We start from the raw sequence: 136,793 nt of genomic DNA on the forward strand, positions 1-136,793 counted from the left end.
ACTGCCTTTCTCTTGCTGCTTTTAAGATTCCTTCTTTGTCTTTAACCTTTGGCATTGCAATTATGATGTATCTTGGTGTGGGCCTCTATGGGTTCCTCTTGTTTGGGACTTCTGTGCTTCCTAGACTTGTACTAGTAAGTCCATTTATTTTCACCAGGTAGTGGAAGTTTTCTGTCAAACTAAAAATAATATGTTTTAATATCTGGCAGAATACTTACTTTTCAGAAATGTTTATGCCACTCTCTATGCTAATTTTTGTACATGAATTTTTATTGTATTTTATTTTTATCATTTTAACCATTTTAAGTGTACATTTCAGTGGCATTAAGTATATTCATATGGTTGTGCAACCATAACTTCTATATATCCAAAACTGAAACATTGTACCCATTAAACAACTCTCTATTTCCCTCTCTATTCAACTGTGGCAATGGCTAGTCCTTTTCTGTGTATTTGACTATTTTAGGTACCTCATGGAAGTAGGATCACTTCTGGTTTATTTCACTTAGCATAATGTTTTCAAGGTTCATCTACCTTGTAGCATGTATCAGAAATTTGTTTTATTTTATACTTGAGTAATATTCCATTGTCTGTTGTTACCACCTCTTTTATTTTTTTTTAATCCATTCACCTGGTGATAGACACTTGGTTTGCTTCCAACTTTTGGCCATTCTGAATATGTTTCTCTGAAAATTGACATTTGAGTAACTGAGGCCTGTTTTCAATTTGGGGTGTACATACCCAGGAGTAGAGCCGTTGGGTTATGCGTTTGCTTTTTGAGGAGCAGCCACACTGTCTTCCATGGCAGCTGCACCATTTACACTCCTGCCAGTGACCCAAGAAGATTCCAATTTCTCCACCACTTTACCAATGGTTGTGTGTTTTTTTATATACTAGGCTTCCTAATGTGTATAAAGTAATATGTCATTGTGGCTTTATTTTCATTTTCTGATAACTAGTGATCATATTTTCCTGTGCTTATTGGTGATTTGTGTATCTTATCTGGGGAAATGTTTCTGCAAGTTCTTTGCACACTTTGATTTGGGGTTTCTTTTCTATCACTAGATGTAGGAGTTCGTTATGTGTTTTGGATATTAATCCCTTATCAGGTGTATTATTTGCAGATGTTTCCACCTATTATATGAGTTGCCTTTTCACTGTATTTATAATGACCATTGAGAAAAGTTTTTAATTTTGCTGAAGTCCATTATTTATCTATTTTTGTTGTTGTTCTTGTCCTTGCTCTTGGTGACACACCCAAAAAATCATAGTCATATCCAACATCATAAAACTTGACTTCTGTGTTTTTTTCTATGAGTTTTATAGTTTTAGCTCTTTGGTCCACTTTGAGTTCATTTTTGTATATGATGTAAGATAAGGATCCAACTTCATTCTTTTGTATGTAGATATTCAGTTTTCAAAGAAGCATTTGTTTAAAAGATTGTCCTTCCCCATTAAATGTTCTTTGCACCCTTCCATATAATCATTTGACCATATATGCACTGGTTTATTTGTGGGCTCCTTATTCTATTGCATTGGTCTGTCTCTATTTATGCATGTAGCACTGTGATTTGATTATTGTAGCTTTTGAGTAAGTTTTAAACTCCGAAAATGGGAGTTCTCTCAACTTTTCCATTTCAAGATTATCCTGGCTATACCTAGTCCCTTGAGGTTCCATCTGAATTATATGTTGGATTTTTCTATTTCCACAAAATCATATTCAAGATGGTGATGGGGATTGCATGTAATCTGTAGGTCGCTTTGTGTAATATCAACATCTTAACCATATCGTGTCTTCCAATGCATGAACACAGGATGTCTTTTCATTTATTTATGTCATCTTTTTCTTTCAGCAGTGTTTCGTAGTTTCCAGTGTAAGAATCTTTCACCTCCTTGGTTAAGTTTCTTTTTAAGTATTTTATTTCTTTTTTATCTTCAACCAAGGGTCTGCTTATTGATTTGAAAGAGATGGGAAGGGGTTGGAGATACACAGAGAGGAAGAGAGAAATAGAGAGAGTGAGAGAAAAAGAAACATGTATTGCTGCTTCCTGTAGGATCAAACCTAAGACCTACATTATGTGCCGTGACCAGGAATGAGCCCTGTCCTTTTGGTGTATGATACTACACTCCAACTGAGCCACCTGTCAGGGCAGTATTTTACTCTTTTTTGATGCTATTGTAGATAGCATTGTTTTCTTCATTTCCTGTTGGGTTTGCTCATTGTTAGTATATACAAATGCAACTGATGTTTACTTGTTGATTTCATAGACTGCAACTTTGCCAAATTTATTTATCAGCTCCAGCAGGTGAGTGTGTGCATGTGTACGTATGCAGTCTCTACCGTTTTCTGCTTACATACACCTGTCGCCTAGGACAGTGGTGATTTTATCTCTTCCTTCCCAAGTTGGATGCTTTCTTTTCTAGCCGAATTGCTCGGATTATAACTTTTGCTGTTATGTTAAATAGAAATGTCAAACATGCTCATCCTCTCTTGTTCCTGATCTAAGGAGAAAACTTGCAGTTTTTCACCATGATGTTACCTATGAGTGTTTCCTAAATGGGCCCCATTATATGGAAATTTCTCAGCATTACCGAATAACCTCTAAATCACTTATTAAGCTCTCTGGTATCATTTAAATGTAGGTAGAATCACATTGAATCCATAGGCTAATATTGAGGCTATACTACTGATAAATTTGCAATTAATACCACAGAATATTGTCACAAGAAATGGTACTGCAGAGGAAGAAGAATGTTGATGACGATAAAATTATACTTTTTAAAAACATATATTTTTATTGATTTGAGATAGGAAGGGAGAGGGAGAAAGATTTAGAAACATCATTGATGAGAGAGAAGCATTGATTGGCTGTCTCCTGCATGATCCGTACTGGGGATTAAGCCTGCAACCTGGGCATGTGCCCTTGACCAGAATCAAACCCGGGACCCCTCAGTCTGCAGGCCGAAACTCTATCCACTGAGCAAAACCAGCTGGGGCTATAAGTTAAAATACTTTAAATGAGAGACATTAACATTATTTATATCAGCAAAGTAAATGCTAAGTGATTTTGTGAAAAGACAAACTATCCAAACCTATGATTTTAGGCGTCTGTAAGCTTTACTAGTTGTTACTTCTTTTTAAAATTTATTTCTTTTTTTCTTTTAGTAAAGTACACACCCATTGATGAATCAAGAAATAGAGGTGATGACTTTCGTACTATTTTGGTTATAAATAACCCTCCATTCTGAGACCAATGAGTTCTCCAATGAAATATCATATTTCAATTATCTGCAGTTAGAGAAGAAACAACAGGTCATGCGATAATTGACATTTGTATTTAGTTTTATGTGCAGATACCATGACAAATGGAAGCAGTAGTATGTGTAGACACATGCAGATAATACGGTTTTTAAGAGGTTCCTCCAGTTCAAATAGTAGGGTGAGGGAACTTTCTCAATCGCTGTGTTTATTTGTAGGTTGAAATATATAAAACCTAACTTTCTTTCCATGTGATAGTGCTATTTTGTAATGGAAATTTGTAAATAAATTTTCTTTCTATTCATACCTTGGATACACAAGCGTTTAACGTACTGTAAATTGGGTTGGTTTTTTCTACAGCTGGCTGGTGTATCACACTTTATTTAGGCTTATGTAGTTCACACAATATATGTTAAAAGAAAGGATAAAGTATGGTTGAGGCAGTTACATAAAATATTAGGATTTTTGTTGAATAAATGAAGAAAAATATGTATTATTTTTCTTTACATTAGATTGGTTCAGTAAGGTTAGTGTTTTTATACAATGCACTTTATGCCCCTTAAGCTTTCCCTTTGAAACAGTTGTCAAAGGGTCATTGTGTCAGTAAATCCAAATCCATTTAAATTCACTAAACACTTGATTTTTTAAATGAAATAAAGAGAGCAGAGGTAAACAAGACATTCTATGCTTAGACCTAGAAGAATTTAAGAAAAATAATGGCAGTGTAGAAGCAGAGGGACTACTGAACGGCATTTCTAAGGTGTAAGCTCTGGTAGTATTACTTACTGCTCTCTGGATAGCCAACAGTGGATGTTCAAGTTTCTATGCATAATTTATCTATGTGCCCTGGTGCTTCATTTGTATTCTTATAGTGTTCTTGCTAATTAAGATTGTGTCTTAACTTGGGGGTGGAGGTGAATGAGGAAGGATTTGTAAGATGATGTGTAGTTGGTGAAGCCTGCAAAGTCGGTTTAAGTAATGACTTAATAGAACTTCATTCACGGCTTATTCCACAGACTCACTTTTGGGGAACAATGTAAATGAAATTTCTAACAAAATCATAAGAATGATGGACTGAATACTGAACTAAGGCAACTAGAATGGGACAATACATTCTTAAGATGATTTTCCTCTAATGTAGTAAATTCTAATTTCTGTAATAATTTTTCCTAACTTATAATAATTCCAATTTTTATAACCTGGTGGAGTTATTACACCACAAAACAATGATAAGTGAGGTCCCTCTTAAGAGTTTCAGAAATTGGACCCTAAGCCTGGAATCGTATGAGAAGGCTCTGGAATCAAAATTAACTGGCTGCACTAGCAGTCACACTAAACTAGAATGATAAACTTTTCTTTGCTGTAGTTTATAGATGATCCGATCAAAATTAAAGTGTATCAAATATGTGGAGACCCAGGTGTGCTCAATTACCTTCAAACTGGTTTTATTTTTTCTCAGATGGAGGGCACAGTGCTGTGGTTGTTCTTACTATACGTAAGTGTCCCAAATTTTGATGCCACTAATATCAAAATATTAATGTGAACACGTAACTATTTTAGTTCATACTGTGTTTATAGGTTGAAATTAAGTGAACCAATTCAGAATGACCTGACCTTTTATTTTTTCTTTATTTTTTTTCTGATCTTTTATATGATTCTACCCTGTGTTGGTATTGTATATTCTTTTGTATTCTGCATGTCCATGTAGTAGCAAATTTTAATATCCCAAATATGCTTTAAGTAATATTCTAAATTAAGTGAAGACTCTTGCCTGACTTACTGCAGACCCTAAGTAAAACCAGGGAGCTGCATTTGGACAGTGAAGAGTCCAGATAGAATATGAACGAATATGGGCTTAAATAAAATATTATTTTTGCCCACTGAAATGTAACCAACATTAATTTCTGCTGGATTGTGGAACTTGGCATTACTTTTTAGACTTACATGTCATTTCTTTTCTGGTTTCTTGTAGTTGTTGGCGTTGCAGTGGTTGACATCTCTGTATAAATGTCATCACATCAGGGAGAGAATATTAAACATCCTTTATGAACCTGTTGCTGCTTCTCATCTTGATGTACTTGTGCAGCTTTGGCTTGCTCTCTGTATTGCGTGCTGCTTGTTTTAAAATGTGCTTGTGTGAGTGTGCTGTCAGAATTGCATTTCATGCTAAAATATTTTCACCTCCTTTTAATATTGTTGTAACAAGACTAATCTGTGCACAGTTGTTTTAGCTTTTATACCGTAAGAAAAATTCCTATCGGGGTTTGAGATTTAAATTCTGCAGAAAATCATGGATCTTTATAGTGCCTCCCCTACCCAAGGTTTACTCTATTCTTACAGTGGATTGGGAGCCAGGACTAAACTTACAATAGTTCACTGTGGAGACTTTGACTGTTCTATTCACTATAATATTAAGAATGAAAATGTCCTTGTGTCTTTAAAGCATAAATAGTTGTAAGAAGTTATGTAGGTGTCTTATTCAGATCCCCAATTTGATTTCTTTTTATTTAGAGCTGTTATTTATGAATGTTAAATGGGGATTAAAAGCAACATTGCTTCACTCTCCTTTTGCATTCTCTTAATTTACTAGCTTGTAGTAAAGCTCAAGAGTTAAGCCTAAAGTTGCTGAGACAAATTGACTTTTAAGATGGTTTCTATTTCAGATTATTTTCATATTTGAATATGTTTACATGTGAGATATAAGTATAACTATCATTTATGTTCTCTTGTCAGATACTTTTTCAATTACTGAAATACATAGGGAAGTTTAAATGAGAGAGATGGAAGTTTATTTTATAAGTTTCTTAAACTGGAAGAAATGGGAGCCCCATGTATGGTTTATTTTCTGGAAAATGTGGTCTTCAAATCTGGTAAAATACAATGCAGTGTGGATGAAGTTTGCTTGTGTCAATGTGCTCATTTCCAGTGTGCTTGATTTCAAATCAGAGTATGTTTCTAATGGGGTCCCACCCTCTCTAACCTTTCCACTCTCACAGTCATGACTCCTGCTCCTCACACCTCAGAACCTGACAAACATCCAGGCTTCTCCATTCCCAGCCCATCACGTGCCTCTCCTGCTCACAGGTGTTCAGTGACACCTACAGCAGAAGTCCAAGTTCCTCAGCATGATGCTTGAAGACGTTCTACAATTAAATCCCAAATTTTCTCCCCAAGGCTCCACTTACCGCTGCATTTCTCTAAGTAACACACTGTTAGTCAAGCTGTGCCATCTGCCCTGTGCTGCATTCCTGCTTCACCGGTGCCTAAGAGGCCTGTGGTCCTGTCAGATCCCAGGCATCTTCCAGGGCCAGCGCCTCATGCCCACTGGGTGAAGCTTTGCCCGATTTCTGCCCAGGTGTCCTATCACCCAGCTTGAGGCAACCACATCTGAGTATCTGTAGACACTGTCTGCTAGGAGACATCCTTCCACATCAGTTTAATGCGTGGGTACGGCTAAGTACTTACAATCCCAAGTCCAACAAGGAAATTATAAAGTTTGATTTGGGTAACTGTTAAGATGTTTTCTTATTTATGCAAAAACTCTTACTCTTGGCATTAAATCAGGTTGCTGAACCTCTGATCAGGCTCCGTGGGACTCAGCCATGGCTTCAATCACTGGCAGAGCTTCCACACAGCGTTTTTCAACATAATGGATCTGCTCTGTGCCCTCGGCAGAGGGATGTTTTTAAAGCTCCCCAAGTGCTTCTAATATGCAGCTAAGGTTGAAAACCTCTCCATTACTGACGCACAATCCACAATCCATTTCTACATGGAAACTTATAAAGATAGAAAGTAAACTCTTATATTTACTTAAGAAATTTGAGCCTATGAAAGAAATCAGAAATGCCTAAGTCTTGAATCAAGGACTTGTTCCTTGCCTAACCAAACAAGGTTATCTGTGGTTTAAAAATATAAGAAACAATCTTTCTAATACCAACACTGAAAGAAAATTAGCTTGATGATAAAGCATTTTATCAAATTTTATTTGGCTTCAACGTAAAGTTACTCTTTATAATTTTATATTGGCATAAGATATACTGAGAGAACATTCAAGGTAATTAACAATACAAGTCTTCTGCACAAATGCTAAAATGTCCTGGAGAGGAGGAATTTTTATTTGCACTGTTAAAGTAGATTGTAGGTTTAGAGAAAATAGGTAACTTTGGTATTTAAAATTTAGTAATGTCTGACAGCTAGTATTGTAACTCAGAATGAAGATTTCTACATGTTTTAAGAATTTGCATATGTGTACTTGAGCAGGATTAGCCTGCTGTGCTGACTTCCTGAAATCATGCAAAATTGAATGAGTGTACCCATTTTTGTTCTAACCTACATTGTTTTCATCATTTCCAGTCTCGTCCATGAAAGGTAACACTGATATGAAGCTGTCCTTTACAAAAAAACAAAACACAAAAACGTTTTTTATTGATTTTTCACAGAGAGAGGAAAGGAGAGGGATAGGGAGATGGAAACATTGATAAGAGAGAAACATCACCATTGGCTGCTCCTGCACACTCTCTATTGGACATTGAGCCCTCCATCCCTGTATGTGCCCTGACCTGGAATGTAAGCAGTGACCTGTTGCCCTATCTGCTTGGCTCAGTGGATAGAGTGTCGGCCTGCAGACTAAAAGGCCCCAGATTCTATTCCAGTCAAGGGCATGTACCTTGGTTGTGGGCTCATCCCCAGTAGGAGGTGTGCAGGAGGCAGCTGATCAATGTTTCTAACTCTCTATCACTCTCCCTTCCTCTCCGTAAAAATCAATAAAATATATTTTAAAAAAAAGAAAGAAAGAAAGCAGTGACTTCTTGGTTCCTGGGTGGACTGTCAACTGCTGAGCCACACCAGCCAGGCAAAGCTGTCCTTTTTGTAAATCATAGTACTGCTGCCCTCGTGTGGACCGTTAGAGCATTTGACAATCCCTTCCTTAGCCTTTAAAATTGTCTTTATTCAGAGGTTTGTCATTACTTTCATTACTTTATAATGTCACTTTGAAGTGGTATTAACAACTCTTTTCTGGTTTCCTTTTGTGAAATCTATAATAATAATAGACTTAGCGACCATTGAAACTGAATGGACAACTGAACAGGCTGTGTGTGTGGGGAGACTAGGCCGGCAGGGAGGTTAGAGAGGGATGACCAAAGGACTGAGCAGCAGGTTGCGTGGGGCCACCAGTCTGGCGGTGGGCAGTGGGGGGAGGGACAGTTGGGGGCAACCAGGCTGGTGGGGAGGGCAGTGAGGGTCGACCAAACAACTGAGCAACAGGCTGCATGGGGCAACCAGGCCCGCAGGGTGGGCAGTTGGGGGCGACCAGGCTGGCAGCGGTGGCAGTGAGGAGTGGCCAGACCAGCAGAGGGGGGCAGAGAAGGCAACCAGGCTGGGGGAGGCGGTGAGGGGGGCCAAGTAAAGTCCACTAGGCTGGCGAATGGGGGGGTAGTTGGGGGCAAATAGTCAGGGAGGGGGGACAGTTAGGGGCAGTCAGGCAGTCAGGCAGGTGAGCAGTTAGGAGCCAGTGGCCCCAGATGGTGAGAGGGATGTCCAACTGCCAGTTTAGGCCCCATCCTAAACTGGCAGTCAGACATCCCCCAAAGGGTCCCAGATTACAGAGGGTGCAGGCTGGGCTGAGGGGACCCTCCCCTGTGCACAGATTTTGTGCACTGGGCCTCTAGTTAACATTGTAAAAGGCTAAACTGTCCCCTATGAATACTGGGGTCTGTTGTCTGTTTCCCTCTCTCTCATTTCCATACCAGCAGAAGGTGAACAGATAGCCATGAGAACAGGTCACATTGAGAAAGTTACCCACCCTGGATCCTGAATTCTAGATCAAGAAAACCTGCAGAGGGATAGTAACACCCATGTTAGCTGGTGGAGCCAATTGTGGTTTCATTACTTTATGTAGCTTAAAAAATTGAATTATTGTGTGTTGCAGTGGAAAGCCTTGTAGTGAATACCAGAAACAAGCAACAGCTCTGCTTATCCTGGGATTTGGGTTAGGGCATGTGGCTTCAATTCTGTAATCTACTGATGTTTATTTTTATTTTTTTTATATATTTTTATTGATTTCAGAAGAATGGGAGAGAGGGAGAGATAGAAACATCATTGATGTAAGAGAATCACTGATCTGCTGGGAATGAACACCTTGAATCCACCGGTGACTTTCTGGTTCATAGGTCGATTCTCAACCAATGAAACACACCTGCTGGACGTAATCTACTGATATTTAGATGAGCACTTATTTATGGTGTTTGGAGAAATGATTGGTCATTGGTCATCTACCACCTGAAAGGCTCCTAGGAAAATACTCCTTCATTTGCACTTGACATGGGATTCAATCATGAGGGGATATTTGCATAAGATGCCATAGTACTGTGCTTCTCCCATTTTAGTGTGTGGTTGAACCACAGGTTGATCTAGATAAAATGCAGATTCTGATTCACACGGGTCTCAGGTGGGGCCCTGTGTTTGCATTCCTGTGAGCCCATATTCTGCAGTTGTGGTAGGCTCCTGTATCATGGCCTCACAGATAACAGGGGACTAACACCTGGGACCTGTGATGTCACCTGCATGGCAAAGGGTCTTCAAAGATGAGACCTTGCATGGGGAACTACCCCAGATTATCAAGGTGGGGCCCTAAATGTAATCACAAGCTCCTTCCAAGAGGAAGGCAGAGGGAGATGTGACTACAGCTCAAGGTGATGTGACCACTCAAGCAAAATGCTGCTGGATGGAGGATGGAGGCAGGAGCCAAAAAACACAGAATGCAGCTCCAGAAGCTGGAAAAGGCAAGGAACTGATTCTCTCCCAGTCCCTACCAATACCTTCCTTTCCACCGAGTGAACTTGATTTCAGACTTATGACCTCCAGAAAAGAAGAATAAATGTGTGTTGTCTTGAAACACTGTGTGAATGTTTGTGTTCCTCCAACATTCCTGTGTTAAATCCTAATCTCTAGGGGCCACTGGGAAGTTACTAGGTCATGGGGGCTCAGGCTTCATGAATGGGATTCGTGTCCCTATAAAAGAATCCCAAGACAGTCCCTCAGCCCTCTGCCATGTGAACTTACAGCAGGAAGGCTCTGTCCATGAACCACAAAGCTGGCTCTCACTAGATGCCAACACTGCCAGGGCCTCGATCTTGGGCCTCCCGGCCTCCAGAACTGTGAGGAACTGTGGCTCACCGGTTACCCAGGCTGTAGTATTTTGTATAGTGACCCGAAGACACTGCGATGCCCAATCTGCTGTGATTTGTTACCGCAGCCGCAGGAAAGGAGCCACCAACGCCTTTTAGCAGCAAAGCCACAGGCCAGTGGTTCTCAGCCCAGGCTACACATTAGAATCACTGGGATGAGTTTAAAAAACAAACAGCAAAAAGCAATGCCCAGGTCCCATTGCTGGAAGAGTTAAGGCAGAACCTGTAAGGGTTGCAGCTAAGCATCACTCTGAAAAGGCTCCTTGGCTGAGTCTGATCAGAAAGTAGAATGAAGCTGTCCCATTAGAATAAACCTAAAATACAACTTTTCTTGTGTTTAAAAATACCTCCTAAGCTCCCCAAATTATGGACACACTAGTGTTCCCAGTACCCCCCTGAAACTATATGCCAGCTCCTCAGTGAGGCCTGGCCCAACACCCCAAGTCAAGAATTACCAGGTTAGAGATTCCACACAGGATATCACCCTCTCTAGGGTTGAAGCACAGCCCTGGGGCCTAGGCCCCGCCTTGCAGGCCGCCATTGGCCCCGCCCTGCCTTGACGTGTGCGTCCAGGCCACACCCTCTCTGTGTGAAGCCCTGGACACTTGATGAGTCTGGGGATTGTTGCGTCTGCTACCTGCACTCAAAGAGGCAAATACTCACTGTCCCTGGGGTTTCTCCGCTGATGTCTGGGAACATGAGGGCCTCCTACGAGCCGCTCAGGGCATCTTCCCGCCGCCTGGAGAGTCCCTTTTCTTGGGGCTTCCTTGGGATCCTAGTGCTGGCCCTAGAGCTCCTGCTACCCACATGCTCAGGTAGGGAAGGGAAAGGGTGTCAGCTCTGGAGGGAAACTAGAGCGGGTAGGGGAGCTGGTCTACAGGAGGGGAGGGCAAAGGGAACTTTGCTTGGTGTGGGGGGGAGGAGGCTCAGGGCTTGTGGACCAGGTGATGCGTGTTCAGGGTAGAAGCCTTAGCCACAGATCCTCCTGGTTGTTCTGTGGGGGACCCAGAAGTGAGGGGGGACTCAGAGGGCCTGCAGAGAGGGTTGTTAGGTGGTAGGCACAGAGCCTTGCAGAGCCCTGGGTGCAGTCAGTGTTTGCTGGGGGCCAAGCTGTGTCCCTAGCAAAAGCCTGCAGGTGTTTGAGGACTGAGCTAATCAAGATGTCAGAGATTAACCAAAGAACATATATGTATATAAGCATAACCCATGGACATGGACAATAATGTGGGGAAGGCCAGGAGTGGGGTGGGGCTGAATGGATGAAGGCAAAGGGTGGAGGGGGAATGGCGGACAAAAGGAGATGGGAAGCCCTGAGCAGGTTTGAAGGTGCGGCCTGCTCTTCAGTGCCCAGTGTGTGGGGATGTTGCTTGGGCCAGTGCTGGGACCATGACGAGGCTTTGCCCTGTGTCCCCTGGGCTTAGTGAAGCCTTGGTGAGTGGGGTGCTGCGCCCACTGGGTTGGGCTGGGCGATCCCAGGCCTGGTGTTACCAGGCATATGCTTTACAGAAGGGTCCAGGCCAGGGGTGCAGGGTGTGGGGCAAGGAAGCTCACTGCTTGCTTTGTATGGGGTTTGGGGAGCGCGTGTTACCCAGAGAGCCCTTAAGTGAGAGCGAGCTCCAGGGCCTGGGGTTTAGAAGGATTGGGAAGGACACGCAGTGCTTTTTGTACAAAAAGGTAACAGTCTGCTTGTTGCCCCCAAACCATATTGGTATTGCTCTCCAGGCTGTTGCTTGTTTTAAGCCTGGAGACACAGTCCTAATCCCATCCAGTATAGATAATACCCTATGCTATTCCCAGATGTCATGTGTGCAGTCTTTTTCTTTTTTTATTAGCTTGGGTCCCATTTGAGGGGAGATTAGAAGCAACCTGGTACCCAATCCCAGTGAGAAATCACTCATAAGAAATGAGCAATGCATAACATCAATAGCTTTTCCCCTATAGCTGATAAACTGAAGCTGAAGGCCATCCACTACCTTTGATTCTTGTTTGACCAAATGCAATCAATACATATAGACATATATATATATATAGATAGATAGATAGATAGATAGATAGATAGATATAGATATAGATATAGATATAGATATAGATATAGATATAGATATAGATATAGATATATTAGTGGCCCGGTGCACGAAATTCATGCACAGGGGAAGGTGTGTTCCTCAGCCTGGCCTGCACCCTCTCCAATTTGGGAACCCCCAAAGGATATCCTACTGCCAGTTTACAGGGATCAGGCCTAAACCAGCAGTCGGAAATCCCTCTCGCAATCCGGAACTCCTGGCTCCTAACCGCTCACCTGCCTGCCTGCCTGCCTGATTGCCTCTAACCACTCTGCCTGCCAGCATGCTCACCCCCAACTCCCCCCTCCCCCCCGCTACCGGCCTGCTTGCCTCCAAATGCCCCCCCCACCAGCCTGATCACCCCAAACTGCCCCCCTGCTGGCCTGCTTACCCCTACCTTCCCTCCCCACTGGCCTGCTCATCCCCAACTGTCCCCCTGCTGGCCTGCTCACTCCAAACTCCCCCCCCCCCGCTGTCCTGATCACCTCCAATTGACCCCCACTGATGGCCTGCTTGTCCCCAACTGGCCGCCCTGCTGGTCTGCTTACCCCAACGGCCCCACCCCCCACCAGCCTGATCACAACTGCCCTCCCCTCTTGGCCTCTAACCGCCTCTACCTTGGCCCGCCACCATGGCTTTGTCCAGAAGAACATCTGGAAGGTCTCCTGGAAAGTCTCCCAGTCTAATTAGCATATTACTCTTTTATTAGTATAGATATATTTGTCTGTAAATATGGTTATGATTACAGATATGAGTAGGACCAGGTAAAATTTTATAGAATGGGCCTTTTATTACAGATGGTTTGCCATGTATGCATTTTTTCTAAAGAAGTAAACATTACTTTAAAAAATGTTTCAGGAAGACTTTGAGAAATTTACAGTATCTGCTTTTCTTCCAAGAAAGTTGTCACTTTTATGCCAGAGTGAGAATTATTTGTATGCTTTTTATGTCAGCATTGGACCACTGTGACTGGGGGGGCACTTAGCTTGACTTGAGAGTAATTATCTTGCTCACTGGCTGGGAGGGAGGGTGTGTGGCAGAGGAGATAAATACTCGGTTCTGTATTATTCATAGATTGCTGACTTTCTGGATTGATTGTACAAGCCCCTCCTTTTATTGATGTCCACCTTCTGTTGACAGACATCTACCTGGGAGAGAAATGAGATGAAACTCTCTTTCTTTTCATTGTAAAAAGCATTTGAATTCCTAAGGTGTGATAAGGCCACCCAGCCATCCACAGTCAAGGTACACATTTTCATGGAGGATGTTCCCACTCTCGAATAAATTAAAACAATTTTTTTTTAAATTTAAACTTTCTTCTACAACTGTTTTCTTGTTACTTAAAAGCTAGTTTTTTTGAAACTGCTTCCAAAGCTTTTCAAGCTGTATATGTCCTTGGAATGAATTTGTAAATAAGAATTGAGCCCGGCCGGTGTGACTCAGTGGTTTAGCATCAACCTATGAACCAGGAAGTCACAGTTTGATTCCAGGTCAGGCCACATGCCCAGGTTGTGGGCTTGATCCCCAGTACAGGGCGTGTAGGGGGCAGCGGATCAATGATTCTCTCTCATCATTGATGTTTCTATCTCTCTCCCTCTCCCTTCCTCTCTGAATCAGTAAGAATATATTTGAGAGAGAAGAGTATATATGTTTGTAAATAAGAAAACATGTATTTGATGCTCTTAGAAAGTCTTATTTTCTTTCATTAAAACTTGTGCAGTATAGGGAACTCCATAGATTCTCTTAATTTGAAGAAAGTTAGAGGGAAAGGTACTAATTCAGAATTCCTTGGGAAAATGTGTCACATATATATTTTATGTTTATTTTTTTAAATCAAAAACTGAAATATTTTCTATTCAGAAAATATATTTGGATCTAAATATCTTCTATAATTTTAACCCCAAAATATCAATTTAAATATTTTAAAAATGGTTGGGATGTTTGTTTGTTTTTAAATAAGTTAGGTTACTGGAGTTCTACATGTTACTGGATCACCTAGGGTAATTTTCTGATTGGAAAATTAAGAATTATACTCAGAGGGGAGGACATGAGAATTTTTAAAGAACATATTCAATTTACTCTAGAAGCCGAACCTCTCTTATCATGTGATTTGTTTTATATGTTTGTTAAACTATATTATCACATAAGCATTGCTGCTATTGGGACAAACAGTGACAGTTGATTCGGGTCATTTGAATGTCCACTGTCTTATTTTTTTTTATTGTTTTTTAAATATATTTTATTGATATTTTACAGAGGGGAAGGGAGAGGGATAGAGAGTCAGAAACATCGATGAGAGAGAAACATTGACCAGCTGCCTCCTGCACACCTCTACTGGGGATGTGCCTGCAACCAAGGTACATGCCATTGACCGGAACTGAACCTGGGACCCTTCAGTCTGCAGGCTGACGCTCTATCCATTGAGCCAAACCGGTTTGGCCCACTGTCTGCTTTAATTTGTCTGTTCGTTTTGACTCTGTCATATGCTCAAACTTCAGTGGAAGTCATGAGAACCTATTATTTTTGCCTGCTCCCTCCTTTACTTTGGAAATATTCTTTTTTACACAGAGGGACCTTAACTTTGATGTAAGGGATTGTTTCCGTTGCCAACTGTTTTCTTCCTTGCCAAGTAAGACAGTTGTTGTGAACTCTTCAGTGATGCCTTCCCCAGGATATTTGCAGATGTGGTTGGGAAAAGTCATTTCATCCCTGACCTTTGCATCTCAGGTGCTGAGGTGCCGGGGGTGCCATGGCGATCACAGGGAAGCAGGCCAGCCTGCACCCCTAACCCCCGGGAGGTCCAGGGGTGCCGGCTGGCCTGTGCCTGGGCTCTCTCTCCCTCCAATCACCATGGGGATCACGGGGAAGCAGGCCAGCCTGTGCCCAGGCTCTCTCTCCCTCTGATTCACAATGTGATCACCAGCTGCAGGCAGCCAGCACCCCCGGCCTGGGGTTGTTGCCTCTCCTGCCGCCAAGCTTTCCAATGGCGATCACCCCCCAGCTCTTGCCTGCCACCTGGGTTTCCGATCTCTTTCGCCTCCCATGATTGTGCCTATGAATGCAAATTAACCGCCATCTTTGTTGGCAGTTAACCGCCATCTTGGTTGGCAGTTAATTTGCATATCGCCCTGATTAGCCCATGGGAAGCGTGTCGGAGGTATGGTTAATTACCATGTTTGTCTATTATTAGATAGGATATATATGCTCACTGTATAAAATGTATGTGATGAAAGGGAACCCATTGAATATTATGGTGTATTTCCAACTGTCGTTATATACATGTGTGTTTCTATACCCAAGTCATTTTTAGGATGCTATTATATAGAGATTGTATGCTATATTCTCTCCTTAGGAGAATTCTTTCAATAAAGATTTTCCTTGTATGCGCCACGCCCTGTGCTGATGCTGGGGACACACTGGTGACCAATAACAAGCCATTTCTATTTTCATGATCCTTATTTCACTCCTTGCTTCCACACAAACACACATGCACATAAACAGTGACTGTATTTTGCTCACTGTCAGATCCCCAGTGTCAGGCGCACAGTAGCAATCAATAAAGATTTTCTGAAATGTACTGGGACTGGCAGACAGTAAGCAGACCACAATGCTAGTGTTATAACCCCAGTCAGGTGCCCTGGAGGAAGGAGCATGCTTCTCTGAGAGCATTTAACAAATGACTGTTGGGAGGGAAGGCTTTTCTGCTCAGGGGCCACACTCTGTCACTTTGGGGTTTCTGCACTTGCTGTCCCCAGGCTCCTCCTTTCTCTTGCAGCATAATTGCCTCCTCGTCCTTCAAACTTAGGTGTGATGATATCCCCTGAGACACCTTCTCTGAACAAAATATCTGAGAAAGACCCACACACTTCAGCTCATATACCCCTGACTTATTGTCCCTCTACCCAAACTACCGTTTCTGTCATAGATCTATTAGAATACAGAGATCCTTTCTGGCTTGTCACACTGGTGTTTGCATATGCCCCTGGTTTTTGCCATGGTACCACCACTCTTTTATAACTAGTGAATTCCAGAAAAGTGAAGTATAATATTCACTGGGGTCAGCAGCCCAGTGAAAATTCAAATCAAACAGGAAAAAAAACACTACCTTGACAGAAATGAAGATGAAAAACAAAACCTTACAAAATTTATGAGATATAGCAAAAGCAGTTATAAGAGGAAAGTTTATAGCTATACAAGCCATCAGGAAGCAGGAATGATCCCAAATAAACAATGTAATTTATGTCTAAAGGAACTAGATTGAGAAGAGCAAACAAAATCCTAAGTATATGGAAGGAAATAATAAAGATCAGAGTGAAAATAAATGGGACAGAAAATAGTAAAACAACAGAAAAGATCAGTGAACTAAGAGGCGGTCCTTTGAAAGGATAAATGATATTGACAGATCTTTACCAAGAAGCATAATGTGAAAAGAGAGAGGACACAAAATAAACTCGGAATTGAAAGAGGAGACATTGTAGTAGACAACATAGGAATACAAAGGATCACTAAAGAATACTATGAACAATAATATGGCTACAAATAGGATAATCTAGAAAAATGGATGAATTTTTAGAAACATACATGCTTCCATGACTACACCAGGAAGAAACCAAGAATTTGCATAGACCAATTCTAGCAACTATATTGAAGCATAAAATAAAAAACAAAAAAGTAACAAGAAACTGAAGCACTAGGGCAGACAGCCTCAAAGGTGAATTCGGCCAAATATTTAATAATTAGTAGCTATTCTTCTGAAACTATTTCTAAATATTGAAAAGACAGGAACACTTCCAAACTTATGCTATGAGGCTAACTTTAGTCTGATAACCAAAACCTGACAGAGACACTACCAAAAAGAGAATTAGAGGCCAATATCCCTGATGAACGTAGACACCAAAATTCTCAACAAAATTTCAGCAAGTGAAAGTCAGCATACATTAAAAAGATAACATATCATGATCAAGTGGGGTTTATATCAGGGATGCAAGGATGATTCAACATCTGTAAAACAATGCATGTGATTCATCACATTAGTAAAACCTATGGTGAAAATCATATGGTTATTGCAATAGATGCAGAAAAAGCGACTTTACTGCCACTGCCATCCAAGAGCCCACACACTGAATTGTCATTGGTTTGATTCCTGGTCAAGGGCATGTATTTGGGTTGCAGATTGGATCCCCAGCCCTGGTCATGGAACATGCAGGAGACAACCAATTGTGTCTCTCTCAGATTCATGTTTTTCTCTCTCTTTCTCTTCCCCTGGCTCCATCCCTTCCTCTCATTCTAAAAATCAATGGAAAAAGTATTCTCAAGTAAGGATTAACCAAAACAACATAAAATGAAGTGAAGAAATATTTGTAAAAGATACCTCTGATAAGGGGCTAATTTCCAAAATTCATAAAAAACTCATACAGTTCAACAATAGAAACAAAATCTGATTAGAAAATGGGCAGAGGACCTGAATAGATAATTATCCAAGGAAGACATACAAATGGCTAACCAACATATTAAAAGATGCTCAACATCAGTAGTTATAAGGGAAATGCAAATCAACACCACAATGAGGTACCACCTCATAACAGTTAGAATGTCTATTATCAATAAGACATGAAATAACAACTGTTGAAGAGAATATAGAGAAAAGGGAATCCTCATACACTGCCTGTGGGAATGTAAATTGGTGCGGCCATTATAGAAACAGTATGGAGGTTCATTAAAATTTAAGAATAGGGCTTACATATGGATCAGCAATCCTTCTTCAGGGTATCTACCCCAAAAATTTGAAAACACTTATCAAGATATATGGGAGGCGATGTTCATTGCAGCATTATTCACAATAGCTAAGACATGGAAACAACCTAAGTGTCCTTCAATGAGTGATTGGATAAAGAAGAAGTGGTACATATCCTATATAATAAAGAGAAAATATGCTAATTAGACTGAACAGCAGAATGATTGAATGGACGACCTTCTGGACAAAGCCAAGGCTGCGAGGGCCAAGCCCCTTACATGATTTTGTGCATTGGGTCTCTGGTCTATAATAATTAAAGGATAATATGCAAATCGACCGAACTGCTAAATAGTGGACTGACCCTCAGACAACCACGCTATGACAAGGTGGTGCAATGTGATTGGTCCGGGGTGGGGCCCGCCACTGCCCCACAATCAACCCACAAAGGGAGTCCCAGGCCACCGGCCATCGGGTTAATCAAGGGTGAAAGGAGGGTGGCAGCAGACACAGGCAGTGCCAGCCCAAGGGAGGTGGCCGGCTGCCAGCAGCCAGTTGGAAGCCCAGGTCCTGGATGCCAGCGCCTGGAAGGAATCCCAGGTGCCAGCAGACAGGGGATGGAAGGCCTACCCTTGCATGAATTTTGTGCATGGGGACTCTAGTATACCATGGAATACTACTCAGCTATAAAATGATTAAATATTGCCATTTGAAACTTGAGAGGGTTCTGCTGAGGAAGTCAGCTAGAAAAGCACAAAAGCTGTGGTTTCACTCATGTGGGATAGAAACCAAAAATCAACAAATGGAAAAAGCAAAGAAACAACAACTCACCAATGGTGGTGACCAGAAGGAAGGGGTGGTGGGGAAGAGGATAAAGGGAGGTGAGGGAAGGAGACTGCACTTCACAGTTCAGTATACAGATGTCCTATTACAACATTGTGAAACCTGAAATTTACAGATACTATTAACCAATGTTACCCCATATATTTAACTTAAAAAGAGTTACATATTTTTTGTTATTTGATAGAAGTACAAATATCTATATTTTAAAGATTAACATCAATCTGACATGAGACCAATCCATGGCATAAAAAAACAAAGGTTTCTCAGGGATCAGCATAGATGCAGCTCCTTTCTTAGATTCTTAATCTTATAGGAGGGACCTCTGCATGCTTTTAGCCCTTCAGGACTTTACTTGATGTGTCTCCACCACATGATTTCACATACTAATTCTTTCAGATCTGTTAGATTTTCAAGCCCACGGATAATTAAAAGGAAGGGGAATGGCTAAAGTAGAAATGATACTATTCTAGGAAGAAAAAAATCTACCAAGAAATCCAGAAACGAAAAATTCTAACAGCATAGCAATATAGTAACACAGCTTAAACAGCTACCTCAGAGAACTTCTGCGGCCAAGCATGATCCATTCATCAGTGAAGGAAGAATAAATTATAGTTAAAGTAATGTTAAAGTTATAAATGTTGGTATTTAGTTGACATCTATTCACTTATAAAATGTTCAGTTCACTGATATGGAACATATGACATGAAGTCTTATATTTTAAAATAGTTTAGCCTACCAGTATTTTGATCTATGAAATCCATGATGCTTATTTAAGAGTCAGCACTTACCATGGCATGTCTTGAGCACGCAGGGGGCACAGAGTGTAGTAGGAAAAGAAGGCATATCATCCCTGACCTCTAGGAACGTGCCTCCTGAGAGGAGACTGAATGAACCTGAGGTGACAATGCACCATCATCCTATCTAATAAAGAGGAAATATGCAAATTGACCATCACTTCGTAACAGGCTGACTGCACCCACAGCGGAGGCCAAGTTGCCATAATGAGCCTTAATGAGCAATCAGCATGGACCTGAAGCTGCGTGGTGCTGGGCCAGGGCCGGGTACCTCAAGCCATGTCCCCTGCCCCAGCACCAAGCCAGTTGACCTGAGATCATGCCCCACACCCCGGCACCAGGCTGTGGGACCTAAGGCAGCACCCCCCACCCAGCGGGGCTTGACAGGGGACCTTAGGCCATGCCTCCTGCCCAGCATGGCTTGACGGGGGACCTCATGCTGTTCCCCCTGCCCCAGGGCTGGGCTGGGGGACCTGAGGCCACACCCCCCCGCCCGGCTGGCCTTGACAGGGGACCTCAGTCCATGACCCCTGCCCAGCAGGGCTTGACAGGGGACCTCAGGCTGCTCCCCCGGCCCCTATGCTGGGCTGGGGGACCTGAGGCCACACCCCCGCCACTGCGCCAGGCCAGGGGACCTGAGGCTGTGCACCCCGCCATAAGGGGCTTGATGGGAGACCTCAGGCTGCAGCCGCTGCCCTGGCGCCAGGCCTGGGGACCTGAGGCCACACCCCCTGCTCAGCGGGGCTTGCAGGGTGGGACCGGCTGGATACATATCTAGCCCAATGGGGTGGGGCTGGCTGGGGCTGGGTCTTGCGCAATTTAGAGGTGCATGTGGGTGAGCGGGGACTTGACTCTGGTTCCCATGGTGCACACCAGACTCTGACATCAGGAAGATTTTTCATATACATTTTACTAATTTTCTTTCATCTCTGACACTTCTATTATAGAGAAAGGGCAAATAGCAATATTAAAATATTTCCTCTAATTAATTCCCTTTTAATGTGCATGAATTTCGTGCACCAGGTCACTAGTCTTTTAGAAAAGCCATGTCTACAGCCAGCAGAACCCCGAAGTGTCAAAGTAGCCCACGTTAACAGAACTCTGATTGGTTCACATTCCCACCATGTTTATAATGAGGGCTAAGGTGCTCCTTAGTGAAATAAGGTAAATGTTGTTAGTTCCATTTTTGGTTTGGTGCTTTTCTTCCATTTCAAACTGTGAAAGAGTACTCTGATGGAGGGCTATATACAATAGAAGTCTTTTTGGGGGAGGTGAGTGTGGAATAAACTCAGAAAAAAATGGGAAGGGCACGTATCTATAAATAAATTTTTAAACCAAAAACATTGGTGCTCTCTCTTCAATTTACTGTTGAAAGAATATTCAGGTTAATCTCAAAGAAATCAAAGCTAATAGGATGTTATTTAAAGCAAGCACAGCTCATCATCTGGTAAAAGCCTGGCACAGTCACTTAAAATCTCACCAAGGGCCTTCCATTTATTCCGTATAACCTGCCTGCTACCAGGCCATAATCCGTGGCTGGTGGAAAAGATAATATTTACTTTCATGTTCTTATTCTCTCATGTCCAGGTGACTGTGGTGAGACACCAAAATTCAAAACTATGTCAACCATAGTTGAGTATAAACCCCCTGTTATTAACCAGTTTGAAGTGGAATATGTGTGTAACCCAGGATACAAGTCTATTTATCCTGACGAACACATAGTTACTGTTTGTGAACCTGATGGCACATATAATCCTCCTCTCCAGGAAGCTTGTACAGGTAAGTTCACAAAATTTTTATTGTTATTGCTCTAAAGATTTTCATACATTTTAGACTGCATATTCCACTATTACCATGATGGTTTTCTCAAGATGGATAGATTTTAGGTAGCAAGATATTTTTTCAGGCTTTGAAGATCTCCAGGAAATTTTTAATTTGGCCATTCATTCTCTGGGTAAATGTGACTCTTAACCAGTTAACTACCAAGCGTCCAGAATGAGAACCATCCCCACATGCCACAATATTTTGAATTTAATTTAAAAAATCAATTTTCAATGAATATTATAAACATAAATATATTACAATTCGGGTATTCTTCAATATTTTCAGCTGAAAATTCTCATGAAAAAATGATTTTAAAGTTGGTCAAGGCTACCACATAAAGAAAACATTGCTTTTGTATAGACGCATGTGGCATGGGGGGAAGGTCCGCAACTTGCATCTACAGATGCTTATGGCGTACAATGGGTTAAGTTTGGCCATTAGTGACCACATGGATGGAGCTTGAGAATATTATGGAAAGTGAAATAAGTCAGTGAAAATAAGTTAAGGACCAGATGTACGTAAAACTGGAACTCATAGACACAGAAACAGTTTGGTGCTTACCAAAGGAAAAGGTGGGTGGTTGCAGGGGTAGTAATGAGTAAAGGGGACCAAGTTTATGTGGAAGATGACTTGACTTTGGGTGGTGGGCACACGCCCAAATAAAATGTACAGATCATGTGTCATAGATGTGTACACTTGAAACCAATATAACCTTATTAACCAATGTCACCCCAAGAAACGTAATAACAATAAATAAGAAAGTATTTCCATCAGTTTAATAACACAATGTAAAATTTTTATTTTTCTTCAAATCTATTTTGACATTGGTATAAAACAACACATTTGAAATTTTACGTTTAGAGGTGTATTGTCCACAGCTACGAGATCTCCAAAATGGCGAAGTAATCCACAATAATGGACCTTTCAAGCTTGGTTCACAAGTTGAGTATGTTTGTAATGAGGGGTAAGTACGTTGCTCCTTGGAGGAATAAGGTAAACATTGCTGGTTCCATTTTTGGTTTGGTTCTCTTCTTAAGCTTTTCCATAATGTTGATTTCATCTTGCTTTCTATGGAGCAAGTTGTACCTACAGCCAATCAACCCTTTGGTTTTTTATGGAGACTGAAAAGGTGCAATGAATAGAAAGAAATTTAACTTGAAGGAAAGCAAAATTATATCATATGATTAGTAACAATTAGCCTATCATAGTCATTAAAAATGTAGTAATCATGGTGACATGGTCCTAAATTAAATTATAAGAAGCAGGAGGGTGGGAAAGAGAGACAGAGGGTTCATCAGTTAACAGAAGCCAAAGGCAGAAACTAATGAAATGTGTGTTGAAACTTTGAATGAACTTCCAGAGGTACTTGAGGATCATACTAATAAAAGAGCTAATAGTGTAGCTGTTCTTCAATAAGGGCCAGCTCCCCACCAGATTTCACCGCACCCAGCTTCCACATGAACTTTTCAGACTGTCCAGCAAACTGTCCAAAAGCAGCAAACACTTCCTCCTCCCATCTATGCACCTATCCCAGAACTAGCCATACTTTCCCTTCTTCTGCCCCCTTATCTATAACCAATGTGAATTCCTTCAAAATAACTTACATCTTTCTACTCAAAGCTGTAAAAGAACCCCATTAAACCAGGATGGCGAAAATGCTTGCCTTCATCTCCCTGCTGCTGCTGGTTTAGACTGCATTCCCCTGACCTGGTTCTTTTTGCTGGTGACCGTATGGCAAGTCAATAAACCTGTTCCTTCAGAAAATCTGGCTGCGAAGGGTTTTGTTTCACAACTTTATCCCATTGTGGTCAGAGAAGATACTTTGTATCATATCTATCTTATTAAAACCTATTGATTCCTTAATATTAATTTGTGGCTCATCATATGGTCCATATCGTGGAAGATGTCCCATGTTCATTTGAAATGAATATATATTCTGTTCTATGGATTCTACACTATTTATTTTCATTGTATACTTTGTTTCTAAATTTACATAGAAGATTAACATGCATTTACAACCCACTGTTACAATATTCATCACTTTGAATATTTCTTGCCACTCCCTTCTGGCCTGCAAACTTTCTGTTGAGAAATCCGCTGACAGTCGTATGGGTACTCCCTTGTAGGTAACTGAGTTTCTTTCTCTTGCTGCTTTTAAGAGTCTCTCTTTGTCTTTTGCTCTTAGCATTTTAATTATGATGTGTCTTGGTGCGGTCCTCTTTGGATTCCTTTTGTTTGGGGTTCTCTGCACTTCCTGGACCTGTAAGTCTATTTCTTTCACCAGGTAGGGGAAGTTTTCTGTCATTATTTCTTCAAATAGGTTTTCAATATCTTGCTCTCTCTCATCTTCGAGCACCCCTATAATTCTGATGTTGGTACGCTTGAAGCTGTCCCAGAGGCTCCTTACACTATCTTCGTATTTTCGGATTCTTTTTTCATTTTGCTTTTCCGGTTGGGTGTTTTTTGCTTCTTCGTATTTCAAATCTTTGACTTGATTCTTGCGCTCCTCTGATCTGTTGTTGGGTGTCTGTATAATATTCTTTATTTCAGTCCGTGTATGTTTAATTTCTAGTTGGTTCTTTAACACAACATCGAGGGTCTCATTAGATTTCTTGTAGATCTCATTAAGTTTATCGGCAGTTTCTAGAAAATTATTGAAAGACCTTAAAAGTGCAGTTTTGAGCTCTATATCCTCCATTTCTGTCATGTTTCTTTGTCTCCGCATTTTTTATGCTTTCTTGGTGCACCCCCTTGTGGTCTTTGTGCGCAGTCTTGTTGTAGTTAAGCCTTGATTGTTGTCGGTAATACTGGGGGTGATTTGACCTCCAGGCCAACTAGCTATGAGAATCAGCTGTGTCTGCAGTGGGAGAACTGTGCTGGATCTCTAGGGTGGTGCTAATCTAGCCTTTGCCTGAGGCTATCCGGCAAATGCCTCTGTGCAGGGCTTGGGTGGGGCAGGTCCCAGGGGATCTACAGGGCGGGCGGATCTCAGTCCCGTCCCCAGGGGCTCTGCCTCTCAGAGTCCCAGCAACCGCTGCAAACCTCGGAGAGAAAGCTGCCTTCGAGTTCCGACCAAAGCCAGACAGTCCCGTTTGAGTCTGGGTCCCTAGAGACTCACCCGGATCTGGATCTCAGAGTTTGAGACTCCCTCATGATTGAAACAGACAACCGCGCCCTCCGCCGCCAGCCCGCTCCGCATGCACTCCGCACCTTAGTATTTTACTTCAGCACTGTGCCTCCTCTGAGTTTCGATATGCTATTCTCTTTCCTCCTAGTTGTAGAACTTCCACTCAGCCAGCCTTCCTGTGGTTCTGGATGATGTCCGTTCCGTCTTTTAGTTGTATTTTTGAAGTGGTTGTTCGAGGCAGCAAACTCTGGCGTTAACCTATGCTGCCATCTTGGTTTCTGCTCCTATTTGTTTTCTTAAAGCTCCCCCCCACTTTTTGCACATTCCTACTTTTGTTTGCTAGTTGATTTTTTTAATGAAGTGTTAGAATACCTTTATCATTTCCTTTTGCATGTATTCTATGGTGATTTTGTCTCTATTTCCCATGTGGATTACACTTACCATCCTAGAGTTATAACACTACAATTTGAATTTATGCCAACTTAAATTCAATAAATTACAATAATGAATGCTTATCAGTTTATCCTCATCCCTTTGGGTTATTATTGTCACACTACCATCTACAATAATAATTGAAATCCTGGCTTCTACACTATTTTCATTGTATGCTTTGTTGCTAAATTTACATAGAAGATAAACATACCTTTACAAACCATTGTTACAATAAGACTAGCTTTAATAATTGCCCATGTATATACCCACAGTGAGATGTCGATCCATGTAGTATGACTTACTGTAACCAAAAAACATGGGTTCGGCTGCCTGCTGCAGCGAATGCCAAACTGGTGAGGCAGGTGCTAATGGAAAAGGAAAGAGGTTTTATTCAAGTGCCCTGACACCAGGAACTCCCAGCTCAAACACCACCACCCCCCTTTCTTGCTCAGGCCTGCAGCTCTTATATAGTTAGGGAAGGGAGGGCTTTATATTCTTTTGGAACTCTTGAGTCATGTCCTTCACATTGAGAGTTTTTGGTGTGCTTAATGTAAGAATCTCTCCCTATACCAGTGGTTCTCAACCTTCCTAATGCTGTGACCCTTTAATAGAGTTCCTCATGTTGTGGTGACCCCCAACCATAAAATTATTTTCGTTGCTACTTCATAACTGTAATTATGCTACTGTTATGAATCATAATGTAATTACATATGTGTTTTCTGTTGGTCTTATGCGACCCCTGTGAAAGGGTCGTTCGACTCCCAAAGGGGTCGCCACCAAGAGTTTGAGAACCGCTGCACTATACCAACTTGGCTAATGGGAAAGACTCCCCAGCACTGGGACTGGCTGTCTAGGTAATATTATTACTCTCTAGTGAACTTTAGGACAGCGTGGAGCTTTTTATGTAGTTGAGTTATGGTTGTAACAAATTCTCCTAACTTTAATTTCTGGGTAAGTCTTAATATTACCCTCAATTTTGCCACACAGTTTTACTGTAGAGATGATTTTTGGCTGAGCTTCTTTTTATTTGTGTCTGTTATCCAATGCTTCCTGGCCCCCGAGTTCCTGTTGAGATCTCTGCTGACTATTTAGACTCCTTTTCCTGGATTTTGGCTTTGACATTCTCAGTGGTATCACTGGGCTCAACCTGGAGAGGGATGGTCTTGCCCATCAGGGTACTCACAAATTCCTGCATCTCTGCAACTGCCATCAGCTGCCTCATGAAGGGAAAGAGGACTATGGAACTGAAAGCTGCAGCTCTGTCCCCAAGAGGGCCTGCGAAAGATGTACATGCAGCTTCACTGACTATTTCCAAGTCTTTAGTCTAGTATGTGTCCCCTCAGGGCTTTTTCAGAAGTAATTTTTGTTGGTTTATGTTTTCCATTGAATGGGCCATACTTTCCTATTACTTTATAGGCCTTATAATGTTTTTTGAACTGGACAAATATACTCTAATAATGAGGTAACTCTAAATATCAAATTCTCACCATTTCCTAGGGTTTATTGTGTTATGTTATTGTTTTGTTTTTTGATTGTTGAAGTGTGTCTCTGTGCTGAGGATCAGCCTGACATGTAAACTGAGCCTTCTTCTGGGCATGCGCATTCCCTCTACTTGTCCCTGAAAGGTTCAGGGTTGGGCCGGTTCACACAGAACAGACTCGGGGCTCAGTGTAATCAAAATAATATTTATTCCAGGCACCTGGGTGCAGGTGGTCTGACTCGAGAAAGAGTCAGCGGTGAATTGGGGAGGAAGCAGGCATTTTATGTGCTAGGGAGAGCTGCAAATGGGGCTTCGGCTTGACCCAGGTATCAGGACTGTTCCCCTGTGTAGTTTCACGACCTTGCCCTCGGGATTGGGGAAGCTGACCAGATAGGGTGAAGACACAGCCTCGGGGGTAGCTGTAGCCTGTACCTCCGACTCCCAGTCATTTCTCCGACCACCCCCACCAGGGGTGCCCACAATAGCACACTGGTGACCACCCATTAGCGCCCTTGAGGCACCCAGGGCCCACAGCCCGCTGCTGCTGGGCCCCCTCCAATGGGATAGGGCACACCTCTCCTCCCTACAACTCCAGACCTGGGTGGAGGTAGGTCTGAGCGGCTCCGCAGGGTCAGACCCGCCCCCCCCCCAGGCCCCCCCACAGCAGCAGCACCGTCTCAGCAGTGGAAGCACGCTGCACCTCCTAACCCACCTGGCACTGCCCTGGCCTGGCCCCCACCCGACTCCAGTTGATTGGAGCCCTGCCCTGAGCAGATACAGCGGTGAAACAGCTCCGTACAATTTAAAGAATGGCGCCAGGTGGTAAGGTTTGACAGTTACTCCCCCTTCGGCCTCGCCACCCCCCTAGCGCTCCTCTAATGACCTGCCCCCCAGCAGCGCCTCCAGGTACAACCACCGCTACTGGGCTGCTGGCCAGAACCCACCCCTCCGAGGCCTTTGGAACCCTCTGCAAAGCTTCCATAGCTACAGTCCCAGGAAACAATCATGCCCTCCTCCCCTAATCAGCACCTGCCACCTGCGAGGGTACCCGTGAGCTTAAAAATAACAATCCCTTCCCGTTTAGACATCACTTCCTTGTTGAAACATTTCTAGGTTTATTAGCTCAGAACCTCCTCATGACAACCCAGTGAGGTAGGCGGAGAAGAGATTATAATTGCAATGGTATATGTGTATGTACTCAGAAATGCAGCTCAAAGAGGAAAAGTGTCAAGCCCAGTGGTTCCCAAGGTGCAGCACATGCCCTAAGTGGGGGCAATTCAAGAATGAGATAACAGTGAATTTTTTGTATTACTTATGGTTCTAGGGGGCCTCATCTACAGCATATCCTACATAATATGAAGGCTAATATGCAAATGACCAAATAGTGAAATGACCGGTCACTATGATGTGGGCTGACCACCAGGGGGCAGACACTCAATGCAGGAGCTGCACCTTGGTGGTCAATGTGCTCCCACAGGGGGAGTGCCGCTCAGCCAGAAACCGGGCTCACAGCTGGCAAGCACAGCAGCAGTGGTGGGAGCCTCTCCCGCCTCCGTGGCAATGCTAAGGATGTCTGACTGACAGCTTAGGCCCACTAAGCCATCAGTCAGACATCCCCCCAGGGATTCTGGACTACAAGAGGGCGCAGGCCAGGCTGAGGGACCACCCCCCTCCAAATGCATGAATTTTGTGCACCGGACCTCTAGTACATTATAAGTCAATTAATTAGCCTTGGAGGAAAAGTCAGCTAGAAGCATGTACAGGCAGTTTTACTGACTATATTTTAACTTGATTAAGTGAGAATATTCAATCAATAGTTATAGAGAGCCTGCTAGGTACCTTGTGGAGTACCAAAAGGTTAGGAAATAGACCAAAGATTTTAACCAATGTGCCACAAGAATTTTTAAAACATAAAATACTTAACTATTTACTTGGGACCCTGACCTCTTTTCTCTGGCATTTTCAAATGAAAAACATAGCTACTGCCAATACAATAATAGCCATCCCATGTGAATAAATCAAAATTATACCATTTTTTTTGCCAGATGTACAACACTATATATATTTAGGTGGGCCTCAGAATTTTAGTAATTATGTTATGTGTGCCATGAAATGAAACAGGTTGAAAATGGCTGACATAGGTTATTCTCAAAGAAGTTTTAGCTTCATTGAGAATCGAGATATATATAGAGAGAGAGGTGTCCAAGGACCACAGAAATAGATTTGTTCATGATCATTTTAAGGAGAGTCCAGAAGGAGGAGAGAGTTCTGTGAATTACAGTCATCAGAGATTTCATCTCAGAGGGGTCTCCCTGAGCTCTACCATGGAAGATACTCTAATCTGAAGAGTATTCATAACATCAAAACCTTGCCTAGCACTCACTCTGTTCCAGATGCCAATTCACCTACTACTTAAAGCAACCCCACTACCTATATGCTTTTCCACAGAGGAGGGATTTAAGAAAGGGAAACATTCAGGGTCTCTTCCTAGCTCAACAAGCGAGTCAGTATTGGAGCTGGGACTCAAATGCAGTCAGGTCAGCTCTTGGGCCAGATCTCTCTGCTCAGTAGTTGCCCTGACAGAGCAGAATGGCATGAGCAAGGTCATAGGTGTGACTGTGCTGTGCCTGCCAGAGCTAGCAATCCCCAGACTGTCAGGCAAGACAGGTTTGTTTGTTTCTTTATTAGTTATTATTTTTTAAATATATTTTTATTGTTTTCAGAGTGGAAGGGAGAGGGAGAGAGAGATAGAAACATCAATGATGAGAAAGAAACTGGGGATCGTGCCTGCAACCTGGGCCTGGGCCCTTAACTGGAATGGACACCAGGACTCTTAGTCCACAGGCTGACACTCTGTCCACTGAGCCAAACCAGCTAGGGCATGACAGGTTTAGACACTTTTCTCTAGGCCAATGTGAAGAATCTCTTCATCTCATTAAATTGCAGATTCAGTGAACACATTCAATACCTGTCACTTCAGAAACTTCTCCCTGAAGCTAGTGTAGTGTAGAAAAACAACCGTATAAAAACCTCGTCATTGTTATGTGTTCTTGTTAAGTGGTAAAGAAAACAATCATCATTTCTTTTCTCATTTAGTTATTACACCCTTGGAGCAAATATTATAACATGTCAGATCTCTGGTACAAATGACAACGTGGCATGGAATGATAAACCACCAACTTGTGTAAGTAAGTACATTCTCTCTTTAGAATTTACAGCAGCAGTTCCCAAATTTTGAGCCTGGGGACCCCCGTATGCTTTACAATTATCAAAGACACCACAGAGCTTTTCTGCAGGTGGGTTAGTGCTACTGATCTTCTTTACCTTGGGATTAAAGCAGAGTTTTAAAATAATTATTTACCAATTCATTTTTAAGAACAGTCATCTCAATATATGTTAACAAATCAGCATTTTTTTCCCTAAGATCAAACATTTCCAAAAACAGTAGGACGAGTGTCATTGCCTTACATTTTTCCAATTTCTTCAGTATCTGGCTTAAAGAAGAGCTCCACATTTATCCAGAGGCTCATCAGACAGTCTCAGGTCATTGGAAAATGTCACTGTACACTCTAAGGGTGACAGTGAGAAAAGACAAAATCGTGGCCTACCTGAGAACCACTGATTCGGGAATGGATGTAGCATTTCTCAACTAGCACTGAGTTTTCCTAAGTCCTAACTTTATTTTCTCATTGAATTGTCAGTGTCTCTTATGATTAGAAAAACTTAGTGTGGCCTCACAGGTAAATACCGGTGTTTCATACAGGTATCTTCTATGGGTATTTAAGAAAATGGGTTTTATTCCAAAATTTTATTTTTCTAGTTTTGATTTGAATTGGGGTAATACATATTTTCATAGAAACTAAGTTTCAAATGGATACTAGATTTGTAATTAGATTGTAGAAATTATATGCTAATGAACTTATTGAATACAGTTCATAGGACATTACTAATGCTATCTGAATCTTTTACTTTTTCTTTTTCTTTTCCTCCCCTCTTTTCTCTCTTTTTAAGAGGTTTTGTGTCAGCCACCTCCATATAAACCACATGCAGAATTCAACAGTAGCCACAAGACTGCATTTGAATATAATGAAACAATTATTTATACTTGTAAGCCTTCTGGACCGGATGGATATTCACTTGTGGGAGAGAGCAAGCTTGTTTGTTCTGCGAACAACCGATGGAGTAGTGAGCCTCCTGAGTGTAGAGGTAATAACATCTCCCTTTCTTTCCTTCTCATTTGTAAATAGTGTGGAAACATTTACCGACTTTTATTTTATTTTATTTTTTAAAATATATTTTTATTGATTTCAGAGAGTAAGGGAGAGGGGAGAGAGAGATAGAAACATCAATGATGAGATAGGATCATTGACTGACTCCTGCATGCCCCTTATTGGGGCAAGCCCAAAACATGGGCATATGCCCTTGACTGGAATGGAACCTAGGATCCTTCAGTCTACAGGCCGATGCTCTATCCACTAAGTCAAACCAGCTAGGGTCATTTACCAACTTTTAAATACTTTGGCCAACACTTGAACAACAAAACAAAACAAAATTCCATATGTGTTTGTTCTCCCTGTTAAGTAGTTTCTAATCTAATTGTTTATAATTAGATAATCAAAAATAGTTCTACTTGTAGAGTTTCCCACTGTTCACCCCACATGTTCTTGGCATTGCTGTTTATGCATTATTAATTACAATGTATATGCATGAATTAAAAATTTCTTTTTGGCTTGAGAGCATCAAAAAACACATACTGGCTTTAAGAAAGTTTTTACTTCCTTTTTCTTTAAATCTTAATTGTTGAGAGCATTACAGATACCCCCTTTTTTGCTCCATTGCCCTCATCTATCCAGTTTTTACCCCACCCCAGGTTTTCACCACCCTATTGTTTGTTTCCATAGGTAATGCATATCTAAACTAATAAAAGGGTAATATGCTAATTATACTAAACATCTTCCCGACCATCTTCCGGACAAAGCCATGTTGGTGGGCCAAAGCAGAGGCAGTTAGGGGCAATCAGGCAAGCAGGGAACAGCAGTTAGGGGGATCAGGCTGGCAGGCAGATGAGTGGTTAGGAACCAGTGGTCCCGGATTACAAGACAGATGTCCAACTGCCAGTTGAGGCCCCATCCTGCAGGGATCAGACTTAAAACGGCAGTCAGACATCCCCCGAGGGGTGCCAGATTGGAAAGGGTGCAGGCCAGTCTGGGGGACCCCTGCCCGTGCATGAATTTCATGCACCAGGCCTCTAGTCTATATATGTAAAAGCCTAAGTGACCAGCCAACAAGCCAGTAGCTATGATGCCCAATGACCACCAGGGGGCAGACACTGACTGGTAGCTATGATGTGCACTGACCTCCAGGGGGCAGATGCTCAACATTGGAGTTGCGGAGCTGTGGTGACTTGTCAGCTGCAGTTCTCGGGTGACACACCTGGAACCAGAGAGGAGAGAGCCCGATTCCGGGGTGCATCACCAGAGAACCACCCTCTTGCATCCAGGACTCATCGGGAGATGTCAGAGAGCTGGTTTTGGCTTGATCCCACAGGCCAGGCCAAGACAAGGGACCCAACTGGTGCACAAATCTGTGCACTGGGCATCTAGTATGCATATAAATTCTTTGGCTAATCTCTTCCTGCCCACCTCCCCCCTTCCCTGTGAGATTCTTGAGTCTGTTCCATGTTTTGATGCCTCTGGTTCTATTTTATTCATCACTTTATTTTTTCATTAGATTCCTTGTTCATTTAATATCATTTTTAGTATCAATTGTTGATAGATATGTATTTATTGTATTTCTTATTATTATTATTACTAGAGGCCTGGTGCACAATATTTGTGCACTGTTGGGGGGGGCTGGGTATCCCTCAGCCAAGCCTGCACTGTCTAGCAGTCTGGGAGCCCTCAGGGAATGTCCGACTGCTGGATTATGCCCACTCCCCATGACAGGTGGACATCCTTAGTGCTCCTGCTGAGGTGGGAGAGGCTCCTGCCACCCAACTGCGTTTGCCAGTTGTGAGCCCAGCTCAGGGCTTCTGGCTGAGCAGCGCTCCCCCTTTGGGAGAGCACTGACCATCAGGGGGCAATTCCTGTTTTGATCATCTGGCCCCTGGTGGTCAGTGCATGGCATAGTGACTGGTTGTCCTGCTGTCCAGTCGATTTGCATATTAGCCTTTTATTATATGAGATTCTCGTTCTTGTTCATCTTGTTGTTGCTGTTGTTGTTGTTGTTGTTCTTCTTCTTCTTCTTCTTCTTCCTCCCCTTCTTTTTCTTCTTCTTCTTCTTTTTCTTCCAGAATATCCTTCAACATTTCATGTAATATTGGTTTGGTAATGAAGAATTCCATTACTATTTTTTGTCTGGACAGCACCTTTTCTGACCTTCAATTCTAAATGATAGTTTGCTGGGTAGAGAGTAATCTTGGTTGTAGAACCTTGCTTTTGATCACTTTAAAAATTTCTACCACTCCCTTCTGGCCTGCAAAATTTCTGTTGTGAAATCAGCTGATAGTCATATGCCTACTCCCTTGTAGGTAACTAACTGCTTTTCTCTTGATGCTTTTCAGATTCCTTCTTTGTCTTTAACCTTTGGCATTTTAAATATGATGTATCTTGGTGTGGGCCTCTTTGAGTTCCTCTTGTTTGGGACTCTCTGTTCTTTCTAGACTTGTACTAGTAAGTCCATTTATTTTTACTAGGTAGTGGAAGTTTTCTATCAAACTAAAAATGATGTTTTAATATCTGGCAGAACACTTCCTTTTCAGAAATGTTTAAGCCACTCTCTATGCTAATTTTTGTACATGAACTTTTATTGTATTTTATTTTTACCATTTTAACCATTTTAAGTGTACATTTCAGTGGCATTAAGTACATTCAGATGGTTGTGCAACCATAACTTCTATATATCCAAAACTGAAACATTGTACCCATCAAACAACAACTCTCTATTTCCCTCTCTCCCCAACTATGGCAATGGCTAGTCAGTTTTCTATGAATTTGACTATTTTTAGGTACCTCATAGAAGTGGGGTCCCTTCTGGCTTATTTCACTTAGCATAATGATTTTAAGGTTCATCTACCTTGTAGCATGTATCACAAGTTTATTTCTTTTTATAGTTGAACTAGAGGCCCAGGACACAAAAATTTCTGCACTCGGAGGGTTCCCTCAGCCCAACCTGTGCCCTCTCGCAGTCTGGGACCCCTTAGGGGATGACCACCTGCTGGCTTAGGCCTGATCCCTGGGGGATTGGGCCTAAGCTGGCAGTCAGACATCCCTTTGGCAGCCCGGGAACCCTCAGGGGATGTCCACTTGCCAGCAGGGAGCAGGCCTAAGCTGCAGCTGGACATCCTTAGCACTTCTGAGGAGGCAGGAGAGGCTCCCTCCACCATCGCTGTACTGGCAGCTATCAGCCTGGCTTGAGGCTGAGCAGAGCTCCCCCTGTGGGAGCGCACTAACCACCACAGGGCAGCTCCTGCATTGAGCATCTGCCCCCTGGTTGTCAGTGTTTGTCATAGTGACCAGTCATTCCCAGTCTTTCTGCTGTTAGGGTCAATTTGCATATTACCCTTTTATTATATAGGAGTGCCTGGCCAGTCTGGGTGAGCGGCTGATTGCAGTTTTCAGTCTGGCCAAGCCCCCCAACGGGGACCCTCACCCCATGAGGGTGTGGTCAGCCTGGGTGAGTGGCTAATGGCTGTTTGCAGGCTGGCCACAGCCCCTTCAGGGTGGGGGGGGTCCTTCTGGGGTGCCTGGCCAGTCTGGGTGAGGGTCTGAGGGCCGTTTTCAGACTGGCTAAGACTCCCAGCAGGAACCCTCACCCCATGAGGGTATGGCCAGCCTGGGTGAGGGGCTGATGGCTGTTTGAAGGTTGGCCACAACCCCCAGCCACCCAAGCTCCCAGTGGAGGCTGGCTGGAAGCAGGTATCTGGTATTTATTTGTCTTCCATAATTGAAGCTTTGTTGCCATGAGCAGAGGCTACAGCCGGCTCAGGGCAGAAGGGAAGCTTGGCTTCCTCTATCCCCCGGGCAACCAAGCCTCCTGTTTGCTCCAGCTCTTGGCTGCCTGCCGCCATCTTGGTTGGATTGATTTGCATATAGTCGCTCTGATTGGCTGGTGGGTGTGGCTTAGGGCATAGCAAAGGTACGGTCAATTATCATCTTTGTCTTTTATTCGTGTAGATCATATTCCATTGTCTGTTGTTACCACCTCTTTTATTTTTTTTTAATCCATTCACCTGATGATAGACATTTGGTTTGTTTCCAACTTTTGGCCATTCTGAATATGCTTCTCTGAAAATTGACATTTGAGTAACTGTTTGAGGCCTTTTTCAGTTTGGGGGGTATACACCCAGGAGTAGAGCTGCTGGGTTATGTGTTTACTTTTTGAGGAGTAGCCATACTGTCTTCCATGGCAGCTGCACCATTTCACACTCCTGCCAGTGACCCAAGAAGATTCCAATTTCTCCACCGCTTTACCAATACTTGTTTTTTTATACTCAGCATCCTAATGTATATGAAGTAGCACTCATTGTGGTTTTATTTCATTTCCTAATGATTAGTGATCATATTTTTTTAATATATTTTATTGATTTTTCACAGAGAGGAAAGGAGAGGGATAGAGAGTTAGAAACATCGATGAGAGAGAAACATCGACCAGCTGCCTCCTGCACACCCCCTACTGGGGATGTGCCCACAACCAAGGTACATGCCCTTGACCAGAATCGAACCCGTGACCCTTCAGTCCGCAGGCCAACACTCTATCCACTGAGCCAAACTGGTTAGGGCTTAGTGATCATATTTTTATGTGCTTATTGGTATTTTGTATACCTTCTTGGGGGCAAATGTCTCTGGAAGTCCTTTGCATGTTTTTTTTTCTGTCACTAAATTTAGGAGTTCATTATGTATTTTGGATATTAATCCCTTATCTGATGTATTATTTGCTGATGTCTCCTCCTATTCTATATGTTGCCTTTTTACTCTATTAATAATGACAGTTGATAAAAGTTTTTAATTTTGCTGAAGTCCATCCAATTTATCTATTTTTTCTTTGCTGCCTATGCTTTTGGCATCACACTCAAAAAATCATAGTCAGATTCAACATCATGAAGCTTGTCCTCTGTGGTTTTTTTCTATAAGTTTTATGTTTTAGCTCTTTGATCCACTTTGAAATCATTTTTGTATATGATGTAAGATAAAGATCCAACTTCATTCTTTTGTATGTAGATATTCAGTTTTCAAAGAACCATTTGTTGAAAAGATTGCCCTTCCCCAGTAAATGTTCTTAGCACCCTTCCATACAACCGCTTGAGCATATATGCACTGGTTTATTTGTGGGCTCTGTATTCTACTCAATTGGTTGGTCTTTATTGAGTAGAATAAAGTGCCTGTACCACTGTGTTTTGATTATTGTAGCTTTTGAGTAAGTTTTAAACTCAGAAAATGGTAGTTCTCTTAACTTTTCCATTTCAAGATTATCCTGGCTATTCCTAGTCCCTTGAGGTTCCATTGGATTTTTCTATTTCCGCAAAATGCATATTCAACATGGTGATGGAGATTGCATGTAGTCTGTAGGTTGCTTTGTGTAATATCAGCATCTTAACCATATCAAATCTTCTAATGTATGAACACAGGATGTCATTTCATTTATTCATATTGTCTTCTATTTCTTTCAGCAATATTTTGTAGTTTCCAGTGTAGGAGCCTCTCACCACCTTGGTAAAGTTTCTTTTCATATATTTTACCTCTTTTGTATCCCTGAAAAGGAATCAAATCCGAGTCCTAGATTATGTGCTCTGACCAGGAATGAAACCCGTACTTTTGGTGTATGGAACTATGCTCCAAACAAACAACTGGCCCACCTGGTCAGGGCAGTATTTTACTAATTTTTGATGCTATTGTGAATAGAATAGTTTGCTTCATTTCCTTTTGGTTTGCTCATGGTTGGTGTTATGAAATGCAACTGATTTTTACTTGTTGGTTTCATAGACTGCAATTTTGCCAAATTTATTTATTAGCTCTAACAGGTGGGTGTGTGTGCATGTGTACTTTTGTAATCTTTACAGTTTTCTACTTAAAAAATCGGGTCATCTTGCCCTATCCGGTTTGGCTCAGTGGATAGTCAGCCTGTGGACTCAAGGGTCCCAGGTTTGATTCTGGTCAAGGGCATGTACCTTGGTTGTGGGCACATCCCCAGCGGGGAGTGTGCAGGAGGCAGCTGATCAGTGTTTCTCTCTCATCGATGTTTCTAACTCTCTATTCCTCTCCCTTCCTCTCTGTAAAAAATCAATAAAATAAAATATATATTTTTTTTAAAAATCGGGTCATCTAGAACAGAACTATAATTTTATTTCTTCCTTCCCAATTTGAATGTTTTCTTTTCTTGCCTAATTGCTCTGATAATAATTTTTGATATTATGTTAAAAAGAAATGTCAAACACGGTCATCCTGCCTTGTTCCTGATCTTAAGGGGAAAACTTTGTCTTTTACCCTTGAGTATGATGTTACCTATGAGTATTTCATAAATGGGCCTCATTATGTTGAAATTTTTCTGCATTACAAATACCCTCTAAATCACTTATTAAGCTGTCCTATATCTTTTAATTATAAGTAGAGTCCCATTGAATCCATAGGCTAATATTGAGGATAGACTGATGATAAATTTGTATTCTGTACCACAGAATATTGTCACAGGAAATGGTACTGGAGAGGAAGAAGAATGCTGATGACTGAATATTAATTTATAATTTTTATGATACTACTTTAAATGAGAAACATTATTTATATAAGGAAAATAAATTATAAAAGGTTTTGTGAAAAGACAAACAACCCAAACCTATGAATTTAGGAGTCTGTAAGCTTTACTATTTTTTTACTTCTTTTTAAAATTATTCCTGTTTTTTTTCTTCTAGAAAATTCTCCACCCACTACAGTATCACCAAATAGAGCTGACGATTTAGGTATTATTTTGAATATTGATAACCCTCCATTCTGAGACCTTAGAGTTCTCCATGGAAATATCATATTTCAATTATCTGCAGTTAGAGAAGAAACAACCTGTCATGTGATAATTGACATTTGTATTTAGTTGTATGTGTAGATACCATGACAAATAGAAGCAGTAGTATGTGTAGACACATGCAGATAATACGGTTTTTAAGAGGTTCCTCAAGTTCGAATTCCTAGTAGGGGAGGGAACTTTCTCAATCGCTGTGTTTATTTGTAGTTGAAATGTATAAAACCTAACTTGCTTTCCATGTGATAGTGCTATTTTGTAATGGCAATTTATAAATAAATTTTCTTTCTATTCATACCTTGTATATACATGCCTTAACATAGTGTAAGTTGGGTTAGTTTTCTTCTAGAACAGGCTGGTGTATCTCACATTATTTAGGTTCATGTAGTTCACACAATATATGTTAAAAGAAAGGATAAAGTATGGTTGTGGCAGTTACATAAAATATTAGGATTTTTGTTGAGTAAATGAGGAAAAATATGTATTACTTTTCTTTACATTAGACTAGTTTAGTAAGTTTAGTCATTTTGGGCCTATTAAGCTTTCCCTCAACACTGTTGTCAAAGGTTCACTGTGCCAATAAATCCAAATCCATTTAAATTCACTAAACACTTGATTTTTTTAAATGAAATTAAAAGAGCAGAGGTAAACAAGACATTGTATGCTTTGACCTAATTTAATAAAAATAATGGCAGTTTGGGAGTAGAGGTACTACTGAACATTTCTAACATTTAAGATTTTATAGTATTTCTTATTACTCTCTACACCAGTGGTTCTCAACCTTCCTAATGCCGCGACCCTCTAATGCAGTTACTCATGTTGTGGTGACCCCCAACCATAAAATTATTTTCGTTGCTACTTCATAACTGTAATTATGCTATTGTTATGAATCATAATGTAAATATCTGATATGCAGGATGTATTCTCATTGTTACAAATTGAACATAATTAAAGCATAGTGATTAATCACAAAAACAATATGTAATTATATATGTGTTTTCCGATGGACTTAGGCGACCCCTGTGAAAGGGTCCTTCGACCTCCAAAGGGGTCGCGACCCACAGGTTGAGAACCGCTGCTCTACACCGTCAAAAATGCATGTTGAAGTTTCCATGCTCAATTTGTCCATGTGCCCCAGTGTTTCACTTGCTTTCATAGAAAGTTCTTCATAATTAAGATCTTAACTTGGGGGTGAGGGTGCATGAGGAAAGATTTTTACAATAATGTATAGTTTGGGAAGACTGCCAAATAGGTTTATGTAATCAGTTAATAGAACTCCATTCGTAGCTTATTCCACAGACTCACTTTTGAGGAACAATATAAGTGAAATTTCTAACAAAATCATAAGGATAGACTGAATACTGAACTAAACCAACCAGAAAGGGATAATACGTTCTTAAAATGATTTCCCTTTAATGTAGTAAAATATAATTTATATAATAATTATCTAATATTTACAATAATACCAATTTTTTAGAACCTGGTGGGGTTACTACAGCACAAAAACAAGTCAGGTCCTATTAAGAGTTTCAGAAATTGAACCGTAAGCTTGGAATTGTATAAGAAGGGCTCTGTGATCAAAATGAGCTGGATGCACTAGCAGTCACACTAAACTAGACTGATAAACTTTTCTTTGCTGTAGTTTATAAATGATCTGATCAAAATTAAAATGTGGAGACCCACGTGTGCTCAATTACCTTCAAACTGGCTTTACTTTTTCTCAGATGGAAGACTTGTTGCTGTGATTGTTCTGACTGTGCGTAAGTGTCCCAAATTTGGATGCCACTTAAATCAAAATACTAATGTGAACAAGTGCATTTTAACGCCTTTTTTAGTTTCTATAGTTTTCATAGCTTGACATTAAGTAAACCAGTCTAGAAGTACCTGACCTTTTATATGATTCTATCCTGTGTTGGTATAGTATATTCTTTTGTAGTCTACATGTCCATGTAGTAACAAATCTTAATATTCCAAAAAAGCTTTGAGTAATATTCCAAATTAAGCGAAGACTCTTGCCTGACTTACTGCAGACCCTAACTGATACCAGGGAGCTGCGTTTACACAGTGAAGAGTCCAGATAGAATATGAATGAATATGGGCTTAAATAAAATAATATTTCTGCCCACTGCAATGTAACCAACATTAATTTCTTCTCCTGGATTTTGAAACTTGGCATTACTTTTTAGACTTACATGTCATTTGTTTTCTGGTTTCTTGTAGTTGTTGGCGTTGCAGTGGTTGGCACCTGTGTATAAATGCCGTCACATCAGGGAGAGTAAATTAAACATCTTTCTTGAATCTGTTGTTGCTTCTCATATTGATGTACTTATGCAGCTTTTGCTTGCACTCGGTATTGCGTGCTGTCTTGTTAAAAACATGCTTGTGTGATTGTGCTGTCAGAATTGCATTTCTTGCTGAAAATATTTTCATCTACTTTTAGTATTATTCTAAAAAGAGTAATCTGTGTAGAGTTGTTTTAGCTATTATGTCTGAAAAAAATTCCTGTGTGGGTTTGAGATTTAAGTTCTGCAGAAAATCATGGATCTTTATAGTGTCTCCCCTACCCTAGGTTTACCATAATCCTACAGTGCACTGTCAGCCAGGACTAAATTTAAAATAGTTCATTGTGGAGACTTTGACAATTCTATTCACTGTAATCTTTAGGATGTAGGTTTCTATGTGTCTGTATAACATAATAGTTGTAAGAAGTTATGTGTCTTATGTAAATACTCAGTTTGATTTCTTTTCACGTAGAGTTGTTGTTTATACAGGTTAAACTGGGGATTTAAAAGCAACATAGTTTAACTTTCCTCTTTTGTTCTCCTAATTAACTAGGTTGCAGTAAAGCTCAAGAGTTCAACCTAAATTGCTGAGAGGGGTAAATTACGAATTCACCTCATTAACTTTATCTGCCTTTTTATCTATAAAAATGGAAAAGGGGAAATTTCAAATAGAAAAAATGTACCAATATATATCTTCTAAGGAGAATGGTATGTGTAAGCATCACCCTTAAGTTTTTTAAAATATGTTTTTATTTATTTCAGAGAGGAAGGAAGAGGGGGAGAGAGAGAGAGAAACATCAATGAGAGAGAATTATTGATCGGCTGCCTCCTGCATGCCCCACACTAGGGATCAAACCCACAACCTGGGCATATGCCCTGACTGGGACTAGAACCATGACCTCCTGGTTCATAGGTCAATGCTCAACCACACTTAAATCTTAATGAAACAATTTACAATGTAATGAAAGATTTAGAATAAATCCTGGAGCATAGACCAAGACTGCAATATTTGACTTTCAGCCATTTGTTTGCCCCATCTGAGATTCCATTCATTTGGAGATAGTTTTGAAATCAAACTAATATTTTTAAAGACTTTTTGTATTTGTGGTTTAATATGTTTTACTTTTATAGTAAGCATTTGGTTTGGGCTATATACATTCTTCACTCATGAATAGTTCATGTTAAAATAACTTGTAACAAAAGCAAAAATAGCTTTGTGTGTCTCATATTCTTTCATTGTTTAAAACATCACTGCATCAGAATTCTTAAAGGTTCTTAATCCTGAATCAAACCCTCTAGCTACCAGGTAAGGGCTCATTAAAGGTGAAGAGGTGGCTGAGCGCTGTAGCCCTGGATTCAAGGCTGAGGACCACAACTGACCTGAGGTTCCATGTCTGCTGAGCTCCAAGTGATGTTGCTGCTGGGCCTGGACTCCTGTGAGTAACCAGGTGGAGACCACCATGGATGTGCGTGTGTTCTTGAAATATGAACAAGCACCTTCAAGTTTATGAGCAAATGTTTCTCCTGTTTTAGCTAATTGGATTTTTTAAAGACTCCTCATCTTGTGTACATGCTCCAGAAAGGATGTGGGGTAACACTTAGCTTTACCGGCTTTTCTTTAGGAAAAGTAAAGATTTGTATTATATCTCTACACTGTTTGGTGTCCATAATCTCTCCTAAAAAAATGGCTGCCATCGCCTTAGAAACTAATTTATGTGATTCTAACATATATACAGATACTTCTTTATTCCTGAGGGTAACTCTGGAAGCAGGGTACTAGGCATAGAGAAGCAAACATTGCTGTTACAACTTGGTGCCAAATGCCTTGATGTACTTATGATGATTTGGAATAAAATTACCCTTCTGCAGCCTTCATATTAAAGTAGAAAATTAGCATAAGGACTCAGTTTTAGATTAGTAAACACATTAACATCAGGATGAAAAATGGCCAGGAAGTAAAATAGATAGATAGATAGATAGATAGATAGATAGATAGATAGATAGATATCTTACCACTTATATAATGTGGGAAGCTACTTACTCTAAGTTACAATCAACAGTTTGGGAGCAGATTCCACAAAGGCCAATGGGAAAGGCAATTTCTTGGTAAAAGCAAAGTGGTGTCTTTAATCCCAGGGGCAAAGGAGAAGACAAACATTCCTACCAGTAGGGCAGTCTGGGCTTCCCAGTCCTATCTTCTTCATCTCTTAGGATTCCTTGAGGCTGAAACCAACCAGTTTTCACACTCTTGTGAGCTTCAAAATATCTGAAGCTCTCACAGTTAATTTAATGAATATTGAAGTTAATATAAAATACTTGTAATTAGAAATTCACTTTTAGATTTTCATCTGGCTCTAAAATAAAAAAGCTTCAAATTGCTTCGTAGTTTTATCAAAGGAGTGTTTTTTAAATTTATATTAGTGCTTATTTACCTTTCTTATATACTGGATTTCTATTTTAAAATAAGAAAGCCTTATACCAAATATCAGAAATAAGCAACAGCTCTGCTATCCTGGGATTTAGGTTTAGGGCATGTGCCTTCAATTCTGTTTTCTACTGATGTTTAGATGAGCACTTATTTATGGTGTTTGGGGAAATGATTGCTCATTGATCATCTATCCCCACCTGAAAAGGCTCCTAGTAAAATACTCCTTCATCTGCATTTGACATGGGACTCCATTATGAGAGAATATTTGCATAAGATGCCATAGTACTGTGCTTCTCCCATTTTAGTGTGTGGGTGAATCACAGGTTGATCTTGATAAAATGCAGATTCTGATTCACACGGGTCTCAGGTGGGCCCTGTGGTTGCATTCCTGTGAGCCCACATTCTGCAGTTGTGGTAGGCTCCTGTATCATGGCCTCACAGATAACAGGGGACTGACACCTGGAACTGTGATGTCACCTGCATGGCAAAGGGTCTTCAAAGATAAGACCTTGGATGGGGGAAATTACCCCAGATTATCCAGGTGGGGCCCTAAATGTAATCACAATCTCCTTCCAAGAGGAAGGCAGAGGGAGATGTGATGACAGCACAAGGCGATGTGACCACTCAAGCAAAATGCTGCTGGATGGAGGATGGAGGCAGGAGCCAAAAAACACAGAATGCAGCTCCAGAAGCTGGAAAAGGCAAGGAACTGATTCTCTCCCAGTCTCCCTGTTGGGCGGGTGCCCCAGCCTATACCTTGATTTTCACGCACTGATATTGATTTCAGTATTATGACTTCCAGAACGAAAAAAATAAATGTGTGTTGTTTTGAGACACTGTGTGCATGTTTGTGTTCCTCCCAAATTCCTACGTTAAATCCTAACCTCCAAGGGGATGGCATTAGGAGGTGGGGCCACAGGGAAGTTACTAAATCAGAGGGCACAGGCTTCATGAATGGGATTCGTGTCCCTATAGCAGAACCCCAAGAAAGTCCCTCAGCCCTCTGCCATGTGAATTTACAGCTAGAAGGCCCTGTCCATGAACCACAAAGCTGGCTCTCACTAGATGCCGACACTGCCAAGGCCTCCATCTTGGGCTTCCCAGCCTCCAGAACTGTGAGGAATGCATTTCTGTTATTTACCAGTTACCCAGTCTGCCGTATTTTTTCTAGAGGCCCGAAGACACTGCGACGCCCAATCTGCTGTGATTTTTTACCGCAGCCACAGGAAATGAGCCCCCAATGCTATGGGTCCTCAGAACACGCTGTGAGGAGCAAAGCCACCTACAAGCCAAGCCACAGACAGGTGGTTGTCAACTCTGGCTACACATTAGCATCATCTGGGATGAGTTTGAAACATACAGCAAAAAGCAATGCCCAGGTCCCACTGCTGGAAGAGTGAAGGCAGAACCTGTAAGGATGGCAGCTAAGCATCACTCTGTACAGACTCCTTGGGTGAATCTGATCAGAAGGTGGGGAGGAGCTGTCTCATGAGAATAATCCCAAAATACAACTTTTCTTGTGTTCAAAGAAAAGTCCTAAGCTCCCTAATAGTAGGTGGACACACTAGTCCCCCCCCCACACCCCCCCCAACCCCTTAAACACACTCCAAACACTATGCCAGCTTCTCAGTGAGGCCTGGGCCAACACCTCACGTGAAGAATTACTGGGCTCAAGAATTAACACATTATTTCACCTAATTTGTGTTCAGATTTGTGTCTCGGGCTTATGAAGAACTCCTCAGGCTTTATTTCCACAGGTGGGAGCTATTGCCAGTACAGCCTGCACAAGGCCCAAGTGTGCCTTGAGTCCAGTGTGCCTTCCCACTTACACACCTACAGCCAACCAGGTGGTATCATTTACCTAAGAGGGACCCACAGCTGACAAAACATTTTCTATCTACTTGGAGAGCATGGCCTCGAATACCAGATTCAAGATGTGTCCAAAAGAAACAGACTACAAAGACTTAATCACATTTTGAAGGACATGAGAATTCTCAATGGTGATGTATGTGTCAGATGATGTTGGAAAGTCTTGTGAGATAGAGAACAATGATGAGGGATCAGGTGGCAGTAATTGCTTGGGGTGTCAGGTGAACTGATAGCCCCATCAGGGGTCTGTGCCTTGGTGGAAGGACAGTGTTCCCAGCCTTAAGAAAGAAGTGAGGCTTCATCCTGGCCAAGGAAGCATTTGGACACTCTAGACCAGTGGTCAGCAAACTGCGGCTCACGAGCCACATGCAGCTCTTTGGCCCCTTGAGTGTGGCTCTTCCACAAAATATCGACTTCTGCGCATGGGCCACGAAGTTTCAATCGCACTGTATGTGCGCACCCGCACGTGGTATTTTATGGAAGAGCCACACTCAAGGGGCCAAAGAGCTGCATGTGGCTCGCGAGCCGCAGTTTGCCGACCACTGTCCTAGACTATGCAATACTCCTTTCAGTCTTGACTGTGTTCAGTGCAGGACGACAAGCCTCCTCCAAACTACTGGATCCTGTTTACCTCCCCTGCCACAGCCACGGTTCAGGAAAAGGACTGAAGGAACGGTTTTGTGAGTTAAATGGACCGGTGGATTTTCTGGAATAAGACTCTTTTTCTTTAGTTAAACTCTGAGAACACTTTTCCTTTGACAAAAGAAGGAAGAGAGATTGGTGACATTATTCATTATTCTCTATCTATCTTATCTACTCAGTACCTCAGGTTATGCCATACTGTCTTGTATCCTACATAGCTACCACAACAGAGGTCAAGAAAACATTCTTGTGAACTTGTAGTTTACGTGTAATGCTAGCACTGTGATTAGCATATGCATTTTGGGTAGTTCAGTTGTTGGCCATGCTGCAATGCGGAGTGCAAGAGTTTACTCTGTAAATGACACTGGCTATGAATTGGATCCCATGAGGAGTCCTTTGGGGCAGATATATTTTTCTCTTTGTCAACAGTTTTACACATCACCTCCATACTAAGTGTCTTATATGCTCAGCTAAGAATCAAAACATTGTGTTGTTCGGGGAGGAACAGGAATTTCCATGGTTTGTTGAACTCAGAAAGGCTTCAGTATATCTCAGATGCAGAATTGTGTAAATATATGTGAACTTCTGTAATTCCAGAAGGAGCATTTGAGTTTTGTACTGAGAGCTTCCATTTCCTCACCAACCTCTCCATCCTTAACCCTGCGTGGTACATGTTCTACCTGCATCATTCTATGGACAAAATAAGATGTGGATACAGAAACTGGATTATCAAAATTTTATTCATTACCTGATTCCAGATGTAACTTATATTTAGAGAAAACTGGAAAAAGCACAAAGAAAATGAAATATGCACAATCCTACCAACTCTTACTTAACTTTGGGAATATTTCCAATTAATCTCTTTTATGTGTACCAATATACACTCTTTTATAAAGGAAGTGCCAAAGGTCAGATGCTGATTTAGAGTCTGTTTTGTACAGTTACAAATCTATCAGTTACATTGATATTTTAACATTGCATGCTGCATAGGATTCCCATAAATTCCTTACTACTGTTACCAGACAATTAGCATTTCATATTTTGCCAAAATTTTACATCTTTGCTCACAGCTCTGATGATTTCCTTGGGATAAACTCTAAACAGAAGGGGTGGTGTAAAAGTCATGTCCATTGTAAAACTTATAACGTACAACAAAGTTATATTAAAAACTAAAAATTTGAGGATGCTGCTACTCCCAATATGTTTACTCACAATTGCTGACATTTTGATTCTTTGCCAACTAAAGAACAAAATGTCAACTCCTTTCGTATGCTTTTTAATATCCCTCCTTACTCTTTTTAAAAACCAGTCTTACAGATTTACTCACGACTCAAGAAGTAAATCTTGCTCATGTAAATCTTTTTAATGTTCCAGAATTGAGATGGTTTCACCACAAAAGTTCTCCCTCTTATCAATTCCTACTCATCCCACCAATCATGGCATTAATCACATCCAGGAATTTGACACTTAATACACCCTGTCCTTAGCCTTTTCCAAACATATGTATTTTGTCTCCAATAAAACATTTAGTTCCAAAATGGCAAGGGTCCTATAGGTTGAGATCCAATACCCTTAAGGCATGGTGTTTAATAATGTATACCTTCCCAGGGGCCTCTCAAGGGACTAGGGGCAGAGGCATTTATATTGGGCTTGGGGGTGCAGTGGACAAACTATCTTGGTGATTTTGAAATCTACCAGGCCTCGAGAGGATTCAGTAGCAGACCTTCAACCACAGAAATCTCAACTATTGTCCCTAATTATGCATGATTAATTCCAAATATGAGTAAGGACCCTGGCTCTGTTATCTGTAGAAATGGGGCGTCCACTGGCAGAAGTGGGGGATCCCCTTTCCCACTGGGTGCTTAGGGCAGGGTCCTATGATATCTCGAGAAAAAGAATTTTCTGAGACTCCATCTGCGTGCTGGTCTCTAGGCAACCTTCTGTCTGGACTCTGAGTTCCTATTCTCAGGTCAATTCGCGTTATTCTTCCATCCAGGTGTCCCGGAAAGGGGCAATGAGGACTGGGCCAGCTCTCATTTCCGTTCCGCCCTTTCTACGTGTTTAGGGATAACTGCCTCTTTAAGGACATGGCAGTGAAGCACCATTTCCAGCAAACCTAGGCAGGTAGAAGAATGGTCTACACAGGCCGGGGCGGAGCCTGAGCATCCAGAGGACAGGATTGGTTTAGACCTCAGCCAGGCCACGCCCCGTTCCAGCCCGCCATTGGCCCCGCCCTAACGTGATGTCAAGGTCCAGACCACGCCCACCAACGGTAAAGAACTTGACGCCTTTTGAGTCTGGGGATTGTTGCGTCTGATACAAGCACTTCAAGGGGCAAATACTCCCTGTCCCTCGGGTTTCTCCGCTGATGTCCAGGACAATGACGGCATCTTATGAGCCGCGCAGGGCATCCTCCCGCCGCCTGGAGAGTCCCTTCTCTTGGAGCTTCCTTGGGATCCTAGTGCTGGCCCTAGAGCTCCTGCTACCCACATGCTCAGGTAGGGAAGGGAAAGGGTGTCAGCTCTGGAGGGAAACTAGAGCGGGTAGGGGAGCTGGTCTACAGGAGCAGAGGGCAAAGGGAACTTTGCTTGGTGTGTGGGGGAGGAGGCTCAGGGCTTGTGGACCAGGTGATGCGCGTTCAGGGGAGAAGCCTTAGCCACAGATCCTCCTGGTTGTTCTGTGGGGGACCCAGAAGTGAGGGGGGACTCAGAGGGCCTGCAGAGAGGGTTGTTAGGTGGTAGGCACAGAGCCTTGCAGAGCCCTGGGTGCAGTCAGTGTTTGCTGGGGGCCAAGCTGTGTCCCTAGCAAAAGCCTGCAGGTGTTTGAGGACTGAGCTAATCAAGATGTCAGAGACTAACCAAAGAACAAATATGCAAATATGCAAAACCCATGGACTTGGACAATAGTGTGGGGAAGGCCAGGAGTAGGGCGGGGCTGAGTGGATGAGGGCAAAGGGGTGGGGAAATGGCGGACATGTGTAATACTGTCAACAATTAACAAGACGAGATCGGAAGCCCTGCCCAGGTGCTGAAGGTGAGGGCCTGCACCTCAGTGCCCAGTGTGTGGGGTGTTGCTTGGGCCAGTGCTGGGCCCGTGGGGAGGCTTTGCCCTGTGTCCCCTGGGCTTAGTGAAGCCTTGGTGAGTGGGGTGCTGCGCCCACTGGCTTGGGCTGGGGGAGCCCAGGCCGGGTGTTACCAGGCATATGCTTTACAGAAGGGTCCAGGCCAGGGGTGCAGGGTGTGGGGCAAGGAAGCTCACTGCCTGCTTTGTATGGGGTTTGGGGAGCGCGTGTTACCCAGAGAGCCCTTAAGTGAGAGCGAGCTCCAGGGCCTGGGGTTTAGAAGGATTGGGAAGGACACGCAGTGCTTTTTGTACAGAAAGGTAACAGGCTGCTTGTTGCCCCCAAATCATATAGGTATTGCTCTCCAGGCTGTTGCTTTGTTTTTAACTCTGGAGTTCCTTTCTCATTCTCATCCAATATCAGTAATATGTTATGCTACTTCCCAATGTCTTTGGGCAATATTCTTTCTTTTTTTCACTAGGTTGGGTCCCATTTAAAGGGAGATTAGAAGCAACCTAAAAAATACTGGTAGCAACACTTAGTGAGAGATGAGTCATAAGAAAGAACAATAAATAACATCAATAAGCTTTTCCCCTATCTCTGATAAACTAAAGCTGAAAGCCATCCACTAAGTTTGATTTGTGTTTCACTGAATACAATCAATACATATATACATATATATGCTTATTGTAGAAAACATATACAATCAAAGGACAAACATGGAATACTTTATATTTCCAACTGTTGTTGTATGCATGTGTGTTTCTATATCTAAGTGATTTTTAGGATCCTATTATATAGAGAGTTTCTGTGCTGCATTCTCTCCTTAGGAGAATTCATTCAATAAATTATTTGCCATGTATGTGCCAGATCCTGTGCTGGTTTTGGGGACACACTGGTGATCAATAACAAGCCATTCCTATTTTCATGATCCTTTTTTGACACTTTGCCTGTTTGCACACGCACACACATGAACATAAACAGCGACTGTGTTTTGCTCACTGTTAGATCCCCAGTGCCAGGCGCACAGTAGGCAATCAATAAAGATTTGCTGAAATGTACTAAGACTGGCGGACAGTACCTAGACCACAATGCTAGTGTTATAACCCGAGTCAGGTGCCCTGGAGGAAGGAGCATGCTTCTCTGAGAGCATTTAACAAATGACGGCTGGGAGGGAAGGCTTTTCTGCTCAGAGGCCACACTCTGTCGCTTTGGGGCTTCTGCACTTGCTGTCCCCAGGCTCCTCCTTTCTCTTGCAGCATAATTGGCTCCTTGTCCTTCAAACTGAGGTGTAATGATATCCCCTCAGACCCCTTCTCTGAGCAAAATATCTCAGAGAGTCCCACACACTCCAGCTCAAATTCCCCTGACTTGTTGTCCCTCTACCAAAACTATCTTTTCTGTCCTACCTCTACTAGAATGCAGAGATCCTTTGTGGCTTGTCACACTTAATGTTAGCAAATGCTCAATCTCTTTTCCTTGGTACAACCACTCTGTTATAAGTGCCAGAAATATGAAGCATAATATTAAGTGGGGGCTGACATCCCAGTAAAAATTCAAATCCAACAGGAACACAAAAAACTACCTTGAGAAAAATGAAAATAAAAACAAAACCTTTCAAAATGTATAGGATACAGCAAAAGCAGTCATATGATGAAAGTATATACCTGTAAGGGCCTTCCTTCAGAAACAGATACAATCCCAAATAAACAATCTAATTTACATTTATAGGGACAAAAAAATGGGAAGGATACATACCTGCAAATAGTATTTTGAAACCAAAGTTATTGCTGCTGTCTCTTCAGTTTACTGTTGAAAGAATATTCAGGTTAATCTCAAAGAAACCAAAGCTAATAGAATGTTATTTAAAGCAAGCACAGCTCATCATCTGGTAAAAGCCCGGCACAATCACTTAAAATCTCACCAAGGACTTTCCATTTATTCCATACAACCTGCCTACTGCCAGGCCATTCTCCCTGGCTGGTGAAAAAGAGAAAATACTTTAGTTTTATGTTGTTATTCTCTCATGCTCAGATGCCTGTTGTGAGCTGCCAAGATTTGAATCTATGAAACCCAAGGATGATCCTACACCCCCGTACAATTCTGGGTACCAGGTAAAGTATGAGTGTCGCCCAGGATACAGGCGTCGTTTTCCTCTTCTTCCTTCCTCTGCTGTTTGTCAGCCTGACAACACCTGGGCACCTCCTCTCCGGGAGGCCTGTACAAGTAAGTACACAACATCTTTTATTTTTATTGCTCTAAAGATTTTCACACGTTTTAGATGGCATATTCCCCCATTACCATGATGGTTTTCGCAGATGGATGTCAATTTAGAATCTATTTTTTCAGGCTTTGAAAATCTCCAGGAAATTTTTTATTTGGCCATTGACGCTATGCGTAAATGTGAATCTTAAGTTTGACCATTAACGGCAACATGGATATAGACCTTGAGAACATTATGCTAAGTGAAATAAGTCAGTCATAAAAAGCTGAAAATGATGTGATTTCACTCATAAAAGAGATGTAAAACTGGAACTCAGAGACACAGACAACATTTTGGTGGTTCCCAGAGGGAAGGGTGGGGATTTGCGTGGGTAGCAATGAGCAAAGGGGACCAAACATATGTAACGGAAGATGGTTTGACTTTGGGTAATGGGAGCACAATGCCATATACAGGTCACGTATCCTAGAAATGTACACTTGGAACCTATATACTCTTATTAATCAATGTTATGCCAATAAATGTAATAAAAATAAACAAGAAAGAAAATATTTCCATGCATTTAGTAGAGCAATGTAGAATTTTCATTTTGATTCAAATATGCTTTGTCATTGGTATAAAACAATAAATTTGCAATTTTTCTTTTAGAAAAGTCATGTCCACAGCCAAGAGAACCTCCAAATGGCAAAATAGTCTACATGAGCGAAACTCTGGAGTTTGGTGCACAAGCGCACTATGCTTGCAATGAGGGGTAAGTTGCTCCTTGGAGGAATAAGGTAAATGTTTCTGGTTCCATTTTTGGTTTGGTTCTCTTCTCAAGCATTTCCACAATGTTGATTTCATCTTGCTTTCTGAGGAACAAGTTGTACTTACAGCCAATCAACCCTTGGAGACTGAAAAGATGTGCAACAAATAGAAAGAAATTTAAATTGAAGGAAAACACAGTTGTATCTAGCTATATCAGTGGTTCTCAACCTTCTGGCCCTTTAAATACAGTTCCTCATGTTGTGACCCAACCATAAAATTATTTTCGTGGCTACTTCATCACTCTAATGTGGCTACTGTTATGAATCGTAATGTAACTATCTGATGTGCAGGATGGTCTTAGGCGACCCCTGTGAAAGGGCCGTTCGACGGCCAAAGGTGTCGCGACCCACAAGTTGAGAACCACTGATCTTATATAAAAGGTTAATATGCTAAGTGTTTGACCATGGGGTAATGACGTCATGTAGCAACGTCCAGCTTCCTCTCCCTAATGACCACTAGCGTCCTTACAGTTTGTTCAGCCCAGGAACACCCAGGTGGAAACATTTTACACTGTAACCAAATGTCTGTGAAGCGTTTTCCCAGGCCTCATCTCATTTAATCCTCACAGAAGTCCTGGAGTTGGTGGATAGGAGACTCAGTGGAATCCTATTTTCTTTTCATTAGCCAGAAAATGGAGATTTAGAAAGCTTAGAAACTTGACCCGATTGAAAAGAAGTAAGAAATGGTGGACCTTGAAAATGACTTCAGGTTTTCTGACTGTGCAAAATATAGTCAAACACTGCTGCAGCCCTAGCTGGTTTGGCTCAGTGAATACAGCATTGACCTGTGGACTGAAGGGTCCTAGGTTCAATTCCAGCCAAAGCCACATGCCTGAATTGTGGGATCAATCCCCAATAGGGGGCATGCAGGAGGCAGGTGATCAATGATCCTCTCGTCATTGATGTTTCTATCTCTCCCTCTCCCTTCCTCTCTGAAATCAATTTAAAAATAATTTAAAAAAAACAACAACACTGCTGCAGTTAAATATTTTACCCTTTGTTCTCCCTGTGTGATCTACAATAATAATCTGCTTTGTTTTGATATATTTACTGCTGTGTTGCTGACAGTTACCTGAAAGAGAAGTTGGGGTGCTTCACTGGGCTGGAAAAAGTTTAGCTAACTTTTTAGGAAACAGGTCTAATAAGGAAGTTTATTCTATATCTATAAAAGGCTAAGTTGACTGGTGCATACGTGATACATATAAAGCTCTCACTGGCACAAATCGCACGCCTGTGTTTCCATCTGTCATTGTGGATTGTGAATTTGGTTCACACTTTTATTATAGAGAAAGGGCGAATAGCGATATTAAAATATTTCTTCTAATTAATTTCCTTTCAATGTGCACGACTTCGTGCACTGGGCGACTAGTCATATAATCCACACTAATAAAAGACAAAGATGCTAATTGACCATACCTTTGCTACGCCCTGAGCCACGCCCACCAGCCAATCAGAGCGACTATATGCAAATTAACCCAACCAAGGTGGTGGCTGGCAGCCACAGAGCTGCAGCAAGCAGGAGGCTTGGTTGTCCGGGTGATGGAGGAAGCCAAGTTTCCCTTCTGCCCTGAGCCGGCTGTAGCCTCTGCTCATGGCAACAAAGTTTCAATTATAGAAGATAAATAAACCCCAGATACTTGCTTCCAACCAGCCTCCACTGGGAGCTTGGGTGGCTGGGGGTTGTGGCCAGCCTTCAAATAGCCATCAGCCCCTCACCCAGGCTGGCCATACCCTCATGGGGTGAGGGTCTCTGCTGGGGGGCTTAGCCAGCATGAAAACAACCCTCAGCCCCTCACCCAGACTGGCCAGGCACCCCAGCAAGACCCCCCACTCTGAAGGGGCTGTGGCCAGCCTGCAAATGGCCCTTAGCCCCTCACCCAGGCTGGCCAGGCACCCCAGCAGGGACCTCTACCCTGAAGGGGCTGTGGCCAGCCTGCAAACAGCCATCAGCCACTCACCCAGGCTGGCCAGGCACCCCAGGGGGGACCCCTACCCTGAAGGGGCTGTGCCAGCCTGCAAACAGCCATCAGCCCTTCACCCAGACTTGCCAGGCACCCCAGTGGGGACCCCCACCCTGAAGGGGCTGTGGCCAGCCTGCAAACAGCCATCAGCCCCTCACCCAGCTTGGCCAGGCACCCCAGTGGGGACCCCCACCCTGAAGGGGCTGTGGCCAGCCTGCAAACAGCCATCAGCCCCTCACTCAGGCTGGCCAGGCACTCCTATATAATAAAAGGGTAATATGCAAATTGACCCTAACAGCAGAAAGACTGGGAATGACTGGTCACTATGACACACACTGACCACCAGGGGGCAGATGCTCAATGCAGGAGCTGCCCCCTGGAGGTCAGTGCACTCCCACCGGGGGAGCTCTGCTCAGCCACAAGCCAGGCTGATGGCTGCCAGTACAGCGGTGGTGGTGGGAGCCTCTCCCACCTCCTCAGCAGCGCTAAGGATGTCCAACTGCAGCTTAGGCCTGCTCCCCGCTGGCAAGTGGACATCCCCCGAGGGTTCCCAGGCTGCCAGAGGGATGTCTGACTGCCAGCTTGGGCCCAATCCACCAGGAAGCGGGCCTAAGCCAGCAGGTGGACATCCCCCGAGGGGTCCCAGACTGCAAGAGGGCACTGGCAGGGCTGAGGGACCCCCCGAGTGCACAAATTTTTGTGCTCCAGGCCTCTAGTAAGTCATAATAAGCCTATCATAGTATTAAAAATGTAGTAATTATGGTGACATGGTCCGAAATTAAACTATAGTAGGTGGAGGGTAGGCAAGAGAGAGACGGGGAGTTAGTCAGTTCACAGAAGAAAGGGAAGAAACTCAGGAAATGTGTGTTGAAACTTTGAGTCAACATTCAGACCTATTTCAAAATAGTGTGAATGTAAGAGGTAGTATAGCTCCTATTCAGTAAGGGGTAGCTGACTACCAGATTTCACTGCACCCAGCTTCCACATGAACTTTTCAGACTGTCCAACCAACAGTCCAAAAGCAGTAAACACTTCTTCCTCCCATCTATGCACCTATCCCAGAACTAGCTCTACTTTCCCTTCTTCTGCCCCCTTATCTATTCCTTCAAAATAACTTACATCTTTCTACTCAAAGCTGGAAAAGAACCCCATTGAACCAGGATGGCGGAAATGCTTGCCTTCATCTTCCTGCTGCTGGTGGATTAGACTGCCTGCCCCAGACCTGGTTCTTTTTTTCTGGTGACTGTATGGCTAGTCAATAAACCCATTCCTTCAGGAAAACTTCATTCTGCGAAGGTTTTGTTTCACAACTTTATCCCATTGTGGTCAGAGAAGATACTTTGTATCATATCTATCTTTTTAAGACTTATTGATTGGTTAATATTAATTTGTGGCTCATCGTGTGGTCTATCATGGAAGATGCCCCATGTGCATTTGAGGTTAATGTATGTTCCATTCCATGGTGCTCTATGTCTGTGAGATCTAGTAGTTGAAGTCCTCTATTTTCAGTCTTACTTATTTCGGTCTAGTTGTGCTATCTATCATTGTGAGTGGGGTATTGAAGTCTCCCAACTATTACTGGAGAAACGCCTGTTTCATGGAAATGGGTATTTCTCTCTAAACTTTTGTCAGGTTTTGCTTCATGTATTTTGAAGGCTTGTCATTTGGTGCATAAATGTTTGTAATTATTATATCTTCTTGCAGTCTGTAAAACTGATTAAAATATAAGGTGCTTCTTGTCTCTTATAAGCTTTTCTGAGTCAAAGTCTATTTTGCCTGAATTAGTATAGTGATGCTACCCTCTTTTGGTGACAATTTGGGTGGAAGATCTTTTCCCATTCTTTCACTTTGAACTTGTTCATCTCTTTGAATCCCAAGTGAGCACATAGGTGGATCTTTTGTTTGTAGCCATTCTGCCCATATCTATATTTTGATTGTCAAATTTAATCTATTTAAATTTCAAGTAATTACTGACAAGGAGGGTGCTGTTTGTTTGCTTAAAGCTTTTTTAAAAATTTGATTTTGCCTCTCATTTTGTGCAATTATCTTTTCATTTGCTAGATTTTGTAATGAAATATTGGAATTCCTTTCTCAGTTTCTTTTATATATATTCTATAGTGATTTTGTTTGTAGTTCCCATGGGGATTACTTTTAACATGCTGGAGTTATAACACTGTCATTTTAATTTATACCAACTTAAACTCAATAAATTGCATCCTCATTCCTTTGAGTTGTTAATATCATGCTATCATCTACAATAATAATTGAAATACTGGCTTCTATTTGTTTCTTAATTCACATAGAAGATAAACAGGCATTTACAGACCATTGTTACAAAATACTAGATTTAATAATTGCCCATGTATATACCTTCAGTGAGATGTTGATTCATATGGCATGACTTAATGTAACCAAAATATGTATGGCTGGATGCCTGCTGCAATAAAACCCAAACTTGTGAGGCAGACATGGGTGCAAAAAGAAAGAGGTTTTATTCAAGTGCCCGAGACCTGGAATTCACAGCTCAAAGGTCATCTGACCATCCTGTCCAAGCTCACAGAACTTATACGGATAGAGAGAGGAGGGATTTTTTTAATGCAATTATCTTGCTACTTTTTGGCACACTCAGGTCTAGTCCATACATCGTTATAGCTTTTGGTGCACTTAGTGGAAGAATCTTCCCCCAGTACCATCGTGGCCATTAAGGGAAACTGTCTTATACTAGGACTGACTGTCTAGATAACATTACTCACTAGTGTCCTTTAATTTCATCTTTTAGGACATACTTGAGCATTTTTGCAGGTGAGGTATAGTGGTAGCAAATTCTCTTAACTTTCATTTCTGGGGAAGTCTTAATATTTCTCTCACTTTTGCAGCACAGTTTTACTGCAGAGAGGATATTTGGTTGAACTTTTTTTTGTGTGTGTGTGTCTATTAGTTCAATGTCTTCTGGCCCCCAAATTCCTGATGAGGTATCTGCTGACTATTTAGCCTCCTTTTCTTGGATTTTGGCTTTGACATTCTCAGTGGTATCACTGGGCTCAACCTGGAGAGGGATGGTCTTGCCCATCAGGATACTCCCAAATACCCGCGTCTCTGCAACTGCCACTCAGCTGCCTCAGGAAGGGAAAGAGGACTAAGGAAGTGGAAACTGCAGATCTGTTCCCAAGAGGGCCTGCGAAAGATGGACATGCAGCTTCACTGACTATTTCCAAGTCTTTAGTCTAGTACGTGTCCCCTCAGGCTTTTTCAGGAATATTCTTTTTGTTGGTTTATGTTTTCCATTGAATGGGCCATACTTTCCTATTACTTTGTATGCCTTATAATTTTTTGTTGAACTTGACATTTGAATGTAATAATGAGGTAATTCTAACTATCAAATTCTCACCGTTTCCTAGGGTTTATTGTGTTATGTTATTGTTTTGTTTTTTGATCGGTGAAGCGTGTCTCTGTGCTGAGGATCAGCCTGACATGTAAACTGAGCCTTCTTCTGGGCATGCGCATTCCCTCATATTTGGTGTACAGTTGTTGCTTAAATCCAAAGTTTATAATGCCTGTCTTCTAAAAGGAGAAAAGTGAAAAATGAAGGATGGAGCGATGATCTCTGGATCTGTGAATCCCCTGGAAGGATGGGTCTTGCACCTTTGGGGGAGGTGTGACAACATGGCTGCCAGCCTCTGTCTGCCTCTCTGTGATCATAAACAGCAGTCGATTATGAGAGCAGGGATCCCCAAGGACATGGTCTTTTCTGCACAGCCTGGTCCCTCAGGCTGCCTATAAGCTGCCTGAAGGACATATGCACAGCTGCCTGCTGTAGGAGTGGGATGGGTAACTGCCACTGTGCTAACAGCTGAAATTGACCAATATTCCTGCATTGTACCTTTCCAAGGATTTCCTGGAAAGCGCAAGTCTTCAACAGACCTCAGAGTTCAAAACAATGACATCAGGCAGATTCTAGCAGTGAAATGGTTGTCTATTTGCAGAGACATATTTTTGGTGCTTCCTACCCTGTCATCATTCCAGGATTCTTTCCTAATACATTATAAGTCAGTGAATTAGCCTTGGAGAAAAAGTCAGCTGGAAGCATAAATAGGTGGTTTTAGTCACTATATTTAAATGAGATCAAGTTAGAATATCCAATCAGTAGTAGAGAGAAAGTCTACCTTTTGAACTACCAAAAGGTTAGGACAGAGACCAGCAATTTTCAACCCGTGTGCCACAGAATTTTTAAAACATGCAATACCTGACCATTTAGTTGGTGCCCTCACCTCTTAGACTTTCAAATAAAGCCTGACAGCTGCCAACATAATAATAGCCAACCGGTATGAATGAATCAAAATTATACCTATTCTTTTTGCCAGATGGGCAAAAAATATATATTTTGGTGTACCTCAGAATTTTAGTAATTATTTTATGTGTGCCATGAGATGAAGAAGGTTGAAAATGGTGGACATAGATTATTCTCAAAGAAGTTTTAGCCTCATTGAAAAGCATAATATATACATAGTATCCAAGAAAATAATAAGTGGGATTTACCACAGAAATAGACTTATTCAGGCTCATTGTAAGGAGAGTCCAGAAGGAGGAGAGAGTTCTGTGAATTACAACCATCAGAGATTTCGTGGAGTAGGGGTCTCCCTGAGCTCTACCTAGGAAGATACTCTTAATCTGAAGAGTATTCATAACATCAAAAACTTGCCTAGCACTCCTGTGTTCCTGATGCTAATACACCTACTACTCAAAACCACCCCACGAAGTATATACCTTTCCACAGGTGGGGAATTTAAGAAAGGGAACCAGCCCTAGCCGGTTTGACTGAGCGGTTAGAGCGCCGGACTGTGGACTGAAGGGTCCCAGGTTTGATTCTGATCAAGGGCACATACCTGGGTTGGGGACTTGATCTCCAGCCCAGGTCAAGAGGCAGCCCCATGGAGGTGTCTCCCTCACATCCATGTTTCTCTCTCTCTGTCGCTCCCCTGCCTTCAACTCTCCCTAATAATTAATTGCAAAGATACAATTGGGTGTGGGTTAACAAAAAATTAAAAAATAAAGAGAAACATTAAGCAACTTGTCCAAACTCAACAAACAAGTCAGTCTTGGAGCTGGGACTCGAATGCAGTCAGGTCAGCGCTTGGGCCAGATCTGGCTGCTGAGTCGTTGCCCTGACAGAGCAGAATGGCATGAGCAAGGACACAGATGTGACAGTGCTGTGCCTGCCAGAGGTAGCAATCACCAGACTGTCAGGCAAGACCGGTTTATTTAGACACTTTGCTCTAGGCCAACGTGTGTTCATATGAAGAATCTCTGCGTTTAATTACATTGCAGATTCAGTTAACACATTCTATACCTGTCACATTAGAAACTTCTCCCTGAAGCTACTGTAGTGCCGAAAAACAACCAAATGAAAACTTCTTCATTATTATGTGTTCTTGTTAACTGATAAACAATAATCATTTCTTTTCTCATTTAGTTATTCCTTAGTTGGAACAAAAATTCTACATTGTGAAGTCTCTGGAAACGATGTGGAATGGAGTGAGGAGCCACCACATTGTGAAAGTAAGTACATTCTGTCTTTAGAATTTAGAGCAGCAGTCCTGAAACTTTTTGGCCTGGGGACCCCTGTATTCTTTACAATGAACCAAGACCCCACAGAGCTTTTCTGCAGGTGGGTTAGTGCTATTTATATTCTTTACATTGGGATTAAAACAGAGTCGTTTATAATAATTATTTACTAATTCATTTTTAAGAACAATAAACTCAATACATGTTAACAAATGCAATATATTTTTTTTTGTAAGATCAAACGTTTCCAAAACAGTGGAGTGTCATTCCTTTACATTTTTTAAAAAAATATTTTTTTATTGATTTCAGAGGGGAAGGGAGAGCAAGAGAGAGAGACAGAAACATCAATGATGAGAGAGAATCGTTGATCAGCTGCCTTCTGCTCGCCCCCCACTGGAGATTGAGCCTGCAACCGGGCATGTGCCCTGACCGGGAATCGAACCGTGATTTCCTAGTTCATAGGTTGAGGATCAACCACTGAGCCATGCTGGCCGGACACTTTACAGTTTTTCTAATCTCCTCAGTATCTGGCTTAAAGGAAGAGCTCCAGATTAATTCTGCGGCATTATCAGACAGTCTGAAGCCATTGGAAAATTTCACTGTCCACTGTAAGGGTGACAGTGAGAAAAGACAAAATCGTGGCATACCTGAGAACCACTAATTCAGGAATGGATGTAGCATTTCTCAACTAGCACTGAGTTTTCCTAAGTCATAAGTTTATTTCCTCATTAAATTGTCAGTGTCTCTTATGTTTAGAAAAACTTAGTGTGGCCTCACAGACGAATACACGTGTTTCATACAGGTATCTTCTATGGGTATTTTAAAAAATGGGCTTATTCTAAATTTTCAATTCTCTATTGATGATTTGAATTGGGATAATACACTTCTTTCTATAAACTTTGTTTCAGATGGATATTGAATTTGCAACTAGATGTAGAAATCATATGGTAATGAACTTATTGAAGGTAGTTCACAGGCTATTACTAATGCCATCTTAATCTTTTACATATTCTTTTGTCTTTCCTGTCCTCTTTTTTTCTCTTTTTAAGAGATTTTGTGTCAACCACCTCCACAAATAGCCAATGGAGAATTCACCAATAGCCACAAGGATACATTTGAATATAATGAAGAAGTCACTTACCGTTGTAAGCCTTCAGATGGACCAGATGAATATTCCCTTGTTGGAGAGAGCAAGCTTGTTTGTTCTGGGCGAAACCAATGGAGCCCTGACCCTCCTGAGTGTAAAGGTCATAATATTTCTACTTTTTACCCCCTCATTTGTAAATAGTGTGGAAAGGTTTACCAACTTTTAAATAACTTGGCCAACGTATAAAAAAATTAAAACAAACTAATTTGTTTCTAATTTAACTTTATGCATGTCAAGTAATAAACACTAGTTCTACTTTCAGAGTTTCCCACTCGTCATTCCACATGTTCTTGGCATAACTGTTTATATATTGTTAATGATTATGTATATACATGAATTAAAATTTTTTTTTGCCTTCAGAGCCTCAATAAACACACACTGGCTTTAAGAAAGTTTTATCCTTCATTTTTCTTTAAACCTCAATTGTTGACAATACTACAGATGTCCCCTGTTTCCCCCACCATTGCCCTCTCACCCAGGCTTTCACCATCCTATTGTCTGTCCATGGGCTATGCATATATGCATATAAGTTCTTTGGTTACTCTCTCTCCGCCCACTTCCTCCCTCCTTCCCTCTGAGATTCTAACATCTGTTCCATGTTTCCATACCTCTGGTTCTATTTTATTCATCCGTGTTTTTTTTCTTACAATTCATTGTTTATTTTCATTTTTAGTTTCAATTGTTGATAGATATGTAATTATTGGCATTTAGTTGTTTCTTCTTCTTCTTCTTCTCTTCTTCTTCTTCTTCTTCTTCTTCTTCTTCTTCTTCTTCTTCTTCCTTTTTCCTCTTCTTCTTCTTCTTGTGGAATATCCTTCAACATTTCATGTAATATTGGTTTGGTGGTGATGAATTATATTACTTTTTTTTTTCCTCTGGGAAGCTCTTTATCTGACCTTCAATTCTAAATGATAGCTTTTCTGGGTGGAGTAATCTTGATTGTAGAATCTTTCTTTTCATCATTTTGAATATTTCTTGTCACTCCCTTCTGATCTGCCACGTTTCTGTTGGGAAATCAGCTCATAGTCATATATGTGCTCCCTTATAGGTAACTAACTGCTTTTAAGATTCCTTCTTTGTCTTTAACCTTTGACATTTCAATTATGATGTGTCTTCATGTGAACTTCTTTGGGTTCATCTTGTTTGGGACTCTCTGTGCTTCCTGGACTTGTAAGTCCATATTTTTTCTACCAGGTAGGGAAGATCTTCTGTCATTATTTATTCAAATAGCTTTTCAATAATTTTTCCTCCTTCTCCTTCTTCTGGCAACCTCATGATGTGAATGTTGGTATGCTTGAAGGTTGTCCCAGAGGCTCCTTAAACTATCTACATATGTTTTTTATTCTTTTTGCTGCTCTGATTGGGTGTTTTTTGCTTCCTCATATTCCAAATCACTCAGCATCCTCTACTCTACTATTGATTTCCTGTAAACTATTCTTCATTTCAGATCATGTATCCTTTCATTTCTGTCTCATCCTATTTCATTCTTTGATGTTTTCAGTAATTTCCTGAGAAATTCTCACTAAGTCCCTTGAAGCTATCATTAAGATCCTCAAACATCCTTATAACCATTGTTTTGAACTCAGTATCTAGTGTTTTGCTTGCTTCCATTTCATTTAGTTCTTTTTCTGGAAATTTCCTCGGTTCTTTCATTTGTGACATGTTTCTTTTTCTCCTCATTTTGGCTTCTTCCCTGTGTTTTTTTCTATGTATTATATAAAGCTACTATGTCTCCTGCAATTGGTAGAGTGGCGTTGTGTAATAGGTGTCCTGTAGGGCCCAGTGGCTCAGCCTCCCCAGTCACCTGAGCTGGGCACTCTATGTGTGCCCCTGTGAGGGCTATGTGCACTGTCTTGTTGTAGTTGAGACTTGATTACTGTTGGTACCACTGGGACAAACTGTCCCCAGGCCAATTGGCTGTAAGGATCAGCTGCGACTACAGTGGAAGAGCTGCTGTGCAGAAGACACTCCTATGGAGCAGGACTTGCCTCTGTGGGGCTTGGGTTCTCACTGAGTCTGATCCTTGAGAGTGTTGCTTGTGGATGTGTAGAGTTGTAATCTGGCATGGTTTGCAGCTGTCTACTGGGTGCACAGGCTCTGGGGGTCCCATGAAGGTGCAAAGTCAGCCACCATCTGGGGCCACCAGTCAGGAACTACAGAGCAATCTTCATATGGCTGCTACTTGTGTTGGGCTTGAAGTGCCCAGAAGAAGCCAAGATGTAAAGCAAGTCATGCTAGTGCCAATGGCAGGCCTGAGGCCTCTTATTGAGGGGTATGGGGCATGCTGACACCAGCTGCTGCTTGTTTGAGAGATTATAGGAAAGTCTGAAGCCTGAGCCAGGACAGGTGATCCATATGGAAAAGTCACTGCAAACTGTTTGGGTTTGCAAATTGGGGTACAAGTTGCATGGGGTGGAATCTAAGTGAATCAGCAGGGAAGAGCAAAGAGTGTGAGCCAGGTTGATGGAAATTCAGGTCCACATTTAAGGAGGAAGAGCACTCTTCTGATTTAAAAGCAGTGCATTATGGACCCTATGTATTCCTCAGATTTAATCTCAAAAGATGTTCTCTTGTATATACTGCCCAGCTATTGTTTTGTTTTGTTTTGTTTTTTGTTTGTGATTTTTCCCCAATCTGCCAAACCCATTGCTGGATCCTGAAATCAATCTAGATCAGTGGTTCTCAACCTTGGCTGCACATTAGAATCACCTGGGAATCTTTTTAAAATCCTGATTTCTGGGCCTCATCCTCTGGAAATTCTGTTTCTTTTTTTTTTTTTTAATATATTTTATTGATTTTTTACAGAGAGGAAGGGAGAGAGATAGAGAATTAGAAACATCGATGAGAGAGAAACATCGATCAGCTGCCTCCTGCACACCCCCCACTGGGGATGTGCCGCAACCCAGGTACATGCCCTTGACCGGAATCGAACCTGGGACCCTTCAGTCCGCAGGCCAACGCTCTATCCACTGAGCCAAACCGGTTTCGGCTGGAAATTCTGTTTCTTTGTTACTAATGTTGTGGCCCCACCCCATAACAAAGAAACAGAATTTCCGCAGGATGAGACCCGGAAATCAGGATTTTAAAAAGATTCCCAGGTGATTCTAATGTGCAGCCAAGGTTGAGAACCACTGATCTAGAAGATCATACCCAGCACTTTATTTTGTAAGAAGTAGAACAGAATGGGAAATACCTGAGTACATGGGTACGAAGGCTAACTATTATGTTTTAACTTAATCTCAGACCTGTGAGATTACAATATAAAATGTGGGGTTTGATCCCTGAGTTCCAGTCCAAAATATTTGGAAAACATGACCTTAAGTTCACTGGCCTTTCTATTTCTTGCACATCCCAGTTCTTGCATGTTGTTGATACCTGATAACTTTCTCTCTGCATATGTTTACATGCCTAGCTTCTTTTTAACTTTTTACCTTTGAGCTCAAGCATTACCTTATTACAAGAGCCTCTCCTGCCTTTTTAGAAGATCAGGGTACTGAGTCAGTGTAAGCCTGAAATTTGAAAAATTCCTAGCACTGAAAGGCATCAAAAGTGCTTTTGAACTTATCTGAAAATTGTATGTGGTAATCAGATCTTTCTGAAAACTTGTCAGTAATGGGAAAACCTATAGGAAACCAACCATCTATAATGGCAATCTGTTCTAGGTGGGAAAAGGTTATTGGATGTCTCTATATCTGTTTACCTAGGAAGGAAATGCACAAATAAAGTGTTTGTTTGTTTGTTTCTTTGTTTGTTTTTTAAGTTAACATTCTGTCTTCCATTCCTTGCCTCTTTGTTCCCAGGGGAAATTACTAATTTGTACTAGTTTTTCTTTCCCCTGTAAAACAGCTTTCCATTAATTCTGGAATTTCTTCACTTTTCAGTCGTCAAATGTGAATATCCAGCACTGGAGAATGGGAGACTGGCGTCAGGATTTGGAAAAAAATTTCAGTACAAATCGGAGGTTACTTTTGAATGCCTGGAGGGATTTTACCTTGAAGGCAGCAGCACTATTGTCTGTGGAGCTGACAGTACTTGGGAGCCTAAGATCCCAAAATGTATTAAAGGTACAAAGGGGGGGGGGTTCTTTTTTGTTTAGAACTTATTTCTTGGACATTAAATTTCAATGATATGGAATAATGAAAAAGTTTTTGTAATTACCACTATCTCCTATTCATTCCAATGACAGAAGTGGGACTTAAATTTATGTTTTCATAGTGTCTTCACATATTATGTACATCACACAGATGTTTAAATTTCTGTTTTCTGGCATTTCTTATGTGTAAAAATGTATAGCAATCATTTTTCAGAGAACATTGAAGCAGGGGAATTTTTATCTAAAAAGATTAAGATCTAAAGGCATAATTCATCATATAAATGAAAAAAAAATGTAGAAATTATCAAGTAGTTGGTATCACCTTCATTATATATTTTTCAGTGTCAATACCTCTCAGTATAAAACCTACAATTACTAGTCTCAGGTTTAGTAACTTTCTGTTTACATACATTTTAATATAGGTTTATTGATTTCAGAGAGAAAGAAGAAGAGATAGAAACATCAATGATGAGAGAGAATCATTGATCAGTTGCCACCTGCAGGCCTCCTAGTGGGGATTGAGCCTGCAACCTGGGCATGTGCCCTGATCCAGAATCAAACCTTTACCTTCTGTTTCATATGGCAACACTCAACTACTGGGCAACTCTGGCAGGGCTCTATTTCCTTTTAAGATTTTATATGGTTGGATATAGATTGTGCTTTATAACTTATACGAGAGGCCCGGTGCATGAAATTCATGCACAGGTAGGGTCCCTAGGCCAGGCTGGCAATTAGGGCTGATCTGTGGGGTGACTGGTGGGGAGATCTGCAGCCCCCGCTGCCACCCACCTTGGCCAGCCTGGGACCTGGGGGCTGGGGGCAGCTGCTGCATTGAGCATCTGCACCCTGGTGGTCAGTGCACATCATGGTGACCGGTCATTTCACCCGTCGTACCACTGTTCAGTCAATTTGCATATTAGGCTTTTATTATATAGGATAAGTAGTATACAAATATAGATTAGTACAATTTCAAATATTACAGAAAAGTGTACAGAGAAAAACATTAGTCTCCTGTTTCTCTACTTCAATTCCTGAATTAATCACTTAACAGTTTAGTTGTCTTTTTATCTGTTACTGTACATTAATATCCTTATATGAGTAGATATACATATTTTAGCATGTTTTATTGTTATTAACCAGAGTTGGAATCATGCTGTTCATATTTTTTTTAACCCTCACATTTTACATTTATAGTCTTAGATTGGGATTGCATTTAGATTTATTCCTATCCTTTCAATGATGACTATAATGTATACCATATTTATTTAACTAATTTCCTATCAGTGGTCATTTATATGTGCAGAAGTTTTACGTTAATAAGTGCTTGACTGTATTAATTTTTTTCTCCAATGGCTATGTGTGTTGTGCCTTTATTACAAAGTTGTAGGTCTTCCCCATGCTGAAATTATATAAAAAATCCAGCCATATGTTCTGATTGCATTCTTTACATTTAAATCACTTGGTATATACATCTAATGTCTTCTCTCCAACTGTTTGAAGTGCCAGTTTTTAACATACAGTAAATTCATAGGAGTTATAGTTGTCTCTCTGTTCCCATGAACTCTGTCCATTCCTGTCCCAACAACAAATCTTCTATTTTTCACTGTATTACAGTGATACATTAAAATTTTTATTAAATGTATTGGGCTGACACTAGTCAATATGATCCTGTGGTTTTCAGGTGTGGGTTTCTATGTAACAAGATTGGTCTATTGCTCCATGTGCCTGTTACTCAAAGGCAAGTATTCTTCTGTCACCTTATATTAGGCCCCCCTTCTCCTCTCCCTACCCACTTCCATCTTGCAACCACCACACTGCTGTGTGTGTTCACAAGTTCCACTTTTATATCCCACATATGAGTGAAATCATATGATTCTTAGCCTTTTCTGTCTGACCTATTTCATTTAGCACAATATTCTCAAGGTCCATCCTGTTGTTGTTGCAAATGGCAGTATTTCATCCTTTCCTCTGGCTGAGTAGTATTCCGTTGTGTATATCTCCCACATCTTCTTTCCCCACTCCTCTATTGCAGGACACTTTGGTTGTATCCATGTCTTGGCCACCCTAAATATAATGCTGCAATGAGCATAGGGGTGCACATATCTTTGCCAATACATGATCTTGAGAATTTCGGGTATATACCCAGGAGAGGGATTGCTGGGTCATATGGTAGCTCTATTCTTAATATTTTGAGGAATCACTACACTACTTTCCAGAGTGGTTCTACATTCCCACAAGCAGTGAATGATGGCTCCCTTTTATTCACAATCTCTCCAACACTTATTGCTTGTCTTGCTGAATGTGGCCACTCTAACAGGTGTAGTAGTATCTCATTGCGGTTTTGATTTGCATTTCCCTAATTGCTAGTAAGATGGAACATCTTTTCATATATCTATTGGCTCTTCATATGTCTTCTTAAGACAGGTGTATTTTCAGGTCCTCTGCCTGCTTTTTGATTGGGTGGTTTGTTTGTTTGGTGTAGGATTTTATGAGCTTTTTAAAATATTGGATATTAAACTTTTGTCAGAGCTACTGTTTGCAAATATCATCTCCCAACTGGTTGGCTGCCTCTTTGTATTGTTGTCCATTTCTTTTGTTGCACAGAAGCTTTTTAGTTTGAGAATAAAATAGGAATAGAAGGAAAGTATCCCAATATAATGAAGGCCATATATTATAAACCCTCAGCTAATACCGTGCTCAATGGTGAAAAACTGAAAGCTTTTCCTCTAATATCAGGAACAAGACAAGGATGTCCACTCACCACTTTTTTCCAACATATAGTGCTGGAAGTCTTAGCCAGAGCAATAGGCAAGACAAAGAAATAAAAGCCATCTAAATATGGAAGGCAGAGGTCAAAACTGTCACTTTTTGCAGACAACATGATCCTGTGTTTAGAAAACCCTAAAGAACCCACCAAAAAACTATTAGAAACAATAAATAACAATGAAGTTGCAGAATACAAAATCAATGTGCAAAAAATCCACTGCCGCCTTGTATACTAACAACAAAACTTCAGAAAAAGAAATAAAAAGAACATTTCCTTTTGCAATTGCAACAGAAAGACTAAAATACCTAGAAGTAAATTTCACAAAGAATGTGAAAGGCCTATATATTGAAAATTACAAAGCATTATTAGAAGAGATTGAAAAAGACACAACAAAATGGAAAAATATCCCATGTTCATGGATTGGAAGAATCAACATAGTTAAAATGGCCATATTACCCAAAGCAATATACAAATTTAATGCAATCCCTATCAAAATCTCAATGTCATTTTTTAAAAATAGAATGAGAAATCATCAGATTTGTATGGAATCATGAAAGACCCCGATAGCCAAAACAATCCTGAGGGGAAAAAAGAACAAAGCTGGATTTATCATGCTACCTGACTTCAAATTATACTACAGAACTACAATAATCAAAACAGCATGGTATTGGCAGGGAAACAGACACATAGATCCATGGAACAGAATAGAGAGCCCAGCTATAAAACCACAAATATACGGACAAATCAATTTTGGCAAAGGAAGAGAAACACACAGTGGAGTAAAAATAGTCTCTTCAATAAATGGTACTGGGAAAACTGAAAAGCCACATGCAAACGAATGAAACTGGATTACAGTTTGTTTTTGTGTACAAAAATTAATTCAAAATGGATCAAAGACCTAAATATAATTCCTGAAACAATGAGTTACATAAAAGAAAATAAAGATAACCACACTTATGGACCTTGGTCGTAGAGAACATTTTATGAACTTGAACCCAAAGGCAAGGGAAATAAAGGCAAAAATCAATGAATGGGACTATATCAAACTAAAAATGATATGTTTTAATATCTGGAAGAACACTTCCTTTTCAGAAATGTCCAAGCCACTCTATGCTGATTTTTGTACATGAACTTTTATTGTGTTTTATTTTTACCATTATAACCATTTTAAGTGTACATTTTGGTGGCATTCAATACATTTGCATTGTTGTGCAATCATCACTTCTATATATCCAAAACTTTTTCATCTCAAACTGAAACATTGTACCCATTAAACAACAACTCTCCATTTCCCTCTCTCCCCAGCCTCAGCAATTGCTATTCAGTTTTCTATGAATTTGACTATACCTCATAGAAGTGGAATTACTTTCAGTTTATTTCACTTAGCATAACGTTTTCAAGGTCCATCTACCTTGTAGCATGTATCAGAATTTTATTCCTTTTTATGGTTGAGTAATATTCCATTGTCTGTAGTTTACCACCTTTTTTTTTTTTTTTTAATCCATTCACCTGATGATAGATACTTGGGTTGTTTCCAACTTTTGACCATTCTGAATATGCTTCTCTGATAATAGGCATTTGAGTAACTGTTTGAGGCCTGTTTTCAATTTTGGGGGGTATACACCCAGCGTTGCTGGGTTATGTGGCAAATCTGTGTTTACTTTTTGAGGAGCAGCCGTACTGTCTTCCACCACAGCTGCACCATTTTCCATTCCAACCAGTGACGCACGAAGGTTCCAATTTAGCTACTTCTAAAAATGCTTGTCAGTGTTTTTTTCATACTAGTGATCCTAATGTAGATAAATAATAGCTCATTGTGGTTTTATCTTCATTTTCTAATAACTAGTGACCATATTTTCATGTGCTTATTGGGGTTTTGTGTATCTCATCTGGGCAAATGTCTCTGCAAGTCCTTTGCACACTTTGATTTCGGGCTTTTTCTGTCACTAAATCTTAGGAGTTCATTATGTGTTTTGGATATTAATCCCTTATCAGGTGTATTACTTGTAGATGTTTCCTCCTATTCTATGGGTTGCTTTTCACTCTGTTGATAATGGCCATTGAGAAAAGTTTTTATCTGCCTATGCTTTGGTGTCACATCCAGAAAATCATAGTCAGATCCAACATCATGAAGCTTGTCCTTTGTGGTTTTTCACGATGAGTTTTATGGCTTTATATTTAGTTCTTTGATCTACTTTGAATTCATTTTTGTACATGATGTAAAAAAAAAAAAAAGGATCCACCTTTATTCTTTTTTGGGTATCTAGTTTTCCAAGAACCATTTGTTGAAAAGATTGCCCTTTCCCTATTGAATGTTCTGAGCACCCTTCCATACAATCATTTGACCATATATGTGAAGGTTTATTTGTGGGCTCTGTATTATACTCAATTGGTTGGCCTTTATTTATGCCTGTACCGCTGTGTTTTGATTACTGTAGCTTTTGAGTAAGTTTTAAAATCAGAAAATGGGAGTTCTCTCAACTTTGCTCTTCCATTTCAAGATTATCCTTGCTATTCCTAGTCCCTTGAGGTTCCACTGAACTATGTTGGGTTTTTCTATTTCTGCAAAAATGCATATTTAAGATGGTGACGGGATTGCATACAGTCTGTAGGTTGCTTTGTGTAGTATCAATATCTTAACTATATCATCTCTTCCAATGCATGAACACAGGATGTCTTTTCATTTAGTTCTATTGTCTTCTATTTCAGCAGTGTTTTGTAGTTTTCAGTGTAGAAATCTTTCACCTCCTTGGTTAAATTTCTTTTTAAGTATTTTACTTCTTTTTCTATTCTCAATCAAGGGTATGTTATTGATTTTGGAATGAGGGGAAGGGGTGGCAGAGAGAGAGAGAGGAGGGAGAGAGAGAGGAGAGAGAGAGAGAGAGAGAGAGAGAGAGAGAGAGAGAGAGAGAGATTGCTTCTCTCCCCTTAACATGCCCCAACCAGGGATCAAACCTGAAAACTAGGTATGAGGCCTGACCAGGAATCAAACCCGCAACCCTTTGGTGTATCGGACAATGTTCCAACCAACTGAGCCACCTGGTCAGGGCAGATTTTACTCTTATTTGATGCTATTGTAAATAGAATTGTTTTCTTCATTTCCTTTCTAGTTTGCTCATTGTTAGTGTAATGAAATGGAACCGATTTTTACTTGTTGATTTTATAGACTGCAACTTTGCCATATTTATTAGTTCCAACAGGTGAGTGTGTGTGCGTGTGTCTGTGTGTGCAATCTTTACAGTTTTCTAGTTTAAAAAATCATGTCATCTTCTAGGACAGAGGTAATTTATTTCTCCCTTCCCAATGTTGATGCTTTATTTCTTTCCTAAATGCTCTGATTATAACTTTTGATATTATGTTTAATAGAAATGTCAAACACAGTCATCCTATCTTGTTGCTGATCTTAAGGGAAAAACTTGCAGTCTTTTACCATCAAGTATGATGTTAGCTATAGGTTTGTCATAAATGGGCCTTATTATATTGAAATTACTCAGCATTACAGAATAACCTCAAAATCATTTATTAAGTTCTCCTGTATTGCCTAATTAAAAGTAGAATCACACTGAATCCATAGGTTAATATTGAGGATACACTGATAATAAATTTGCATTCTGTACCACAGAATATCGTCACAGAAATTGTTACTGGAGAGGAAGAAGAATGCTGGTGACTGAATATAAATTTATAATATTTATGATACTACTTTAAATGAAAAATATTCACATAATTTTTATAAGGAAAATAAAATTATAAGATTTTGTACAAAGGCAAAAACTCAAACCTATGAATTTAGGAGTCTGTAAGCATTACTATTTTTTACTACTTTTTAAAATTATTTCTTTTCTTCTAGAAGATTCCAAGAAAATGGTGACTCACAAATTGGGGCCAATGATTTAGGTAATATTTTGGTTATTAATAATACTCCATTATGAGACCTTAGAATTCTCCATGGAAATATCATTTTTCAGTTATGTGAAGTTCAAGAAGAAACAACCTGTCATGTGATAATTGACATGTGTATTTATTTTAATAGCACAGATACTATGACAAATGGAAGCAGTAGTATGTGTAGACACATGGAGATAATACAGTGTTTTTTTAATATATTTTTATTGATTTCAGAGAGGAAGGAAGAGGGAGAGAGAGACAGAAACATCAATGATGAGAGAGAGTCATTGATCGGCTGCCTCTTGCATGCCCCCTACTGGAGATCGAGCCCGCAACCCCGGCCCTTGACCGGAATCAAACCCGGGACCCTGTAGTCCACAGGCCAATGCTCTATCCACTGAGCCAAACCTGCTAGGGCAGTGGTCGGCAAACTGCGGCTCACAAGCCACATGCAGCTCTTTGGCCCCTTGAGTGTGGCTCTTTCACAAAATACCATGTGCGGGCGTGCACGTACAGTGCGATTGAAACTTCGTGGCCCATGCACACAAGTCAGTTTTTGGCCTGGGTGAGTCTATTTTGAAGAAGTACTGTTGATATTTGGCTCTCTTGACTAATGAGTTTGCCGACCACTGTGCTAGGGCGATAGTACAGTTTTTAAGAGGTCCCTCGAATCGAACTTTCTCAATTGCTGTGTTTGTTTGTAGGTTGAAATATATAAAACCTAACTTGCTTTCCATGTGATAGTATTATTTTTGTAATGGCAATTTGTAAATAAATTTTCTTTCTATTCACATCTTGTAGCCATTCATAGCCTTAACCTACTATAAGTTGGGGTAGTTTTTTTCTCTAATAGGCTGGTGTATCATACTTTATTTAGGCTCACATAGTTCACACAATATATGTTAAAGCAGTGGTTCTCAACCTTCCTAATGCCGCGACCCTTTAATACAGTTCCTCATGTTTGGTGACCCCCCATTTCACTGTGACAAGTTGAACATAATTAAAGCCTAGTGATTAATCACAAAAACAATATGTCATTATAGATGTGTTTTCCGATGGTCTTAGGCGACCCCTGTGAAAGGGTCGTTCGACCCCCAGAGGGGTCGCGACCCACAGGTTGAGAACCGCTGTAAAGGAAAGGATCAAATATGGCTGTGGCAGTTACATGTAATATAAAGATTTCTGATGAATAAATGAAGAAAAGTATGTATTACTTTTTTCACATTAGACTAGTTTAGTAAGGTTGGTCTTTTTATAAAGGCACCTTAGGTCCGCTAAGTTTTCCTTCTGAACACTGTTGTCAAAGGGTCATTTTGCCAGTGAATTCGAAGCCATTTTTAATTTATTAAGTACTTAATAATCTGTTTATGATTATTAACTTTCAAACTGGTTTTATTTTTTTCTCAGATGGAGGACTCATTGCAGTGGTGGTTCTTACTGTACGTAAGTTTCCCAGACTTGGATATCATTAAATCAAAATAGTAATGTGTATAAATGCATTTTTAATTATTTTTTTTAGTTCCTATAGTTTTTTTATGGCTTAGAATGAAGTAACCCAGTCTAGAAATCCCTGACCTTTTATATGATAATAGAGGCCCAGTGCATGATATTCGTGCATGGAGCGGGGCGGTCCTCAGCCTGGCCTGCACCCTGTTGCAATTCGGGACCACTAGCTCCTAACTGATGGCTTGCCTGCCTACCTGATCACACCTAACACTCTGCCTGCCTCATCACCCCTAACCACTCACCTGCCTGCCTGTTCGCCCCTAACTGCTCACCTACCTATCTGATCGCCCTTAACCGCCTCTGCCTTGGCCCACGCTGCTGCTGCTTTGTCCGGAAGGATGTCCAGAATGACGTCCAGAAGTTCGTTTGGCTGTCTGGTCTAATTAGCATATTATGCTTTTATTATGATAGATTCTACCCTATGTTTGGTTATTTATATTCTCTTGTAGTCTATAGGTCCACTTAGTAACAAATCCTAAATATCGCAAATATGTTTTGAGTAATATTCTAAATTAAGCAAGGACTCTTCTCTGGCTTACTGTGCACTTTTTAAGTGATTCCAGAGAATTGCATTTCGACAGTGAAGAGTCCAAGTAGAATATGAATGTATATGGGCTTAAATAAAATCATATTTCTGCCCACTGAAATGTAACCAGCATTCATTTCTTCTGCTGGATTTTGAAAGTTGGTATTAGTTTTCAGAGTTACATGTCATTTGTTTTCTGGTTTCTTGTAGTTCTTGGCGTTGCAGTAGTTGGCACCTGTGCATATAAATGTCTTCACCTCAGGAAAAGACAGTACATTAAACATGTTTCTTGAACTTATTGCTGCTTCTCACTCTTGATGTACTTGTGCGGGTTTTGTTTGCACTCTGTATTGCGTGCTGCCTTGTTTCCAATGTGCTTGCATGAATGTGCTGCATTTCCTTTCTAAAATATTTTCACCTACTTTTAATATTATTGTAATAAGACTAAGCTGTGTAGATTCATTTTAACTATTGTGACTGTAAGAAAAATTCCTTTGGGGGGGGGGGAGGGTTGAGGTTTAAGTTTTGCAGAAAATCATGGCTCATTGTAGTGCCTCCCCTACCCTAGGTTTACTTATTCCCACAGTGGATTCGAAGCCAGGACTAAATTTAAAATAGTTCACTGTAGAAACTGACAATTCTATTCACTGAAATTTTTAGGATAAAAGCTTCCACTTGTCGGTATATCTGAAGTCGTTGTAAGAAGTTTTGTAGGTGTCTTGTTCAGATCCCCAATTTGATTTCTTTTCATTTAGAGTTGTTATTTATACATGTTAAACTGGGGAATTAAAAGCAACATTGTTTGGCTTTCCTCTTATGTTCTCCTACTTAACTAGGTTGCAATAAAGCTCAAGGTTAAACATAAAATTGCTGAGAGGGGTAAATTACCAAGGCACTCATTAACTTTATCTGCCTTTTTATCTATAAAAATGAAAAAGTGGGGAATTTCAAATAGAAAAAAATGTACAGATATATTTTTTTTCTAAGGAGAATAGAATTTATAAGCATCACACTTAAATTTTAATTAAATAACTTGCAATGTAATAAAAGACTTAGAATAAGTCCTCAAGTCTAGATCAAGACTGAAATATTGGACTTTCAGCCATTTGTTTTCCCCTGTCATTTTGGAGATAGTTTTGAAATCAAACGAATATTTTTTAAGACTTCTTGTATGTGTGGTTTTATCATATATTTTTCTTTCATATTAATCATTGGCTTTGAGCTATGTAATAAGAGTACATTCAGCCGAAACCGGTTTGGCTCAGTGGATAGAGCGTCGGCCTGCGGACTGAAGGGTCCCGGGTTCGATTCCGGTCAAGGGCATGTACCTGGGCTGCGGGCACATCCCCAGTGGGAGATGTGCAGGAGGCAGCTGATCGATGTTTCTCTCTCATCGATGTTTCTAACTCTATCTCTCTCCCTTCCTCTCTGTAGAAAATCAATAAAATATATTTTAAAAAAAAAAAAAGAGTACATTCTTCACTCACAAAAGGCTAAAACCTTTTTTTATATTATTGTTTATTTTTTTAAAATACCCACAGTGCCTTCATTTGAATCTTATATCATACTGTAGAAGTCATGACTCTCTAATTGTAGTGTATTTTTAACATTACATATACACAGCAGTCTAAGGAGGCAGTGCTCTCTGTTGGAATGTTTTTACAGTTCCAAACGGTTCATGTTGAAATAACTTCTAAAGATAGCAAAATAGCTTTGTGTTCCTCACTTTCTTTCTTTAAAACATCACTGCATCAAAATACTTTAAAGTTCTTAAACAAACATGAATCAAACCCTCTAGCTACCAACCAGGTAAGGGCTCATTAAAGGTGAAGAGGTGGCTGAGCGCAGTAGCCCTGGATTCAAGGCTCAGGACCACAACTGACCTGAGGTTCCATGTCTGCTGAGCTCCGAGTGCTGCCGCTGCTGGGCCTGGACTCCTGTGAGTAACCAGGTGGAGACCACCATGGATGTGCGCGTGTTCTTGAAATATGAATAAGCACCTTCAAGTTTATGAGCAGATGTTTCTCCTGTTTTAGGTAATTGGATTTTTTAAAGGCTCCTCACCTTGTGTACATGCTCCAGAAAGGAGGTGGGGTAACACTTAGCTTTACCGGCTTTTCTTTAGGAAAAGTAAAGATTTGTATTATATCTCTACACTGTTTGGTGTCCATAATCTCTCCTCAAAAAATGGCTGCCATCGCCTTAGAAACTAATTTATGTGATTCTAACATATATACAGATACTTCTTTATTCCTGAGGGTAACTCTGGAAGCAGGGTACTAGGCATAGAGAAGCAAACATTGCTGTTACAACTTGTTGCCAAATGCCTTGATGTACTTATGATGATTTGGAATAAAATTACCCTTCTGCAGCCTTCATATTAAAGTAGAAAATTAGCATAAGGACTCATTTTTAGATTAGTAAACACATTAACATCAGGATGAAAAATGGCCAGGAAGTAAGATAGATAGATAGATAGATAGATAGATAGATAGATAGATAGATAGATAGATATCTTACCACTTATATAATGTGGGAAGCTACTTACTCTAAGTTACAATCAACAGTTTGGGAGCAGATTCTACACAGGCCAATGGGAAAGGCAATTTCTTGGTAAAAGCAAAGTGATGTCTTTTATCTCAGGGACAAAGGTTCCTAGGAGAAGGGCAGTCAGGGCCTCCCAGTCCTCTCTTACCTGCTTGATCTCTGGGATTCCTTGAGCCTAAACCAACCAGTTTTCAGACTGTTATGAGTTTCAAGATATCTGAAGCTCTCACGGTTATTTTAATGAATGCTGAGGTTAATATAAAATAACTGTCGTGAGAAATTCCGTTTTAGATTTTCATTGTCTTCAAATAGCTTCATTGTTTTATCAAATAAATGTTTCTTAAAATTTATATTAGGGCTTATTTATCTCTTTTATATATATTAGATTTCTATTTTAAAGTGGATTTGAATAAAAAGATTCTACTAGTATAGAAAATCAAATTAATTGCCTGTGAAACACAGAAAAAGGAAGTGGTGTTGGAGAACTCAGTGACAGGCCTACCCTTTGCCTCCCTCCCCACCGCAGCCCTCAGGACCTGGCTCTGTCCCAAGGGCAGTCCTGTGACAGTGGTGGTTCACAGAGCTGGCCTCCACCAAGAGAAATATTCTAATATGCAAACCAACCTGGAGCCCTTGCACTGGGAGGTGTCCCTGAAGTGCCTGCTCTGAGGAGCAAACTGAATCACTGGCTGGGCCATTTTAGCTTTAGTTTGTCTGCGATGGTGCATTCACTGAGGCAGGGACTACGGCTGCATTTTCCAATTTAATGGTTATTAATAGTTAACCATTCCAATTTAATAGTTAATAATCCAATCAGGACTGCAAAAGATGTGCTGTCAAGTATAAAATACACACCAGATTTCAGAGTTGGTAAGAAAATGTAAATTGCATGTATATTGGGTTAGGTAAAATATATTGAAATTCACTTTCCCATTTCTTTTACTTTTTTATGTGGCTTCTAGAAAATTTAAATTACCCAGGTGACTCATTATATGTCTTGGACAGCGCTGGACTAGAATGATAGATTTTAGAAAGATGCCCATTGTTACAACTAAAGGACAATGTCAACTTTAGGTTTTTAGGAGGATCTCTTGCCCGAACACATGATTTCCCTCACAATGGGGGTAAATGAGGCATTACTGAACCTGAATATTGTTGAAATAGGTACCGTCTTAAAATTTTATCTTAGAGCCAGATTTTAAATTGTGTTATTAGGAAAGCACATGTTTCTCTCCAGTCTTTCCCACTGGAACTAAATTAAAATGAGAAAACATGTGCTAAGTGCTTAAATGTAGCAGCTCTCTATTTCTTGGTTTAAATGGAATAAAAAATACAACACAGTATAGAAGAAGAGTAAGGCTAGTTAACCGTTGAAATTACTTAAAAAGAACGATTTCTTCCTAGTTCAGGGCTCAAAGGTTTCTTTTCCATTGTCCATTCTCTAAACAGGCTTCTGGAATTTAATTTCTGTTCTTAATTATGTTTGTCTCCGATGCAGTCTCTTTACCTTGCCTCGTAGGGAAACAGAGGTCACTGCTACACACAGCACTTAGCAGAATAAATCAATTACCCCAGCACCACAGACACACTAAATGGTTTCCCAATCCAGTGTATTAGTTTATCTTTTCATCTGTTAAAATGTTAAAATAAGCAGTTAATTTGTATAGCTAAAATTTTTTAAAAAGTATGGAGGACTCACAGAAAATTAAAAATACAACTACCAGATGACCAGCAATTCCACTTCTGGGAATATATCCAAAGCAAATGAAGTTGCTATGTGGAAGAATAGATATCTGCACTTCCCTGTTTAGTGCAGCATTATCTGCAATAACGAAAACATGGTACAACCTGTGTCCATTGACATATGACTAGGTAAAGAAAAGGTTATTTATGTATGTCCTGCCATTTGCAACAACATGGCTGGACCTTGGGGGCATTATGTGAAGTAAACTGAGTCATACAGAGAAGGACAAAGAGTGTTGACCTCACAGATAGGAATCTGAAAACCAAACTCCTCCAAAAAGAAATCATATTTGTAGTTGCCAGAGCCGGGGTTAGGGAGCCGGGGAAATTGAATGAAGTTGGTCAACAGTTATAAATTAAGCAGGTACTGGAATGTAATGTACCGCATGATGACTATAATTAGTAATAGTGTATTGTATATTGGCAAGTTGCTAAGAGAATAGATTTTAAATACTCTGATCACAGGGAAGAAAAATGTTTTTGGTAAGTATGTGAGGTGAGGAATGTTACTTAAATTTATTGTGGTAGTTATTTCACAATATACACATTATTAAATCATTAGGCTGTATATCTTAAATTTATACAATGATATATGGGAATTATGCCTCAAGGAGTCACCGATGCTGTGGGTCCTCAGAATACACTTTGAGGAGTGAAGCCTTGTAGAAGCAAGGTATAGACAAGTGGTTCTCAACTCTGGCTACTCCTGGGATATACACATTAGCATCACCTAGGGTGAGTTTAAAACAAACAGCAAACGGTAATGCCCAGGTCCCATTCCCAGAAGAGTTAAGCCAGAACCTGTAAGGGTGGCAGCTAAGCATCACTCTATAAAGGCTCCTTGGGTGAATCTATTCAAAATGTAGGGAGGAACCGTCACATTAGAATAAACCCAAAATACAGCTTTCTTGTGTCCAAGGAAAACTAGCTTCCCCAAAATATGGACACACTAGTCTTTCTGGTGCCCCCCTGAAACTGTATGACAGCTTCTCAGGGAGGCCTGGGCCAACACCTCATGTGAGGAATTACTGGGCTCGAGACTTAACACATCATTCCATCTAAGGTTGTGCTCAGCTCTGCTGTCTCGGGCTTATTAAGAACTCCTCAGCCTTTACTTCCACAGGTGGGAATTACTGCCAGTACAGCCTGCACAAGGCCTCAGTGTGCCTTCCATCCAATACTCCCTCCCACTTACAAACCTATAGCCAACCATATGGTACATCTTATCTAAGAGGGACCCACAGCTGACAAAACATTTTCTATCTACTTGGAGAGCATGGCCTCGAATACCAGATTCAAGATGTGTCCAAAAGAAACAGACTACAAAGACTTAATCACATTTTGAAGGACATGAGAATTCTCAATGGTGATGTATGTGTCAGATGATGTTGGGAAGTCTTGTGAGATAGAGAACAATGATGAGGGATCCGGCGGCAATAATTTCTTGGGATGTCAGGTGAACTGATAGCCCCATCAGGGGTCTGTGCCTTGGTGGAAGGACAGTGTTCCTGCCCCCGCCCCACTTCCTCCCTCTCTTCCTCCCAGGCCTTAAGAGGAGAGGCTTCATCCTGGCCAAGGAAGCATTTGGACACCCTCGACCAGTGGTTCTCAACCTTGGCTGCACATTAGAATCACCTGGGAATCTTTTTAAAATCCTGATTTCTGGGTCTCATCCTCCGGAAATTCTGTTTCTTTGTCATGGGGTGGGGCCACAACATTAGTAACAAAGAAACAGAATTTCCGGAGGATGAGGCCCAGAAATCAGGATTTTAAAAAGATTCCCAAGTCGCCGAAACCGGTTTGGCTCAGTGGATAGAGCGTCGGCCTGCGGACTGAGGGGTCCTGGGTTCGATTCCGGTCAAGGGCATGTGCCTGGGTTGCGGGCGCATCCCCGGTGGGGGATGTGCGGGAGGCAGCTGGTCGATGTTTCTCTCTCATCGATGTTTCTGACTCTCTATCTCTCTCCCTTCCTCTCTGTAAAAAATCAATAAAATATAAAAAAAAAAAAAAAAAAAAAAAAAGAATCCCAAGTGATTCTAATGTGCAGCCAAGGTTGAAAACCACTGCTCTAGACCAGGGGTCGGCAAACTGCGGCTCGCTAGCCACATGCGGCTATTTGGCCCCTTGAGTGTGGCTCTTCCTAAACCTTAGGACAGTGATGGCGAACCTTTTGAGCTCGGCATGTCAGCATTTTGAAAAACCCTAACTTAACTCTGGTGCCGTGTCACATATAGAAATTTTTTGATATTTGCAACCATAGTAAAACAAAGACTTATATTTTTGATATTTATTTTATATATTTAAATGCCATTTAACAAAGAAAAATCAACCAAAAAAATGAGTTCGCATGTCACCTCTGACACCCGTGTCATAGGTTCACCATCACTGCCTTAGGAGAACCCTAATTAAGTTAATAACAATGTACCTACCTATATAGTTTAAGTTTAAAAAATTTGGCTCTCAAAAGAAATTTCAGTCATCGTGCTGTTGATATTTGGCTCTGTTGACTAATGAGTTTGCCGACCACTGCTAGACTATGCAATACTCCTTTCAGTCTTGACTGTGTTCAGTGCAGGACGACAAGCCGCCTCCAAACTACTGGATCCTGTTTACCTCCCCTGCCACAGCCATGGTTCAGAAAAAGGACTGAAGGAACGATTTTGTGAGTTACAATGGACCTGTGGGTTTTCTGGAATAAGACTCTTTTTATTTAGTTGCTCACTTCTGAGAACACCTTTCCTTTGACAAAAGAAGAAATGGGGAATGGTTAGGTAATATTCATCAATCTCTCTTATCTACTCAGTACTTTAATGTATGCCACACAGTCTTATGCCCTACATAGCTACCACAACCACAGGAAAAAAACATTCTAGTGAACTTGTAATTTACGTGTAAGGCTAGCACTGTGATTATCAGCAAATGCATCCTGGGTAGTTCGACCCTCCTGCAATGCAGAGTGCAAGAGGTGCCTCTGTAAACAATGGCTGCTAGATTCTGGTTATGAATTGGATCCCAGTTAACCGCAAGGAGTCCTTTGGGGCAGGTATAGTTTTCTCATGGTCAACAGTTTTACACATCACCTCCACACCGAGTGACTTATATGCTCAGCTAAGAATCAAAACATTGTGGTGTTCAGGGAGGAACAGGAATTTCCATGATTTATTGAACCCAGTACATCTCAGATGCAGAATTGTGTAAATATATATGGAGTTTTGTAATTCCAGAAGGAACTTTTGAGTTTTGTACTGAGAGCTGCCGTTTCCTCACCAACCTCTCATTCCTTACCCTATGTGATAGAGGTTCTATCTGCATCATTCTATGAACAAAATAGATGTGAATACAGAAACTGGATTATTACAATTTTATTTATTACCTAATTCCAGATGTAACTTGTGTTTATAGAGAATACGAAAAAGCACAGAGAAAATGAAATATGCACAATCCTTTCAACTAAGTTAATTTGGTATATTTCCAACTAATCTCTTTTATGTGTACCAATACACACTCTGTTTCATAAAGGAAATGCTGATTTGGTCACATGCTGATCTGGAGTCTGCAAACCTGTCAGTTACATTGATATTTTTACACTGCATGCTGCATAGGATTCCCATAAATTCCTTACTACTGTTACCAGACAATTAGCATTTTATATGTTGCCAAAATTTTACATCTTTGCTCACAGCTCTGATGATATCCTTGAAATAAACTCTAAACAGAAGTGGTGGTGTAAAAGTCATGTCCATTGTAAAACTTTTAACATACAACAAAGTTATATTAAAAACTAAACATTTGAGGATGCTGCTGGTCCCAATGCGTTTACTCACCATTGCTGACATTTTGATTCTTTGCCAATTAAAGAACAAAATGAAAGCTCCTTTCATATGCTCTTTAATATCCCTCCTTACTCTTTTGAAAAACCAGTCTTACAGATTTACTCCCGACTCAAGAAGTAAATCGTGCTCATTCTTAATGTTCCAGAATTGAGATGGTTTCACCACAAAAGTTCTCCCTCTTATCAATTCCTACTCATCCCACCAATCATGGCATTAATCACACTCAGGAATTTGACACTTGATACACCCTGTCCTTACCCTTTTCCAAACGTGTATTTTGTCTCCAATAAAACATTTAGTTCCGAAATGGCAAGGGTCCTATAGGTTGAGACCCAATACCCTTAAGGCACGGTATTTAATAACGTACCTTCCCAGGGGCCTCTCAAGGGACTAGGGGCAGAGGCATTTATATTGGGGTTGGGGGTGCAGTGGACAAACTATCTTAGTGATTATGAAATCTACCAGGCCTCGAGAGGATTCAGTGGCAGACATTCAACCACGGAAATCTCAAATATTGTCCCTAATTATGCCTGATTAGTGCCAAATTTGAGCAAAGGCCCTGGCTCTGTGATCTGTGGAAGTGGGGTGTCCACCAGTGGAAGAGGGGAATCCCTTTCCCACTGGGGGCTCAGGGTCGGCTCCTTACAATATCTCGAGAAAAAGAATTTTCTGAGACTAGATCTGGAGGCCTCAGGACAAAAGTGGAATCTTATGGGTGCTGGCACCTACTCAACCTGCTGTCTAGGCTCTGGGCTTTTATTTTCAGGTTCATGCGCTTTAGTCTTGGATCCTGGCGTCCTGGAAAGAAGCAAGGACGGCTGGGCCAGCTCTCCTTTCCTTTCCATCCTTCTTGAGTGGGGTGCTAACAGCCTGGTTAAGGACCAGGCACTGACCCCCCCATTTCTAGGAAACCTTGGCCTTGCTTCCAGCAGCGGGAGCCTGAGCTGCCAGTGGACCCAGTTGGATGAGACCTTGGCCAGGCCACGCCCTGTACCCTCCTCGGGTAACACACAGCCCTGGGCCCTACGCCCCGCCTTTGAGCCAGCCATTGGCCCCGCCCCAGCGTGACGCAATGGACCGGACCACGCCCACTAACGGCAACGCACTTGACACTTTTTGAGTCTGGGGATTGTTGTGTGTGGTAGCCGCCCTCAAAACCACAAAAACTCACTGTCCCTCAGGTTTCCCGCTGATGTCCAGGACAATGAGGGCATGTTACCAGCCGCGCAGGGCATCCTCCCGCCGCCTGGAGAGTCCCTTCTCTTGGGGCTTCCTGGGGATCCTTTTGCTGGCCCTAGAGCTCCTGCTACCCACATGCTCAGGTAGGGAAGGGAAAGGGTGTCAGCTCTGGAGGGAAACTAGAGCGGGTAGGGGAGCTGGTCTACAGGAGCGGAGGGCAAAGGGAACTTTGCTTGGTGTGTGGGGGAGGAGGCTCAGGGCTTGTGGACCAGGTGATACGAGTTCAGGGTAGAAGCCTTAGTCACACATCCTCCGGGTTGTTCTGTGGGGGATCCAGGAGGGTGGGGACACCATAGGGCCCTCGGTGAGGGTGGTTAAGGTGGTAGGTACAGAGCCTTGCCAAGCGCTTGGTGCAGCCAGTGTTTGTCTGGAGCCAGGCTGTGCCCCTAGCAAAAGCTTGCAGGTGTTTGAGGACTAAGCTAATCAAGATGCTCAGAGATTAACAACGAACATATATGCATATATGTATAACCCACGGACACGGGAATGCCTAGAGTGGGGCGGGGGCAGGATGGATGAGGGCAGAAGGGCGGCAGAATGAGGAACAACTAACAATACTGTCAACAATTTACAAAACGAGATGGGAAGCCCTGAGCAGGTGTGAAGGTGCGGCCTGCTCCTCAGTGCCCAGTGTGTGGGGATGTTGCTTGGGCCAGTGCTGGGCCCGTGAGGAGGCTTTGCCCTGTGCCCCCTGGGCTTAGTGAAGCCTTGGTGAGTGGGGTGCTGCACCCACTGGGTTGGGCTGGGGGAGCCCAGGCCGGGTGTTACCAGGCATATGCTTTACAGAAGGGTCCAGGCCAGGGGTGCAGGGTGTGGGGCAAGGAAGCTCACTGCTTGCTTTGTATGGGGTTTGGGGAGCGTGTGTTACCCAGAGAGCCCTTAAGTGAGAGCGAGCTCCAGGGCCTGGGGTTTAGAAGGATTGGGAAGGACACGCAGTGCTTTTGTACAAAAAGGTAACAGTCTGCTTGTTGCCCCCAAATCATATAGGTATTGGTTAGCAGGCTGTTGCTTTTTTATTTTTAAACCATGGCATCATGTTCTAATTTCCATGCAATATAGACAATATCCTATGCTATTCCCAATGTCCCTAGGGCAATGTGTTTTCTTTTGTTCATTAGTTTGGGGCCTGTTTGAGGGGAAGTTAGAAGCAACCAAGAAAATACTGGTAGCAAAACCTAGTGAGAAATGAATCATAATAAATAAACAACAAATAACATCAATTAGGCTTTTCCCCTGTAACTGGAGATTATCCACTGAGTTTGGTTCGTGTTTCACTGAAAATATATTCTATAAAACATATACAATAAAAGGACAACCATTTTATATTTTGATGCATTTCAAACTGTCTTTATATGCCTGTGTTTCTATGCCCAAGTGATTTTTAGGATCCTATTACATATACAGTTTGTATGCTGCATTCTCTCCTTAGGAGAATTCATTCAATAAAGATTTGCCGTGTATGTGCCAGGCCCTGTGCTGGTTCTGGGGACACACTGGTGACCAATAACAAACCATTCCTATTTTCATGATCCTTATTTGACACTTTGTCTGTTTGCACACGCACACACATGAACATAAACAGCGACTGTGTTTTGCTCACTGTTAGATCCCCAGTGCCAGGCGCACAGTCGGCAATCAATAAAGATTTGCTGAAATGTACTAAGACTGGCGGACAGTAACCAGACCACAATGCTAGTGTTATAACCCCAGTCAGGTGCCCTGGAGGAAGGAGCAGGCTTCTCTGAGAGCATTTAACAAATGACTGTTGGGAGGGAAGGCTTTTCTGCTCAGAGGCCACACTCTGCCACTTTGGGGCTTCTGCACTTGTGTCGGCCTGCGGACTAAATGGTCCTGGGTTCGATTCTGACCAAAAGAGCCATGCCCAGGTTTTGGGCTCAATCCCCAGCAAGGTGTGTGCAGGAGGCAGCCAATCAATGATTCTCTCTCATCATTGATGTTTCTATCGCTCTCACTCCTTTCCTCTCTGAAATCAATAAAAATATATTTTTTAAAAAGATATATGGAACACTATGTTCATTGCAGCATCACTTGCAATAGTTAAGACATGGAAGCAATCTAAGTGTCCTTCAACAAATGACTGGATACAGAGGGAGAGGTACATATATACAATGGAATACGCCTCATCCATAAAAAAAGATTAAATACTGCCGATTGCAACAGCATGGATGGATCTTGCGAGGATTATGCTAAGGAAGTAAGTCAACCATAAAGGACATGTTAACTAGTAAGTTCCAGAAAAATGAACTATAATATTCAGTAGAAGTTAACAGCTTTTTTTTTAAGCAACAAATGAAAAAAGCAAAGAAACAAACAAAACTCACAAACGGTAACATGGTGGTGGGGAAGAGGTTAAAGGAGGTGAAGGAAGAAGACTAAACTTCACAATAGAGTATATAGACGTCCTATTACAACATCGTGCACCTGAAACTTACATAATGTTATTAACCAGTGTTAACCCAACACATTTAATTTAAAAACAGTCACATATTTTTTGTTCTTTGGTAGAAGTGTGTGTGTGTGTGTGTGTGTGTGTGTGTGTGTGTGTATAAAGTTTAACATCAACCTGACATAAGGCCAATCCAGGGAATAAGAAAAGAGAGGTTTCTCAGGGATCAGCATAGATCTAGCTCCTTTCTTAATCCTTAATCTTATAGGAGGGACCTCTGCATGCTTTTAGCCCTTCAGGATTTTACTGATGTGTCTCCATCACATTATTTTATATACTAATTCTACCAGATTTGTTAGGTTTTCAAGCCCACAGACAATTAAAAGGAAGAAGAGTGGCCAACGTAGAAATGATACTATTCTAGGAAGAAGAAAACTACCCAAAAAATCCAGAAATAAAAAATTCTAACAGCATAGCAATATAGAACACAGCTTAAACAGAAACCTCAGAACTTTTGTGGCCATACATGATCCATTGATTAGTGAAGGAAGACTATATTATATTTAAAATAATGTTAAATTATAATTTTTGACATTTAATTGACCTTTAATCAACTCACTAATGTGAAACATATGACATGAAAGTCTTATATTTTATTTTTATTTTTTTAAATATATTTTATTGATTTTTTACAGAGAGGAAGGGAGAGAGATAGAGAGCCAGAAACATCGATCAGCTGCATCCTGCACATCTCCTACTGGGGATGTGCCCGCAACCCAGGCACATGCCCCTGACCGGAATCGAACCTGGGACCTTTCAGTCCGCAGGCTGACACTCTATCCACTGAGCCAAACCAGTTTCGGCATGAAAGTCTTATATTTTAAAATAGTTTAGTCCACATTTATTTTTGACCTATGAAATCCACGATGCTTATTTAAGAGTCAGCACTTACCATAGCATTTCTTGAGCATGCAGGGGGCACAGAGTGTAGTAGGAAACGAAGGCATATGATCCCTGAACTCTAGAGAGGAGACTGAGCCTGAAGTAACAAGCCATCATAAGTTTGTGTTTCAAACTGTGGAAGAATAATTTGATCAAGGGCTGTAAAGCCTTCTTAGGGAAGAGGTGAATGTGAAATGAACTCAGCAAAAAAAATGGGAAAGATGGCCGAAACTGGTTTGGCTCAGTGGATAGAGCGTCGGCCTGCGGACTGAAAGGTCCCAGGTTCGATTCCGGTCAAGGGCATGTACCTGGGTTGCGGGCATATCCCTAGTAGGAGATGTGCAGGAGGCAGCTGATTGATGTTTCTCTTTTATTGAAGTTTCTAACTCTCTATCTCTCCCTTCCACTCTGTAAAAAATCAATAAAATTTATTTTTTAAAAAATGGGAAAGATCTATAAATATATATTTAACCAAAAATATTGCAGCTGTCTTTTCAATTTACTGTTGAAAGAATATTCAGCTTATGCCCGAAAAATCCAAAAGCTAATAGCATGTTCTTTAAAGCAAGCACAACACCTCATCTGGTAAAAGCCTGGCACAATCACTTAAAATCTTGCCAAGGACCTTCCATTTATTCTGGAAGGCCGTAATCTGTGACTGGTGAAAAAGAGGAAATACTTTACTTTCATGTTCTTCTTTTGTTATGTCCAGATGCCTGTGATGACCTACTAACATTCCAATCTATGAAACCCAAGGGTTATCCTGAACCCCCTTATCATCCAGGGGACACAGTGGAATATGAATGTCGCCCAGGATACAAGCATCGTTTTCCTGTCCTTTCCATCTCTGCTGTTTGTCAGCCTGACAACACATGGGCACCTCTCCAGGAGGCCTGTACAAGTAAGTACACAACATTTTTATTTTTATTGCTCTAAAGATTTTCACACATTGTAGACTCCGTATTCCACTATTACCATGATGGCTTTCTCATGTAGATGTAGATTTTAGGTAGCACTGTATTTTTGCAGGCCTTGAAAGTCTCCTGGAAATTTTTTATTTGGCTGTTAACGCTCTGGGTAAATGTGAATCTTAAGTTTGGCCATTAGTGGCAACATGGATGGACCTCGAGAATATTATGCTAAGCGAAATAAGTCAGTCAGAAAAAGCTAAAAGAACCGTATGATTTTACTCATATGTGAGATATAAAACTGAAACTCATAGACACAGACCACAGTTTGGTGGTAACCAGAGGGGAGAAAGGGGGTTTGTGGAAGTAGTACGGGGTAAGGGGGACTAAATTTATGTGACAGAAGATGGTTTGACATTGGGTGGTGGGCACACAAAGCAATATATAGATCATGCATCATAGAAATGTACACTTGAAGCCTATGTATGCTTATTAACCGATGTCACCCCAATAAATGTAATAACAATAAATAAGAAGAAAAATATTTCTATCAATTTAATAGTGCAGTGTAGAATTTGTATTTTGATTCAAATCAGTTTTGAAATTGGTATAAACAAATGTGAAAATTTTCCTTTTAGAAAAGTCATGTCCACAGCTAGAAGAACTACTAAATGGACAAATAAAGTACAAAAATGGAAATCTGGAGTTTGGTACAGAAGCTCAGTATGGTTGTAATGAGGGGTAAGTAAGCTGCTCCTTGGAGAAAGAAGGTGAAGGTTGCTGGTTCCATTTTTGGTTTGGTTCTCTTCTCAAGTGTTTCCATTATGTTGATCTCATCTTGCTTTCTGTGGAACAAGTTATACTTACAGCCAATTAACCCTTGGGCTTTTTATAGAGACTGAAAAGCTGTGCAATAAATAGAAATAAATTTAATTTAAAGAAAGACAAAATTGTATATACTATCCTATATAAGAAAACCCTCATATGCAAATCGACCAAACAGTGGAACGACCGGTCGCTATGATGTGCACTGACCACCAGGGGACAGATGCTCAATGCAGGAGCTGCCCCCTGGTAGTCAGTGTGCTCCCACAGGGGGAGCACCAGTCAGCCAGAAGCTGGGCTCATGGCTGGTGAGTGCAGCAGCAGTGGCAGGAGCCTCTCCTGTCTCCACTGCAGGCAGGCGGTAAGGAGCAAGGGGTTCCAGACTGTGAGAGGGCACAGGCCGGGCTGAGGGACACCCCCCAGTGCACAAAATTTCATGCACCGGGCCTCTAGTAAATAATGATAAGTCTATTTTAGTCATTAAAAATGTAGTAACTGTGATGACATGGTCCTACATTAAACTATAATAGATCAAAGGGTGAGAAGAGAGATGGGGAATTAACCAGTTAACAGAAGGAAGGGCAGGAATTAATGAAATATGTGTTGAAACTGAATGAACTTCCAGAGGTACTTCAGAATAATGTGAATATAAGAGCTAGTATAGCTCCTATTCATTAAGGGGTAGCTGACCACCAGATTTCACCGCATCCTGCTTCCACATGAATGTTCACGCTGTTGCCAACAAATAATCCAAAAGCAGCAAACACTTCTTCCTACAGACTATACACCTATCCCAGAACTAGCCCCACTTACCCTTCTTCTGCCCCCTTATCTATAGACAATGTGAATTCCTTCAAAATAACTTACATCTTTCTACTCAAAGCTGTAAAAGAACCCCCTTAAACCAGGATGGCGGAAATGCTTGCCTTCATCTCCCTGCTGCTGGTGGTTTAAACTGCATGCCCCAGACCTGGTTTTGCTGGTGACCATATGGCTAGTCAATAAACCTGTCCCTTCAGAAAATCTGGCTGTGAAGGGTTTTGTTTCACAACTTTATCCACTTTGTGGTTAGAGAAAATACATTACATGATATATATATTTTTTAAACCTATTGATTAGTTAATATTAATTTGTGGCTCCAAGTATGGAAGATGTCCCATGTGCATTTGAGGGGAATTTGAATTCTGTTCTGTGGTGCTCTATGTCTGTGAGATCTAGTTGTTGACGTCCTCTATTTTCAGTCTTACTTATTTCAGTCTGTTGTGCAATCTATCATTGTGAGTGGGATATTGAAGTCTCCAACTATTACTGGAGAAATGCCTGTTTCATTGAGATGTGTATTTCTCTCTACAGTTGTGCCAGCTTTTGCTTCATGTATTTTGAAGGTCTTTATTTTGTGCATAAATGTTTATAATTATTATATCTTCTTGCAGTATGTGAAACTGATTAAAATATAATGTGCTGCTTGTGTCTTACAACCTTTTCTGATTCTAAGTCTATTTTGCCTGAATTAATATAGTGATGCTACCCTCTTTTGGTGACAATTTGCATGGAAGATTTTTTCCACCCTTTCACTTTGCACTTGTTCATCTCTTTGACTCTCAAGTGAGTCTCCTGTAGACAGCATATAGTTGGATCTTGTGTTTTTATCCATTCTGCCCATGTCTGCCTTTAGATTGTGGAATTTAATCCATTTAAATTTAAAGTAATTATTGCCCGGCCAGAATTGTGTAGTGATTAAGTATCAAACTGTGAACCAGGAAGACACATTTTTATTCCCTGTCAGGGCAGATGCCTATGTTTCAGGCTTGATCACCAGTGAGGGACATGCAGGATGCAGCTGATCAATGTTTCTCTCTCACATTGATGTTTCTTTCTCTCCCTCTCTCTAAAATAAAATAACACATATTTTTAAAAATTCAAAATAAATTTAAAATAATTATGGACAAGGAGGAAGCTATTTCTTTTTGAAAACTTTTTTTTGTCCCTCTTTTCATGCAATCCTCTTTTCATTTGCAAGTTAACTCTTATAATGAAATGTTGTAATCCCCTACTCATTTTCTGTTGTGTATATTCTATAGTGATTTTGTTTCCAGTTCCCAGGAGGATTACATTGAACATCCTATATATAACATTATAATTTGAATTTATAGCAACTTAAATTCAATAAATTACAATCATGGATCCTTATCAGCTCCATCCCCATCCTTTTCGGTTGTTAATGTCATACTACCATCCAAATAATAATTGAAATACTGGCTTCTTTATCATTTCTTTTCATTGTAAGTTTAGTTTCTTAAATCACATAGAACATAAAAATACATTTACAAACCATTGTTATAATAATACTAGATTTAATAATTGCCCACGAATATACCCACACTGAGATGTTGATCCATAAGGCATGGCTTACTGTAACCAAAAAAACATAGGTTCAGCTGCCTGCTGCAAGGAAACCCAAACTTGTGAGGCAGGTGCTGGTGCAAAAGGAAAGAGGTTTTACTCAGGTGCCCCAAGATCTAGAATTCCCAGCTCAAAGACCTCCCCCGCTTCCTGTCCAAGCACCCAGATTTTATATGGATAGGGAGGGGAAGGATATTTTCCTATGAAATTATCTTGCTAGCTTTTGGCAACTTGGGTCCTGTCCATTCATCTTCAGAGCTTTTGGTGCCCTAAGTGTAAGAATCAACCCCAGTAACATCTTGACTCCCCAGGTAACATTATTCTCAAGTGTCCTTTAAGTTCACCTTTTAGGGCACTCTTAAGCATTCTTTGCATATTAGGTATAGTGGTAGGAAATTTTCTTACCTTTTATTTTTGGCAAGTCTTAATAGTTCCCTCACGATAGAAGCACAGTTTTACTATAGAAAGGATTTTTGATTGAACTTTTTTTTTTTTCTATCACTATGAGTCTATTAGTTCAATGTCTTCTGGCTCCAGGCTCCTGATGAGATATCTGCTATTTAGTTGGGTCACTGACCGCTTTTCCCTTAGATTGTCAAATAAAAAAAATGGCAAGCCTGGCCAGCATGGCTCAGTGGTTGAGCAACAACCTATGAACCTGGAGATCACGGTTCAATTCCCGGTCAGGACACATGCCTGGGTTGCTGGCTCAATCCCCAGTGTGGGGCGTGCAGGCGAAAGCCAATCAATGATTCTCTCTCATCAATGGTGTTTCTATCTCTCTCTCCCACTCCCTTCCTCTCTGAAATTAATAAAATATATATATATATTTTTAATGGCAAGAGCCAACACAACAATAGCTGTCCGGTGTGAATGAATCAAAATTATACCTTTTTCTTGTCAGATGGGCAAAAATATGTTTTTTAGAGTACCACAGAATTTTAGTAATTAGTTTATGTGTGCCGTGAGATGAAAAAGGTTGAAAATGGCTGACATAGATATTCTCAAAGAAGTTTTAGCTTCGTTGAGAAGCACAATATAAACAGAGGTGTCCAAGGAAAATAGCAAACAGTAAGTACTGCAGAAATAGACTTGTTCATGATCCTTATAAGGAGAGTCCAGAAGGAGGAGAGAGTTCTGTGAATTACGATCATCAGAGATTCCATCATGGAGGGGTCTCCCTGAGCTCTACCTAGAAAGCTACTCTAAACTGAAGAGTATTCATAACACCAAAAACTTGCCTCGCACTCCTGTTCGTGAGGCTAATTCACCTGCTACTCAAAACCACCCCATGTCTTATACACCTTTCCACAGATGGGGAATTTAAGAAAGAGAACCAGCCCCAACCAGTTTGACTCAAAGTTTAGGGCGCTAGACTGTGGACTGAAGGGTCCCAGGTTTTATTCTGAGCAAGGGCACATACATTGATGTGTCTCTTTCACATCCATATTTCTCTCTCTCTCTTTCTCTCTTTCTCTCCCTCTCTCTCCCTCTCTCTCTCTCTCTATTCCCCGCCTTCAACTGTCCCTAAAAATTAATTGAAAAGATATCATCAGGTGCAGGTTAACAAAAACTTAAAAAATAAAGAGAAACATTAAGCAACTTGTCCAAACTCAACAAACAGGTCAGTCTTGGAGCTGGGACTCGAATGCAGTCAGGTCAGCGCTTGGGCCAGATCTGGCTGCTGAGTCGTTGCCCTGACAGAGCAGAATGGCATGAGCAAGGACACAGATGTGACAGTGTGCTGTGCCTGCCAGAGGTAGCAATCACCAGACTGTCAGGCAAGACTGGTTTATTTAGACACTTTGCTCTAGGCCAACATGTGTTCATATGAAGAATCTCTGCATTTAATTACACTGCAGATTCAGTTAACACATTCTATACCTGTCACATTAGAAACTTCTCCCTGAAGCTACTGTAGTGCCGGAAAACAACCGTATAAAAACTTCTTCACTATTATGTGTTCCTGTTAAGTGATAAAGAAAACAATAATCATTTCTTTTCTCACTTAGTTATTATTTACATGGAACAAAAATTCTACATTGTGAACTCTCTGGAAATGATGTGGAATGGAGTGATGCTCCACCGCATTGTGAAGGTAAGTACATTCTCTCTTTAGAATTTAGAGCAGCAGTTCTCAAACTTTTTGGCCTGGGGACCCCCGTATGCTTTACAATTAACCAAGACCCCACAGCGCTTTTCTGCAGGTGGGTTAGTGCTATTGATATTCCTTATATTGGGATTAAAACAGAGATTTTAAATAATTATTTATTAATTCATTTTTAAGAACAGTACGTTCAATGCATGTTAACAAATGCAACATATTTTTGTCCTAAGATCAAACATTCCCAAAACAAAGGGAAGAGTGTCATTGCTTTACGTTTTTCTAATCTCTTCAGTATCTGGCTTAAAGGAAGAGCTCCACATTCATCCTGCGGCTCATCAGACAGTCTCAGGCCATTGGAAAATGTCACTGCCCACGCTAAGCATGACAGTGAGAAAAGACAAAATCGTGGCATACCTGAGAACCATTGATTCAGGAATGGATGTAGCATTTCTCAACTAGCACTGAGTCTTCCTAAATCATATTTTCTCATTAAATTGTCAGCATCTCTTATGACTAGAAAAAACTTAACATGGCCTTACAGATACACACAAGTCTTTCATACAGGTATCTCTATGGGTATTTAAGAAAATGGGTTTTATTCTAAAATTTTATTTCTCTATTAATGGTTTGAATTGGGATAATACATTTCTTTCTATACATTTTTTTAAATGTTTATTGAATTTGCTACTAGATGTAGAAATCATATGATAATGAACTATTGAAGGCAGTTCATAGGACACTACTAATGCCGTCTTAATCTTCTACTTTTTCTTTTGCCTTTCCTGTCCTTTTTTTTCTCTCTCTCTTTTTAAGAGGTTTGGTGTAAACCACCTAAACAAATACCAAATGGGAAATTCACCAACAGCCACAAGGATATATTTGAATATAAAGAAGAAGTTATTTACAGTTGCAATCCTTCAAAGGGACCAGACGAATATTCACTTTTTGGAGAGAGCAGGCTTGTTTGTTCTGGGCTTAACCAATGGAGCCCTGATCCTCCTGAGTGTAAAGGTGATAACATTTCCATTTCTTTCCCTCCCATTTGCAAACGGTGTGGAAACTTTTACCAACTTTTAAATACTTTGGCCAACAAGTAAAAACACAAACAAACAACAACAAAAACAGCCGTATATGCTTGTTCCTCCTGTTATATTTGTTTCTAATATAATTTTATGAGTGAACTAGAATAAAAATAATTCTACTTGCAGGGTTTCCCACTGTTCACCACATATGTCCCTGACATTCCTGTTTATACATTGTTAATTACTATGTATATGCATTGGTTAAATTTTTTTTGTCTAGAAAGCATCAAAAAACATACACTGGCTTTAAGAAAGTTTTATCTCATAATACAAGAAGTTTGACAGTTCTGCCTAGCCAAAATGGTAGAATAAATTGTAAGAGATTAACCCTCTCACCAATCAGATTGATAAAGTCTAGGCAAAGCATGCAGGCTTACATTGTTTAATTGTGCTTTGCTTTATTGCCCTTCACACATGTTGAGTTGTATTTTGAGAATTGAATACCATAACCTAGCAAAACAACTGTAACCTTCTTTACTTCAATACTCATTTATTGTTGTAGCCTGAAAAAAAACCTGAAATTACTCAGAGGTTTACCTATACTTAAAAAACAATGCCTAAGGCATTCGAGCATGACCAAAAGTAGAACATACTGGAAAATATTTGACTCTTGAACAAAAGGAACCACTGAAAAACAGGAAAATATGTTCTCTTTTCAAGTGCATACGTAATAATTTTAGTACCATAGTCTAGGCAATATGTTTAAGTTTTTTAATTTCAAAAATTGAAATTACTTACAGTACAGTATCTTTACAATGGAATGAATGCAGAAATCAAAACAAAGATATCTATAAAATCCCAAAATATTTAAAAATTATGAAGACACCTCTAACTAACCCATGAATAAAAGAAGGATTCACAAGGGAAATTAGAACATGTTTTGAATTGAATGAACATGAATACACAATATATTGAAGTATCAAAATTTGCAGAATAGAGCAAAAACATTGCTTAGAAGAATATTCATAGCATGAAATACATACATTAGAACAAGAGAAAAATTTCAGCTCAAGAATATAAGCTTTCACTTTAAGGAACTAAAAAGGAAAAGCAAGTTGAATACAGAACAAGAAAGCAGAAAGAAATAATAAAGATAGAAATCAGTAAAGTTGAAAAAAACATGTCTAGAGACTCATTTGAAACCAACACCTGGTTCTTGGGGAAGATCAATAATATGGATAAACCTATAGCCGGTGTGACAGAAAAAGTAGAAGACACAAATTACCAATATCCAGAATGAAAAAGAGAACATCATTAAATATTCTGCAGACAACCCGGTCAGCATGGCTCAGTGGTTGAGCATCCATCTATGAACCAGGAGGTTGCAGTTCAAGGACACATACCCAGGTTGCAGATTCGATCTCCAATGTGGGGCGTGCAGGAGATAACCTATCAATGATTCTCTCTCATCATTGACGTTTCTATATATCTCTCCCTGTCCCTTCCTCTCTGAAATATATATATATATATATGTCTATTTTTCGTTTGTCACCTCTCACATGTATCCCCTCTACGTCCCAACTGCATTTTCCAGCTCATATGTTTCTAGCTGCCTACTCTAACAACACTATTAAAACATTAGCAAGTAAAACCCTGTCATATTATGAAAATAAGAATACTATATCATAATCAAGTAGGATGTGTTCCATGAAGGCAAGGTTTTTTCAGATTTAAAAATTAATCAGTGTAATTTACCATTCGAATAGACTATAAAACAACAACAAAACATGATCATCTTAATAAATGCAAAAAAAAATGCATTTGACAGAAAACTTCTTAGCAAACTAGGAATAGACGGGACCTAATTCTCTCAACCTGACAGAAGGTAGCTATAAGTATTGCACAGCTAACATGACACTTAATGATAAAATATTTATTTTCCAATGACCTAGGGATGAGACAGGGATATCTACTCATCCTGCCCTATTAATCATCATATTGAAGGTCCTATTCAGTACAATAAGGCAAAATATAGAAATAGGCATACATATTGGAAAGGAAGAAATAAAATAGACTTTGTTCAATATGACATGATTGTGTGGAAAATATGAAAGACTTTAATCTTATCTAGGTTGCTAGACACAAATTCAATGTACAGAAATCAGTGGTATGTCTATACACTGGCCATAAACAATTAAAAATTTAAATTTTCAAAGTACCATTTACAACACCGAGTCATGCAAAGTATTTGCAAATGAATCTAACAACACATGTGCAATATTTGAATAGTTAAAACAAGGAAACTTTTTAAAAATTAAAGAAGGCATTTATAAATACAGAAAAATTCATTGCTAATGCATTTCAAGACTCAATATAACAAAAATGTCAATCCTCTATAACTGATGTATAAATGAGTATAATCCCAATAAATTTTCCTGCCGGGAGCCAGTCCATCCTTGCTGTTTCAAGGGACCTGGCATTTATGGCATACTGTTCTTAATATGTTTGCTCACCTTCTTGGCACTATGTGTTTTAACCAAGGTCACCTCTCTGAGAAAGGTTGTTTCCCCAGGTAGGGATTTTCCCCTGAAGTTAGGGAGGGAATAAAACCCCTTAACTAAGTGCCAGGCGGATAATTAATCACTTTAACTACGAACAATCATGCTTAAGCTACATAATCTTTACTCCCTGGAATGGAGATAAGAAACACCCTAACCTTTGGAATAGAGATTGATAGGATTGGAATCAACTGGTATAAATACAGATGTAACAAGACAACAGGACACAGAACCTAGACACAGAACCTACACAGAACCTAGACACAGAACCTACACAGAACCTAGAGACAGAAGAACTTCGCTGGAGAGAACATGGCAAAAGATCCTGGACAGAAACTGGCCACAGAACCTAGAGACAGAACCTAGCGAGAGAACCTGGCTGAAGAACCTAGAGACAGAACCTGGCTACAGAACCTGGATAGAACATGGCAAGAGAACCTGACTAAAACCTGGTGACTGAACCTGGCTGGAGAACCTAGCAAGGGAACATGGCTAGAGAACCTGGCTGGAGAACCTGGAGAACCTAGCAAGAGAACATGGACACAGAACCTGGCTGGAGATCCTAACCAGAACTTCGCTGGAGATCCTGACCAGAACTTGGCTAGAGATCCTGGCTAGGCTGCTGATCAACTGAACACTGTCTCCGTGTCATTCCTTCTTTGCCGACTCCGTCCACACCTTTGGGGATCCCTGGACCTGCTGGGGCTGGACCCCAGCATTTTCCCCCAGAAGTTTTTTAAGAAATTGACAAAGTGTTTCTAAAATTTATTTGGAAAGACAAAAGAATAAGAATAGTCAAAATGATTTTGGGAAACAATTAGAGGACTCTGGTGTCAAGACTTATTAGAAAGCATACTATTTAATGAATAGTCAAGACTGTGTGGTATGGGTAAAAGGATGGCCATAGAAAACAATGGAACAGAATAGAGGGTCTAGGGAAGAGCCTTTCAATCGTCTCCAATTGATTTTAGCACACATGTACAAACAATTCAGTGGAAAATGGTAAAAGTACAGGCACAATTGAACATCAATATGCCATAAAAGGGAACCACAACCCATATTAGCATATGCAAACATTTGCTAAAAATAGATCTTAGACTTGCCTTACATTCAGGATTATAACAACACTTTTACTTGAAAACATAGAACATATTCATGAATCGGTCAAAGATTCCTTGTATACAAAACCATGATCCTTTAAAGAAAAAAAAAGGTTAACCAATTGGAATTCTTAAAAACTCAAAGCTGCTGCTCTCAAAAGACATTGCTATAAGAGTCTTAAAAAATGAGCCAAATCCCTGGCCGGTATGGCTCTATTGGTTGTAGCTTTGTCTTGTGTACCAAAGGGTTGCAGGTTCTATTCTAGGCCAGGGCACGTACCTGGGCTGTGGGTTTGTGGCAAGTGCAGAAGACAATTGATTCTCTCTCTCTCTCTCTCTCTCTCTCTCTCTCTCTCTCTCTCTCTCTCTCTGAGCATGTCCTTAGGTGAGGATTGAAAAAAAAAGAAAGAACAAAACCACAATGAGCTATCGCTCAACTCCTATAGGATGGCTGAAAATAAAAACAAGAAAAAAATACCTTAGAATATCATCTACTGGCAATGATATGGAGCAATTGAAACCCTCATATATAGCTGCTAAGAATGCAAAGTGGTATGTCCATTTTGGAACACTGTTTGGCAGTTTCTTATAAAGTCAAACATATACTTCCATACAACTCAGCAATCCAAGTAAATTACAACACGTTCACATAGGAACCTATGTGGAAATATTCATAGCAGCCTTAGTTACAGTCACCCCACATTGGAAATAGTCACATATTTTTCAGTTGATGAATGAGTGAACAACCATGGGGCATCTATATAATGGGATAATACTCTGCAATAAAGAGGAATAAGCTTCTAATCCACACCATGACCCAAATGAATCTCAAACGCATTATGCTAAGTGAAATGAGCCATACTCAGAGGCTGTGATCCCATTATGACTCTCTGGAAAAGAAACGCTGGTGGTACAAAACAGATGAATGGTTGGCTGGTTGGGGAAGGTGGTTGGAGGTGGCTGTGGGGAGAGTTGATTACAGGAAATGTTGGAGAATAATGAAACTCTTCTATGTCTATAGTGGTGGTGATTACATGATTAGTGTTTACATTTATTAAACCTCATAAAGCTGTACACTTAAAATGCTGAGTTTTACTGTTACTATGTAAACTATATCCAGTAAACCTAACTTAAAATTATTACTGTGATTTAGAGCATTTTAGTACAACATAGAAAAGATCAGTGAACCGGAAGTCAAAACAATAGAAATCCAACATGATTTGAAAGAAAAACAATTTTTTTAAGAGGGAAAGACTTACAACCTGGGAAAGAGTAGCACGCAGACAAATATACATGTTAATGGAGTTTCAGAAAAAGAGGAGAAACAACAATATAGAGTTATATGAATAAATAATGTCCAAAAACTATCCACATTTGATCCAAAACAACCACCCACAAGTCTAGGAAATTCAGTGACCCTAGGAGGATAAATAAATTTTTAAAAATATCTGATAATGTGCTGAAATAAAAAACAGGCAACAAACGTCTCTACTAAGGAGAAATTTATTAAAACTGAAGGTAAAATTAAAAATATATATATATTTGAAGACCTGACCAGTGTGATTCAGTTGGTTTGAGCATTGTCCCATTCACCAAACAGTGGCGGGTTTGATTTCTGGTCAGGGCACGTACCCAGGTTGTGGGTTTGGTCACCTGTTGAGGTGCATATGCAGGCATCCGATCCATGTTGCTCTGTTACATCAATGTATCTTTCTCTCCCGTCTTCTCTGTCTAAATTTTAAAACAAAACAAACAAACAAAAACATGTCCTCAGGTGAGGATTTAAAAAAAAAAAGATTTTTTAGATAAAAGCTAAGAGGATTGTCACCTCCCTACCTGCACTACAAGAATTGCTAAAGGAAGTTCTTCAGGCTGAAGGGACAAGATCCTGATGGACGTTCAGGTCCCCTTGCGAGGAGGAAGAGCACCCTTCTGGTTGAAAAGCAGTGGATTATTGGCCCTATGCATCACTCAGATTTAATCTCAGAAGGTGTTTTCTTGCATGTACTGCCAGCCCAGTCTTTTGTTTTGTTTTTGATTTTTCCAATTTCTGTGAAACGCATGGCTGGATCCTGAAATCAATCTAGAGGATCATACCCAGCACTTTACTTTGTAAGAAGTAGAACAGAATGGGGAATACCTGAGTACATGGGTATCAAGACTAACTATGAAGTTTTACTGGTTTGGCTCAGTGGATAGAGCATCGGCCTGCGGACTGAGGGGTTCCAGGTTCGATTCTGGTTAAGGGCATGTAACTTGGTTGCGGGCACATCCCCAGTGGGAGGTGTGCAGGAGGCAGCTGATCAATGTTTCTAACTCTCTATCCCTCTCCCTTCCTCTCTGTAAAAAAATCAATAAAATATATATATAAAAAGTGGGGTTTGATCTCTGAGTTCCAGTCCAAAATACTTGGAAAACACAGCCCTAAGTTCACTGGCCTTTCTATTTCTTGCAGGTTTCCAGTTCTTGCATGTTGTTGATACCTGATAACTTTCTGCATGTTTGCATGGCTAGCTTTTTTTCAACTTTTTACCTTTGAGCTCAAGCATTACCTTATTACAAGACCTTTTCCTGCCTTTTTAGAAGATCAGGGTACTAAATTAGTGTCAGCCTGAAATTTTAAAAATTCCTAGAGCTAAAAGAACATCCAAAGTTGCTTTTGTACTTACCTCAAAATTGTATGTGGTAATCAGACCTTTCTCAAAACGTGTCAGTAATGGGAAAACTTATAGGAAACCAATAATGTATATTGGTCAGTCTGTTCTTGGTGGGAAAAGGTTATTAGATGTCTCTATGTCTGTTTACCTGGAATTAAAAAGCACAAATAAAGTATTGTTTTAAATTAACATTCTGTCTTCCATTTCTTGCCTCTTTGTACCCAGGGGAAATTACTAATTTGCACTAGTTTTTTCTTTCCCCTGTTGAAACAGCTTTCCATTAATTCTGGAATTTCTTCACTTTTCAGTGGTCATATGTGAATATCCAGCGCTGGAGAATGGGAGACTGGTGTCAACACTTGAAAAGGGAAAATTTCAGTACAAATCAGAGGTTACGTTCCAATGCGAGGAGGGATTTTACCTTGAAGGCAGCCGCACTATTGTCTGTGGAGCCAACGGTACTTGGGAGCCTAAGATCCCAAAATGTACTGAAGGTACAAAGAGGGTCTTTTTGTGTCTTTTTTGTTTAGATTTTATTTTATTTATATTTTATTTTATTTTTTGTTTAGATTTTATTTCTTTGACATTAAATATTAATGATGTGGACAAATTGAAAAGAAACCGTTTTTAAAGTAACTGCATATCATATTCATTTCCATGACAGAGGTATGACACAATTTGTTTTCATTGGGTCTTTACACATATATCACACAGGTGTCTAAATTTCTGTTTTCTGGCACTTCTTATGTGTAAAAATGTATAGCAATCATTTTCAGATAAACTGAACCACCATTTCACGTTCCCGCCAGTGAGGCACGAAGGTTCCAATTTATCCACCTCTTTACCAATACTTGGGTTTGTTGTGTTTTTTTATATATACTAGTCATCATAATGTATATGAAGTAGTATATCACTGTGGTTTTTATTTTCATTTCCAAATAATTAGTGATCATATTTTCATGTACTTATTGGTGTTTTGTATATCTTCTTTGGACACATGTCTCTTCAAGTCTTTTGCACATTTTTTGATTTGGGTTTTTTCTATCACTAAGTTTCAGGAGTTCATTATGTGTTTTGGATTTTAATCCCTTTTCAGATATATTATTTGCAGATATTTCTTCTTATTCTATGGATTGCCTTTTCACTCTGTGGATAATGACCATTGATAAAGTTTTTAATTTTGCTGAAGTCCATCCAATTTATCTATTTTTCCTTTGTTGCCTTTGTTTTTGGTGTCACACTCAAAAAATCATAGTCAGATTCAACATCATGAAGCTTGTCCTCTGTGTTTTTTTCTGTACATCTTATAGTTTTAGCTCTTATATGTAGCTCTTTGATCCACTTTGCGTTCATTTTTGTATATGACATAAGATAAGGATCCACCTTCATTCTTTTATTTGTAGATATCCAGCTTTCCAAGAACCACTTGTTGAAGAGATTGCCCTTCCCCCATTAAATGTTCTTAGCACCCTTCCATACAATCATTTGACTATATATGCACAGGTTTATTTGTGGTCTCTGTATTCTACTCAACTGGTCTGCCTGTGTTTATGCCTGTAGCACTGTGATTTTGATTACTGTAGCTTTTGAGTAAGTTTTAAAATCAGAAAATGTAAGTTCTCTCAACTTCACTCTTCCATTTCAAGATTGTCTTGGCTGTCCCTAGTCCCTTAGGCTCTGTATGAATTTTATTTTGGATTTTTCTATTTCTGCAAAAAGCATATTCAAGATAGTGATGGGATTGCATACAGTCTGTAGGTTTCTTTGCATAGCATTAACATCTTAACTATATCATCTCTTCCAATGCATGAGCACAGGATGTCTTTTCATTTATTTATATTGTCTTCTATTTCTTTCAGCAGTGTTTTATAATTTCCAGTGTCGGAGCGTTTCACCTCCTGGTTAAGTTTCTTCTTTAAGTATTTTACTTCTTTTTTATCCTCAACCAAGGATATGTTTATTGATTTTAGAGAGGAAGGGGGAGAGAGAGAGAGAGAGAACATGGATTGGCTCCCTCCTGTATATGCTCTGACTGGGGATCAAACCTAAAAACTAGGTATGAGCTCTTACCAGGAATCCAACCACAACATTTTGGTGTATGGGATGATGCTCCAACCAATTGAACCACTCTTATTTGATACTATTGTAAATAGAATTATTTTCAATTTCTTTCTAGCTTTCTCATTGTTAGTGTAATGAAATGGAACTTATTTTTACTTGTTGATTTTGAAAACTGCAACTTTGCCAAATTTATTTATTAATTCCAACAGGTGAGTGTGTGTGCATGTGTATGTGCATAATCTTTACAGTTTTCTACTTAAACTATCATGTCATCTAGGACAGAGGTAATTTGATTCCTTCCTTCCCAATTTGGATGCTTTTTTTTTCATTTCCTAAATGCTCTGACTATAACTTTTTATATTATAAGTAGAATCTCATTTAATCTATAGGCTAATATTGAGTCTAAAGTAATGACAAATTTGCATTCTGTACCACAGAATATTGTCACAGGAAATGTTACTGGAGAGGAAGAAGAATGCTGATGACTGAATATAAATTTATAATATGTATAGTACTACTTTAAATGAAAAACATTAATATAATTTATATAAGGAAAATAAAATTATAAGAGATTTTATATGAAGGCAAAAAAAATCCAAACCTTTGAATTTAGGATCTGTAAGCTTTACTATTTTTTTTTTACTTCTTTTTAAAGTTATTTTGTTGTTGTTCTAGGAGATTCCATGCCCATGATAAATCACCAACTAGAGCTGATGACTGAGGTATTATTTTGGTTATTAAAAACCCTCAATTATGGGACCTTAGAGTTCTCCATGGAAATATCATATTTCAATTATCTGTGGTTCAGGAAGAAACAACCTGTCATGTGATAATTGACATTTGTATTTCGTTTTATGTGCAGATACCATGACAAATGGAAGCAGTAGTATGTGTAGACACAGGCAGATAACACAGTTTTTAAGAGGTTCCTCAAATTCAAATTCCTAGCAGGGTGAGGTAACTTTCTCAATTGCTGTGTTTATATGTAGGTTAAAATATATAAAACCTAACTTGCTTTCCATGTGATAGTGCTATTTTGTAATGGCAATTTGTAAATAAATTTTCTTTCTATTCATACCTTGTGTACACAAGCATTAAAATAAGTTTGGTTAGTTGTGGTTTTTTTTATAACAGGCTGGTGTATCACACTTTATATAGGCTCATATAGTTCACACAATATATGTTGAAGGAAAGGATCAAGTATGGTTGTGGCAGTTACATGAAATATAAGGATTTTTGATAAGTGAGTGAAGAAAAGTATGTATTACTTTTCTTTACATTAGGCTAGTTTAATAAGGTTTGTCTTTTTATAAAATGCACATTAAGTTTCCCCTCTGAACACTGTGGTCAAACTGTCACTGTGCCAGTAAATTCAAAGCACCTTCATTCATTAAACACTTGATAATTTTTTGATGAAATAAAAAGAGCAAAGGTAAACATGCCAATGTATAATATGACCTATAAAATTTAATAAAAATAATGGCAGTTCGGGAGCAGAGGTACTACCAAACATTTCTAAGATTTAAGATTTTGTAGTATTATTTACTAGAGGCCTGTTGCACGAAGAGATTCGTGCAATAGGCCTTCCTTTCTCCTGGCTGCCGGCACCGGTTTTCCTCGGCACCCAGGACCCAGGCCTTTGCTCTGGCTGGAGCTGCCTCCCGTCTTCCGTCTTCACTGCTCCGGCTCGCCTTCAGTCTTCCCTCCGCCTGCGGCTTGGAGCCTACATATGCAAATTAACCGCCATCTTTGTTGGTAGTTAATTTGCATATCACACTGATTAGCCAATGGGAGGCATAGCGAAGGTACAGTCAATTACCCTGTTTGTCTATTATTAGATTAGATTGCTTTCTGGACAGTAAAAAATGCATGTTTAAGTTTCTATGCATAATTTATCATGGTGTTTCATTTGCATTCTTAAAATACTCTTGGTAATTAAAATTGTGTCTAATCTGGGGATGGGGGTGCATGAGGAAGGATGGATAAAATAATGTATTGTCTGTGAAAACTGCAAAATAGGTCGATGTGATCAATTAATAGAACTTCATTAATGACTTATTCCACACTCACATTTGGGGAACAATGTAAATGAAATTTCTAACAAAACCATGGAATAATAGACTGAATACTGAATTAAACCAACTGGAATGGGAAAATACCTTCTTAAAATGATTTTCTCTAATGTAGTAAATTCTAATTTTTATAATAATATTTCCTAATTTTAATAATTATTCCAATTTTTATAATGTGGTGGGGCTACTACAGCACAAAACAATGACAAATGAGGTCCTATTAAAAGTTTCACAAGTTGGACCCTACGCCTGGAATCAGATTAGAAGGGCTCTGTGATCAAAATGAGCTGGATGCACTAGCAGTCACACTAAACTAGACCGATGAACATTTTCTTTGCTGTAGTTTATAGATGATCTGATCAAAATTAAAGTGTGTCAACTATGTGGAGACCCACGTGTGCTCAATTACCTTCAAACTGGTTTTATTTTTTTCTCAGATGGAGGACTCATTGCTGTGATTGTTCTTGCAGTAGGTAAGTGTCCCAAACTTGGATGCCACTTATATCAAAATATTAATGTGTACAAGTGCATTTATAGTTATTTTTTTAGTTTCTACAGTGTTTATAGCTTAAAATTAAGTAACCCAGTCTAGAAATACTATATCCATTATATGATATTCTACCTTTTGTTGGTGATTGTATTTTCTTTTGTATGCTATATGTCCACTTAGTAACAAATCCTAAATATCCCAAATATGCTTTGAGTAATATTCTAAATTAAGCACAGACACTTCTCTGGCTTGCTGCAGACCCTAAGTGATTCCAGGGAACTACATTTAGACAGTGAAGAGTCCAGATAGAATATGAATGTATGTGGGCTTAAATAAAATAATATTTCTGCCCACTGAAATGTAACCAACAGTAATTTCTTCTGCTAGGTTTGAAACTTGGTATTACTTTTTAGAGTTACATGTCATTTGTCTTCTGGTTTCTTATAGATCTTCGTGTTGCAGTGGTTGGCACCTGTGTGTATAAGTGTCTTCACATCAGGAAGAGACAGTAAATTAAACACATTTCTTAAACTTTTCAGTCCTTCTCATCTTGATGTACTTGTGCAGCTCTTGCTTGCTCTCTGTATTGTGGGCTGCCTTGTTAAAAAATGTTCTTGTGTGAGTGTGCTGTCAGAATTGCATTCCTTACTAAAATATTTTCACCTACTTTTAATATTATTGTAACCAGGCTAATCTGTGCAGAGTTGTTTTAGCTTTTATGACCGTCAGAAAGATTCCTGTGGGGGTTTGAGGTTTAAGTTCTGCAGAAAATCATGGCTCATTATAGTGTCTCTGTTATGCCCGATGTTCAGGGTCCCCAAAAACCACCAGGGAGCCAGGTCCGATGCAAGACTCAAAAGAGCCTTTATTCGAGCTAGCTCAAGCTCCCCATCCACCACACTCACCAACGCAGAGGCAGGAGGCAGAGAAGAAAGAGAGCTCTGTGGGGAGAAGGGTTTTATAGGGGGGTTGGAATAAGGGGAGGAGAGAGGACTGTGGGCCCTGCCGATTGGCCAGGCGCAAGTCGGGGTCTTGTTACACAGGATGTGGTCTTATCTATGGCGCGCACTTCCCTTGATTATCATTGGTTAGTTTAAAGAAATCCTAGGTGTGGCTAGCAGAGGCTTGGGCTTCCGGGAAGAAGCTCCTTGCTGAGTACATGGCTAATGGCTGCTGCCCAAAAATGGAGGATCCAGGGCAAGATGGGAGGCGTAGCCCTCGCCCTTTCAGTCTCCTCTACCCTAGGTTTACGCTATTCCTTCAGTGGATTGGGAGCCAGATTCTGGTTATCTTTTTAAAATACCCACAGTGCCATCATTTGAATAATATTTCATACAGTAGAACTCATGATATATACATTTGATTTCTCTCTTTGTAGTATATTTTTAACATCACATACACACAGTAGTCTGAGTAGAAAATGCTCTCAGTGGAATATTTTTACAATTTCAAATGTTTCACATAGAAAAACTTCTAAAGAAAGCAAAAATAGCTTTGTGTTTCTCATATTCTTTCTTTGTTTAAAACATTAAAGCATACAACTACTTAAAGGTTCTTAAACAAACATGAATCAAACCCTCTAGCTACCAGGTAAGGGCTCTCTATTAAAGGTGAAGAGGTGTCTGAGCGCAGTAGCCCTGGATTCAAGGCTCAGGACCACAACTGACCTGAGGTTCCATGTCTGCTGAGCTCCAAGTGCTGCCGCTGCTGGGCCTGGACTCCGGTGAGTAACCAGGTGGAGACCACCATGGATGTGCGTGTGTTCTTGAAATATGAATAAGCACCTTCAAGTTTATGAGCAAATGTTTCTCCTGTTTTAGGTAATTGGATTTTTTTTAAAGACTCCTCATCTTGTGTACATGCTCCAGAAAGGAGGTGGAGTAACACTTAGCTTTACCTCCTTTCCTTTAGGGAAAGTAAAAATTTTCATTATATTCTTTGCACCGCTTAATGTCCATAATTTCCCCTTAAAAAAAAACAAAAAAAAAAGTTGGCTTCCATCGCCTTAGAAACTAGCTTATTAGACTCTAAAATGTATGCAGATACTTCTCCATTTGTAGGGGTAACTGTTGATATGGAATTTTTGGACTGGATCCATCTGCTGGAGTCAAGAATGAATCCACGGACAGAGGGTAGTATAGCAAAGGTGGAGATTTATTGAAGAACAAGTACAGACTCCCATGTGGGGGGAGGGAAAGAGTCCCACTGAGTTCTTTTTCCCTATGGCTTATAAAGGCTGCAGATTCTGGTGCCTTGATATCCCCTCCGGTCACTATTCTTTTAGACTGGTTACTATAGTAACTCCTTCTGGATGAAGGGCTTCCTTCCCTTTTTCTTGTAAATATAGACCTTTTGCTATTTTCAGCTTCCTCATTCTATGGAAATGTACCTGTTGCAGCTTTTCAGCTTCCCTATTCTATGGAAATATACCTTCTGCTGCTCTGCAGCCCTGTGCTTCTTCCATGGTCCTCTTAATTTCTAAAATTTCCTAAAACCTGTCTTTTTCACCCCCCAAAATTCCTGTTTCACTATGGAAGCAGGGTACTAGTCATGGATAATCAAATGTTATTGTTAAAACTTCATACCAAATGCATTGATGTAAAGTTGTACTTACTATGATCTGGAATATAATTACCCTTCTACAGCCTTCATACTAAAGTAGAAAAATAGCATAAATAGTCATTTATTATTATATTAATTTTTATTGATTTTATAAAGGAAGGGAGAAGGAGAGAGAGAAACATCAATGATGAGAGAGTCATTTATCGGCTGCCTCCCATACAACTCCCTACCAAGAATCTTTCCAGCAACACTGGCATGTGCCCTGACCAGGAATCAAACCATGAACTCCTGGTTCATAGGTCAATGCTCAACCACTGAGCAACACTGGCGGGATGATAAGTACTAATTTTTTAAGATTATTAAACATTTTTAAATGGCTTGATAAAAAAATGGCCAGGAGGTAAGAGATATATATCCTACCACTTATACAGTGATGGCGAACCTTTTAAGCTCGGCGTGTCAGCATTTTGAAAAACCCAAACTTAACTCTGGTGCTGTGTCACATGTAGAAATTTTTTTATATTTGCAACCATAGTATAAAAATATTTATATTTTTGATACTTATTTTATATATTTAAATGCCATTTAACAAAGAAAAATAAACCAAAAAAATGAGTTCGCGTGTCACCTCTGATACGCATGTCATAGGTTCGCCATCACTGCAAGCCCTCTTCTCTTTCCATCCTTGGTTATTGGGGTTCTCTCCAGCTAGTCTTCAGTTGATTATTGAAGGTGGTTTTTCTGTATTTTAGTTGTAATTCCCGGAGAGTGTCAGAGTAGCTTCCACTTACTCCACCATTATTTTTCAAAAATCTATAGTATAAAGTCTTTACACATATGTCTATACCACCTCAGCCATCAAATTAAAAACAAGAACACTGAAAATTGAGAATTTGGAAAAATTTCACTTCCTTAACTAAAATATTATTAAAAAATAATCTTACAGTAGATTAGGTAAAATTCTATTTTGAAAAATATTTTTGTAACTTCTTTGTACTGAAACAGGAATTTGGGGGGATGAAAAAGACGGGTTTAGGACATTTTTAGAAATGAAGAGGACCATGGAAGAAGCCCAGGGCTGCAGAGCAGCAGAAGGTATATTTCCATAGAATAGGGAAGCTGAAAAGCTACAACAGGTACATTTCCATGGAAGGAGGAAGCTGAAAATAGCAAAAGGCCTATATTTACAAAATAAAGGGAAGGAAGTCCTGCATTCAGAAGGAGAAGAAGAAACCCCAAAGGGAAAAGGAAAACAATAAAGAAGGAAGGGGTGGAAACCTCACTTGTCCCATGTGTGGTTCAACCTTTGAGCTCATAAGTTACTATAGGAACCAATCAAGGGAATAGTGACCAATCAGAGGGGTTATCAAGGCACCATGATCAACAGCCTTTATAAGCCATAAGAAAAAGGAACTCAGTGGGACCCTTCTCCCTCCCCATGTGGGAGTCTGTGCTGTAAGATTCTTTCCCCTTCCTCATGTGGGTGTCTGTACTTGTTCTTCAATAAATTGCCACCTTGGCTATAGCACCTTCCATCCATGAATTCATTCTTCGCATCCCACAGACAAAGAATCCGGGGAACAACCCTGCCCAAGGGAACACCGCTTGTTCCAGTCCAAAAATTCCGTTTCAGTAATTTAGAGAAGCCATAAAGTTAATGTCTGGCATTTGTTCTCCACCTTTTCTAACATCAACAAACCAGTCTAAGAATTAAAAACAATTTAGACTCAGTTGCTTACTTCTGTGAAAAGTTAGAGGGCGCTAACATTCCTAACAGGAATGCCCGCTTGGTCCAAAGTGAACACTGTGGCCTTGTAGTTTTCTTGGGGAGAATTCCCCTCTTTAAGAGAACATAGAATGCGCTCTGAATTCTGGCCTAGGGGGTTTGCTCTCCCGACTGGAGTAAAAAGCTCTCTCACTTCAGTAAGTCACCTGGCAGAAGGCAGTTTTGTATAGTAAATCCATCAGATGTCCCAAGTTGCAACAGAATTAGTCTTTGTGTGGGACTCACCTCACCTGCTAAAAGGCAGAGTAAACATTAAGCCATGTATTTCAGGAAAGAAAAAAAAACAACACAACTAAACTTTGTGTATTGGCTGTTGGTCCTATGCAGAGGAGAAAAGTCACATAGCTCAGGTAGCACTTTATGCTCAGGCGGACCAGAGCCCTCCCTCTCCGAGTCCTCACACCTGGCAGGGTCTCTTTCAAAGGAGCCATGGGCAAAGGGGAGGGGCTGCCACTATAAATGCAATTACATTTTTAGAAGTTTTGTTTGCAGTTTTATAAAACTTAGTAGAACAATTTGAGCCAAAAAACTTTGCTGTGCAAAGGAAAGTATTGAGAAATCAGAATGGACCAGAGTGAATACTATTTTAGACTATAAAGACATTTTATTATGCCTTAAGTCAGTGGTTCTCAACCTGTGGGTCGTGACCCCTTTGGCGGTCGAACGACCCTTTCACAGGGGTCACCTAAGACCATCCTGCATATCAGATATTTACATGACGATTCATAACAGTAGCAACATTACAGTGATGAAGTAGCAACAAAAATAATTTTATGGTTGGGTCACAACATGAGGAACTGTACTTAAAGGGCCAGAAGGTTGAGAACCACTGCCTTAAGTGTTCCTTCTCTTTCTCATCTCTGGTGAGGGACATTAGGAAGATGAGGCTGAGCAGAAATAATCAAAAATTCTGACTTAAATATAGAAGTATTACTGCACTCGTTTTCACATACTTATTTTCAAGAATGTAGTGTTTGCTTACATTCTTGAATTAATTAGAAACATGGATGGCTGTACTATTTATTTTTTAAAGTCTTGGGAATTTTTCAATCAAAGATTGTTATGCATCCCAATATAAATTGACTTTTAAGATAGATTCTACTTCATATTATTTTCATGTGTGAATATGTCTACATGTGAGATGGATATAAGTGTAACTACCATTTATGTTCTCGTGTCAAATAGTTTCTTAATTACTAAAATATAGAGAGAAACCAATTTACTGTGGGAATGGTTGTTTAAATGACAGAGATGGAAGTTTATTTCAATTATAAGTTTCTTAAACTGGAAGAAATGGGAGCCCCATGTATGGTTTATTTTCTGGAAAATGTGGTCTTCAAATCAGGTAAATACAATGCAGGGTGGATGAAGTTTGCTTGTATCAATGTGCTCATTTCCAGTGTGCTTGATTTCAAATCAGAGTATGTTTCTAATGGGGTCCCACCCTCTCTAACCTTTCCACTCTCACAGTCATGCCTCCTGCTCCTCACATCTCAGAACCTGACAAACATCCGGGCTTCTCCACTCCCAGCCCATCACGTGCCTCTCCTGCTCACGGGAGTTCAGTGACACCTACAGCAGAAGTCCAAGTTCCTCAGCATGATGCTTGAAGACGTTCTACAATTAAATCCTAAATTTTCTTCAGATCCTGGGCATCTTCCAGGGCCAGCACCTCATGCCCATTGGGTGAAGCTTTGCCCGATTTCTGCCCAGGTGTCCTATCACCAGCTTGAGGCAACCACATCTGAGTATCTGTCGACACTGTCTGCTAGGAGACATCCTTCCACATCAGTTAAATGCATGGGTACGGCTAAGTACTTACAATCCCAAGTCCAACAAGGAAATTATAAAATTTGGTTTATGTAATTATTTCTTATTTATGCAAAAAACCCTTACTCTTGGCATTAAATCAGGTTGCTGGAGCTCTGAGATCCAGCTCCGTGGGACTCAGCCATGGCTGCAATCACTGGCAGAGCTTCCACCCAGCGTTTCCCAACATAACGGATCTGCTCTGTGCCCTGGGCAGAGGGATGTTTTTAAAGCTCCCCAAGTGCTTCTAAGATGCAGCTAAGGTTGAAACCTCTGCATTACTGACTCTCATCCACAGTCCATTTCTACGTGGAAACTTATAAACACAGGAGGGAAAGGCTTATATTTACATAAGAAATTTGAGTTTTTATTAAATCTGTTAAAGAAATTAGAAATGCCCAAGACCAAGCCTAACCAAACAAGATTATCTGTGATTTAAAACTACAGGAAGCAATCTTTCTAAGACCAACACTGGATGGAAAGTTAGCTTGACTATAAATAAAGCATTTTATCAACATTTATTTAGCTTTAACTTGAGGATATTTTTAAAATATCTATATTGGTATAAAATATATAGGGAGAGCCCAAGCTGGTTTGGCTCAGTGGATAGAGCGTCGGCCTGTGGACTGGAGGGTCCCAGGTTCAATTCTGGTCAAGGGCACGTGCCTTGGTTGTGGGCACATCTCCAGTAGGGAGTTTGTGGGAGGCAGCCTATCGATGTTTTTCTCAATGTTTCTAACTCTATTCCTCTCCCTTCCTCTCTGTAAAAAATCAATAAAAATATATTTAAATATATATATATATATATATATATATATATATATATATATAGAGAGAGAGAGAGAGAGAGAGAGAGAGAATTCAAGGTGAGGAGTTTGAATTTGCATTGTTAAAGGAGATTCTTGGTTTAAGCAAAGTAGGCAACTCTGGTTTTCTAAAGCTGAGTAACATCTGACCAGCTAATATTGTAACTCAGAATGAACTTTCTAACATACTTTAAGAATTTGCATACTCGTACTCAAGAGAATTATTTAACCCGGTGTACTGACTTCCTGAAAGCATGCAAGTTTGAGTGAGTGTACCCACTTTTGTTCTTACCTACCTTGCTTTCACCATTTCCAGTCTCATCCATGAAAGTATGAAGCTGTGGTTCTTGAAAAATCATAGCACTGCTGCCCTCGTGTGGAAACTTAGAGCATTTGACAATCCCTCGGTAGCCTTTGAAATTGTCCTTATTCGGAGGTTTGTCATGACTTTCATTACCCGAAGACCTTTATAATGTCACGTTGAATGTGGTATTAACAAACTCTTTTCTGGTTTCCTCTTGTGAAATTAACATTATAAAAGGCTAAACTTTGTCCCTTATGAATGCCGGGGTTGTTGTCTGTAAACTGTTGTGCTTCCCTCACTCTCATTTACATACCAGAGAAAATAAGCTGAAATAAGTACAGATCACATCCAGAAAGTTACCCACCCTGATTCCTGACTTGCTTGCCCAGGAAAACCTGCAGCTGGGTAGTCACACCCATGTTAGCAGGAGGAGCCACGTGTGGTTATTTTATGTACCTTTTTTTAAAAATGAATTATTGTATGCTGCAGTGGAAAGCCTTATACTGAATATCGGAAACAAGCAACAGCTCTGCTATCCTGAGATTTCGGTTAGGGCATGTGGCTTCAATTCTGTAATCTACTGATGTTTAGATAAGCACTTATTTATGGTGTTTGAGAAAATGATGGGTCATTGAACATCTATCCCCACCTGAAAAGGCTCCTAGGAAAACACTCCTTCAAGTTGCCATTGACATGGGACTCCATTATGAGAGGCTCTTTGGATAAGGTCCCACAGAACCCTGCTTCTCACATTTTAGTGTGTAGGTGAATCACAAGGTGATCTTGATAAAATGCAGATTCTGATTCAACAAGTCTGCTGTTTGTGGTAGTTTGAATGGTGGCCTCACAGATATCGGGTTGAGGCCACGCTATCCCTGGGACCTGTGATGTTACCTGCACGGAAAAGGGCTTTCTCTGATGAGACCTGGGATGGGGGAGGTTACCTTGGATTATCCAGGTGGGGCCCTAAACGCAATCTTCTAAGAGGAAGGCAGGGGGAGATGCGACTACAGCACAAGGCAATGTGACCACTCAAGCAAAATGCTGCTGGATGGAGGATAGAGGCAGGAGCCAAAAAAACAAAGAATGCAGCTCCAGAAGCTGGAAAAGGCAAGGGAATTGATTCTCTCCCAGTCCCTACCAATACCTTGCTTTCTACCTAGTGAAACTGATTTCAGACTTATGACCTCCAGAACAAAAAGAATAAATGTATGTTGTTTTGAGACACTGGTGAATGTTTGTGTTCCTCCAACATTCCTGTGTTAAATCCTAACCTCCGCCCTAACCGGTTTGGCTCAGTGGATAGAGCGTCTGCCTGTGGACTCAAGGGTCCCAGGTTTGATTCCAGTCCAGGGCATGTACCGTGGTTGCGGGCACATCCCCAGTAGGGAGTGTGCAGGAGACAGCTGATCGATGTTTCTAACTCTCTATCCCTCTTCCTTCCTCTCTGTAAAAAAATCAATAAAATATATATATTTTTTAAAAAATCCTAACCTCTAAGGGGGATGGCATTAGGAGGTGGGGCCACAGGGAAGTTACTAAATCAGAGGGCACAGGCTTCATGAATGGGATTCGTGTCCCTATAGCAGAACCCCAAGAAAGTCCCTCTGCCATGTGAACTTACAGCTAGAAGGCCGTGTCCATGAACCACAAAGCTGGCTCTCACTAGATGTCGACACTGCCAGGGCCTCCATCTTGGGCTTCCTAGCCTCCAGAACTGTGAGGAAGGCATTTCTGTTATTTACCAGTTACCCAGGCTGTAGTGTTTTTTCTAGAGGCCCGAAGACACTGCGACGCCCAATCTGCTGTGATTTGTTACCGCAGCCACAGGAAATGAGCCCCCAATGCTATGGGTCCTCAGAACACGCTGTGAGGAGCAAAGCCACCTACAAGCCAAGCCACAGACAGGTGGTTGTCAACCCTGGCTACGCATTAGCATCACCTGGGATGAGTTTGAAACATACAGCAAAAAGCAATGCCCAGGTCCCACTGTTGGAAGAGTGAAGGCAGAACCTGTAAGGGTGGCGGCTAAGCATCACTCTCTACAGGCTCCTTGGGTGAAACTGATCAGAAGGTAGGGAGGAGCTGTCTCATGAGAATAAACCCAAAATACAACTTTTCTTGTGTTCAAAGAAAACTCCTAAGCTCCCCAATAGTAGATGGACACACTAGTCCCCCCCCCCCCCCCCCCCCGCAACACACACACACACAGGGAATACTATGCCAGCTTCTCAGTGAGGCCTGGGCCAACACCTCACGTGAAAAATTAGCAGGCTGTGTTCAGATTTGTGTCTCGGGCTTATGAAGAACGCCTCAGCCTTTCTTTCCACAGGTGGGAGCTATTGCCAGTACAGCCTGCACGAGGCCGGGTGGGTTAGATCTGGACCAGGCTTTGCTCAGTTCCCTCCAGGGCGAAAGCACAGCCAGGGGCGGAGGCCCCGCCCTGCAGATTGCCATTGGCCCCGCCCCACTCGGCTGTAAAAGCCCAGACCACGCCCACAATCCATAATGCACGTGACACCTTTTGAGTCTGGGGATTGTTGCGTCTGGTAGCCGCCCTCAAAAAGGCAAATTACTCCCTGGTCCTCGGGTTTCCCTCTGATGTGGGGAACATGAGGGCCTCTTACAAGCCGCGCAGGGCATCCTCCCGCCGCCTGGAGAGTCCCTTTTCTTGGGGCTTCTTTGGGATCCTAGTGCTGGCCCTAGAGCTCCTGCTACCCACATGCTCAGGTAGGGAAGGGAAAGGGTGTCAGCTCTGGAGGGAAACTAGAGCGGGTAGGGGAGCTGGTCTACAGGAGCGGAGGGCAAAGGGAACTTTGCTTGGTGTGTGGGGGAGGAGGCTCAGGGCTTGTGGACCAGGTGATGCGGGGTTACGGTAGAACCATTAGCCACATTCCTCCGGGTTGTGCTCTGGCGGATTCAGGAGGGTGGGACCTTCAGGGTCGGTTGTTTGGTGGTACGCAGTGAATCTTGGGGAGCCCTGGGCGAAGTCAGTGTTTGCCCCTAGCGAAAGCTTGCAGCTATTTGATGACTGAGCTGATCAAGAACATATATGCATAACCCATGGACACAGACAGTAGTGTGGGGAAGGCCTGGAGTGGGTCGGGGGCTGCGTGGATGGGGGAAAAGGGGTATGTGTAATACTGTCAACAATTAAAAAAACAAAAACAAAACAAGATGGGAAGCCCTGCCCAGGTGCTGAAGTGTGTGGGGTGTTGCTTGGGCCAGTGCTGGGCCCGTGGGGAGGCTTTGCCCTGTGTCCCCTGGGCTTAGTGAAGCCTTGGTGAGTGGGGTGCTGCGCCCCACTGGGTTGGGCTGGGGGAGCCCAGGCCGGGTGTTACCAGGCATATGCTTTACAGAAGGGTCCAGGCCAGAGGTGCAGGGTGTGGGGCAAGGAAGCTCACTGCTTGCTTTGTATGGGGTTTGGGGAGCGCGTGTTACCCAGAGAGCCCTTAAGTGAGAGCGAGCTCCAGGGCCTGGGGTTTAGAAGGATTGGGAAGGACACGCAGTGCTTTCTGTACAAAAAGGGAACAGGCTGCTTGTTGCCCCCAATCATATAGGTATTGCTCTCCAGGCTGTTGCGTTTTTGGGTTTTTTTTACCATTGAATCACCTTCCTATTCCCATCCAGTATGGATAATGACCTATGCTACTCCCGAATGTCTTTTGGTCAGTGTTTTTTCTCTTTTTTCATTAGGTTGGGTCCCATCTAAGGGGAGATTAGAAGCAACCTGAAAAGTACTGGTAGCCAAACCTAGTGAAAAATGAGAGTTATTAGAAATGAACAGTAAATTATACCAATAGGTTTTTCTCCTATAGCTGATAAATTAAAGCTGAAGGCCATCCACCAAGTTTGGTTCCTGTTTCATTGAATACAATCAATACTGTATACATATATATGCATATTGCAAAACATACCATCGAAGGGCAACGAATGAATACTTTGGTGTATTTCCAACCAACTTTATATGCCTGTGTTTCTATTCCCAAGTGATTTTTAGGATCCTATTACATATACAGTTTGTATGCTGCATTCTCTCCTTAGGAGAATTCATTCAATAAAATTGATTTGCCTTGTATGAGCCAGGCCCTGTGCTGGTTCTGGGGACACACTGGTGACCAATAACAAACCATTCCTATTTTCATGATCCTTATCTGACACTTTGCCTGTTTGCACACGCACACACATGAACATAAACAGCGACTGTGTTTTGCTCACTGTTAGATCCCCAGTGCCAGGCGCACAGTAGGCAATCAATAAAGATTTGCTGAAATGTACTGGGACTGGCGGACAGTAACCAGACCACAACGCTAGTGTTATTACCCCAGTCAGGTGCCCTGGAGGAAGGAACATGCTTCTCTGAGAGCATTTAACAAAGAAGGGTTGGGAGGGAAGGCTTTTCTGCTCAGAGGATTTGGGGCTTCTGTGCTTGCTGTCCCCAGGCTCCTCCTTTCTCTTGCATAATTGGCCCCTTGTCCTTCAAACGTGGTTGATGTTACACCATTAGGGACCTTCTCTGAGAAAACTATTTCAGGGAGACGCACACACTCCAGCTCAAATTCCCCTAACCTTTTGTCCCTCTTTCCAATCTGTATGTTCTCTCCTAGCTCTACTAGAGTGCAGAGATCCTTTCTGTCTCGTTCCACTGGTGTTTGCAAACGCTCCATGTCTTTGCCGTGGTACCACCACTCTTCCATAACTAGTGATTTCCCGAAAAATGAAATATAACATTCAGTAGGAGCTAACAGGCCAGTAAACATTCAAATCCAACAGAAAAACAAAAACCACCTTGAGGAAAATGAAAATAAAAAATAGAACTAAAACCTTACAAAAGGTATGGGATACCACAAAAGCAGTTATAAGATGAAAGGTTATAGCTATACCGGCCTTCATCAGGAAAACAGCAAAAACTATGACTTCACTCATGTGGGATATAAAACAAAAAGCAACAAATGAAAAAAAAGCAAACAACACAACTCACAGTTACAGAGAACAGAATGGTGGTTACCAGGAGAGAAGTGGTGAGGAGGTTGAAGGGATGTGAGGGAAAGAGACTAAACTTCACAGTTAGAGGCTCCGGATGGCCTTTTACAACTTTGCACACCTGAAATTTACATAATGTTATTAACCAATATTACCCCATAAATTTAATTTAAAAAGTCACATAATTTTTGTGATAGAAATACAAATATATATTCTTAAAGTTTAACATCAATCTGACATAAGATCAATCCAGAGAATAAGAAAAGAGGTTTCTCAGGGATCAGCCTAGACCTAGCTCCTTTCTTAGATCCTTAATCTTATAGGAGGGACCTCTGCATGCTTTTAGCTCTTCAGGACTTTACTTGATGTGCCTCCATCACATTATCTTACATACTAATTCTATCAGCTTAGTTTTTTTGTCAAGCCCACAGACAATTTAAAGGAAGAGAAATGGCTGAAGTCAAAAAGGTACTATTCTAGGAAGAAAAAAAAACTACCAAAAATCCAGAAATAAAAAATTCTAATGGCATAGCAATATTATAATACAGTTTAAACAGCAACCTCAGAGAACTTTTGAGGCCAAGCATGATCCATTGATTAGAATTCCAGTGAAGGAAGAATAAATTATACTTAAAATAATGTCAGAGTTATAAATTTTGACATTTAATTGACCTTTATTTACTCAGTTCACTGATATGAAACATATGACATGAGATCATATATTTTAAAATAGTTTAGTCCATATTTATTTTGACCTATGAAATCCACGATGCTTATTTAAGAGTCAGCACTTACAATAGCATGTCTTAAGCACGCAGGGGGCACAGAGTGTAGTAGGAAAAGAAGGCATATGGTCTCTGACCTCTAGGAACGTGCCTCCTGAGAGGAGACTGAACCTCAAGTGACAAGTCATCATCAGTTTGGGTTTCAAACTGTGGAAGAGTGCTCTGAACGAGGGCTATATACTATAGAAGTCCTCTTAGGGGGGAGTTGAGTGTGAAATGAACTCAGGAAAAAATGGGAAGGATGCATATCTATAAATATATTTTAAACCAAAAATATTGCTGCTGTTTCTTCAATTTGCTATTGAAAGAATAGTCAGGTTATTCTCAAAGAAACCAAACACTAATAAGATGTTATTTAAAGCAAGCACAGCTCATCACCTGGTAAAAACCTGGCACAATCACTTAAAATCTGCCCAAGGACCTTCCATTTATTCCATACAACCTGCCTGCTGCTAGGCCATAACCCGTGGCTGTTGGAAAAGAAAATACTTGACTTTCATCTTCTTATTCTCTCATGCCCAGATGCCTGTGATGACCCACCAAGATACCAATCTATGAAAATCAAGGGTAATCCTAAACCCTCTTATAATGCTGGGGACACAATAGAATATGAGTGTCGCCTAGGATACAAGCGTATTATTCCTGTTCTTCCCATGTCTACTGTTTGTCAGCCCAGTAACACATGGGTACCTCCTCTCCAGGAGGCTTGTACAAGTAAGTACACAACATTTTTATTTTTATTGCTCTAAAGATTTTCACACATTATAGACTGCATATTCCACTATTAACATGATGGCTTTCTCATGTGGATGTAGATTTTATGTAGCAATATACTTTTTTTAGGCATTGAAAATCTCCAGGAAATTTTCAATTTGGCCATTAATTCTCTGGGTAAATGTGAATCTTAAGTTTGGCCATCAGTGGCAACATGGATGGACCTCACGAATATTATGCTAAGGGAAATAAGTCAGTCAGAAAAAGCTAAGAACCATATGATTTCACTCATATGTGAGTTATAAAACTGAAACTCCTAGACACAGACCACAGTTTGGTGGTTATCAGAGGGAAGAGTTGGAGTGTTATGGGGATGAAGGGTAAAGGAGACCAAATATATGTGATGGGAGATGATTTGACTTTGGGTGCTGGGCACATGGTGCAATATGCAGATCATCCTATATAATAAAAGGCTAATATGCAAATTGTCCCTACGGGTGGGAATTCGACCAACCAGGAGTTATATGTGTGCTGACCACCAGGGAAAAGCGCGGAACATGCAGGCGTTGGTGACAGGACAGGCGGCCGGGGGAAGGGAGACCCACCTGCCCCCTGCCAGCAGCTGCTAGGGACCCTACCCATGCATGATTTTCATGCACTGGGCCTCTAGTGTAACATAAAAGTGTACACTTGAAAGCTATGTAAGCTTATTAACTAATGTCACCCCAATAAATAAAATGTAATAAAAATAAATAAGACAAAATATTTCCATTGATTTAATAGCACAATGTAGAATTTTTATTTTGATTCAAATCTGTTTTGACATTGGTATAAAACAACGAATTTGAAATTTTCCTTTTAGAAAAGGCATGTCAAAACCTAGGAGACCTCGTAAATGGCGACGTAGTCTACGCTAATGGAAGTATGGAGTTTGGCTCACAAGCTCACTTTAAATGTAATGCTGGGTAAGTAAACTGCTCCTTGGAGGAAGAAGGTAAATGTGGAAGAAGGTTGCTGGTTCCATTTTTGGTTTGGTTCTCTTCTCAAGCATTTCCATGATGTTGATCTCATCTTGCTTTCTGTGGAACAAGTTGTACTTAATAGCCAATCAACCCTTGGGCTTTTTATGGAGACTGAAAAGATGTGCAATAAATAGAAAGAAATTTAAATTGAAGGAAAACAAAATTGTGTCATACTATAAGTAATAATAAGCCTATCATAGTCATTAAAAATGCAGTAATCGTGATGACATGATCCTAAATTAAACTATATAGTAGGCTGGAGGGTGAAAAGAGAGACAGGGAGTTAATCAGTTAACAGAAGAAATGGCAGGGGAGAGAAACCAAGATGGCGGCATAGGTAAACACTGGAAATTGCTGCCTCGCACAACCACTTCAAAACTGCAACTAAAAGACAAAATGGACATCATCCAGAACCACAGGAAGGCTGGCTGAGTGGAAATTCTACAATTAGAAGGAAAGAGAAAAGCACACTGAGACTCAGAGGAGGTGCGGAAGTAAAGTGCAGAGGTACTGAGGCACATGTGGAAAGGGCTGGCAACTGAGGGCACAGTTGTCTTTTTCAATAGAGAGGGAGTCTCAAGCTCCCGACTGCTCTGAACTCCAGTTCCTCTGGGGACACAGACTCATACAGGGAGAAACTGGACTGTCTGGCATCAGGTGAAACTCAAGGGCGGCTTTCTCTCAGAGGTGCTTGCAGAGATTACCGGGACACTTGAGACGCGTGGCCTCTTAGGGTAGGACTGAGGAGCAGCCATAGCTGCTTGCTACGTCCTGTTGATTCCCTGAGACCCCGCTTCACCCAAGCTGTGCACAGAGGCTTTTGCATATGAAAGGCCTGGCCCTTTACAATCTGAAAATTACCTAACAAACTGCAGCTGGGTCAGAGAGACCAGAACACCCAAAAGAAGGCCCAAGGCCCCACAGCAGCTTGCATTGCTTCACAGCTGGACCTCATCTGGGCACCTCCAAACCCCAAACAAAGAAGAGGAATCTGCAGATCTCTCCATAGCTCCTGCAGGGTTGCCTCAGGAAGAGGCTAAATTAGCACCTCCTTAGAGATCCAAGAGCCAGTGTACCCAGAGGTCAGAGTGGGACCATCCAGATTACAACTCCTCAGATCCATAAGGGACACACTCAGGGGCAGACTCAGTGAGCACCAAAGCTCCACTGAAGCAAGTCTTGCCCCAGAAGGGTGTCTCCAGCACAGAAGTTCTCCCACTACAGACACAGCTGATTCTCACAGCCAATTGGCCTGGAGGTCAATTCCCCCCAGTGATACCTACAACAATCAAGGCTTAACTACAACAAGACTGTGCACAAAGCCCACAAAGGGGTGCACCAAGAGTGTCCACCTCAGGTAATTGGGGAGGCTGAGCCACTGTGCCCTATAAGACACCTAGCACAGAAAACCACTCTATCAACACAGGGAAGCAGCCAAAATGTGGAGACAAAGAAACAGGTTACAAATGACAGAAATGGAGGAAAGCAAACTACACAATATAGAGTTAAAAACCACACTTTTAAGGTTTTTCAAGAATTCTCTAGAAACTGCTGATAAATTTAGTGAGACCCTCAAGAAATCTAGTGAGACCCTCGAGGTTATGAAAAAGGACCAACTAGAAATTAAGCATACACTGACTGAAATAAAGGATATTATGCAGAGTTCCAACAGCAGACAAGAGGATCGCAAGAATCAAGTCAAAGATTTTAAATATGAAGAAGCAAAAATCACCCAACCGGAAAAACAAAAAGAAAAAAGAATCCAAAAATATGAAGATAGTGTAAGGAGCCTCTGGGACAACTTCAAGCGTACCAACATCGGAATTATAGGGGTACCAGAAGAAGAGAGAGCAAGATATTGAAAACCTATTTGAAGAAATAATGACAGAAAACTTCCCCTACCTGGTGAAAGAAATAGACTTATAAGTCCAGGAAGCGCAGAGAACCCCAAACAAAAGGAATCCAAAGAGGACCACACTGAGACACATCATAATTAAAATGCCAAGAGCAAAAGACAAAGAGAGAATCTTAAAGGCAGCAAGAGAAAAACAGTCAGTTACCTACAAGGGAGTACCCAGGTACTGTCAGCTGATTTCTCAACAGAAACTATGCAGGCCAGAAGGGAGTGGCTAGAAATATTCAAAGTGATGAATAGCAAGAACCTACAACCAAGATTACTTTACCCAGCAAAGCTATTATTCAGAATTGAAGGTCAGATTAAGAGCTTCACATATAAGAAAAAACTAAAGGAGTCCATCACCACCAAACCAGTATTATATGAAATGCTGAAAGGTATCATTTAAGGAGAGGAAGAAGAAGAAAAAGGTAAAGATAAAAATTATGAACAACAAATACACATCTATCAACAAGTGAATCTAAAAATCAAGTGAATAAATAAGCTGATGAACAGAATAAACTGGTGAATAATAGAATCAGGGGCATAGAAAGGGAGTGGACTGACAGTTCTCAGGGGGAAAGGGGTGTGGGGGGGGTGGGGAGAGACTGGACAAAAATCGTACACCTATGGATGAGGACAGTGGGCAGGGGGGTAAGGTCAGAACGTGGGTTGGGAACCAGGTGAAGGGGAGCTATGGGGGGGGGGGGGGGAAGAGGAACTGTAATAATCTGAACAATAAAGATTTAATTTTTTAAAAAAAAAGAAGAAGAAAAAGAAATGGCAGGAACTAATGAAATGTGTGTTCAAACTTTGAATGAACATCCAGAGGTACTTCAGATTCGTGTTAATGTAAGAGCTAGTAGTGTAGCTGTTCTTCAATTAGGGCCAGCTAACCACCAGATTTCACTGCATCCTGCTTCCACAGGAACGTTTCAGACTGTCCAGCAAACTGGCCAAAAGCAGCAAACACTTCTTCCTCCCATCTATGCACCTACCCCAGAACTAGCACCACTTACCCTTCTTCCTACCCCTTATCTATAGCCAATGTGAATTCCTTCAAAATAACTTATATCTTTCTACTCAAAGCTGTAAAAGAACCCCCTTAAACCAGGATGGCGGAAATGCTTGCCTTCATCTCCCTGCTGCTGGTGGTTTAGACTGCATGCCCCGGACCTGGTTCTTTTTACATGGCTAGTCAGTAAACCTGTTCCTTCAGGAAAACTTCAGTCTGCGAAGGTTTTGTTTCACATCTTTATGCCATTGTGGTCAGAGAAGAGACATTGTATGATATCTAATCTTTTTAAAACCTATTGATTAGTTAATATTAAATTGTGGCTCATCATATGGTCTATCCTGGAAGATGTCCCATGTGCACTTAGGAGAATGTGTATTTTGTTCTGTGGTGCTCTGTCTGTGAGATCTAGTTAATTGTGTTCTGGAAGTCCTTTATTTTCAGTCTAGTTGTTGTGAGTAGGATATTGAAGTCTCCAACTATTACTGAAGAAATGCCTGTTGCATAGAAATGTGTATTTCTCGCTACAGTTGTCAGGCAAGACAGGTTTATTTAGACACTTTGCTCTAGGCCAGTGGTTCTCAACCTGTGGGCCGTGACCCCTTTGGCGGTCGAATGACCCTTTCACAGGGGTCGCCTAAGACCATCCTGCATATCAGATTTTACATTACGATTCATAACAGTAGCAACATTACAGTTATGAAGTAGCAACAAAAATAATTTTATGGTTGGGTCACAACATGAGGAACTGTATTTAAAGGGCCAGAAGGTTGAGATCCACTGCTCTAGGCTAATGTGTGTTCATATGAAGAATCTCTCCATTTCATTAAATTTTAGATTTAGTTAATTCATTCAATACCTGTCACTTCAGAAACTTCTCCCTGAAGCTACTGTAGTGCAGAAAAAAAATCATATAAAAACTTCTTCGTTATTATGTGTTCCTGTTAAATGATAAAGAAAACAATTATCATATCTTTTCTCATTTAGTTATTACTTACTTGGACCAAAAATTGTATATTGTGAACTCTCTGGAAATAATGTGGAATGGAGTGATAATCTACCACGTTGTGAAAGTAAGTACATTCTCTGTTTAGAATTTACAGCAGCAGTTCTCAAACTTTATGGCCTGGGGACCCCATCATGCTTTACAATTAAGACCCCACAGGGATTTTATGCAAGTGGGTTAGTGCTATTGATCTTCTTTATACTGAGATTAAAGCAGAGAAGTTTTTAAGTAATTATTTAATTCATTTTTAAGAACAATAATCTCAATACATGTTAATAAATGCAGCATATTTTTGTCCTAAGATGAAACATTTCCAAAAACAGTGGGAAGGGTGTCATTGCTTTACGTTTTTCTAATCTCTTCAGTATCTGGCTTAAAGGAAGAGCTCCACATTCATTCTGCAGCTTATCAGACAGTCTCAGGCCATTGGAAAATGTCACTGTGCACTCTAAGGATGACAGTGAGAAAAGACAAAATCGTGGCATACTTAAGAAAATGGGTTTTATTCTAAAATTTCATTTCTCTATTGATGGCTGGTATTGGGATAATAACATTTTTTAATAGAAACTTTTTTTCAAATGGATATTGAATTTGCAAATAGATGTAGAAATCATATGTTAATGAACTTATTGAAAGCATAATGCTGTCTTAATCTTTTACTTTTAATTGTGTTTTTCTGTCCTCTTTTTCCCTTTTTAAGAGATTTTGTGTAAACCACCTCCAAAAATTCCAAATGGAGAATTCACCAATAGCCACAAGGTTACATTTGAATATAATGAAATAGTAACTTACCGATGTAAGCCTTCTGGTGGACCAGATGAATATTCCCTTGTTGGAGAGAGCAGGCTTATTTGTATTGGGCACGACAAATGGAGTAGTAACCCTCCTGAGTGTAAAGGTAATAATATTTTCATTTCTTTCCCTCTCAATTATAAATGTTGTGGAAACTTTTACCAACTTTTAAATACCTTGGCCAACAAGTAAAAACAAAACAAAAACAGCCATATGTGCTTTAAATTTGTTTCTAAACTAATTTTATGTATCAAATAGAATAAAAAACAATTCTACTTGTAGAGTTTCCCACTCTTCACCCCCATGTTCTTGGCATTCCTGTTTATACATTATTAATAGCTATGTATATGCATGAGTTAAATTTTTTGGCTTAAAAGCATCAAAAAACACACTAGTTTCAAGAAAGTTTTTTAAAATTTTGTTTTATTGCTTAAAGTATTAAAAAGAATAGTACATAGGTCTCCATTTTTTTCCCCCTTTGACCTTCACCGAAAAAAAAAAGTTTTTATATAATACAAGAAGTATGACAGTTCTGGCTCAACTAAATGGTAGAATAAATTGTAAAAGACTAACCCTGTCACCGATAAGATTGATAAAGTCCTGGCAAAACATGCAGGCATATCTTTTTTAATTGTGCTTTGCTTTATTGCACTTCACACACACACACACACACACACACATATTTACAAGTTGAATACTGGAACCAGCAAAACAACTGTAACCTGCTTTACTTCCATACTCACCTATTGCTGTAGTCTGAAACAAACCTGAAATATATCAGAGGTTTACCTATACTTAAAAAACAAGACCTAAGACATTTGAGCATGACCAAAAGCAGGACACACTGGGAGGTATTTGACACTTGAACAAAATTAACCACTGAAAAACAGTAAAATATGTCTTCTTTTCACATGCATATGCAACATTTCTTAGTACCATATTCTAGGCAATATGTTTAAAAGTTTATTTTATTTCAAAAATTGAAATTATTTACAGTACAGTATCTTTACAATGGAATGAATGTAGAAATAGAAGTAAAGATATCTGTAAAATCCCTAAATATTTAAAAATTATGAAGATATTTCTAACTAACCATGAATAAAAGAAGGAGTCACAAGGGAAATTAAAATGTATTTTGAATTGAATGAAAATGAAAATACAATATATTGAAATATCAAAGTTTGTGGAATATAGCAAAAGCATTGCTTAGAAGGATATTCATAGCAAATACATATATTGGAACAAGAGAAAAGTTTCAGCTCAAGAATCTAAGGTTTCACTTTAAGGAATTAAAAAGGAAGAGCAAGTTGAATACAGAACAAGGAAACAGAAATAATAAAGATAGAAATCAATAAAATTGAAAAAATATGGAATTATTGAAACCAACACCTTGTTCTTGGGGAGGATCAATAATATGAATAAAGCTATAACCAGTCTGACAAAAAAGTAGACGACACCAATGACCAACATCAAGAATGGAAAAGAGGGCTTGACTGCTTTGGTTTAGTGGTTAGGGCATCAACCCAAGTGCTGAAGGGTCTATGGTTCAATTCCTGATCAAGGGCATATACTTTGGTTGCAGGTTTGATCTCCCACCTGGTTGGGGCACCTGCTGGAGGCAACCAATAGATGCATTATTGTCCCATCAATGTTTCTCTAGCCCTCTCTTCCCCCTCCTCCTCCCCTTTCACTCTCTCTAAAAACCAATTTAAAAAATATCCTCGGGTGAATATTTAAAAAAAAATATTTTTAAAGAGAACATCACTAAATATCCTGCAGACATTTAAACGACAATAAGCGAATAACATGTACAACTTTATGCCAAGAAATTTGACACTTAAACCTCACAAAGAGAACTGCAGGCCCCAGCCATCACTAGTTTTGTACCAACATTTAAGTATTCACAGTAGCAGCTCTGCACAAACTCTCCAAGTCAGTACAACAGGAGGGAATACTTCTCACCTCATCCAATGAAGACAGAATTACCCTGATACCAACACCAGACAAAATGTAGAAATAGGCTTACAAATTGTAGGAAAATGAAAAACAATATCCACTGTGAACATAGAACCAAAACTGTCAGCGATGGTCCAGGTCACCTCTGCCCTGAGATAGCCTCTGGCCAGACAGAGCACTCTGGTCTTGCTCGCAGGAATGAATTCAAATAAGAGACAACAAATAACAGCAAAAGCAGGGGAGAATTTACTTGCAGAGAAAGGAGTACACTCAGAACCTGAGCAGGCAACTCAGAAGGCTGACACCAAACCGAGTGCCCTGGTATTTGGGAGTTCGGGGGATTTATACCCCTAGACTGGAAGGCCCCTAGCAAGGAGCAAGTCACCTCCTCATGACTCATGAAAATATATCTTCAAACATAACACCTGAGTGAAGGTGCATCATGGGCCCTATGCATCGCTCAGATTTAATCTCAGAAGGTGTTTTCTTGTATGTACTGCCCAGCCCAGTGTTTTGTTTTGTTTTGTTGCTGATTTTCCAGTTTCTGTGAAATGCATGGCTGGATCCTGAAATCAATCTAGAGCAGTGGTTCTCAACCTTCCTAATGCCGCAACCCCTTAATGCAGTTCCTCATGTTGTGGTGACCCCCAATTTCATTGTTACAAATTGAACATAATTAAAGCATAGTGATTAATCACAAAAACAATATGTAATTATATATGTGTTTTCCGATGGTCTTAGGCGACCCCTGTGAAAGGGTCATTCGACCCCCAAGGGGGCCGCGACCCACAGGTTGAGAACCACTGATCTAGAGGGTCCTGCCCAGCACTTTACTTTGTAAGAAGTAGAACAGAATGGGAAGTACCGGAGTACATGGGTACCAAGACTAACTATGAAGTTTTAACTTTATCTCAGACCTGGGAGATTACAATATAAAATGTGGGGTTTGATCTCTGCATTCCAGTCCAAAATATTTGGAAAACGCAGCCCTGCATTCACTGGCCTTTCTATTTCTTGCACATCCCAGTTCTTGCATGTTGTTGATACCTGATAACTTTCTCTCTGCATATGTTTGCATGGCTAGCTTCTTTTCAGCTTTTTACCTTTTAGCTCAAATATTACCTTATTACAAGAGCCTTCCCTGCCTTTCTGAAAGGTCAGGGTACTAAGTCAGTGTCAACATGAAATTAAAAAAAAAAAACTTTTTTTTTTTTAATTCCTAGAGCTAAAGAGCATCAAAAGTTGCTTTTAAATTTTCCTGTATGTGGTAATCAGACCTTTCTCAAAACTTGTCAGTGAAGGAAAAACAATCATCTATACTGACAGTTTGTTCTAGGTGGGAAAAGGTTGTTAGATGTCTCTATATCTGTTCACCTGAAATTAAAATGCACAAATAGGCCTAGCTGTGTGGCTCAGTGGCTGAGCATTGACTTATAACCCGGGAAGTCATGGTTCCATTCTGGGTCTGGGTACATGCCTAGGTTTTGAGCTTGATCCCCAGTAGTGGGTGTGCAAGAGGCAGCTGATCAATGTTTCCCTCTCATGGATGTTTCTATGTCTCTCTCCCATGTTCCCTCTGTAAAAATAATTAGTTAATCAATTAAAACACTTATTTTAATACACAAATAAAGTATTTTTTATTTAATTAACATTCTGCCTTCCATTCCTTGCCTGTTTGCCCCCAGGGGAAGTTACTCATGTGCACTAGTTTTTCTTTCCCCTATTGAAACGGCTTTCCATTAATTCTGGAATTTCTTCATTTTTCAGTGGTCAAATGTACCTATCCAAATGTCCCGAATGGAAGAGTGGTGTCCGGATTTGGAAAAAAATATCTGTACAAAGCAGAGGTTAAATTCGAATGCCTTGCAGGATTTTACCTTGAAGGCAGCAGCACTATTGTCTGTGGAGCCGACAGTACTTGGAAGCCTAAGATCCCAACATGTATTAAAGGTGCAGAGGGGTCTTTTTGTCTTTTTTGTTTAGATTTTATTTCTTTGACATTAGATAGCAATGATATGGAATAATTGAAAAGAAACAGTTTTTTTAAATTAACTCCATCTCATATTCATTTCCATGACAGAGGTATGACATCAAATGTATATCACACAGGTGTCTCAATTTCTGGCATTTCTTATGTGTAAAAATGTATAGCAACCGTTTTTTCAGAGTCAATTGAAGCATGGGAATTTCTACCTAAAAAAGAATCTAAATTCTTTTTCATGTAATTCATAATTCCTATAAATTTAAAAATGCCTCTATATAATTTCAAAGTGATTAATCTCATTGTTATTTATTTATTTTTTTTAGGGGCACCACCTCGCAGTACAAAACCCACAACTTCCAGTTCCGCAGGTTTAATAACTTTCTGCTTATATTAATACCTTGCAATTTCTTTTTTACAATTCTTTAACTACCTGGTGATTTACACTCATTCACCATTTTTAGTAATGAAAGGAGGAAAAACATATTTACAGCCATTCTAGTTGGTATACTTCGTGATCCTAAAACTATCTGCCACAGTCTGCAGACATTGGAACCAGCTTGGCCATGTTATGTAAACCTTAAAAGTGTTTACTAATATATAAGATGATTGAATGCCTTCCTCACTGGTCGATAGTAGACTTAAACTGAGATGTACTCATATTTAAAGTGGTTAGCACAAGGCCTGGCATTTAGGAAGCTCTCAAAGGAAACTTATTTATGACTTGCAGCATCACTCCAATTAATGTCAGCGCGAAGGAGGGTCCGTGGCTTTTGTTCTTAATACATATGTTTTCTATGTCATCAACTTGGCCATTTTATTATTTGTAAAACGATCTGTTGACACCTTCACAAGGTGTCCTTGTGACCTAGGATGATGTTGTATTTCCCGGACTACACCCAGTTTCATTTGTTTCAGGACCTGGGAAATGTCTGCTGTCTCTAGAACAACCCTACCTCTTACTGCCTCCTAGAACTATTCTTTTTCTCTTTACTGGGCATTTTTATTTGGCAATAGAGGCAAATGTCATAGCAACGGAAAGGCAGGAGAAGTCCTTAATTATTGAAATGAAATGGAGGACTTCTTGTATGGACTGCTGGTCAACGGCTCTCCAAGACTTAGGAGATTATTTTGATATGACGGAAGAAATTGTCTTCCTGATTGTAGTGTGCTATCTCTGGCTTCTCTTTGTTTTCAGCAGAAACAAGAGACAAGAGAAACACAGTAGTCCTCACTTATCCACGGCTTCACTTTCTGTGGTTTCAGTTACCCACAACCGTGGTCTGAAAAGATTAAATGGGAATTCCAGGAATAAGTAATTCATAACTTTTAAATTACTTGCCATTCTGAATAGCATGATGAAATGTCACTCTGTCCCACTATTTCTCACCCAGGCCGAGAATCATCCCTTGGTTCAGTGTCTTCACCTCACTTTTTCTCATCATGTAGGCATTGTATCATCTCACATCATCACTAGAAGAAGGGACAATGCAGTGCAATAACATATTTTGAGAGGGAGACAACACATTCACATTTTTATTATAGGATATTGTTATAATTGTTCCATTTTATTAGTAGTTGTTGTTAGTCTCTTAACTTGCCTAATTTATAAATTAAACTTTATTATAGATATACATATAACATACATAGGGGTCAGTAGTATCCAGGTTTCCAGGCATCAGTGGGGGTCTTGTAATGTACCCCATGTAGACAAGTGGGGAACTAATGTAGTGGAAGAGCTTTAGCCTGGGCAGAGCTCACACAAGGTCCTAATTTGGCTCGACTTATTCCAATAACATCATTTCTGTGGGCTTATTTTCCTGTGAAACATGAGGGTGTTGAACTGGAGAAAATCTCAATTACTGGCTTCTAATGTGTTTGTATATTTCCTGTTGTCCTAATCATTTAAAAAGATTGTGGGGAATTATGCATGTTAACATGTTAACAATTAGAACATCTTTTTAGAATCCTCCTGTACCTGGAACCTGGTAGCTTCCTTGAGTAACTTACTTGAGTGTTACAAGGTTTTGAGGGAAAGAGATCATTTTTGGTGGACTGATACATTAAGGCTGCATGTGAATTTTATACTCATCAGCCCATCCGTGTTTGCTCACATGGTCCTAGTCAGTATATGCACTGTGGTATGCTGTGTGTGTTGATATGTTCTTTTAAAAGTCTTGGCCATAAGTATTTCAGAAAGGATTTATAAAACAGTAATACTGGTTAGTGTTTCAAAGAAGTGAAGATTGTGAGGAAATGTTTATAAAGAAGATAAACTACAGGGATCTTTTCTTAAATATCAAAAATCAAAATTCCTCATGGGACTACCATTTTATATAATTGGAGAAAAATATATAAAAAGGATCAGGAGCAACATGTAATAATGATAAGGTAGATTGAGGATAATTGTTCTAATATGAAAAAATACTAAGCAAAAAGCAAAGGGATAAGAATTCTGTGGTCTGATACTAATTGGATATAACTTTTTAAAGATACATATGTTTAGTTTGAATGTATTATTTTTATGATTTTTATTAGTTAATTTCTAGGATGTGCATTCTAAAATACAAAGCTATAGTGAGTATTCTTATGCAAAATCCATATGTACTTAGATCTATATGTATTTAGGTAACTTCCCAGAAGTAAAATTATAAAGATAGGAAAGTCTGTGTATTTTTCATCTAGAGAAATAATCTCTTTTAAAAAATCAAAAATAAAATTAAATCCTGATTTTGTATAAATAAAGCTGGTGAATGTAATCAAATTTATTTTTCCAGGTGTCAAGCCTACTGTTCCAACCACATCTACTAGTACAACTGCAAAAAAAACAGGTTCAGTAACTCTTTATTCTACTTACATTATTAAGAACTTAATAAGGTGATGAGCAAAAAATAATGTTATGTGTTAATTTGTATTTCTTTAATCCTATATAATAAAAGCCTAATATGCTAAGTGTCCGGTCATCCGGTTCTCTGTTCAACTAATCAGAGCATAATATGCTAATGATATGCTAAGTCTGCTCAACTGCTCGCTATGACATGCACTGACCACCAGGGGGGCAGACAGTTGACTGGTAGTTTAGCTTACTGCTGGGGTCCCGCTGATCAGGGCTGAGCAGGATGGGCCAGACATGCCCTGGACCCTCCCACGGTTCCTCCCCAGCTGGCCAACCTCCAGAATCCCTCCCCGGCCCCAACCGTGCACTGGTGGGGTCCCTTGACCTGGCCTGCACCCTCTTGCAATCCGGGCTGAGGGATTCCACACCCCCCACCCCCACCCCCCACCCCCCCAGTGCACGAATTTCATACACCGGGCCTCTAGTTATAAATAAAGCTGAACTTTTTTTGGCCCACATTGATTTATTCATGTTCTTTGCTCATTTTTCTTTTAGGTTTCTAAAATTTCTTTGTTGATTTGTCAGAACTCATTGTAAATTAATGCCCTTTTAACATGAAGTGACCATTTTTCTAGTTCTTTTTTCCTTTGTCTTATTTTTACTAATCAGTTTTCTTTTAAGATTTTATATGGTTAGATATAGATTACATTTTATAACTTTTAATTATATAAATAATATATAAATTTATAAAATTTCAAATATTACAAAAAAGTGTACGGAGTAAAAGATTAGTCTCCTGTTTCTCTATTTCATTTCCTAAGGTAATCATTTAATAGTTTTTTTTAATCAGTTTATGTACATTGCTATCCTTATATGCATAAATATACATACTTCAGTGTGTTTTTTTGGTTGTTGAACAGAATTGGAATCATGCTATTCATTTTTAAAAAAAAAACAAAAAAAACTCACATTATAATTTACTGTCAATTGGGGTCGTATTTGAATTTATTCCCATGCTTTTAGTGATGACTTTAATATATACCATATTTATTTAACTATTATCTTATCAGTGGTCATTTATATGTGCAGAAGTTTTACATTAGCAGGTGGTTGGGTGTATTAGTGTTTTCCTCCGTTAGGTATTGTAGGTACCTCATAGACGTAGAATCACTTCTGGATGATTTCACTTCGTAAAATGTGTTCTGGCTTATTTCACTTAGCGTAACAGTTTAGGTTTCATCTATTTTCCAGCATGTATCAGAACCTTATTCCTTTTTATGATTGAGTAATGTCCCATTGTCTGCAGTTACCACCTTTATTTTTGTATCCATTCAATTGGGTTGTTTCCAACTTTGGCTATTCTGAATATGCTTCTCTGATAATTGGCATTTGAGTAACTGTTTGAGGCCTGTTTTCAATGGGGGTGGGGGGGGCGTACACCCAGGAGTAGAGCTGCTGGGTTATGTGTTTACTTTTTGAGGAGCAGCCACACTGTCTTCCACAGCAGCTGCACCACTTCACACTCCCACCAGTGACGCACGAAGGTTCCAATTTATCCATCTCTTTACCAATACATGGTATTTTGTGTGTTTTTTTTTTATGAGTTTTATAGTTTTAGCTCTTATATTTAGTTCTTTGTTCCACTTTGTGTTCATTTTTGTATATGATGTAAGATAAGGATCCACCTTCATTCTTTTATATGTAGATATCCAGATTCCAAGAACCATTTGTTGAAAAGATTGCCCTTCCCCCATTAAACGTTCTGAGCACCCTTCCCTACAATCTTTTGACCCTATATGCACATGTTTATCTGTGGGCTCTGTATTCTATTCCATAGGTCTCTCTGTATTTATGTCTGCACCACAGACATAAAGTATTATAGCTTTTGATTATTATAGCTTTTGAGTAAGTTTTAAAATCAGAAAATGGGAGTACTCTCAACTTTTCTCTTCCATTTCAAGATTGTCTTGGCTATCCCTAGTCCCTTGAAGTTCCATATGAATTATATGTTGGAGTTTTCTATTTCCGCAAAATACTGTATTCAAGATGGTGATGGGGATTGCATTCAGTCTGTAGGTTGCTTTGTGCAGTGTTAACATCTTAACCGTATCAAGTCTTCCAGTGCGTGAACACAGGATGTCTTTTCATTTATTGATACTGTCTTTTTCTTTCAGCAGCGTTTCGTAGTTTCCAGTGTAGGAGTCTTTCACCTCTTTGGTTAAATTTCTTTTTAAGTTATTTTTTTTAATCCTCAACCAAAGATATGTTTATTGATGTTAGAGAGAGGAAGGAGAGAAGAGACAGAGAAACAGAGAGAAACATGGATCAGCTGCCTCCTGTATGTGCCCTGGCCAGGGGTCTGGAGTACAGGACAACTCTCCAACCAGCTGGGCCACCTGGTCAGGGCAGTATTTTACTCTTTTTTTGATGCTATTGTAAATAGACTTGTTTTCTTCATTTCCTGTTTGGTTTGCTCATTGTTAGTGCATACAAATGCCACTGATTTTTACTTGTTGATTTCCTACACTGCACCTTTGCCACATTTATTTTTTAGTTCCATCAGGTGAGTGTATGTGCATGTACAGTATATATGTGTGATCTTTACCAGTTTCTATTTTTAAAAAAAGACATGTCACCTAGAACAGATGTCATTTCATTCCTTCCTTCTCAATTTGGATACTTTCCTTTCTTGCCTAATTGCTCTGATTATAAGTTTTGATATTATGTTAAATAGAAATGTCAAACAGGAGCATCCTGTCTTGTTCCTGATCTTAAGGAGAAAACTTTCAGTCTTTCACCATCGAGTATGGTGTTACCTATGAGTATTTCCTAAATGGGCCCCATTTTATTGAAATTTCTCAGCATTACCGAATAGCCTCTAAATCATTTATTAAGCTCTCCTGTGTCTTTTAGTTGTAAGTAGAATCACATTGAATCCATAGGCTAATACTGAGGATACACTAATGATAAATTTGCATTCTGTACCACAGAATATTGTCACAGGAAATGTTACTGGAGAGGAAAAGGAATGCTGATGACTGAATATATATTTATAATATTTTATGACACTACTTTAAATGAAAAACATTAATATAATTTATGTAAGGAAAATAAAATGATAAGGGATTTTGAACAAAGTCAAAAAATCCAAACCTATGTATTTAGGAGTCTTCTTTGATTTACTATTTTTTACTTCTTTTTAAAATATTTTTCCTTTTTTTCCTAGTATATACCACTTCCGATGATGATACACCAATTAAAGGCAGTGATTTAGGTATTATTTTGTTATTAATAATCCTCCATTATGAGACCTTGGAGTTCTCCATAGAAATATCATATTTCAATTATCCGTGGTTTGAGAAGAAACAACCTGTCATGTGATAGTTGACATTTGTAATTTTAATAGCACAGATACCATGACAAATGGAAGCAGTAGTATGTGTAGACACATGGAGATAATACAGGCTTTTTTTATTGTTTAAAGTATTACATGTCTCCTTTTTTCCCTGGTTAAACCCCCCTTTCCCCTCCCCTCCCCACCACTCCCCCTCCCTCCCCTCCGGAGATAATACAGTTTTGTTTTGTTTTAAATATATTTTATTGATTTTTTACAGAGAGGAAGGGAGAGGGATAGAGAGTTAAAAACATCGATAAGAGAGAAGCATCGATCAGCTGCCTCCTGCACACCCCCTACTGGGGATGTGCCCGCAACCAAGGTACATGCCCTTGACTGGAATCAAACCTGGGACCCTTCAGTCCCCAGGCCGACGCTCTATCCACTGAGCCAAACCAGCCAGGGCGATAATACAGTTTTTAAGAGGTCCCTCAAATCGAATTCCTAGTAGGGGAGGGAACTTTCTCAATTGCTGTGTTTATTTGTACGTTAAAATTTATAAAACCTAATGTGCCTTCCATGTGATAGTGTTATTTTGTAATGGCAATTTGTAAACAAATGTTCTGTCTATTCATACCTTGTATACACAAGCCTTAACTTACTGTAAGTTGGGTTAGTTTTTTTCTATAACAGGCTGGTGTAGCACGCTTTATTTAGGCTCATGTAGTTCACACAATGTATGTTAAAAAAAAAAGGATAAAGTATGGTTGTGGCAGTTACGTGAAATATAAGGATTTTTGATAAATGAGTGAAGAAAAGCATGCATTACTTTTCTTTACATTAGACTAGATTAGCAAGGTTAGTCTTTTATAAAATGCACCTTAGACTGTTAAACTTTTACTCTGAACACTGTGGTCAAACTGTCACCGTGCCAGTAAATCCAAAGCACCTTCATTCATTAACCACTTCACAACTTTTTATGAAGTAAAAAGAAAAGAGGTAAACATGATATTGTATACTTTGACATATAAACATTTAATGAAAATAATGGCAGTGTGGAAGCAGAGGCACTACCGAACAACATTTCTTAGATTTAAGATTTTGTAGTATTATTTATTGCTCTCCCCAATTAAACAAGAATGCATGTTCAAGTTTCTATGCATCATTTATCCATGTGCCCTGGAGTTTCATTTGGATTCTTAGAATGTTCTTAGTAATTAAGTTGTGTCTTAACTTGGGGATGGGGGCTTGCGAAGACTGTAAAATAGGACTATATAATCAAATAATAGAAATTCATTAATGGCTCATTCCACAGACTCACTTTTGGGGAACAATGAAAATGAAATTTCTAACAAAATAATAAGAATGATAGACTGAATTAAACCAATGAGCTCTGGTCGGTTTGGCTCAGTGGACAGAGCGTTGGCCTGCAGACTAAAGAGTCCCGGGTTCAATTCCCAGTCAGGGCACATGCCCAGATTACAGGCTCCATCCTCAGTGGGGGGGTGTGCAGGAGGCAGCCAATCAATGATTCTCTCTCATCATTGATGTTTCTAACTCTTTCTCCCTCTCCCTTCCTCTCTGAAATCAATAAAAATATATTTTTTAAAAAAACGAGAATGGGATACCTTCTTAAAATGATTTTCCTCTAACCTAAATTCTCATTTTTATAATACTTTCTTCTAATTTTTATGATAATTCCAATTTTTATAACCTGGTGGGGTTACTACAGCACAAAACAAGGACAAGTGAGGGCCTATTAAGAGTTTCACAAGTTGGACCCTAAACCTGGAATCAGATTAGAAGGGCTCTGTGATCAAAATGACTTGAACGCACTAGCAGTCACGCTAAACTAGACCAATGAGCATTTTCTTTGCTGTAGTTTACAGATGATCTCATCAAAATTAAAATGTGTCAACTATATGGAGACCCACATGTGCTCAATTACCTTCAAACTGGTTTTATTTTTTTTCTCAGATGGAGGACTCATTGCTGTGATTGTTCTGACTGTACGTAAGTGTCCCAAACTTGGATGCCAATTTAAATCAAAATATTAACGTGAACAAGTGCATTTTAAACGATGTTTTAGTGTCTACAGTTTTCATAGATTGAAATTGAGTAAACCAGTCTAGAAATACCTGACCTTTTATATGATTCTACCTTGTGTTGGTGATTGTATAATCTTTTTTAAAAAAATATATTTTATTGATTTTTTACAGAGAGGAAGGGAGAAGGATAGAGAGTTAGAAACATCGATGAGAGAGAAACATGGATCAGCTGCCTCCTGCACACTCCCTACTGGGAATGTGTCCACAACCAAGGTACATGTCCTTGACAGGAATGATCTTGGGACCCTTGAGTCTGCAGGCCAACATTCTATCCACTGACCCAAACCGGTTAGGGCTGATTGTATAATTTTTTGTATTCTACATGTCCCTGTAGTAACAAATCCTAAATATTCCAAATATGTTTTGAGTATTATTCTAAATTAAGCACAGACTCTTCTCTGGATTACTGCAGACCCTGAGTGATACAAGGGAACTGCATTTAGACAGTGAAGAGTCCAGATAGAATATGAATGTATGTGGGCTTAAATAAAGTAATATTTCCGCCCACTGAAGCGTAACCAACATTCATTTCTTCTGCTGGACTTTAAAACTTGGCATTAGTTGTTAGAGTTACATGTCATTTGTTTTCTGGTTTCTTGCAGTTCTTGCTATTGCCGTGATTGGCACCTGTGTGTATAAATTTCTTCACGTCAAGAAAAGACAATAAATAAAACATGTTTTTGAACCTGTTGTTGCTTCTCATCTTGATGTATTTGTGCAGCTTTTGCTTGCACTCTGTGTTGCATGCTGCCTTGTTAAAAATGTTCTTGCGTGAGCATGCTGTCAGGATTGCACTTCCTTACTAAAATATTTTCACCTCCTTTTAATGTTACTGTAACAAGACGAATCTGTGCAGAGTTGTTTTAGATATTATGACCGTCAGGAAAACTTGTGGGGATTTGAGGTTTAAGTTCTGCAGAAAATCATGGCTCACTGTAGTGCCTCCCCTACCCTAGGTTTACACTATTCCTACGGTGGACTGGGAGCCAGGAGGAAATTTTAAATAGCTCACTGTGTGCCTGGCTGGTGAGGCTCAGTGATGGAGTTTCGATCTATGAACCAGGAGAGCACGGTTCAATTCCTGGTCAGGGCACATGCCCTGGTTGCAGGCTTGTGTGGGGCATACCGGAGGCAGCCAATCAATGATTCTCTCTCAACATTGATGTTTCTAGCTCTTTATCCTTCTCCCTTCATCTCTGAAATAAATAACATTATATTTAAAAAATAAAAGTAAAAAAATTAAAAATAAATAGTTCACTGGGGAGACTTTGACAATTCTATTCACTGTAATTTTTTGGAGGAAAGCTTCCCTGTGTCTGTATATATGAAGTAGTTGTAAGAAGTCATGTAGTCCTGTTTTCTCCTGAAAACTCGATTTCTTTTCATTTAGAGATTTTATTTGTACATGTTAAAGTGGGGAATTAAAAACAACATTGTTCGACTTTCCTCTTATGTTCTCCTAACGTAACTAGGTTGCAGTAAAGCTCAAGGTTAAACCTAAAGTTACTGAGAGGGGTAAATTACCAAGGCACCTCATTAACTTTATCTGCCTTTTTATCTATAAAAAATGGAAAAGGGGAAATTTAAAATAGAAAAAAATTTACAAATATATATCTTCTAAGGAGAATGGGAATTGTAAACATCACACTTAAATTTTAATGGAATCATTTACAATGTAAT

The 136,793-nt window shown here is 40.2% G+C and overlaps 3 protein-coding genes across 3 annotated transcripts; all 3 read left to right on the forward strand.

Annotated features, from left to right (window-relative positions):
- Window positions 1-11,131: 11,131 nt before the first annotated feature.
- LOC118673252 (membrane cofactor protein-like) lies at window positions 11,132-37,726 on the forward strand. Its single transcript, XM_036343840.1, has 6 exons — window positions 11,132-11,261; window positions 21,465-21,656; window positions 22,563-22,665; window positions 29,837-29,928; window positions 30,752-30,946; window positions 37,644-37,726. Exons 1-6 carry the CDS (start codon window positions 11,132-11,134, stop codon window positions 37,724-37,726), a joined length of 795 nt encoding a protein of 264 aa, XP_036199733.1.
- A 9,610-nt stretch (window positions 37,727-47,336) lies between these two features.
- Window positions 47,337-72,824, forward strand: LOC118673253 (membrane cofactor protein-like). The gene is given in 8 exon segments (XM_036343841.1): window positions 47,337-47,466; window positions 50,064-50,255; window positions 50,899-51,001; window positions 58,488-58,573; window positions 59,629-59,826; window positions 63,608-63,790; window positions 71,882-71,913; window positions 72,717-72,824. Coding segments are annotated over 8 exon segments (1,032 nt in total).
- An 8,997-nt stretch (window positions 72,825-81,821) lies between these two features.
- Window positions 81,822-133,052, forward strand: LOC118673254 (membrane cofactor protein-like). Its single transcript, XM_036343842.1, has 11 exons — window positions 81,822-81,951; window positions 85,930-86,118; window positions 86,764-86,866; window positions 91,366-91,451; window positions 92,274-92,471; window positions 99,106-99,291; window positions 116,978-117,169; window positions 118,032-118,134; window positions 122,088-122,173; window positions 126,622-126,804; window positions 132,898-133,052. The coding sequence occupies exons 1-11, from the start codon at window positions 81,822-81,824 to the stop codon at window positions 133,050-133,052; spliced, it is 1,611 nt and encodes a 536-aa protein (XP_036199735.1).
- The last annotated feature ends 3,741 nt before the right edge of the window (window positions 133,053-136,793 follow it).

This window comes from Myotis myotis, unplaced genomic scaffold (genome assembly GCF_014108235.1).
Source record: "Myotis myotis isolate mMyoMyo1 unplaced genomic scaffold, mMyoMyo1.p scaffold_m19_p_18, whole genome shotgun sequence".
Classification (NCBI taxonomy): domain Eukaryota; kingdom Metazoa; phylum Chordata; class Mammalia; order Chiroptera; family Vespertilionidae; genus Myotis; species Myotis myotis.

Coding starts and splice junctions, on each gene's coding strand:
- LOC118673252 (XM_036343840.1), top strand. CDS start 11,132: ATGTCTGGGAACATGAGGGCCTCCTACGAGCCGCTCAGGGCATCTTCC. Junction 22,666..29,836: donor GAGTATGTTTGTAATGAGGG/GTAAGTACGTTG, acceptor TTTCTCATTTAG/TTATTACACCCTTGGAGCAA. Junction 29,929..30,751: donor TAAACCACCAACTTGTGTAA/GTAAGTACATTC, acceptor TCTCTTTTTAAG/AGGTTTTGTGTCAGCCACCT.
- LOC118673254 (XM_036343842.1), top strand. CDS start 81,822: ATGTCCAGGACAATGAGGGCATGTTACCAGCCGCGCAGGGCATCCTCC. Junction 122,174..126,621: donor TAATCTACCACGTTGTGAAA/GTAAGTACATTC, acceptor TTCATTTTTCAG/TGGTCAAATGTACCTATCCA. Junction 126,805..132,897: donor GATCCCAACATGTATTAAAG/GTGCAGAGGGGT, acceptor TTTTTTTCCTAG/TATATACCACTTCCGATGAT.